The following is a 144,179-nucleotide window of genomic DNA, read 5'->3' as shown; positions in this document are numbered from 1 at the left end:
CAGGGGCAGCTAGGTGGCGCAGTGGATAGAGCACCAGCCTTGAATTCAGGAGGACCCGAGTTCAAATCTAGTTTCATACACTTAACACTTCCTAGCTGTGTGACCCTGGGCAAGTCACTTAACCCCAGCCTCAAAAAACAAAACAAACAAACAAAAAAAAAAACACAAGAAATGATCAGCAGGATGAATACAGAGAGGCTTGGAGAGACTTACATGACCTGATGCTGAGTGAAATGAGCAGAACCAGAAGATCACTATACACTTCAACAACGATACTGTATGAGGATGTATTCTGATGGAAGTGGAAATCTTCGACAAAGAGAAGATCTAATTCAATTCCAAATGATGGACAGACTCAGCTACACCCAAAGAAGGAATACTGGGAAATGAGTGTAAACTGTTTGCATTTTTGTTTTTCTTCCCAGGTTATTTTTACCTTCTGAATCCAATTCTTCCTGTGCAACAAGAAATTCGGTTCTGCACACATATATTGTATCTAGGATATACTATAACATATCTAACATGTATAAGACTGTCTGCCATCTAGGGGAAGGGGTGGAGGGAAGGAAGGGAAAAAAACGAAATAGAAGTGAGTGAAAGGGATAATGTTGTAAAAAACTACCCATGCATATGTACTGTCAATAAAAAGTTATAATTATAAAATAAAAAATATTTTAAAAAAAGAAAAAAGAAAAAATAGGCAGTTTATATGGTCCTCTGGGTTCTGTAATGTCACCAGAGAGGTAATCAGAGTCCATCAATAACAAGGCAGCTAGGGTTGCAGGTGGTGAATGGAGGAAGAAGGAAATTCTATTTGGGGACCTAAATCAGTAAATAACTGGTGTTATTTAGCCTCCCAGTAAAAGGAAATCAAGCCGTGGAGAGTCAGTCCAAGGAACCAAGAATTCTAGCTTGAAAACATTTGCTATTTTTCCTGGCTCTTAGTTCCTGGGTCAATTATTCCTTCCTAGCAAGGGAGGAATTTACCAGTAGCGGCAGCCCAGATAATGGTACTGGAAAGTAGCCAATTTCGTAATGAAGCTAAATAGCTGAGACTATTATTCATACAGTTGCCAAAGACCAGCAGAGGGGAAACAGGGTCAGTAGAGCCCAGAAGAGGGGAAATTACGGTGCCCACAGATGGCAGCAGAGAACAGCACAATGACATTACCGAGGTTAAGGGTATGAGTTAGTCCAGTTGTGATGTCACTCGCTCTGAACCTATCCCTACATATAGAAGGTATACTCAGGCCATACATGTTCCTTATATGTGTCCCCTATGAGTGTTTCCTAGACCTGTGTGTTCCTTTTACTTGAGTTACCTCCACTGGTGGTTCAGTAACTCAAGGGAAGCTGGACTCCTGGGAGTATGGGAAATCTTTTCTCATCACTTAATTTGCTGTGCTGTTTAATTAGATGTTTTTTGTTTTGAGTTCATATGTTCTTTCCAATTGGCTTAGTAAAAGTATTCTCTTCAGTGTGGGTTTCTGACTCACGGAGTAACTCAGACTTGAGGTATTTTTCTTGTACAATTGATATTTGTCCTTTGTTCTAGAAGAGGACCCTGACATCAAGGAGGTGATGCCATGACATACAAGAGAAATGGATTTAAGTGAGAGAAGGCTGTGCAAAGTCACCAGTCTTACTCTCTCCTCCCTGCTGGCACAATACAGTATTTGAAAAAGAAACTGGTGTTTGAAGCCCTTGGACCCAGAAAAGATATAAGTGATCAGAAGCATCTGGAGGAAGGAGGGGAGAGGAACACAAATTCACTGGGACTACATTGAGCCTGGAAACCTTATTGCAATTTGTGGAGGGATGGGGATGTCACTGAGCTTGTAGTCCATAAGACTGGAATGTTTCTTGCCCTCAGTCCTAACTCCTTGCCTTAGGGCCTAGTCTTCTGGGACTGTGCCGTGCTTCCTTCTAGGATTCAATTTGTTCTCTGGCTTGGGAGTCGCTGTTGAAAGAATCAGTTAGGCAATTTGGGAGCAGAGGGAACAGGGACAAAAGTTCTGGACACAGACCCTGAGAGTCTAGGCTACGACTTGTCATTCCAGAGGACTTTGTAGCTAATATTGGCCAGACTTTCTAGTTCTTTCCACTCAATGAAAAATATAGGGGTGTAGACTGGCTGGATTGCATCAGATTCTGACCTAATATCTGGTCCTGTTTCTGCTGTTCAGGTGTGTGACTTTGGATCTTCCTTGGCATCAGTTGAACTTTTCATCTCTGATGTTCTTATTTTTTTAAATTTATTTATTTTATTAATTTTATAATTATACATTTTTTGGACAGTATATATGCATGAGTAATTTTTTTTATAACATTATCCCTTGTATTCATTTTTCCAGATTTTCCCCTCCCTCCCTCTACTCCCTCCCCTAGATGACAGGCAATCCCATACATTTTACATGTGTTACAATATAACTTAGATACAATATATGTGTGTAAATCCAATTTTCTTGTTGCACGTTAAGAATTGGGTTCCGAAGGTATAAATAACCTGGGCAGATAGACAGTAGTGCTAATATTTTACATTCAATTCCCAGTGTTCCTTCTCTGGGTGTAGTTGTTTCTGTCTGATGTTCTTTGTTTTAAGTTTATTCTGGTTTTAACATTCTGTCCTGTTCCATGTTGTAAATTCCCCTCCAGATCTAACATACTTTATTCTAAGATTCCTTTCAGTTATGATATTCCATGGTCCATTCAAGCTCTGACATTTGATGTCTGTTTCAAGGTTTTTTGTTTTTTTCCCCCCAGATTTTAAGTTTATGAAGGATTTGAAGGACACAATTTCCAACGGTGAAATGGGATGTGGTATGTAGCACATCCAAGTAGAGAACAATGAAGGCAATGACATCACCAAAGAACATCAAGGGAGCTCTTCAAGACCAACATTTCCTTTCTCCCAGTTTCTCCATCTATCCCCAACTTTATCACTCCTTCTGGTCTGTCCTCTGTTCTCAAACCATGGAACACAAATTAATCCACATTACAGAGTCTGTCCCTTGAATGGGATTGAAGATGGGATGAGTTGAGGAGCAGTGGGAAGGATGGGTCTTACTGATCCTAAAGGATCTAGACAAGCCAGAAAGAGGCCAGTTTGGAAAAAATGACTGCCTTTATAAGTTATGGTATATGAATGTAATGGAATTTTGCAAGGGTGAATGTTGAAAGCCATCTTTGCATATATTTTGAAAATATATTATTATTTAAAATTATTAATTAATTTTATTAATTAATAATAATAAAATTAAAATTAATCCCAAGATAATAAGTTAGTCAGTCTGTCACTTAGCTGCACTTTCTGTGTATGCCCGAAGTGCATTGCTAAGGTAAAAGGCAAAGAATTTAAAAATGTAAAACCAAAATAATTTAAAAGTGTAAAACCAAAATAGATTAAAAATATAAAACCAAAATAACTTTAAAATGTAAAATCAAAATACTTTGAAGATGTAAAATCAAAAGTGTTTAAAAATGTAAAATCAAAATTTAAAAATTGTAAGCAATCACATATCCCAAAATTCCCTTCTCTTGTTTAGAAGAGAAGATCTGCAGTAATGACTTTACTAATAGGATTATAAGATGCCAATGGAATGGGCAAAATCAAATTCAATGCAAAAACACCTAAAGGCAAAGTATTTGTAAGCCAATCCATAAACTGTCTTAAATACATGTGAAATTTCTACAATAGAAAAATGGTTGATCACATGTCTAGCTGCTTCTCCAGATTGGAATGAGGCCATAGTGTCCATTGGTCTTAAAACATCCACTCATACAGTTAATGAAAAAAGAACACTTGGCTATATCCCTGAATTATTTTGCCTAAAAATCAAAGTTTGAGTTTCTGATACCGAATTGTACTCCAGGAGTGTGAATCAATAAATCTGATATTACTTTTCCTCCTGGGTCAAAGATCACACACTGTCTATTCTAGTGATTAAAACAGCAATTTTCCAACCCATTCTAGACATAAACACTGCCTTATAAGTACCCGTAGGGGGTTGGGAAATCAAGCCCACCTGTGGAAGTGAAAAATCCACGAGGTAAGAAAAGAGAATTTGCAACTCTCCAAAGATGATCCTAGCAGTTTTACAAGTATAAAACTCCACTCTCTCTAACTGCAAGGTCTTATCCCTGTAAGGTTTCTTAGAAATTAACTGAACTGTATTTTTAAAACTTTTCTGATTATACTCAATACCCCACAATTCCTTTTTGCCTTGGGGCATAAAGCCTACTCCAGTCCTTTGAAATGAAGACCCAGGAGTTTTGAATGGATTAATGGGCAGTGCTGATAGTATTATCGCCCTTCCTTTTCCTCCTCCCCCTTCTCCCTAGGCCCAAGAAGGTGGGGCAGAGGGAAGAAGAATTGGAAAATTCCCCAAAGGCTGATTTAAAATCAAACCTGAGCTTTGCACATAAAAAGAACTAAACTTCTTCTCAATGAAAGAGTAATGGATAAATTCCTTAAAACAACAATGCAGGAGGTAAACCAACAAAATGCTAAGAAGAATTTCTACAACTTTAGTCCATGTGGTTCGTTTATTTCCTTCCTTAGTTTCAGCCACTGGTTTGAACTCTTCCTGTTCTATCCGTAGTAACCTATCTTTTTCTTCTTTCTCTATCTCCATCTGTAGTTTAACCTGCAATTCCAGCAACTCTTGCTGTGGCATTTCGTACTCTATACTATCATACATACGCACTAGCTCTAGGTTGCTCCCTCTCCGAGCTATATTTACTGGGTGTGGGGATAGCCTTCTGGGAGCTTGATTACAAGCCTCCTGCTGTTCTTCAGTGGTGATTTTTGTTAAAAGATCTTCCATCTGGCTCTTTAACCTCTTTATATAAGCATTATGTTCAGCTGTGTCCTTGAGCCTGATCCCAGAGTTACCTGGGTCCATATTGCTTCTCTGTCTTCCCTCCTAAGTGGCGTTTCTACCGGATCTTTCAGAATCTTAATTCTGAATATTAAATATTTTCAAAACCTGATAATTCCTGATGCCCCACGTTGGGCGCCATTTGTAACGTGCTCTCCTGGCAGTTACAATTACTAGCTTAATAACCGGTAGCGCACTCAAGAACAACCATGTGTAATCTTAAAAGCCTTTATTATACCTACTCACATAATGCCCTGACTGATGCCCTGACTTGTTGGTTCCCGAGTGAACACCTGGTCAGAAGACCCATGTGTTCACTACCAAAACCCTTACCTCTTTTGGCTACCCATCTCGGCTTGGCCACCCAGGCTAGGAAGCCAGGGTGAAGAGCGCAAGGTTAAAGAGGACCGCCTGCTGCCTGCAGTGGGCTTACATAGGGCCTGTGAGGTCACACACACAGCCAATCAGCGAGAGAGTCACCCATTACGAAACTATCTCAATATGGCCAGGATCCCGCCCAAGGGCAGTCCTAATATCCACAGAAATTACTTCCGGGCCTCAATCTCCTGATGCACTGTGTCCGCCCATTTAAAGGCCCCTTACAAATATGACTGACATATAGTATAGCTTCCCTATTTTTCTGATTTAATTAAATCTGCTTTAGCTTTAATTTTGTCTGAAATCAATGATTACTATCCTTGCCTTTTTTTTTTTTTTCCTAACTTCTCTGCTTTAGTTCTGTTACTTTTCTTTGCTATTACTAAACCTACTCCTTATCCAAGGATCCCTCCTTTATCCTCTCTCCCTCTTTATCACATTCCCCTTTTAAATTCCTTCCTTATCTTATTCCTTCCCCTTCTTATTTCTTTATAACTTTAGAAGATTGTTATATCTTTCTAGACATATAAGTATTGTTCCCTCTTTAACTCATTCCCTATGTGAATAACATTCCAGAACTATCAGTTCTTCTTCCCCATCTAGTTCCTTTGTATCAATTCTTGCTCTTGCAACTTATTCTATAACTTAAATATTCTTTTTTAACTCTTTCTACAGGATTTGGCTTTTTAGAATCATTTCATAGTGGCTCTACCCAAATCATTCTTTCAAACTACCCAATTACTAATGTCTTAAATATTTCCATTTCAATGTATAAAACAAACTGTCCTTATTTTCTTGAAATTAGTGTTTAGTGTTTATTTCATATTTCTCTTGAATCGTATATGTCAAATTTTGCATTAACTTCAGGTCTTTTTGTGAGAAAATCCTGAAACTGAAAATGTATTGAATGTGTTCCCCCCGCAATTTTTTTTCATTCAGGATTATGCTTAATTTTACTGGGTATATTTTTGCTTGCAGCCCTAGTATTTTTTACTCTTCGATATGTAGAGTGCCAAGACCTGTGATCTTTTCATGTAGTCACTTCTAGGTCTTATGTGATTCTAATTGTGGCTCTGCTGTATTTGAATTTTTTGTTGTTATGTAATATTTTTTTCCTTGATCTAGGGATTTTGGAATTTATCTTGATGTTCTATAAGTTATCTTTGTAGGATCTCTTTTAGATAATGAACAATAGATTTTTTTCTATTTCTATTTTCCCCTCCAGTTTTTCAGGACACTTTTCTTTAATTATTTCTTGTATTATTGTATAAAGATTCTTTTTTTGATCATAGTTTTCAGGTAGTTCAATTATTCTTATGTTTTCTCTTCTTGATCTGTTCTTCAGATCTATTCACTTCTATGTTTTTCATTCTTTATATTTTATTATTTCTTGGTCTCATAACTTCACTGGCTTCCTCTTGCCCAATTTTAGTTTTTAAGGAGTCATTTTTCCCCCTTAAAACTCTGTATCTTTTTTACTAGTTGGTTAACTTTTTTTCATAATCTTCTTGTTCTTTTTGGATTGTACTTATTTAGTTTTTTTCCTCAGTCTCTCATTTGATTCTTAAAGTCTTTTTTGAATTCTTCTATGAATTCTTTTGGGGCAGATGGCCATTTAATATTAGGTAGGAGGGGCTTTTTTTTTTTTTTAACTTCAATATACTCCTTTGAAGATGAATCCTGGTTTTCTTTATTCCCATAATAACTTTCTATGGTGAGGCTCTTTCTCTTTTGCCTTTTTTGTTTGTTTGTTTGTTTGTTTAATTAATAGCAGATTGTTGATCCTGGCATATGGAGAATGGTGCCTTATCAAGTTCTCTCTTTGTCACTGCTCTCATCAGGGGGTAAAACTCTAGGAAAATTTTTGAAAGAAAGCCTAGTTATAGACTTCCTAAATATGGGTGGCAGGGTCCCCCCTACTCTTACATAAGGTCTTCACTATAGAATAGATATGATATCAGGTAAAGTTTTTATTTCATCATAGAAAGTGCAGTAGGTATGAATGACTCAGCTATTCAAAGACAAATTGGGTGTTCAATTATCACATTGTACTTATCAGACTTCCCTGAAAGATAAGAAAATTTACACTGAATAAAAATTCCTCATTCACCATGTAATTGCATCATTAACAAGTCATTGAGATACTATGAAGCATTAGCAATGTCCAGATCTTGTGGCTTTCAGGGGCCACAGGAAACCCAGTTGGCTTTTCCCTTTTTAATTGAGAAGTGAGCTATTAAGGAAATTATCCTTAATGCTTCTGCTGCTGCTATTACTACTATCACTCCTCCTCCTTCTCCTCCTCCTCCTCTTCTTCCTCCTCTTCCTTCTCCTCCTCCTCCTCCTCTTCTTCCTGCTCCTCCTCTGCTGACTACCTTACTACTACTCCTACTACTATACTATTGTTGCTGCTGCAGTTACTACTACTACTACTACTACTACTACTACTACTACTACTCTACTACTACAAGGCTTGTATCTAATTCAGGAACTCTGGTTAAAAATGTTCATTCTCAGGATTGTTGATATCTGACCTATGTCTACAAAAATTACAGAAAGTCAGAAGCTGGTCAAGAGTTGGTAAGTCCATGAATTAGGAAATCCAGGAATAACTGCTCCTTTCAGGCAATGTACTTCTGCTGTAAAATGCCATTGCTTCTTCTGATGTATGTGTGTGTTTATACTTGCACACCTAAGCATGCATATATGTATGCATAGAGAAATTTGGTCTAGAAGACCAAGGAGGGGGGAAACCCTCTAAATTTAGGCCAGTTACAAAGATCTTGGGATGAAGAGAGCCATCTATACCTAGAGACAGGACTGTGGGAACTGGGAGTGAATCACAACATTGTATTTTCACTCTTTTTGTTGTGTGTTTGCTTGCATTTTATTTTCTTTCTCATTTTTTTCCTTTTTGATTTGATTTTTCTTGTGCAGCAAGATAATTGTATAAATATGTATGCATATATTGGATTTAACATATAGTTTGACCATGTTTAACATATAATGGATTACTTGCCATTTAGGAGAGAGGATAAGGAGAAGGAAGGAGGAATTTGGAACACAAGGTTTTGCAAGGGTCAATGATGAAAAATTATCCATGCATATGTTTTGAAAATAAAAAGCTTTAATTAAAAAAAAAAAAAAAAAAGTTAATGAGACCTTTAGCAGAAACACTGGATGTAAAAATTTCCTCCCAGCTTTCTGCTTCCCTTCTAATTCTGGCTGCATTGGTTTTGTTTGTGCAAAACTTTTAAAATTTAATATAATCAAAATTATTTATTTTGCATTTCATGATGTTCTCTAGTTCTTCTTTGGCCATAAATTCCTTCATTCTCCAAAGAACTGAGAGATAGATTATACCTCCTTTCATTCTAATTTGCTTGTAGTTTCACCCTTTATGTCTAAATAATGAATCCATTTCTATCTTATTTTGGCATAGGGTATTAAATATTGGTCAATGCCTAGTTTCTACCATACTATTTTTCAGTTTTCCAAGCAATTTTTTGTCAAATAGTGAGTTCTTATCCCAGAAGCTGGAGTCTTAGGGTTTATCTAACATTAGATTATTATAGTATTGTATCTCATGAATCTAACCCATTCTCAGATCCACTACTCTATTTCTTAGCAAGTACCAAAGAGTACTGCCACTTTATAATCTAAAAACTAATGTTCTTTACAAATGATATGATGTTATACTTAGAAAATCCTAGAGAATTAACTAAAAAGCACTTGAAATTATTAACAACTTTTGCAAAGTAGTGGAATGTAAAATAAACCTACATAAATCATCAGCATTTCTATATATTACCAACAAAATCCATTTCTATGCAAGAGATAGAAAGAAAAATTCCACTAAAAATAACTATAGACAATAAAAAATATTTGGGAGTTTATTTGTCAAAACCAAGCCAGGAACTGTATGAACTTCACACAGATAAAGTTAGACTTAAACAATTGGAAAAATATTAATTGCTCACATAATTCTATTTAAATTAATCTATTTATTCCATGCCATAACAATCTGGAATAAAACAATAAAATTCATCTGGAAGAACAAAAGCTCAAGGTTTTTGAGTCAATGAAAAAATATGCAGAAGAAAGTGGTTTTTGAAATCTCAAATTTTTTTATAAAGCACTAATTATCAAAACAGTCTTGTACTGGTTAAGAAATAGAGTGGTGGATCAGTGGAATAGATTAGGTACAAATTACCTATTATATTATTATGTTATATTATAGTAAATGACTATCATGACCTATTATATAATAAATACAAAGATCTAAGCTTTCGGGGCAAAAACCTCATTATCTGACAACAACTCTTGGAAAAACTGGAAAACAGTATAGAACAGAAACTAGAAATAGAACAACATTTCATACTACATATCAAAATAAAGTCAAAATGGATACATGAGTTGACACATAAAGAGTGATATCATAAACAAATTAAGAGAGCCTAGAATAGTTTTTCTGTCAGATTTATGGATAAGGGAAGAATTTAGGATCAAAGAAGATATAGAGAGAATTACAATAATTTCAATTATATAAAATTAAAAAGTTTTTGCATAAACAAAACCAATACAACCAAAATTATGAAAAAAGAAGAAAACTGGGGAAAAAATTTTTTGCAACAAACATCTCTAAGAAAGTCTAATTTCTTAAATAATAGAGAATTGAGTCAAGTTTATAAAAACACTAGTCAATCCCCATCTGATAAAGAGTCAAAAGATATGAACAGTTTTCAGAAAAAGAAATCAAAGATATGATCATATTAAAAATGCTCTAAATCATTATTGATCAGAGAAATGCAAATTAAAGCAACTCTGAGGTACACCTTGTACCTGCCAAACTGGCTAATCTACTGAAATTTTGGATGTTAGAAAACTGAGATAGTAATGTACTGTTGGTGAAGTTGTGAACTGCTTCAAACATTCTGGAACTGTGCCCAAAAGATTATAAAATTGTCCATACTCTTCGATCCAGTAATACCACTGCTAGATCTATTCCCAAAGACATCCATAAAAAGGGGAAAGGACCTATTTGTCCAAGATATTTATAATAATTCTTTCTGAGGTGGCAAAAAAGTTTAAATTGAGAAGAGGTCTATCAATTAGGGAATGGCTAAACAAGTTGTGGTATATGTTTGTAATATAATATTATTATATTATAAGAAATGATAAGCAGGATGATATCAGAAAAACCTGGAAATCCTCAATTAATAAAGGATATGAACAAGCAGTTTTCTAATGAAGAAATCAAAACAATTTATAGTCATTTGAAAAAATTATTTAAATCATTATTGATTAGAGAAATTCAAATTAAAATACCCTAGAGATGTCATTTTATACCTATCAGGTTGGCTAAAATGATAAAAGAGGAAAGTGGCAAATATTGGAGGGAATGTGGAAAAATTGGGTTCTTAATTCATTGTTAGTGGGTCTATGAAGTGATCCAACCATTTTGGAGAGAGATTTGGAATTATGCCCAAAAGGTTATTAAACTGCCTATATCTTTTGACCCAGCAATACTTTTATTAGTTCTGTTTCCCAAGATGATTAGGAAAAATGAAAAAGAACTTAACATGGTTCTAAAATATTTTTGGCAGCTCTCTCTGTGATGGCAAAATAAAAAAAAAAAAAAGGAAATTGCAAGGATGTCTGTCAATTGGGTCATGGTTAAACAAATTGTGGTATAAGTTCATGATGGAATATTGCTCTGCTAATAAGAAATGATGGGCTCAGTGATTTTAAAGAAGCATGAAGAGACCTCTTTAAAATAACGAAGAATGAAATGAGCAAAACCAAGAGTGTATATAGTATATATAGTATATAGTAACAGCAGTATTGTTTTAAGAATTTTGAACAACCAAGTCATTCTATTATAAATGCCCAAATTAATTGTAAAGATACTATGAAGCTGCTGGATGACTCAAGAAAATAGAACTGGCATATGTGTGTATACATATATACATATTTATATCTAATGGTAACCATCTCAAAATTTTTTTGGGGGGGGCAGGGGAAAAAGTCACATGATAACTTTGTTGTATACTTGAAAGGAATAGCAAGTTGTACACAGTGGACTTGTAATTTCATGTGAATTCTGTTTTTCCATTCCACTTCGTTATGAAAATTTTTGTTTTATTGCCTAAATTCAGATTAAAATAAATAAAATTTTCAAAAAAGACAGTTCAAGCCAAACCTACATAAAGCCTTTCCTAATCCTCCCTGCTCTCCCCAAAATAACTTGTCTTCATTTTGTATATATTTGTATGTATCTATTTATACATGTACATGTTGTTTCTCACAGTTGTTCCAAGGTATTTGCTCTAGGCTTAGGCTGCCTCCCAATTTGGGGAACAGTTGCTTTCAGGATCTTCCTGAGAATCTCTAATAGCTTGGATACTGAGACGAACTTGTAGGATATAATCTTTCATCCTATCATTTCTGTTCCCATTGCTATCACCCTAATTAAAGCCCTTATCACCTTATGCCAAGAAAAAAAAAAAAAAACCCTGGAAGGGTTTTGATGAACTGATATGCAGTGTAGTGAACAGAGCCAGGAGAACGTTGCACATAGTAACAGCAATATTGTTTGATGAAGAATTGTGAATGACTTGGGTTTTCTCAGCAATACAATGATCCAAGATAATCCCAAAGGACTAATGATAAAGCATACTATTTGCCTCCAGAGAAAGAACTGCGATTAGTTGAATATAGACTGAAGCATGCTATTTTTCACTTTTTTTCTTTTATTTGAGTCTTCTTGTACAAAATGACTAATATGGAAATGCTTTACATAACTGCACATGTATAACCTATATCTGATTGCTTACCATCTCAGGGAAGGAGTAGAGAGAGAGGGATAGAATTTGGAATTCAAAACTTTAAATAAAAATATTTAAAAATTGGAAAAATTTAGTAGAGAGAACTCTCTTCCTCTCCCCTTTTCCCCACCAAAAGTAAATACATTTAGTATTAGATATTCTCACTGCTGGCCAGAGTGGAATCTGTGTCATTTTTAATCAATTCTGTTGTTCTTACATTAATAGGTCAGGGGAAGTTGTCACAATGGATTATGTTTGATGCTCAATGAATAGCTAATGAAATCCATGCAACATCAAGTAATGATATCTGATAGGATCCTTCATCTTAATTATCTTCAGTGTTCTCCTGGCTTGGGGAATATGTATTCACTCCTTTGGTTAAATGGGTTCTTCTTGCCCTAGGCCTCATAATCATGGCTTTTTATTAACTATTGCATGGGGCTTATATTACCTATTACTTGTATCACTAAGGCTTTCTTTAAATTGGTTCCTAATGATTATGGATATTGATCAATTGTTTTATTAGGTGGTTTTCCAAAGAGATATTTTACCCAGCCTTTTCACTTTTGCATTTTCACTTTGGTCTGTAGAATGCTAAATGATTCTTTATATTTTTAAGCTTAAGTCTAATGATTTTTTTTAATAATAGCTTTATATTTTTCAAAATACATGCAAAGATAATTTTCAATATCCACACTTGTGAAATCTTGTGTTCCATATTTTTCTCCCTCCCTTCTCCCCTTACCCCTCCCTTAGATAGCAAGTAATCTAGTATATGTTAAAACATATGGATTTCTTCTAAACATATTTCCACATTTAACAAGAAAAATCAAATCAAAAAAGAAAAAAAAATGAGAGAAAACAAACAAGCAAGCCAACAACAATAACAACAAAGGTGAAAATATGTTGCAAATCACATTCAGTCTCTATAGTCCTCTTTCTGGAGGCAGATGGCCCTCTCCATCTATTGGAGTCTAGGCCTCTTGATTTTGAGCCATCATGAAAAGCTCCCCTTAAGGAAGGCTGTAAGCTTATGTTGTAGTAATGGTAAAATTTATAGATCATCCCCCGAGACATCAAAGTTCCTCAATGGATTCAAGGAGGAGAATTGTGAAATTAAAAATTGATCATCCTTTTTATTTCATTCAGGCTTAATCAATTTTTCAGCATTTTAAAAATTAATTTTATAATTATAACATTTTTTTGACAGTACATATGCATAGGTAATTTTTTTTTTTTTTACATTATCCCTTATACTCCCTTCTATTCCGAATTTTTCCCCTCCTTCCCTTCACCCCTTCCCCTAGATGGCAGGCATTCCCATACATATTAAATATCTTATAGTATATCCTAGGTACAATATATATGTGCAGAACCGAATTTTGTTGTTGTTGTTGCAATGGAAGAATTGTATTCGGAAGGTAAAAATAATCTGAGAAGAAAAACAAAAAAAAATGCTCAGAGTTTACACTCATTTCCCAGTGTTCCTTTTCTAGGTGTAGCTGATTCTGCCCATAATTGATCAATTGGAATTGGGTTAGCTCTTCTCTATGTTGAAGATTTCCACTTCCATCAGAATACATCCTCATACAGTATCGTTGTTGAAGTGTATAATGATCCCCTGGTTCTGCTCATTTCACTCAGCATCAGTTCATGTAAGTTTCTCCAAGGCTTAATCAATTTAGAGAATATTGCTATTCATCTTCAATGTGAATTTAAGTTCCTTACTCATGTGATTTTTTTTGTCTTATAATTTCACTCACTACTCATTTTTTAGAGAAGCATGCTTTATGTCTAATGCTGGAGAAACAGGCAAGATAGGGATTAGAAAGTTTTTAATATATTTTTTAATGGAGATCTTGACTAGTTGGCTGAATAGGACTATTGTCTCAAAGGATTCAGCAGGGAGCAAGAGATTCCAGAGATTCTTATAGGGTTTCCGTAATAAGGGACACAAAAGCAAGGTGGGGGCTGGTGAGTAGGAACTTCCAGGAATAGACCATAAATTTGATTCTGACAGATTGGGGATAAGGAAGGATCATAAATTCTGATAAGTTGAGAGGACCAGGAATCAGGATGTCCAGATAGAAGATATGCCCACCTATCTCGAGATAAACCATCTGCATTTTATGTCTCTATGGAATGCTAATGGTCAGGGCTCCCAGTCCTATTATATCAGTCCTAATTAATGGTCAGGAAGGGGGGTTGCTATCAAAAAATTGAGGCAGAACATTTTGAGGAAACAGATGTAGAACAATTCAAGGAAACTGAGGCAGAACATATGAAATGCTGATGTCAAATTGTTCCATGAAAGTCAAGTTGGTGTTTTCCATGGTTCTTCCAATCATAGCTTGGTAATACCCATATTGCTATAGATCTTGTGCATCTATTGTGTCTTTTGTGATCCGATCAGACTTGAGTTGCTACAAATTTGACTTTTAACTTGTGACTCTGATGGTCCTATGGGCCTTTCTTTGCCATTTTGATGTTTCTTTTTTATAACTATAAGAGAGTTGCCTGACTGTCCAAGGCTTTTGAGGAGTCTTAGACCCCATTTGTGACAACTACTAGCCTTGCTAATAGATCAAATATGCTCAAAATTCTGTTGTCAGTTTATCATCATTTCAGTTGTGACAAATAACATAAATTGTTCTCTTGTTCTTCTTGCTTCACTCTGAATCAGTTCATACAAATTTTCCCAGATATCTCTAAAATCATCCCTTTCATAATTTCTTATAATAAAAAAGTTTTTTATACATTCATTTATGATAATTTGTTTAGCCATTTCCTAAGTGATGGACACTTCCCAATTTCTAGTTCTTTGCCACTGTACAAAAAAGAGTTGCTATAAACATTTTAGTACATATAGGTCCTTCTTGTTTTTGTTTGTTTGTTTGTTTTTTTGTGTGTGAGAAGAGTTATAGCCTTATTAGTAATATTGCTTGATCCAACACATGCTCAGCTGAGTAACTTTTGGGATATAGTTCCAAATTTCTCTCCAAAATGGGCTCTACTCTTATTTCTCTGTAATTTCTCTATTCTGTCAGCCTGGTCAGTCCACAACCTAGAATTTCACTCTAATCCTGGACTTCTCACCCTGGAGAGAAGTATAAAGTATAAAGTATTTTTATACTTTGCCCCTTTAGTTCTTTCTTTTGATTGACTTCCTCCTTGAACTTCCATTTTAAGGAAAGTGCACAAAGAAGGCGTATCTTCAATCTTCTTGGGGTATCACTGTTGATTCTTTGGACTTCCTCTAGTAATACCCCAATATGGGTACCTTTCTTTTCCCCCAATTTTTCAGAATTCTGTAATTTATGCTCTTTTCCTTATTAGAATGTAAGCTCTTTCAATCTGAAACTATGCCCAAAGGAAATCAAACTGTGCAAACCTTTTGATCCAGCAATAATAGTCCATACTACTGGATCTATAAACCACAGAAATCATAAAAAAGAGAAAAGGAGCCACATGTAAAAAATATTTATAAGAATTCTTTTTGTGGAGGTAAAGAATTAAAAATTGAGAGGATGCTCATCTACTGAAGAATAGTTGAACAAGTTGTGGTATATGAATGTAATTTGAATACTATTATGCCATAAGAAATGATGAGCAGGAGGATTTCAGAAAAACCTGGAAATTGTTGCTGAGTGAAGTGAGCAAAATGAGCAACTATGATTAATTTAGCTCTTTTCAACAATATAATGGTTCAAGAAAATTCCAAAAGACTCACGATGGAAAATACTATCCACATCCATAGAAAGGACTATGGAATCTGAATGCCAATGACCTTTCCCTCATCCTTCTGGATCTCTTTGAAATCTCTGACGCTGATAACTACCCTTGCCATCTGTATTCTCTCTCCTCTCTGACTTTTTATTAAGACGGCTCTCTCGGTTCTCTTTCTTTCTACCAGAACCACTCCTCAACTTCTGATGGTTCTTTAGCCAGATCCACTAACTGAGGAGAGCCCAAGGCTCTGACCTGGGCCCTCGTCTCTATACTATCCCATATTACTTCTCTATATTAGCTCTATACTCTTCTATATCAGGGTTTCTCAAACTACGGCCTGAGGGCCAGATGCAGCTGCTGAGGACGTTTATGTGGCCCACTGGTGTAACGTGCTCTCCTGGCAGTTACAATTACTAGCTTAATAACCGGTAGCACACTCAAGAACAACCACGTGTAATCTTAAAAGCCTTTATTATACCTACTCACATAATGCCCTAACTGATGCCCTGACTTGTTGGTTCCCGAGTGAACACCTGGTCAGAAGACCCACGTGTTCACTACCAAAATCCTTACCTCTTTTGGCTACCCATCTTGGCTTGGCCACCCAGGCTAGGGAGCCAGGGTGAAGAACGCCAGGTTAAAGAGACCGCCTGCTGCCTGCAGTGGGCTTACATAGGGCCTGTGAGGTCACACACACAGCCAATCAACGAGAGAGTCACCCATTACGAAGCTATCTCAATATGGCCAGGATCCCACCTACAAGGTAGTCCTAATATCCACAGAAATTACTTCCGGGCCTCAATCTCCTGATGCGCTGTGGCACCCATTTAAAGGCCCCTTACAATTCCCTTTCTCTTGTTTTGCGGGAACCGCACATCTCACCAAGCTAAACTTTTAGCACCAGCTGTAGTTCACTTGATCTATGAGATGACAGAGTGTTATGCCCAAGGAGGTACAAAGCAGCAGATCAGTAAACAGAAGTATGACAATAAGAACCAGGCTCAACAGTGGCCCAAGTGTTCAACCTATTCATCAAAGTCATACTCAAGATAATATGCCAAAGAGGTTAGATGCCAATGAGGGAGGATGTCAACACTGAGGTGGGAAGTCAACAAGGTAAAACATCACAATTCTAGTTAACAAATATCAGTGAGGTAGGGTGTCACAATTCTAGTTACATTTATCACAATTCTAGACCAATTCTAGTTTCTTACAATTTTCTGTTGCACTTGTCACAATCCTAGAACAATTCTAGCTTATCACAATTCTCTATTGCACTTTTCACAATCCTAGAACAATTCTAGCTTATCACAATTCTCAATCACACTTTTCACACTCCTAGAACAATTCTAGCTTATCACAATTCTCAATCGCACTTTTCACAATCCTAGAACAATTCTAGCTTATCACAATTCTCAATTGCACTTTTCACAATTCTAGAACAATTCTAGCTTATCACAATTCTCTATTGCACTTTTCACAATTCTAGAACAATTCTAGCTTATCACAATTCTCTATTGCACTTTTCACAATCCTAGAGCAATTCTAGTTTCACAGGTGCACATAAGCAAAGTCATGTCCAATAACATTGTCTCAATAACAACGGCAGGTGGGTGCTTTGGTTTTTCACCCACTAATTTAAAAGCATAGTCCTTCAATAGAAAGCATAGGGCAAAGCCTCTCCCCAGGCCACCTGAAGTGCATTGCTAAGGTAAAAGGCAAAGAATTTAAAAATGTAAAACCAAAATAATTTAAAAATGTAAAACCAAAATAACTTTAAAATGTAAAATCAAAATACTTTGAAGATGTAAAATCAAAAGTGTTTAAAAATGTAAAATCAAAATTTAAAAATTGTAAGCAATCACATATCCCAAAATTCCCTTCTCTTGTTTAGAAGAGAAGATCTTGGGGATAGTAGGTGCAGTAATGACTTTACTAATAGGATTATAAGAAATGCCAATGGAATGGGCAAAGTCAAATTCAATGCAAAAACACCTAAAGGCAAAATATTTGTAAGCCAATCCATAAACTGTCTTAAATGCAAGTGAAGTTTCTACAATTGAAAAATGGTTGATCACATGTCTAGCTGCTTCTCCAGAATGGAATGAAGCCATAATGTCCATTGGTCTTAAAACATCCACTCATACAGTTAATGAAAAAAGAACACTCGGCTATATCCCTGAATTATTTTGCCTAAAATCAAAGTTTGAGTTTCTGATACCGAATTGTACTCCAGGAGTGTGAATCAATAAATCTGATATTGCTTTTCCTCCTGGGTCAAAGATCACACACTGTCTATTTATTCTAGTGATTAAAACAGCAATTTTCCAACCCATTCTAGACATAAACACTGTTTTATAAATACCCGTAGGGGGTTGGGAAATCAAGCCCACCTGTGGAAGTGGAAAATCCACGAGGTAAGAAAAGAGGAGTTCCAACTCTCCAAAGACTATCCTAGCAGTTTTACAAGTATAAAACTCCACTCTCTTTAACTGTAAGGTCTTATCCCTGTAAGGTTTCTTAGAAATTAACTGAACTGTATTTTTAAAACTTTTCTGATTATACTCAATACCCCACAATTCCTTTTTGCCTTGGGGAATAAAGCCTACTCCTGTCCTTTGAAATGAAGACACAGGAGTTTTAAATGGATTAATGGGCAGTGCTGATGGTATTATCTCCCTTCCTTCATTTCCTGTTGATTTTATCTCTTATCATCTTCAACTTCTCACTCCTCTCACCATACATAGCTAATCTGTTGTCAGAATTTGTTGTTTCTATTTTACAAACTTTCTGCTAGATACCTCCTCTCCATACTATGATGCTCATTCTGCCAAAAGTGGTGCAGCAGCCTCTTATTGGGATTCCTGCCTCAAATGTCTCTCAGCTCTAGCATGTCCTCCACACTGCTGTCAAAGTGCACTGTCTAACTGTCACTGCACCTCTATCTACTTCCCATCCCCATCCAATCCCTACCAGGAATTTTAAAAAACTCTTTTTTTGTGCAGTGGATAGAGCACCAGCCCTGAAGTCAGGGGAACCTGAGTTCAAATCCGGACTGACACAACACTTCCTGGCTGTGTGACCCTGGGCAAGCCACTTAACCCCATTGCCTCAAGGGAAAAAACAAAACAAAACAAACTCTTTTAGAAAAATTAAATACATCGGAGAGTTAATGAGGAATTTTGAATAGAGGATGAATTGAGATGAATTGGAGAGAGGAGAACTGGAATTAAGGAGTTCATCCAAGGAGCTATTGTAACCATTTTAGGAAGACATGATGAAAACCTGAGTAAAGATAGTGGCCATGTAAGTGGAGAGGAAAGGACAGGAAGGAGATATTGTGAGGGTATTACTAGCTGATGGGACATGAGGAGAAGGAAGAATTAAAGGTGATTCCAGAATTGTAATCTTGGTTCAGTGGAAGGATGAAGGTGCCTTTAACAAACAATTAATCAATCAATCAATTATTTATGTGCTGGGCAGTGTTAGGCTTTGGGGATACAAATATTTTTTAAAAGTCCCTATTTGTAGTGAACTTATGTTCCAATGAGGGAGATGTATGTATGTGTATGTATACATGCATGCAAAACACTGGGACTGTTATTTCCTTCTCCAGCTCATTTTACATATGGGGAAACTGAGGCAAGCAGGGTTAAGTCACTTGCCTACGGTCACATAGCTAGTAAGTGGTCAGATTTGAATTCAGGTTTTCCTGATTCCTGACTGGAGGCCTTGACTCCACCACCTGCATACACATGTAAACACATACATACACCTCCACCTCATCACCATTCCTTGTCCCTCTGATTGGAGAGTAGAACTACAAACTCCCAAACCTCCATTTAAGAGAGAACTCACTTCAGAATCTCATTTCTCAGGGAAACTACACACACACAGATACATATATTTACATGTTCACATATAGCATAAATATAAAGTTAACAACTACAAATATATACAAAGTAGTTGAATATAAGGGAGGCTTCCTGCAGAGTGATGGTGTTTGAGCTGTATGTTTAACAAACGGAGGGACTCTGTAAATCAGAGATAAGTGGGGGTGCATTCTAGATATTGGGGCCAGTACAAAGGCACGGAGGTAGGAAATAAGTGTTATGTGGAAGGACCAGAGAAGGTCAGTTTGGCTGGAACCCAGAGAATGAGGAGGAAAAAGTAAGGTCTGGTGAAGCTGAAGGATAGATTGGGGCTAAGTTGTGCAGGGCTTTACAAATTAAGCAGAGGAATTTGTCCTTGATCCCAGAGCCAACAGAAAGCCACCAGAATTAATCGACCATGGGAGTGATATCATATCTGTGTTTAAGAAACATTCCTTTGGCAACAGCATATAGGTGAGAGACTTGGGAGCAATAGACCAATGAGGAGGTTGCTGATGTAATATTTTAGGCAACAGGTCAGTAGAGTCTGAACTAAGGTAGTGGCTATTCAAGTGGAGAGAAAGGATTGGGTGATAGAGATGTGAAGGCAGAAATGACGAGATTTGACTGGTAGCTTGGATATATGGGTGTGAGGCGAGACTGGGCGGGGTGGCGTTGCCTTTGGCAGAAATGGAAGTTTAGAAGAGGGGTGGGTAGAGAGGGAAAGATAATGAGTTCAGTTTCAGATGAGTTAAGTTTAAGATCTCTCTAGAACATCTGGTTTAAAGTGGAGGAATTTGATTCATCAACCATTTATTTATTAAAGTCTTGAGGGTGGGGGATATAATGGCCAAAATGAAATTGTCCTTGCTTATCCAAGGACCTGTATTCTACTTGGGAATTTGATATGTGTGCATAAAGGTAAATAGCAATTTGTACAAAGGAAATGACAAGTCATTTCCACTGTGTCAGGAGTACTAACAAATAGGGGAGGGGTATGTATGCCAGAAAATGTGCATGAAGGTTATGAGGAGGTTTTAAGGTAGAAATTCAAAGGGTTGAAGGTGGGGGAGAGCATTCTGGGCATGAGATACCCAGCTAAGTTTATTCATAGAAGTTAGAGATACAATGCCATGTGGAGAAATGGCAAGCAGGCCAGTTTAGTTTCAACAGAAAATACAATGGGGGAATCGTATGAATTTTTTTATTTCTTATGTCTCATTTGATTTTTTTTTTTTTTTTTTTCTTTTCCACCATTATTCAGGAAACTCCTTATGGGGGAAAAAAAAAAGTCATCATCCTACAAGATCCCATCAGCCTTGGAACTCCACTCTTTACTATCCTCTGTCCCTTTAATTGGAGGGTGGAGCCATGAACTCCCAAACCTGTATTTAAGGAGGAAGTTCAGGTATCTCCTTTCCCAGGGAGCTAAACTACTGTGAGCAGATTCTGACTTCTCAAGATGCTCCTATCTCAGATTTTTCAGTTTCCTGCCCAATTAGATTATAAACCCCTTTAGGAAACAAGTTTACTTTCTTTTTATTATTTTGAGGCAATTGGAGTTAAGTGATTTGTTCAAGATCACACAGCTATTAAGTATTAAGTATCTGAGGCTACATTTTGAAGTTAAGTCCTTGTGATTCCAAAGCTAGTGCTTTATCCACTGTGCCATCTAGCTTCCCCTTCCTTCTTTTTATTAAATGTATTATTAATGTTTTGCACACTACCTAGCACATAGTAGATGCTTTATAAATATTTATTAACTAGGTTGAAGCCAGATTTTGAAGGTCATTAAATGTGTTCTGGTAAATGTTTAACACAACCACTTGTCTTTGAAAAAAAAATGTATGTAGACACATTTTAATACACTTTACATTATTTACATTTTCTTCATATTTTCATCAAATAAGAAAGGAAGGCAAACAGTGTTAAGTGATTTGCTCACTTCTTCACTTCCTCATCTCCCATCATACCTCAAATCTTTGCAATCAATTCTATTTTGGACATGTTGAGTTTGAAATACATTCAGGTAGAGCTGTCCAGCATGTAAAGTTGATGAGAGATTAAAGCCTAGACAGATCTGGGAGTCATCTCTTTCTGAATGGCAAACCAGCTTAGTGTACAAGACAGTGAACTAAATATGGAAGACTTGGCTCAAGTCTTGTTTCTGACACAAGTCACTTAACAGATTACTATCCAGCCCTGATTGCCTCAGAGTGAATGTTAAGTAACTGTGGTGTTGTTTTGGCCCGAAGTTCTGAGTGTTTTCCCCTCCCAGATTGATTCCTTTTCATTTTTAAAAATTTTATTTGCTTGATTAAGTTTAATTTTTTTTTCCTACTCTTTCTTTTTAACATTTCTTTGTAACCTAGCCTTAATTACTATTGGGACATCATCTCTGTGAAACCAAGACCTTGAAAGACCTTAGATTAAAAAGGCCAAAATCTCCCACTGCATCTAGGGCCATCTCTAGTTGTCTTGATCTATGTCTTGCCACTGGACCCAGATGATTTTGAAGGAGAAAGAGGCTGGTGGTCTTGTAAAGTCGTTCCTCACTTAAATCTAAATCATTTGTATGTCATGGCATCATCACTCTAATGTCATGGTCACCTTTGAGAAAGAAGGATAAGTAATAATAATAACAACAATCCCAACCAATGGTCTAAAATAGTTGCTGATCTTAAATGGTCCAGGAAGTTTTCTTATTGAGAGTTTCTTATATTGATGCAATCAGAAATTAGGTTCCCCCTCTACTCTGTCATCTCTATAAGATGACATGACTGTGCCCAAAGAGCTATAAAACTGTTCATACCTTTTGATCCATCAATCTTACTACTAGATCTGTATCCCAAAGAGAAATAAAAAAGGAGAAAGGGCTCACATGTGCAAAAATGTTTGTAGCCACTCTTTTTGTAGTGGCAAGGAGCTGGAAATTGAGTGGATGTTCATTAGTTAAGGAATGACTGAATAAGTTATAGTACATGAATGTAATGGAATATTATTGTTCTACAAGGAATCATGAGCAGATTGATTTAAGAAAAGCCTGGAAAGATTTATATGAACTGATGCTGAGTCCACTGACCAGAATCAAGAGAACACTGAACACAGTAACAGCAACATTGTGTGATGATCAACTATGACTGACAACTCTTTTCATCAATGTGGTGATTAAAGGCAATTCCAATAGACCTGTGATGAAATTTGCCATCCACATCCAGAGAAAGAACTATGGAGACTGAATGAGGATCAAAACATAGTATTGTCACCTCTTTTTTTTTTTGTTATTGTTGTTTACTTATTTTTTTTTCTTTCTTGTGGTTTTTCCCTTTTGATCTGATTTTTTCTGTATATGACAAATATGGAAATACGTTTTTAAAAATTTCATGTTTACAGCATACATGCTCATATTGAAAAATGTTAAACTATATCAAATTGCTGTCTACGGGAAGGGGAAGGTAAAAGAGAAAGGGAGAAAAATTTGGAACACAAAAGTTTTACAAAAATGAATGTTGAAAACTATCTTTACATATATTTGGAAAAATAAAATATTATTAGGGGAAAGATGATCATTATACTATCAGGCATGGATGAGATTCACTTTGAAAATATAGAAAGAGAATAGAAGAGGGTGGGGACAGAGTTCTGGGGTAACATACATAGTGGAGCAAGTTATTGGTGATAGTTCTCCAAAGGAGACTCAGAAATAGGACAGTGTCTTAAAAATCCAAGTGGCGAGGGAATAGCCTCCTGGATAGTGGGGCTGGTCTGTAATGTTAAATGCTATGGAGAGATCAAGAAAGAACGGATTAGAGTCCAGAGATATGAAGATAGAAATGACAAGATTTGACAGACAACTAACTAATTGGATACATAGAGATGAGGGAGGACTGGAAGGATAGTGGTGCTTTAGAAAAGTCGTTTATATTCGAAATTTAACAATTGGAAATTGTTGGTAATCTTGGAAAGGGCAGTTAGGGGATATGTGTATGAAAACCTAATTGCAAAGATTTGAGGTATGATGGGGAGGTGAAGAAGTAGAGAAATGGGCAAATCACTTAACCTTGTTTGCCTCAGTTTCCTTATCTATAAAATGAGGTAGAGAAGGAAACCACAAATTACTCTTTGCCAAGAAAATCTCAAATGGAGTCACGATTAAATAACACTAACAACTATCAATCAACATGTGCACTGATAGCTTGGGTCTTCAGAGGACAACTGGCTATATCTCCATTTCGAGTTTGGAGATGTATTTCTGGGGTTGAGGGAGTAGGATTCTTCTGATGCTATTGGCTTTAACTCCCCATCTGGTGTGACAAGAGATTAGTACACAATATCATTTAACTCATTGATATCCCTTCAGTAACATTGGTAATAAATTTGCATCAATTAGTTTTTACCAAGTGATATTTACTGGCAGGATATAACGAAAATCCAAGTACAGATACCTCGGAAACCTCTAAAATATATCCAGCGTATTCTAGATCCAGTCTGAAGGGATCTCTGGTGAGTGAATTATTAAAATTTTAACGTGAGCATGTATAACTGCAAACATCAAACAATATAAATCAGGGCTTGATTCAGTATTTTGTTGATTGTCTACCTGTAATGTGACGGATGAAATGTTAATATGTAAATTTAATAAGCAAATATGTTATATATGTTCATATATAAATTACACACAGTATGTCCTATGCATCCCCCCCCTCCAAGTTGCTTAATAAATATTTATGAGCGAATTACTGAACTGTGCAGCCCTTCCTGCTTTACACGACCTTCCATTCCCAGGAACTTCAAGGGGTCCCCACACCAAGGAGTTCGATTCCGAGTTGAAGCCTTTGGGTTTCTGGGTTGAACCCTTGCTAGGCATTTCAGGGAATGAGACGATTTTTCTGACCTTTGAATTACACAAAGCCAAAGCCTGTTCTAGTGCTCATTCACCTAAGAGTAAGAATGAAGAAACAGCACGGGCTGCAAAACAACAGAGTTGTGTATTCGGGGCCAAATGCCCCAGGTACTGCCCCCCACCCCCACTTGGAAGCTTTTGAAAGCTTCCTTCTAGGGAAGAGATGGTTTAAGCACGCAGGCTCAGTTCCTGTTTAGAGACCAATTAAAAGACTTCTTCACTACACTGGACAAGAAATAACCACAGAATACCTTCCTATCTCCTCTGAATTGTGTCCGGTGGGGCATCACACCGGGTCTATTCCCTATACGAAATTTCAGAAGCAGATTCATTGCCCCCTCCCCCCCTCTCAACCCTGCAGGGGGCTGCTGCAATTAGAGACCCCCTGAAGACTGAGCTCCCACCCTCAGCCCTATCTCCTGCTCCCTAGCACTCTTGCGTGTCTCTGCAGGGGCTGGATCAGATGCAGTCCCAGCATCCGAGGACCTCCGACTCTAATCCAGGGGCGTCTGGGGGCTGCAGGGAAGTCCTGGGAAGTCCAGGGACTAATGTCAGATCACTCCACTCAGGGAGCCCCGAATCTGCGCTTGACCACTCAGGACTTGTGTGACCTTGAGTCGGGGACGGCTCTCGTGGACCTGCCTCAGCTTCGGGAAGACAAGCTTCGGGTCGGATCCAGCTCTCCACGCTCCCTTCTACGGGCCAGGAGGGCCAGGCTGTTCGGGAGCGGGAACATTGTGTCTCTTTCCCGGTAGGCGCGCGCCTCCCCCCCCCCCCCCATTCCCGGGGGCGGCTGCAGCTGACCCGACAACGTGGCATGTGGAGGCCCGCACCTCGAGGGTCTCTGGAGTGGGGCTGGAGACGGGGGAACCGGGGGGGGGGGCGGGGGGAGATTAGCCGCGGGGAAGATTCCCTACTCTGCGGGAAGGAGCGGGAGGTAGTTTCACGCCGCCGCGAGATGCGCGCGGGGACTTCTTTTGTTAGGTTTTAAGCGTTCGGAAGGGCCGGGGAGCCCCAGGACCGTCCGAGCCCGGGGGGAAGGGGACATTCTGCGGCCTCCCAGAGCGAGACGTCCGCGGAGGAATCAGGTTCCCCGCTAAGTCCAGGTGGGGGCTCCGAGAGCAGCGGCGCAATACGCCTGGCGGCAGAGGGGGGGCAGACGCCGCGCTCCCCCGCGCCCCGCCCCGCCCCCGCTCACCCCCTCCGAGGTCACGTGGCTGCGCGGCGCGCGGTCGGGGGCGGGGGGAGCCGGTGTGTGGGAGAGGAAGAAGGAGGGGCCGCGACAGCGTGAGGAGGGGAGCTGGTGGCCGCGGCGGCAGCCCGAGCATCCTGCTACCGGCCGGGCCATGAGGAGGTAACGGGTCGGGGGCCGGGCCGGGGCTGAGGAGGCAGCGGGGCGCCCAGGGGTCCCGGAGGAGACAAAGAGCCGGGGCCCGGGCCGGGGCGCCCCCGAGGACCTGAGGGACCGGAGGTTCAGAGGAGCCGGGGGAAATCAGGGGACTGAGAAGTGGAGGGCCCGGGGACTCTGGGGAATCTGGGGGTTCGAGGGGCTCGGGAGGAGAGGAGGGACTGAGGAGAACTGAAGGAGCCGAGGGCTTCGGAAAATCTGAAGGCCCAGGGGTCCGAAGGAGCCGAGGGGAGTCGGGGGCTGAAAAGAACTGGAAGGTTCGGGGGGCCGAAGAGAATCTGGCGGGGGCTGAAGGGAATCTGAAAGCTGGGGGCTCAGAAAGAAGGGGGCTGAGGAGAACTGGAAGGTCCAGGGGGCTCAGAAGATCTGCGGACCCAGGGGGGCTCGGGAAAGGAGGACTGAGGGGACCGAGGGAGAGGAGGGTCCAAGGGGTCACGAGAAGCCGGCGGGAGTGAGGGGCTGAGAACTGAACGGTCCGGGGATAGCAGAAGGGAATGGGGGGGCCTAAAAGAAGGGGGGCTGATGAGAACTGGACGGACTGGGTAGCTGAGGGGAATTGGATGGGCTGCCGAGAAAAAACCGCGGAGCCGGAAAGCTGCGACTACTGAGGAAAGTCTTAGGGGTTAAGGAGGATCTGAGGGCACGAGGGTGAGGGGAAATCAGCGCACGGCCCCCCCTGCTGGGAGAAACCCCTCTCTCCTGCCTGGCTCCCTCCGCATGCGGCTGCTGGCTCCCACCGGAGCTGAGTCTGAGGCGCCGGCTCGCCTGGGTGGGGGTGCCTCCCCTCCCTCTCCCTCTGCTCCTGCTCCCCACCCTCCCGCGGCTCTGGTCCAATCCCGGTGATCATTTGTTGCTCCCTCGGTTGAGGGTTCAGATCTAGGTGTCTCCCTTCCAGCGAAGGCTGGGAGCGAAGTGGCCACAGATCGAACTCTGGGCCAATTAGGAGCCCGCGATGTTTCTTTGGGACAAAGGGATACTGTGTTACTATGTTGCAACTGAGCCGGGTGACTGGGGTTTGGGCCCGGAGGCAAAATGTTGAAGTTGCTCAGTATACTGGGTGTAGAAACAGCGAAGCGTAGGAAGCCACCAGACCGTTGCCTTCGGAGAACTTTTGTATTTTTATTCCCTTCTAATCCCATTCAGGGATTCTGCTTTCCCCCCATAAAATAGGGCTTGTGCCTTCTTTTTGCTAGGTTCAAGCGTGCCTAGTTATGGTATCCCAGGCACCGTGTAAGAAATGTGTTTGTTATTTTTCCAGGGAATGGGTACAATATGTTTTAAAAGGGGGAAGGAGAAAGTGTGTGGTAAGGTAGAAGGGTCCTTAGAGATTATGTAGTCTCTTTGAGGAAACTGAGACCTGAAGAAAGGAAATAGCTTAATTTAGGCTGCACTATTTATAAGTATCAGACAATTATAAATGTAAACATAATATTAGTGGTGGAAGTCCTACATACCCTTCATATAGCAATGTAGGTATTGGAGTTGAGGGGTGATGGAGAAATGTAGCCAGAGTTTAAGAGAAGCATCTCACCAGGGGACAGAATCTAATATTTGGGATTTTTTTTTTTTTTTTTTTTTTTTTATGCTTTATGCTATGCCTTTGGGAAGAAAAAAATAAATTTTTTAGAACTGTAGAACTGGTCTGGACTACTGGGACCATGAATGTTGTAATAATAGTAATGTAATAATAGTAAATACCTAATATTTTTAAAGCAGTTATCAAGATGGTTTTATGCGTATTATTTCAACTGATCTTTACAGGTTTTTTTTTGAGAGGCATTTGTATATCTATATTGGTGATTCTTTTAAAAAAATGTTCAAACACGTCTCAGTTTCTCCCAAATGTAATAAATCCAGGTTAGTTTTCTCCCTCCTCCCACCCCCTTTTTTCCTCTTGACGGTCTTAAGGGACAGATTTCTTATCTTTTGTATTCTTAATGATGTTCCTTCCCTTTACCCTTTTTTTTTTCCCTGAGGCAATTGGGGTTAAGTGACTAGCCCAGGGTTATACAGCTAGTGTTAAGCATTTGTGCCACCTAGCTGTCCCCCCCCCCATCTTAGGTCTTGGTTTTTATGCTTTATACCATGTTTGTGTAGATTTAATTAGTTATGAACTGATCAAGAGGCATCTGTGAAGAAAAGACTAATTGTGGAGTCTGGAAGACCTGAATTTTAAGTCCTGTCTCTGAAACAAATTGGATTTTGGATTCTGTACAATCTCCAAGCAATCTTTTAAGGCCATAAGTTATAGAATAGTTACATCTGCAATTTTAAAAGGAATTTCCTCACTAGGCATAACCAGTACCAGTGAAATCACAGATCTGGTTAAAAAAATTAAACTCCTTTTTTAAAAAATACTACATATCTTTTTCTCTTGTCACTGGGGAAATATTTTTTCTATTTTATATGTGAACTAAATGCCAGAAAATAAATCATTTGGGTACAACTTAGCACCTTGATCCTAGTTAATTTCACTCAAAATGTTTTTTATCTTCATTTTTAATTCTGTCTTTAATGTTTGTATCACCTTCTTATCCAAATATGTCTTTCTCACCTGGAGGAGCATTTCCTATAGCAAAGAATAAAAAAAAATGAAGGGAGGGAAAAAGAAGCAGTTCAGCAAAGCCAAAATGAAATGTATTGCTGTTTTTGTTTTCCTATTTCCTGCATTTTCCTTTGTATTACTTTCCCTCTACTTCCCAGAGCATCATTACTTTTTTGATATAAATTTATTTTCCCAGAGTATCATTACTTTTTTGGTATAAATTTATTTTTTAAATTAAAATTTTGTTTTTTTTCTCCCTTCTACCTCCCTCCCCCATAGAGATGAAAAAAAGAAAAAACTTGTAACAAGTATTCACGGACAAATTTATTCCTGTAATGGCCACACCAAAAAAAAAAATCTCATTTGGTATATACCAAATTATCAGCCTTCTAGAATTATGGTCAATCCTTACATTGACCAGAAGTCTTAAATTTTTCAGAGTTGTTTCCCTTTACTGTGTGGTCATTGTGTAAGGTCTGGTTCTGCACAAAGAGCAGTTCATTTTGTATCAGTTCATATATTTCTTCCCAGTTTTTGTGAAACTATCCCTTCTACCTTTTCTTACTACACAATTATTCCATTATATTCATATACCATAACTTATTTAGCCATTCCCCAGTTGATGGCACTCTTAATTTCCAGTTCTTTACCACTATAATAAGAATTAGAGCCATCCCTTGCATTAAAAAACTAAAAAGAGGGAGAAAAACCCAGTTTAGTAAAACCAACTAATACATCAAAAAGTCCATCATTGTACAGTTTAATATATGGTATCCTACTCTGTGTTTGGCCGTTGGCCAGTGCTTTTTCTGCTACATCCAGCTGTATGTTTGTGTTGGAACTATTTGGCCCAGGGGTGTTAGTCAGGTATACCTGAAGGATTCAATAGTTGTCTAAAATGAGGCTAAAGTATAATTCAGAAAGGTGATGGAAATAGTTGAATAGAAAATAATTGAATCATAATTTACTAGTTTAGTTTAAAATTTGTTTTTTAGTTTTATTTGCATGTTTTTACTCAGTTTTCTCTTCCTTAGTCCAGAAAACACTAACCTGTACCTACTTCCCCTTTCTCTTTACCTCCTTTTGATTTCCTTACTCTCTGGCTGTAGCTCTGAGTCTAGGTTCCCCCTCCCCCAGCTTTATTGTGGGACCATTACTTGAATGATTGCCTACTTTTCTTGACTTAATCTGATGAGAAACCATATAAGTGACTTCTTCAGATACTCCTGCTTTCCTCTTCCTCCCCTTACCTATAGGTGTGGTGGTGTAGCTGGATTATTATTGTTGTCCTAAAGTACACATCAGCCATATCACCACAACTATTCCTGGAGGAATGTGAATTGTGAATTTCCCTTTCTATAGGGCTGGGTGCTTTTCTGAAAAAAATGTTGTAAATGTTTGTGTAAATGTATGGCTTCTGAATAAACAATCATACAGAGTACAGTGGGCTATGGTACAACCACTGAGATTAGTTTTTTCCCTTGTACTTTGTAGGCAAGAAATTCAAGTTGAATTGTAAATTGTGAGGGCAGCACCAGCCTTGGAGTCAGGAGGACCTGAGTTCAAGTTCGGCTTCAAACTCTTGACATTTACTAGCTGTGAGACCCTTGGCAAGTCATTTAACCCACACTCGGAGATTTCACATTAAAGAATGCTAGTAGTAGTCTTTGTGTTCTCATTTTCTTTTGTGGCAATTTTTTTTTTTTTAAATTTCCTGAGGCTAGGGTTAAGTGACTTGCCCAGGGTCACACAGCTAGGAAGTGCTAAGTGTCTGAGACCAGATTTGAACTCTGTCCTCCTGAATTCAGGGCTGGTGCTCTATCCACTGTGCCACCTAGCTGCCCCTGTGGCAATTTTCAAATGGCAGTCTTCTCACCCTAACATTTCAGAGACAATAGAATCTGGAGCCAATTAGCCCTTGTTAATAAAGAGAATTATTTTTGGGTTTTACCTGTAATTTCATTTGCATAAGGAAGGCTCTGGTTGAAATTCCCTCTACAGCTTATTTATAACTAGTAAAGAGTTGCCTGAGTTATTGAGTAGTCAGGTGACTTTTGCTCCTGGATACATACCTAGTACTTATGGTCAGAAGATGTTTGTTTTAAATTTTATTGCTACTTTTCCCTACCCTTGTGACCTTGAGCAAATAGGCCACAATCTCTGTGTTGTTTCCTCATCTTTAAAATTAGTTGTTGGATTAAATGATTTCTAAGGTTCTTTCTGACTCTAGATCCTATGGGCTTATTCTGTATGGCTTGGTTGGCTTTGACTTTGCTACATTAGTCAGAGCCATCTGCTTGTTTTATTTCTCCCCAAATTTATTTTATTTGAAAAAACAGACTAAGCAAAAGAAAAACAGAAAAGCAATACAAACCAAAAGAAAAACAAAAGAGAACATTGTCATGTGTGCAGCAAAACATCAGAGAGAATTCAAAATATATGACAACAAATACCAATTTAAGAAAGTCTCTATATATTAGAAGAAATTATATTCATGAGTGCCCATCTTTTCTTTTGTTCTTTGGTTCTCTGCTGTGCACCTTATTTACTTTATTATTTTTTCCCCCTTTCATCTCCCCTCTCATCCCCAAGCAGGCTATAGTTAAGATATATTTATGTATATGTATATGTATATATATACATATACATATACACACTCACAAACACACACATACCCCACAGACACACGTCTTTCCTATCTCTGCTGACTCTTTCATTAAATTCTGCTCCATAACTTGGTTTACTATTACTTAACCTCACCCAATCCAGGGATCGCTCCCTTGTCTTCTCTTACCCTTTGCTTCCCTCTTTTTCCCCTCATTTCTTTATAGATTTTGAAGGGTGTTATATTCTTCATGGAATATATGTAATGTTGCCTATTGAATCCATTCCCTAATGTGAGTAGGTTTTCAGAACTCTGAGCCCTCCTCCTCTCTTTAATACTTCTGTGTCTATTCTTCCTCTATATCTCATTTGTATGACTAATGACTATTTTTACCTTTACTTTGCCAATCTTTCTTTTGAGCTTACCCTATTATTGATATAAATCTTAAACATAAAGTATGTATTTCCTATGTTGAAAAAACATATTTGTTCATGTTTAAACAGTTTGTCCATATTGAGTTCCTTAAATTTGCTCTTTGATATTGGCTGTTAGATGTTAAATTTTCTGTCAAGTTCGAATTTGGTTGATAGAAAGTCCTGAAAATCTACAAATTCATTGAATGTCCTTTTTTTCTCTGATTGAATAGTAGTTAATTTTGCTGGGTATGATATTTTTAGCCACAGGCCTAGTTCTTTTGGTTGTCTGTAGATATAATTCCAAGACCTGCAGTCTGCTATTGTAGCTGCTGAGAAGTCTTGTTCAATTCTAATCAGAGCTCCAATATAGTTGAATTTTTTTTTTTTCTTGTTTCTTGTAAAAAATTTTCTTTAATCTGGGGTTTTGGGAATTTGGCAATAATATTCCTACGTGTTTTCCACAAAGGATCTCTTTCAAATCGTGATTGGTGAATTTTTTTTTTTTTTTAATTTTTATTTTATTTTATAATTATAACATTTTTTTGACAGTACATATGCATGGGTAATTTTTTACAACATTATCCCTTGCACTTCTATTCAGATTTTTTCCCTTCCTCCCCCAACCCCCTCCCCCAGATGGCAAGCAGTCTTATATATGTTAAATATATTACAGTATATTCTAGATACAATATATGTGTGTAGAACCGAATTTTTTGTTGCACAGGAAGAATTGGATTCAGAAGGTAAAAATAACAGTTTACATTCATTTCCCAGTGTTCCTTTTCTGGATGTAGCTGGTTCTGTCCATCATTAATCAATTGGAATTGGATTAGCTCTTCTCTATGTTGAAGAAATCCACTTCCATCAGCATACATCCTCGTACAGTATCATTGTTGAAGTGTATAATGATCTTCTGGTTCTGCTCGTTTCACTCAGCATCAGTTGATGTAAGTCTCTCCAAGCCTCTCTGTATTCCTCCTGTTGGTCATTTCTTATAGAACAATAATATTCTATAACATTCATATACCATAGTTTACCCAACCATTCTCCAATTGATGGACATCCATTCATCTTCCAGCTTCTAGCCACTATGAAAAGGGCTGCCACAAACATTTTGGCACATACAGGACCCTTTCCCTTCTTTAGTAGTTCCTTGGGGTATAAGCCCAGTAGTAGTATGGCTGGGTCAAAGGGTATGCACATTTTGATAACTTTTTGGGCATAATTCCAGATTGCTCTCCAGAATGGTTGGATTCTTTCACAACTCCACCAACAATGCATCAGTGTCCCAGTTTTCCCACAGCCCCTCCAACATTCATCGTTATTTGTTCCTGTCATCTTAGCCAATCTGACAGGTGTGTAATGATACCTCAGAGTTGTCTTAATTTGCATTTCTCTGATCAATAGTGATTTGGAACACTCTTTCATATGAGTGGAAATAGTTTTAATTTCATCATCTGAAAATTGTCTGTTCATTATCTGTTCATATCCTTTGATGGTGAATTTTTTTTTAAAAATTCTATTTCCCCCTCATGTTTTATTACTCCAGGACAATTTTCTAGGATTATTTTCCTGCATTATTGTGTCAGGGCAGTCCAGTTATTCTTATATTTTTTCTCTTCTTGATCTGTTCTTCAGATCTGTTGCTTTTCTTAGGAGATGTTTCACATTTTGTTCTATTTTCTTATTCTTTATAATCTGTTTAGTTATTTCTTGATCTCTCTCATAGCTTCACTGGCTTCCCCTTGCCCAGTTCCAATTTTTAAAGAATTATTTTCTTGAGACTGTGTACCTCCTTTACTAATTGGTTAACTTTTTTTTTTTTCATAATCTTCTTGTTTCTCTTGGATAGTTTTAATTTTTTTTCCTTAATTTTTCCTCAGTGTCTCTCATTTGATTTTTGAATTCTTCTATAAATTCTCCCTGGGCAAGGAACCATTTCTTATTACTTTTTTTTTTTTTTTTTTAAACTAAAGTGTCCTCTTCTGAAGATGAATTCTGGTCTTCCCTGTTCCCTAATATGTTTCAATAGTAGGGTTGTTTCTTCTTTGGTTCATTTTTTTAAAAATAAGAGGTATTAGTGTAAGCACTTCTAATCCTGTGATGGGGAAGGATGGTGCCTCAAGCTTTTCTTCAGGTCTCTACTCGGACCAGGAACTCTAAAACAAGAGCTCCACCCTCCTGCAGGTGCTCACAGCCAGTAGTGTCCCTGCCCCTTGCTTCTTCTGTACTCAACAGGTGCTGACTCCTTCTCAACAGCTGGGCCTGGTGTTCCCAATCAGCCGAGGTTCATTCTGTCTTCCAGGGCTCAAATCCCCATTTGAGAAACAGGATGGGAGGTAAAAGTGTCTGTGGTTCCTGACCAGGCTCACACCACACTCAGCTAGCCCGGAGGCTCCCCGCTGTTGTTTCTGTGGAGTTAGCCCGGAGGTGTTTGCGCTTCAGACAGGTTAATCCCCAGTCCAAGGCCTTTCTTCAGATCTTGTGGAGTTGTAACCAAAGGACCCTGAGCCATCTGCTTCTGACAAAGGTTGACTAGGACAACTTTGAGCGGGTATTTCTGCAAGTAAGAAGTACAGATATTAATTGATTTAGACCAGGAAAGGGTATTGATATTTTTGCTCTTCTTTCTAATTGTTTTCTTGACGAATAAATAAAAGAAATATTGTTTACCACTGTGTGACATTTTTGGCCTTTCACCTCATGAGAATCTTTTCTAGTACTTGCTTTTTAAGACTATATAATTATCATTCTTTTTACTTGGAGTGGTATTAGGATCCAGGGTAAGGTCTCGTATATAATAGTGGCTGTTCTACACTTCAGAGATCCTGGTGCTAAGAAAGTAAAGGAAACAGACTAGAACTAACCTTGCTGTCAGCTTTTTCGGTTTCTTTATTGAGTTGAGTATGAGGGAAGCAATGATGATGACAACTTTGACAGCTCATTTGGATTAGTAACTCCCTAAAGGCAGAGTTCCACATACATTTGCCATCCTGTGTGAGAAGCAGAAGATGAAATGGTGCTGTCCCAAAGCTGAGCAAATTCCCCTTGGAGTGAGGGGGAGAATACTGCTTACCCCACTAGAATTGTTGCCTTTTTTTGGGAATATGTTCCTGGATGGTTGAAGAAGTCTATCGAGTTGTCAACTTTACTAAAAATTGGTTTCTCTTAAATTATTCCTGTTTTTGCCTTATGTTATCAGGTCTGTTTGGCTTGTAGCTCTAGGGACTATCAGTCAGCTCTGTCAGCTTTAAGACCTTTGCTCTTCAACTCCCATGATGCAAGAGCTGATAAGATCCTAGGGATTTTTATAGTAAGAGATCTCAAGTATCCTGTATTCCTTACTTTCTTCAGGGTTGCTTTCCCTCCCCCCATAATAGTTTATTTTGTACTTCATCCTTGATGAGTTTTTGGTACCTTTGGAGTTGTCCTGTATCCTAAGTTTGTACCTTTGGATCTGGGAACTTGGTGTTGTTTTTATAAAAAATAATCTTGATGATAGAACTGCAGTGTAATTGTTTTCCTTTGTAATGTTATGTATTTTAGGCTTTTAAAAACAATGTTCTGAGGAAGGGTCCATAGCACCAGATTGCCAAAAGGGGTTAGGGATGCCAAAAAGTTAGTATCATGCTTTAGAAATGTCCTTGTCACTAGCCTTACTCCTGAGCTCAAACCCAGGGTTTTCTATGTCAGCAAACCTTGAGTTCATCTGGGACTTCCGTGAGTGTGTTCATCTCCCAGTGGCCTTGGTGGGGAAGTTTGTTTCGAAGATTGGGGATTTAGAGCCTGGGTGAGCTTTGCCTCTTACTTATGTTTCCTTAGTTAACACTGAGCACATGATTAGAATGGGGGAGGGGAGGAGGTAGACTGGGGAAAATGCCTGTGTATCTAGACCTAGAATAGCATCATTTACAGACAAACTCATTTGCATTGGTTTGGTTTCAGGTCCCAATAGCTGAAGCTGTAAAGAATCTAGCACACCATGGAAGAAAGAGAAAATGTGAGTCGGATACCTGAATACCGCCCCATCCACCAGGAGGGCCATCTTGGTGCTGGAGACAGCAATGTGTCATCCGAGGGGCCACAAGAAGCTCTTCAGCTGAAGAAGGAAATCTCTTTGTTAAATGGGGTTAGCCTTGTCATAGGCAATATGATTGGATCTGGGATCTTTGTCTCTCCAAAGGGGGTCCTGGTCCACAGCGCCTCCTATGGCCTGTCTCTTGTGGTTTGGGCCATCGGGGGTGTCTTCTCTGTGATTGGTGCCCTCTGTTATGCCGAGCTGGGAACCACCATCACCAAGTCTGGAGCCAGCTATGCTTACATTCTGGAAGCCTTTGGGGGCTTCATTGCCTTTATCCGTCTGTGGACCTCCCTGTTAATCATTGAACCCACCAGCCAGGCCATCATTGCCATCACGTTTGCTAACTACATTATCCAGCCTGTGTTTCCCTCTTGCGAACCACCTTATATAGCTTCTCGTCTGCTTGCTGCTGCTTGTATATGTAAGTATGGGGCAAAATGTGTAGGGATAACTCCTTCTAATCATGTAATATTTATGCTTTAAAAATTTCCTGTTTTCTCATTTGATCTTTATACCCAATCCTATGATATAGGTAGATGTGTAGGCTATTGTGAAAAGAAAGGTGCAGATTTGTCTAAGGCATATAGCAGTTTAAGAATTTTTATGTCTCCACTTCTTTCATCTTTGGCTCTCTAGGGAACTTTTTCCTGACAGGGTTTCCTTTTTGAGGAGAACATTGGTCACTGCCCTTAGCATTCCTGTGTCTAGCTAGTCTTACTGAGACTTTTTGGGTGGAGGAGGGCAGGGGAGCTCTGCATATCCATGATGAGATCATAAGCCTGATGAAAGTAATTGGAACTTAAACCCTTGTCTCTTCACAAGGTTTGGCTTGTTTTCCAAAGGCTTGTATGGAGATAGTTTATGGATGGCCAAGGGCCTTCTCTGAATAGCAGTTCTCCCCTTCTTCCCCAATTTCTCATAGATAAATTTTCTTCTTTGTCTTTCTGGCTGTTTAAATAAATCTGGAGTGAAATCTCTGTGAAGCAGATTGCATTGTCCCTCTGTCCCACATTCCTCTTGGGATGTTACTATTTGTGCTACTAGGCTGGGAGAAAGTCAGAGATCTCTGTGGTAAAATTACCAAGGACAGGCCAGAAGATTGTTGAAAGTCCATTGAACCCTGAGGAATCCACCATTCTAATGAAGAAATGGTACTGCCAGCATTGAATTATCAAGAGTTCTTTCCTTATCTCTTGTCAGAAGGTTTAGCCAGTGATTTTAGCTTGTTCATTGATAAAAAATAAGCTAAAAGTAATTTAACAAAAAGGTGATATAATGCAGTGGATAGAAAACTATGTTCAGAGCCACTGAGTCCCAACTTGGATACTTTCTTACTTTATCCTTTATTCCTTTGGGCAATACTCGTAAGACCGTAAGGTGTAGAGAAGGTGCTGCTGATATGTATTGGTTGATGGAATTTTCTCACCTAAGAATTCTTTATATCAAAGGTACTCCTTATTCTTAAGTGGGAGAGAATTAATTTTAAGAAAGTGCACAATCCTTGTGGTTTTAGGCAGCTCATAAATAACAGGTAGTAAAACTCCTTTGAATCCCATGAGTCACTGGCCTTTGGCTCTTTGAAGAGGTTGATTTATTGATTTACTTTTGAGTTGAGGAGAAACTAGGTCTATTAGAAAGGGGACTAGGTTACTGTGTCACTTGGCATTGCTCATCTGACATGCCCTTTCCCTCAGATTACCTAGCCAACTGCAGTGTTGCCTTTTTTCCCAGAAATCCCATCTCAGGTTTGTGATTGTATTAGAGGAGAGAAGTGTCTGCTAGGACTGAGACCAGGCAATAAGACCATATCCAGATTATAGAGGGGCAATTAATGGTTCAGCTCACTTTTTTCTTTTAAAGAATTTTTTTTTCAATCAGTAAAATGCCTTCCTTATCTTTCTTCCCCTAGTTGAGAGAAAGAAAACCATGTCTAGTCAAATAAGTTGGCTTTGCCCATGTCCATTGGCTATGTCCACATTTCAAATTCTGTATTCTATGTCTAGTGCTAAAGTTTTCTTTGGAATAAAATACTGACAGAAGGGGAGGGAAAAATCAGAAAAATCAGAGTTTTCCTTGACCATATCTTTAAGGTAGAGCAGAATTACAATGCATATAAAAAAACAGTTACTGAGTTTTTTTATTTTTCTAAATTTTTTAACATTCTGCACTCTTGAGCCTTTCCCTTTCTATCCAAGAGGATAACAATTTTCATCTATTGATTCCTCTGGAATCATGGTTGGTTATGATCAGAGTTCTTAAGTTTTTCAAAATATTTGGTTTTTTGCAATGTTATTGTCATTGTATAAATCATTCTCTTGATTTTGTTTATTTTACTCTATCAGTTCCTACAGGTTTTCTCAGGTTTCTCTGAAACCATTCCCTACATCAATTCTTTTAGCACACTAATATTCCATCATATTTATATGCCAAAATATGGTCAGCCATTTCCTGATTGATGAGTATCTGCCCTGTTTGTCACTGCCAAAAAAACTATAAATATTTCATATATCCTTAGAGTTTGATATACTTAGGAAAATCCCTTCCTTAATATACTCTTCTTTCCCCCCATTCTCCTTATTTTTCTCTCTTGTTTCTGTTGAATGAAATATATTTTTTGTGTGTGTGTCTGTGTGTGTATTTTACCTCCTTGATTAGGTCATAGTAAAGTTCAGGTTTTGCCTACATTCTCATTCCTTCCTCCTTATTTGTATAAACTTGTGTTTTATTGATTGTGAGATAATTTTCCCTAACTTCTCCCTTGCCTTCATCTGTTCCTTTTCCTCTGCCTTTCCATTTTTCTTTTAAGATCATTGAGATATAAAAGAACCACTCTCAGGCTTTCTGTCTAATTAGACTCCCTCTATGACCCTTGATGATAGGTTTCAGAAGGGAAACATGCACAAGTGTGCTAGTAAGTGTTCAACTGCCATTTTTCTGAAAGTCTGATATACTTTTAAGTCTTATCTGCATTATTATCATTTTAGCCTTGTTTTCTTAATTTCAGGCAATTTCTGAGGTGTAAATAGGCTGAAAATGTTAACAGCTGATTCTCTCAAGCCATTAAGGCTGGCTTTAGCGCACACACACAAACACATGTATCATCTCATATGAGAATATAAACAATTTTAAGCTTGTTTAATCTCTTATGATTATTCATTCATGTTTATTTTTTTTATTTTTCTCATAACTCTTTGTCTACACTTCAAAGTTTCTATGTAGCTCTGGTCTTTTAACTTGAATTCTTTCTTTCTGCTTGCAGTATTTTTTTTTTGATCCTGAACGTCTGGATTTGGCTATGATGTTTCTGGGAGTTTCAGGAACTGACTAAGTGTATTTTTTGTTTCCATTTTTCCCTCTAGTTCTAAGAAATCTGGGTAGCTTTTTAAAAGCATTTAAAATTTTTTAAAAAAAATCTTACTTTATCTTTACTAGTAATTCTAGTTGAATACTTGTGTTCACACTTTGAAGCTTTGCTAAAAAGATGTTTTGGAATCATTCTCTTCTGGGTTTGTTGTTTTATGTGTCCTTACTAGCATGCCTTTTTTTTGTTGTTGTTGTTTGTTTGTTTGTTTGTTTTCCATTCTTCTAGCCTTCTTCCTAAATTCATTCTTTATGTCAGGACTGAGCTCTTCATGATTTTGGAAGGAAGGTGTTTGGGCTTTTGTGGCTTTCTTGGGGTTTTGAGTGTTTTGTTACAGCTCAATCTGGGGACATGCAAACGTTCAGTGTTTCCAAAATAGTCTAATTCAGGCTAGAATCTGAATGCTGCACTCTTGATCTGAGTTTTGGTTTCTGGCCTGGGTTTGTATCTGAGCAACATACCTGTGAATTTGCCTCATTTATAATTCAAACAAATTGCTACTGGCTTAACCACTAAAAGCCAATTGGAAATCTCTGCTGTTTCATTGTGACAGAATTATAGGTTTCCTTTTGATTTGAGATCCCCAGACCTGACTATTCCTCTGTAAACTGTAGACAAGGTTGGTAAGTGGAACTGACATCCTGCTTCAGGAGTATTTGGAAGCCTGCTTATATTGGTTTTAGAGATCTAGTGTTAAAATTTTTTAGTGTGAGCATTTACAACTCAGAAATAGATAAATGCCACAAATCAGACAGTGATTTATTGTTTTATTGTTACTTAAAGTGATAGAGAAAATGTTACTGCAGATTATATACTTTTTTTGGGGGGGGTTAGTTGTTGAACATTTACTAGCATATCCCTGTTCTGCCACACTTCTGAGGTCAGAGCCACATAGCTAACTGTCATTTGCTTCTGAACTTGCATCTTGCTTATTCTGTGTCTTAGGGCTCATGACCACTCCTCACCCATAAAAATCTACCTTTATATGCAGGTCTTTTCTTCTGTCTGATCAGAATCTATGACCTAGAATCAACTAGTGGGTTTAACTTAAATTTTTTTCTCAATTACATGTAAGTAAAAAATTTAAATATTCAGGTTTTTCCCCCCTGAGGCAATTAGGATTGTGACTTGCCCAGGGTCACATAATTGGACCTCATTAAGAGATGATCAAGTAAAAGCTCTCCAGTTTGCTTGCAGAAACTCCCAGACAAAAGTGTCTGTGTCCCAGATGGGAGAATCTGGTTCTGTCTGAGGAGAGAATTAAGGTATCTCTTGCACTTCTAAAACTTAAATCTGTATTGCAGATGCATCTTTATAAGGGGAACTACCTTGTTCTCTTCTCCTGCCCCCAATTCTTCTTTGGAAATTGGTATTGGGAGTTTCAACTCATCCCAGAGAGCTGACATCCAGGATTCTATGCTCACCATTTCTCTTAGCAGTAATCATCTCTGAGGGTCCCACTTTAGCCTGGGGGCATTAAGTTTTTTCCAGATGGAGACATCCACCCTGGTGCCTATTTATGAGAGCAGCAGTATTTCTTAGATAGCTCGGGGGTAGGAAGAGATTGCTGGGCACCCGGTTTAAGGAAAAAAACCTGCTAAATCAAGCTCCTATTTTTCAGCTCTGTTCATTCCTTTTGGAGAGGCATTAGGATGTACTGAATTAATATCAGGACTGGGGAGTCAGTCTTGCCTCAGTCACTTGTCTCTCTGAACCTCAGTTTCCTCTTCTGTCAAAATAGTGCTTATCTCACAGGGCCATCCTGAGCATTAAATGCAAACTTTAAAATGCTATAAAAATGTCCATAATTTTTATTGTGGTCGTTCTTTGTTCAATAAGTATTTTGAGAATGCATTGGTCTGTAAGATGAAGGTCCTATTTGAGACCAGAACCAGAAGAAGAGGTATGCGGATTTAGTTCAGCGAAAACTAAGAAAAGAAGATTAGAAGGTTTGAAAGAAGTACTTTGGCTTTTGGGTGTGACTGACCCTAATGGCCTCTTTGCTTTGGAACCTATTTGGAACCGAAGATTGTTATTTGGGGGGAAAATTTATTTAATATAGCTTTTATTGTAATATGACCAGAGTTAGGAGCTAATTTTTGTCTTTTTGTTGTATCCCCAATACTTGGCCCAGGCTTAATACAATTATGTTCAAGGGATTGATGAGATAGGTCATTTTAAGCAATTAGTTTGGAGTCTCTTAGGATTATAGATCCAGGAGGGCACTTTTGAAATCAGTAGCAGTAAAGATTTGATACAAAGGGAGCTTTGGGCCTTTCTTAGGTGATTTGACATTGCTTTATTTAATCATAACTTTATATCATTTCCGTCTTTCTATGCTTTATCCCTCCTAAAACTATTCTTTGTCCTTTTTGTGACCTCTGATCCTTCTGCCCTTTCTCAGGCATTACCCTTGCTCTGACTTGACTTTCCTTACTTTCCACTCTGTAGTTCAACTCCACACTGCTATCCACTCTTGAATGCCTTTTCTGCTAGTCCTCTGTTGTTGCTAAATTCTTGTTGAACCTCAATCCTGGATTACTTCTTCCATTTTCTTCTTTTGTATCCTTATGTTCTCTTGGAAGGAGCTAAGGGAAATTGTAAATTTTAAGGGCTTAATAAATGCTTCTTCATCTTACTACTACATTTAACTATTTCAGTTTACTTCATTGAACTGATCGGCTATACTACGAATTTGTTAATAAACCTTATAGGTCCATACACTGTAGCAAGACAAATCCTTCCTTCCTCTCAAAATGATCACGGTTCCTTTCCCACTTAGTGGTCCCTCTCTCTCATTCTCCTACCCCCAGTGAGTATTCTGACTCATACTTTACAAAGAAAATTGAATCCATTCAGTGTGAGCTCACTCTTCTCTTCATCACAAAATCTCTTGCCATCAATCTCTACTATCTCTTTTTTCTCCAATCTGATAATGAAGTGGCCCCTTCTTTAATCCTTCCTATCTTTTCTAACAGAATGCCTCCTCAGTTATCTTCCTTCCTGTCTTCCACGAAATCTCTTCCTATTTGCTGATTTCATTGTTGCCTGTAAACATGTGCAAGTCTTCTCATCCTTAAAAAAACCCTTTTACTAGACCTCACCATTCCCTCAAACTATTGCCCTATATTTTCTCACCCTCTTTTGTCAGAAATTCTCAGAAAACAGTCGGAAAAAAGCTGTCCTTGCTTATTGTTTCCATTTTCTCTATTTCATTCTCTTGTCACCTCTTTCCAGTTTGGCTTCTGTTCTTATCACTAACAGAAGCTCTTTCTAATTACCAAACAGTTTTTTAATTGTCAAATCTGCTGGGCTTTTCTTGGTCTCATCCTTATTGATCTCCTTGCTTTATCACACATTTCTCTTCTTCTTGATACTCTCTGTCCTCTGGGTTTTCCTGACAGTACTCTCTCATGGTTCTGACATTTGTATCATGAACCCTAATTTATCACTGTACCCTAAAACTCTGTCCTGGGCTTTTATATACACTCTTTCTTTTAACAGTCTCATCAATTCTCATGGGTTTAATTATTTTCTCTGAATGTGACCCTCAGATCTGTATACCCATCCCTAAATTTTACTCCTGAACTTCAATCCCATATCACTGTGTCTAATGCACAGTTCAAATTAGATTTTCCATAAACATGTCAGACTCATCATGTTCAAAACAAACTCATTTTCTTTTTCCTCCAAATCCAGACTTTCTTCTTAACTTTCTTGTTTTTCTTAAAAGTATGACCAGCCTTCTGTTCTCCCTGGTTTATAACTTAAGGGTTATCTTCAATTGCATTTTTTGCAATAGACTAATCCATTGACAGATCTTCCTTTTCTGCATTCACATCTCTCACCATTCAGACAGCTACCACTTAATCCAAGTCCTTATTCCTTTTTTTTTTTTTTTAATAATGGCCTTCATAATTGATCTTGTCTCAGCTCTCTCTCTACTCTTATCCATCCTTCACACAGTTGCAAAAGCAGATTTCCTCAAATGAGTGTCTGAACATGTTTCTTCCCTCCCCATAAGCTCTGACTCCCTAATACTCATGGGGTCAAATATATAAACTTCTGTGCTTGACTTTTCAAGCCTTTCGTAATGTGGCCCTAACTTACCTTTTCACATTAAGTATACATTGCTGTCCTTTCCACACAACAGTTAACCAAAACTGGTGGTCTTAAGATTTTTCCCACATCTCCTGTCTCCAGGTCTTTGTGATGATCATCTCCCATCCTCTTTACTTTTAGGCTCAGCTTAAACATTATTTTTTGCTTGAGGCTTTTTCTGATCCTTCCTTCCCCTCTTCCTACCCTTAGTCCTTTCTCTCTGAACTACCTTGTTTTTTAGTCTACAGATAGGTACACACCTATATTCATACATACACACAAAAACACATACACGTTTATCCACTAGTAAGCCAAGATTGTTTCATTTTTGTTCTTGTATCCCTAGCCTAGTACAGTATCCTCAATAATTGATACTTAGTAAATGCTTGTTAATTGATTCAGGGTCTTACTAGAGAGTGCAAAGGAGGGGAAGCAGTAAATTGAAAGGGTCAGTAATGTGGCAATCAGAAGTAAGGGGTAAAAAGGTGGGATTAGGTAATAGTTTCAGAGCTAGGAACAATTTTTGCTTACTTATAGTATATCAGAGTTGTGCTCTTCATCTATCCTTGGATTAAATCCCTATGCTCCCTAGTCTTAGTTCTAATAGATAGTCATAATTGCCAGCTGTCAAAGTTTCTTGACCTTTTTTTGGACCCTTTCTCTCTTTTTCTATTGTCTTATCCCTTCCCCAGTCTCATTGTCTAATCATTTGTGAAAACTTTGTTTTTGTCTTGCTTTTAATGAAATAAAACCTTTAGGCTGCTTACTTCCTGGATTGTTTATGTCCATGAGCTAGTCGAGAGATCTTTCTTGCCATATGACTTGAAGGAAAGATTAGCTTTCTGACAGTGTGGGCTTTTTATCACTTGCTGCTTGGGAAATTGGAGACTAAACTTAGAATTGCTTTGACGGAAGAAAGGAATACTTCAGTTTGGGTCAATTCAAAAAGTATTTATTGAACTTTCTTAGTGTCTAGTACTGTGTAAAACTATGACACACAGAAAGAACGATACCCTTTCTGAGCTGCCCAAGAAGCAGCATGAAGGAAAGGATAATTTGAGGCTAGAGGAAGGCTTAGATAAAGAAGCAGTATTAATCTCCATGGTTCAGATGCTAAATGTTAATGTGCTGCTGCCAGTGAAAAGACTTCTGCAATGAGGGTGGGACTTGGATATGTGGAGAAGATGAAGGATGATCTTTTTGGTGGAGTAACGAGGGCATTTGCATACTGTGAATGCTGGTCTTGAAAGGACTGAGGGGAAAATCTAGAAAGTAAGGATGGAATTAGGATATTTTGTAATAGCTTTTCAGGTTTATTGAGAAAAAGTAACATTAGGATTGAGTGTAGCAGAGATATAAAGATCACTATGTTTCCTTCTGACCCAGATTTGTAAATAAATGGCATGTTTTCTGATGCTCTTGTCCTTTTTTCCTTGCCTTTGGTACAACTTGTTTGTAGGGAAGAAATACCTACTTCTAACTCCTGTTCAATGCAGATAGACTTTGATTGTAGTGAGTGAAAATTGTTTTGAAAATCGGAGATTTTGAGATTAAACTAAGAAAAAATCAAAGCCAAATCTTTTCTTCTCCATGGGTCTCCATGATACTGGAAATTTACAAAGCTTATAGATTTAGAACTGGAAGGGATATAAAAGGTCATTTAGTCCATTTTCCTCCTTTTCTCACAGATGAATAAACTGAGGCCCAAAGAAGCATGGCATTGGAGGATTTGTGTAGGATTCAGTAGGATCTAAATGTAGTTGAAGTTGTCAGTAAATCAACTTGCTTTGTATAAAGGCAATCTGCCTGTCTATTTATTTATTTATTTATTTTGTTGAGGTGATTGGGGTTAAGTGACTTGCCCAGGGTCACACAGCTAGGAAGTGTTAAGTGTCTGAGACCAGATTTGGGTCCTCTTGACTTCAGGGCTGATGCTCTATCCACTGCACCACCTAGCTGCCCCTGCCTCTCATTTTTGGATCACTCCCTTCTCTACTAAGTTCAGCCAGTTTCCTTCCTTCCTACTCCCACCCCATTGAACTTACTTGCTTCATTGATGGACTTTTTAGGCCAGTAGGAAGGTTGGGTAGTATAATTGTGGAGAGGGATGGAGGTGGGCAGGTGTCCCAGAAATCTGATGGGCCCAATATCTCACATTAATCATCCTTTAATTTAGCTCCTAACCTTGTTCTTGAGACTTTTCCTTGTAGAGAGAGGAGGGGAGGGAGCTACATTAATATTATGTGAAGTGGGAGATGGCAGGGAGTGAGCTATTACATGGAGGGAATTCTCTAGTTGAGAAGAGATAGTGATATGGGGGGGGGTGTGCCCGTGTTCTTAGGAGAAGGCCCAGTGCCATGTAGTCCTCAGGGATTTTCGGATTTGGGGGAGGGCTTCATTTCATTGACCCAGTTATCTAGTACTTTGTGTTTCTGGATCCAAAGTAATTCCAGGTCCTGAGTCTGAGCTGTATTGCCGTTCCCCGAGAAGTTAGATAGATGGCAGGGTGGGCAGCCTCCTTTGCCCACGTCTGCCTGTGACTTGCTATCCCATGTGGGTTTTCTCTCCTAGGTCTGCTGACATTTGTGAACTGTGCATATGTGAAGTGGGGGACGCGTGTGCAGGATGTGTTCACCTATGCCAAGGTTCTTGCTCTTATTGCTATCATCGTCACAGGCCTTATAAAACTGTGCCAGGGTAAGTTGGTCCTGGGAGGGAGAGAGGATACCAGGTGGAGCTTGCTGCCGGCTTAACCTCCCTGACGAGACAGCGACTGTGTGTGTTCTCTGTCGTTGAGGCGGCTTTCTGAAGCCTGGTCTCAGGCATGGGCAGGAGACCCTGGGTCAGCTGGGTTGTGAGGCTCAACCCTTCCTTCTCCATCAGGGACAAGCGCTGGTCACCATCCAGTCTGTGGGAACTTTAAAAAAACAGAGCCCAGTGCTATGTTGGGAGAGAGGGAGGCCTGTTGTACTCAGTGTAACCAGGGTTCAGTAGAGAATGCTTTGCTGGAGACAGACTTGGAGCAGTGGGCTAGGGAGCCAGTTTTCCTCCCTTTTTCTAACTGTGTCCTTCTCTAGTCAGGCCTCTTGTAGGCTAGCTTGTCAACGTGGGAAGCTGTGCTGCATCTCCACATTCTTCTCCCCTTATCTGTTCTGTTCCTTGATCTTTTCTAAATTTCCTGGATACCCGCTAAGCCATCAGCTAATAAAAGCTTAAAGGTGTTTACCCCTTTCAGAAGTTTCTGGGCTCCTAGAGACCAAAAGTCTTTAGAACTTCAAAAGAGAGAATTTCCGTACATGGAATCTCCGACACCATAACAGGTAATAAGGAAGATTATTTAGGGGCAGAGAAGCCTACTTATTTTTCTTCAAACCTTACCAAAAAGGTGGCATCAAAGGGGGAGTGGAGTTTGGGTTTTTTTCATCCCTATTTCCTGTTTGGAAGCAGAACACTGGACTCTGAGCAAGCACAACTGAAGCCAGGAGAGCCAGCGCCTATGCTTGGTGTGGGAGACGAATTATAGGCTTTTTATCCAAGGTTCAGGGGCAGTGTGATAGACTGGAAGGTGCAAAGTTTTGGTATATTGGAAGCACCTGTTTTTGATTCCAAATTCTGCAGTACTATCTATGTAATCTTGCCCATGGAATCTCTGGGCTTTGGTTTCTTCATGTGTAAGATAAGGGATTTGGACCCATTTAAAGATTCCTTCCCATTTATGACCTATTGAGTAAGATTATTGTATAACCTGGAATCACTAAGTCATTTCCCAATTTGTTCAGACTTAGCCCTGCTCCAAAGGCTCTGGACTACTGGGGCTATCAGTTACTGAACACAGGGGTCAGTGGTCCTCAGGCCTGAAGGCCATTGTTTTCCTAAGTCTGGGAGAAAATCTATGTGTGTCTCATACATTTAGTCGTCTCCAAGGAGAGAGGTGCTGACTGGGGGACAGCTGACTGGAGGGTCTAATGATTGTCTTAGTAGCTAGTCTAGGCTCTGGGTAAAGATAGGGAGGCTTCATGGGTGGTACAATCTGTGATTTCTTAAAATGGGACAGTTATAATTGAAAAAAGGAGAATCATGGGAATCATTCACGGGCTTGATAAACTTATTTAGAAAAATTGCTCTGTTTCCAAGCTTGAGGTTGGTGATGTCAAGAGATAGTGCTGGGTGTGGTAAAAAACTATTATCGGTATATGGAAATTGAAACAATATTCTTATTGTTTAAAAAATGGTCAGATATTATTACCAACAAGGTTTTGGCAGGAAATGGTAATTGAGGTTTTTTAAGGGTGTTATGATAAAAGGTAGCTAGAAATGTCTATATTTTTACTTTGCTGGGCTGTTTTGTTTCAGTTGAGAGAGCACTGAATATATTTGGGGTGAGTGGGGCAGTAGTTCTGATTTTGCACTAAAACTTTGTTTATTCTTTATTCTCTTCCCCTCTTCTCTGCTTTTAACTCCCCTCTTCCCCAATTTTTTGTCTTGCTTCTTGCTTCTCTTTCATTCTGTGTGTTCCTATTTTGCTGTCTTTCGGTTCTGTTTCTTTTCCTTCTCCCCTCCCTTTTCTCTCCCATCCCTTTTGCAGGACATTCTGAGCACTTTCAGGATTCATTTAAGGGCGCTTCCTGGGACATGGGAAACCTCTCTCTCGCCCTGTATTCTGCCCTCTTCTCTTACTCAGGTTGGGACACTCTTAATTTTGTAACAGAGGAAATCAAAAATCCGGAAAGGTAAAGTTGAGATCATATTGCACTACTAGACTAATTTATGTTGGGAATCTCATTGGTGGTGGGTACCTTTACCTAAATGATTATCTTTCCTTACAGCCCCAATTTTTTTTGGTGAGGTTAAGTGATTTGCCAAGGCTCACACATCTAGTAAATTGTCAGATGTCTGAGGCCGGATTTGAGCATCCCTAACTCCTCTGCCTTTTCTCTCTGCCTTTTCTCTCTCTTCATTTGTCCATCTTCTTCCTCTTCCTTTATATTGCTTAGAGCAGGAGAAGGACAGAGGGAAAGGAGGAGAGAGTTAGTTGGGAGGGAAGGTCATGGCTTCACCTCATCAAATATTATATACTCCTAGAGCACTAGTGCCCGACCTAGAGGTAGTGTGACTTTAGTAGTCAAATCCAAACCCTGGGCTGACTATAAGCCTGTAGCTTGAAGAGAAGTCTAAACCAGGCTAGCCATGTATTCCTGCCCAGACCTGGGCTCCCAAGTATGCCAACTGGATTACTTGTATAAACCTTCCATGAATACTCTCATGGTAGTTGCATTCTTAAGACAATCATTTTTTCACCAGTTGAAAGACTCAAAATGATATTCTTGTGGTGCCTTTAAAGGAAAAGACATGTCTTAGTGGATAGTCTGAGAAAATAGCATGGTACAATGGATTTAGGGGTCAGAGGATTTGCATATGGCTCCTGATTTTGTCATTTAGTACTTATATGAGTTTGGGCTCATTGATTAATCCTCAACTTTCTTATCTGTAAAATGAAGTCAGATGAAAGAACCTCTTAAGAATTCTTTCATCTCTAAATCTAAGATCCTATGACTGATACCTCAAGTAATCACGCAATTAAAAAATGTTGTGGGTAGCAGCACCTCATTAAGGAGATTCAGTAGACCCCAAGGATTAAGGGCATATCATAGTTGCATTTTTAAATCTCATAAAGTGCTTTCCCAAAAGGGGATTCAGTTAATGTTGTTGGTCTGAAGGAAGGAGCTGCAAGGTCCCAGTGAATGCTTTGATATTTTTCTTTACAGAAACTTGCCTTTGGCTATTGCAATTTCTATGCCTGTTGTGACACTCATCTATATCTTGACCAACGTGGCCTACTATACAGTGTTGGATATCCAGGCCGTGCTGGGGAGTGATGCTGTGGCTGTGGTGAGCCCCCCGGCCCTAGTCCCATTTCTGTTCTTAAGCTGTCTTGGAAATAGTGTCACAAGCATTTCCTTTCCATCCTATTCTTCCCTTTGCTGATGATCACACCAGCTTCAAACAGAGTAAGATTGGGCTGGGTCACTTATCTCTGTCTCTCCCCTTGTTCTTGGGACGGTGAATTGATCTGTGGAAGCCAACATCTGGTCTGGAGCAGAGATTAGACTGTAGCCTAGGCCACGTAGTGCTCACCCACTTCAGGTCTTTGTGAGACGCTTTCTTTAAGCTCTGGTCATTGTGTTAACTTGTTTTCTTCATTTACCAGACATTTGCTGACAAGGTATTTGGCATATTTAGTTGGACAATTCCCATTGCTGTTGCCTTTTCCTGTTTTGGGGGCCTCAATGCATCAATCTTTGCTTCATCAAGGTAACATGGCTCTCGTGCTGCCTGGTTTGTGTCTCATTTATGTGAATGGCAGATAACACCAACTGGCTGGCTTTGCTAGCCTGTGAAATGACTTTTAAAGGTCTTGTTCCTCTGTACCCCTCCAATTTTAGGGGTGTACTTGGTGAAAGTACTTAATGCTATCTTATAGTTTGCCTTCCTACCGACTGAAAGCAAGGCTGTTTATATGAGCAAGCTCTATCTTAAGGGTTATCATTGGGGGTAAGGGAAGCAGGCTTTGAATTGGAAGTCTGATCAACTCTTTGGCTGGATTAATGTAGCCTCCCTCCATCTCGGGAGCCTGGTTGTCACTCAGCTCTTTATAATATAAATTTAGGATTTTGATAATGGTGTATATGTATGTGTGTATGTGTTTGTAAGATAGGTAGATTTATAGTTAGATATAGATGTATATGTACATGTATAGATGTGTGTGTGTGTGTGTGTGTGTGTGTGTATATGTGAGTACCCACACATGTTTCAGGGCTAAATGACTTGGATGTAGGAGAATTCTATTTAATCTAACTCCTCTCTGTTCTAGGTTGTTCTTTGTGGGCTCTCGAGAAGGTCATCTCCCCTATCTTCTTTCCATGATTCACATTGAGCGCTTCACACCTGTTCCTGCTTTGCTCTTCAATGTGAGCTTTCTTGCACTAGAAGGGAAATGGATTTATGGGGAGTAAAGATTTGCAACCTGGCTACTTTATTAGCTCTTATCTGGGGGTAATGGGGCCATATTCCTGAAGGGAAACAGGGGTGATATTGAAGGAGTTGGAGTTGAGGGTACTAGAATGGTTCACAACGTCCTGTTGGAGCAGTGGTCCTGATTCTGGTCTGGAAAGGAAAGAGCTGGCTGGGTGCTCTTAAAGTGGTTTCAGCGAGGAAAGAAGAGCAGGAGCCTCAGAACTAAAGGGTGTCTTGAGAGGATGGGATGGTAAAGGGATGTAGCGGGGAATGTCACAGTTTCTTACACTGTTTTTGCTTGCTATCATTTTTTGCCCAAGAAATGTTTATATGATCCTGAGTATATAGTTATATAAAAATGATATGCAAATCAGAGATTCATTGATAATAAATCATAACTGCATGACCCCCACATTCATTTATTAAGACCCTTTTTGTGGTTGGCAGTATGGTATAAAGAGGAAGAACATTACCAGGAGTCACAGGCCTTAGGTTCTAGTCCTGACACTGTCACTTACTATTCACATTACATTTTGCAACCCAACCCACAAATCCCGATTTACTTGTCTATAAAATGGTTGGATAATTGGACTGTCTGCTTCAAAAAGTGATTGTGTGGCAAATGTGTTGTAAACCTTAAAGTGATATATAAATGTGAGTTGTTAGTAGAGTACTGTTGTTGTTCCAGTTGTGTCTGACTCTTCCTGATTGTATTTTGGGGGTTTTGTGGCAAAGGCATAGGAGGAAACTGAGGCAAACAGCTAGGAAGTGTCTGAGGCCAGATTTGAACTCTGGTGTTCCTTACCCCAGGCCTGGCACTTTCTCCACTGAGCCACCTTGCTGTCCTGCCTATTAAGAGTATAGGAATGAATAATAAGCGACCTCTTTACTCTCACAGGGTTATTGTGGAGGATCAGATTGGGTAATAGAGTGAAAGATGTGAAAGGGTTTTGTGATCATGAAGCATTGTACAAATATTAGGGATTAATGATATGACATGTATCAAGATCTCCTGTCATGGCTTTTCCTTTACAATATGAAACCTTTTTCTTCACAGTGCACCATGACCATCATCTACCTCATCGTGAAGGATGTCTTCCTGCTTATCAACTACTTTAGCTTCAGTTACTGGTTCTTTGTGGGTTTATCAGTTGTAGGGCAGCTCTACCTCCGGTTCAAGGAGCCAGAGAGGCCTAGACCCCTGAAGGTGAGGTTATTATTCTTGTTGGCTGAAGGGAAGGGCTGGGGAGGAGGAGAGGAAACTGGGGCTTGTTTGTTTAAGAGGCCTCCATGACCCATGGACTTAAGTTTCGTTAACAGGTAGCCTGGTCACAGCCCATCCTGGTGTGTCCTTGTGAGAATTCCAGCCAGGCTGCCTGCATTTCTGATGGGTTAGGGTTAGACTGGACTCTTTCCCCTCTTGGCTTAAGCTATGGTCAGGAGACTGGAGGTAGAGTGGGAGCACTGAAAGAGTGAAGGGCCCTACATAGAGAATCTTACCATCTTTGGGTCCACGCATTGAATATTCACAGTCTTCTCTTTTCTCTTCCAGCTGAGCCTGTTTTTTCCTATTGTTTTCTGCGCATGCTCTGTTTTCCTGTTGGTTGTACCCCTTTACAGCGACACTATCAACTCCCTGATTGGCATTGGAATCGCTTTTTCTGGGATTCCTGTCTACTTTGTCGGCATTTACTTGCCTGCATCCAAGAAACCGCTTTTCATTGGGAAGATTCTGGGTGAGTATCTCCCCTCCTTGGGGTAAGGATGGGAGGGGGTGAGGTAGGGGATGAGCAGATACAGCTGGCCCAACCTGCAGGTGCTGGAGAAAGTGGCCAGTGGTTATATGGGGCGGGCAGACAGCAGGCTTCGCCTACCAGGACTTCTGAAATTTCCACTGTTGATCACTGCTTTAGGTTAGTTAGGACCTTCTCCAATAACCCTTGATGAAAGTTGCAAGTTACTTGGGATGAGGAACACAGCACAGGGTAGTTTTTCAGATCCGCTTGTTATTTGGAGAGGCGCTGTTAGGAACCTTCTGGGAAAGGACTTGGAGATATATGTGTTTTTGGTAGGTTGGAGATAGGTGAGGAAGGAAAGGCTCAGAGCAGTAGAGGCTGATGAGGAGCAAGGCAGCATTGGGCACTAAATAAGCCATCTAATCCACTAGACACTCCCAAAAGTAAATGGGGGTGAGGAGAGAACTGTCTTCCCAGATGGTCAGTTGATGGGGGCTCTGGGTGAGGAATCCCTGCAATTAATCTCACGAGGACTGATTCAACTGTGTTAATTTTGGAGCTGTTTTTTTGAGGATGTTGTCTTTCTCTTCCTCTGTTTAGCTGCTGTCACCAAGGCCACACAATTACTCTGCCGCTGCGTCCTGACTGAGCTGGATTTAGGGGAAGGCAGGAGACCTGAAACAAAATCTGACTAGAGGCCAGAGGCTTCTTCCTCTAAGGCCGGGAAAACCAGCTGCACTTGGGTCTGTCCACAAGGCCCACGTGACTGCACATCCAGGAAAAAGAACCTCCTGAGGCAGGGCTTGGAGTGGGGAAGATGGCTTCTACAATCTGGAACTCAATTTCCCCACTTGGCAGTCCTCTTCTGAAATGAAAACTCCAAACCCCTTTGTGGACATGGGACAGGCTTGGGAGAGAGTCTGTGGAATGATGGAAGAGAAAAAATGGTGGGGAGACCATACTAGGAAGAAAAAAAGTTTGTTGGGATGGGGAGGGCATGCTGGGGAAAAGACAGATGTTAAGCTTAGAAAGAGCATGTAGCCTTCTCCCTTTGGAGTCAGATAGTAATAAGCCAGAATTCTGTAGGAGAAATGGGTCATATCTTCAATCTCTTTAAGTCAAAAATTTGGATTTCATGAAAGGAAAGCTATTAAAACCTAAAATTCTTCTCCACTCCACCTTCCTTCTCCTTTCCCCTCATTGAGAATTCTTGCCCTCAGTTTTACCTCCCCAAACACAGAGATCATTAACAGTAATCTAAGTCAAATCCTTCTATTAATGATCTCTATTTTGAGGGGACTGAAGGCAGGAATGGAAGGAAAGGAGGAAAAGTGGGCTGGGAAAAGGAGTCTGAGTTTTAGAAGAGTTTTACTCTGACCAAATCCAAACTTTTGATTTAGGGGATTGAAGATGTAACCCATTTTTTCTACAGGACTGGTTTATTACTTATTGCCGCTGGAGGTGGAGGGGTGGTAGAGGAGAGAGGGTAATGTGCCTTTTAAAATTGAGATTATTTTCCAGAATAATTGGTCTCAAATTGAAATGTCAGAGGCTGTGATAGGCTGGAGTGTGTTTATAATTTCCCGGATATCACAGCTGATTTACCTTGGCCTGGTTACTTTCCTGCCGCAGGTGGAGACTTTTCCTCTTGATAGGTCAGAATTAGTCTAGCACTTTGCATTGGTGGTATTTCCAATTGTAAAGGTTGTAAAGGTTGACTGTAAAGTTTCTCACACTCCTCTACTTAGAACATTTTTGTACACATGCAGGTGTGCAGTGTTCACATGTACACAAGTGTGTATGTTATAAGCTCTGACTAATGTCTTAGCAGGGAAAAAAGATTAGCCAATTCATGATTGAGGGTTCATACTCCTTTTGTGAAAAGGAGCAACTTTATTCACTTACACAAGGTCTGTGTCTTCACTTTAGATATTAGCACATGAAAGTGTTGGTTGATCCCAGGCCCTCATTTGAAAAGTTAAAAGCATTTACTGCTAATTGCTTTGACAACTTATTGGAAACAAATGTGTTTAACCCTGACAGTGAAACATCTAAATCAACTCTGAGTCATGAATGACCTAATTCTTTTCTGACAAAGACAGGAGTCAGATTGTTTTTCACACACATACATACACACATCATGTTGATGTGTTATGTGATAGTGATTTTAGTTTTCTGAAAACTTTAGTCTTGGAAATCCCACAGACAGCACTGGCATTCTCACATACTGGCCCCGTGGCCGGATTGCCAGGATTTATATACCTCACAAGCCCTATTGCCTCAATATGTGTCTCCTTGTGGGAAGCACACTACCTTCCCTCCTTGATTATCCTGACTTCCAGAAGTTGGGCTACAGGAGGGCACTTTCCCTAAGTTTGGGTGGACTGAGATCTCTCAGGAGTACGGTTTGGTTGCTTGGGGAAGGTTTTAGATTGTTGTTTTTTTTTTTAATTTTTATTTTTTGGAAGATAGAGCTTCTGTGGGAAGAGATGACTCACCTTTGAGGGCAGCAAGGGCCCTTTGGTAAAATCCTTCAGAACTCCTTCTCGGAGCTAGGAGCCTGAGATCTCCCTTCTCCTGTGCACCAGTTTCTTGGATCCTGCTTCTAAGCTTCTTGTTGAGAACCTCGAAGCAGACGCTAATGGGGCGTGGAGGAGAAAGGGAGATAAGTTAGTCCTAGTGCACACGTTGGTCCCAAAGAATAGAGGCCTAGATGATAGTGGTGGGTCTTTGCCCACCCGGTTTTCCTTCATGTGCATTTAGTCACAGTCCCGCCTACTGCTGGACAGAGTGTCCTGCCCTGCAGGCCGGGCAGTGCTCCTCCCAGGGCCGGAGGCGACCGGGAGAATAATACCTCGCTTCTGGTGGTCCTTGTCCTTTGGCCTCAGTACCAATAAAGAATGAAGATGAGAATGATTCGGTGTGCTTGTGTCCACCCTTCACTTGTACTGGCAACAGAGGTTTGGGCGGGAAGATTTTCCTAAGAATCTTGGCGAAATAGCCCTCTTGGGAAGAGCTCCACCATCCCGGGCTGGGAAGTCTCCCCCTGCCTTGATGGCATGGAGGCTGAGAGCATGGCCCCTGCTATACTCTCTCCCAAACAGATTAGGTTTCTTGCATTTATGATTTGTTCCAAGTATAGTCGCTGGGGCTAGTAGGGTTTGGCTCCATATGAGCCTTCATGGCCCCCGGTTTTCCAGGTGAGATGTGTGGGATGGCCAGAGCCTGAGATTTCATTGGTATAGAAAACTCTTCCAGGTGAGGGAGCGCCCTCTGTCAGTGCAGGTACTCTGGGTGACTTGTTTAAGATCCCAGACCACTAAGGGCCGACTTGCTGGGGTCACCCAAACCCAGGTCTTATAGTTCCTAGGTCAGCTTTCCATGCCATCCTGCACCATATGGATAACTTGATATTTATGTTAAGTGCTTTAATTTATATTCTCTTTTCAGCTTCACAACAACTTTCGAAGGTAGTACCTGGTTTTATCCCCTTATTATAGATGGGGAAACTGAGTTTGAAGTTAAATGACCTCACCAGGGTCACACAGCTGGTATTTGGCAGAGATAGGATTCAAACCGATGAAGTTTATGTATATTTTTGTAGACTTTTAGGTCTACTGAAAGCATCATCTCTGAATCATTCCAGAGGTGGAAGCCTCTTCTAGCTGCTAGGGCATGGTTGTCTGTATTAACCTGCGGGGAGGGGGAGATAGCAACTGCAGCTTTTTGTCTCAGTGCTACTGCCAACAATTCTGAGCTCTGGGACTAGTGGAGTGCCCCTAGGACATGACTTTCTCAAAGATTAAATTTTTTTTTTTTCAAAATCAAATTCTTTAGCAATAATTTCCTTCTCACTTCCTGCCTGAACTCCTGGGAGCTTTGCCACTTTAATGCACAAATTAGCTCAAATCTGTGCCAGTCTGGTGCTTTGCACTTTCCCTTATATGAGGTAATTCCTTAAATATAAGCTCTCATTGAACTCTTGTCTAGAGGGATTTGAAGGCCCCTGACCCTGTGCTATTCGGCACAGAAGACATTCTTCTGGGGTGATTGTTGCCTTCCAGTGGTTTTGGAGCTAATAAATTGGTGGTTAATCCCACAAGTTTCATTTAAAAACACAGTGCTGTTATTTGAGACATTTTGATGTGAAGATAAACTTTTTTCCATTGACTATCTGGGAAGAGGTTAGCCACTACATGTTTGGTGAATGACATCACTTTGTGTGACATCTGGTTCTTACTGTTACCACACTCCAGAGCTGGTGACTCTTCTGTATTTACGTAGCCACAGATCTTGTTGACAGGGCGGATTGGTAAGCCCAGGAGGGCAGCCTATCCTTAGTTTCCTTGGTTCAGGCCTTAGCCTTTTGTTAATGAAGGGAAGGCAGCCTGCTACTAGAGAACTGGAAGTTAGTGCTCTACAGCACTGTAAATCGACCTTTCTTCTGCACGCTGGGACAGGCTCCGGGAGGCACAGGCTAGTATTTGAAATTATTTACTTATGGTTTTAATCCTACTTGAGTAGGAACTTTAATGAAATTGTGAAGTAAACTCTTTAAAAGATAGGGAAAAAAAATCTAATGAATGTATAAGCACAGCATGCCCTGTCCATGAGACTAACCCACTGAGTGCTTTGTCTAATCCTTTTAGTTTCTATACCAATTGAAGGGAAACTAAGCTTACAGTTCTAAGAAGGGGCCTGACTTTGGCATTAAGTACTTAACACATGTCTGACAACAGATTATAATGACAAAGTTTTAGATTCTGCCTTTAACTTGTTTGGAAAGAATTTTTCTGACCTTACTGTTTTCCTTTGTCCTTTTGAATAATTTCGATCTTCAAGAAGGAGTAGGTACTTGATACCTGTGGTTGTGTACAGCCTATTTTGCTCCTAAACACTGTTTAGTGACTCAGGTCCCCAAAATAGTGTAGTCATTGTTTGCTACAGGGTTATTGTTGGTCTCTTAATAATCAAGTAAGATGGCATTTCTAGCCTTTGTCTTCTGTCATCTTTCTCCATCATTTAACATGACTCGTCCCCATCTGGATATTTTCTACTTCCTCGGTTTTCTTAGTTTTCCTATCTTACCTTTCCTTGACATACTATATAAAATTGTAACATGTGGCTACATCTGAAGATCCCTCTCTACACCTATAGCATATTTATAACTGTTCCACTTCCTCTCTATGACTACATCTTAGAAATCTCCCCTGGTAGCTACTACAAAAAAGAAAAAAATATCCCAAACTCCTAACCCCCTCTCCATCTCTTCTCCCTCCCAGGCCCACGTCATTACTTTGCCTAAATTCCCCTGTAGACACTTATATCTTTTGATACCTCAGAGTCTTCTTGGTTATTTGCTTTCTATCGTATCCAGTCATCTGCAAAGTCCCGTTTTTACTTATACATTATTTCTTGCATCATTCTCCCACTCTACCTACCACTGCCACTACCCTAAATTAGACCCTTACCACCTATTTCTTGGACTCTTGAAATAGCTTCCAGTCTCTTCTCGAACCCACTCTTTACAAATCCACAGTGTCCTTCCCCTGCTTGGTTTAGATTTTACTACTCCTGAGGTCCATCTCAGCTCAATAACTATGATCCAGCCATTCTGTGGTCTTGTGATACAGCAACCATGTTTAAGGCAAAACCCAGTTCTCTACACATCGCAGAGGCAAGCAGCCGGCTTGGAGCTAGGACAACTGAGGTCCTAGTCCAGCCAGACGGTGTGGCTAAATCACTCAGGCTCTCCTAAACCCTATGTAAGTTCCCTGTGCCCATGAAATCACAAAATTAGCCTTATCCTTTGTAGGAGCCAAGATTGTAATTCCAGTTATTTGGTGTTTCATTTCATTTCAGTATTCATGGTCTTTCTGGTTCCATTCATTCTGATTTCATTCACATCTAACCATGTTTCTCTTGAGTTCTGTTTGTCTTTCAACGCATGCTGTGTTATTCCATTATACTCATTAACCACTGTTTGTTTAGCCATTTCTCATCCAGGCTACCACCCCTGCCATGAAGCCTTCTCTGATTCCCCAGCTGAAAGTGATCTCTCAAATTCTGGATCTCTGCTGTGTCCCTAAGATTAAACTTATTATTCTGTGTATAGGTGTGGATGTCACCCATAGTCCTTTCTAGTAGAATGTAAATTCCGTCATGGCAAGGACTATCATTTTTCTTTTTTATTATCCCAGGGCTTTATACATAGTTGGTAGGCATTTAATAAATGTTGATTATATTGGTAACAGATGAATGAGAGAAAAATCGCTGAAAGAAGGCTTGCAAAATGCTTTCTTTAAGGGAGGTTAGACCATCATTTGCATTTTACAAATGAGAAAACAAGTTCTGAGATTTGCTCTTAGTCACAACAGTTAGTGTGAGAGGCTAATTGAAACCAAAGTGTTTTGATGCTTTCTTAAACTGGGAGATAGTTAGGAAAGGTATCAAAATGAAGTAGTAGCTCACACTGACACAGAACTGCCTTTCCCTTTTCCTTATCACTTTAAGGGACCACTTTGTTTCACCAGTGCAGCTAGAAACCCATGAGTCTAATCTGTAACACCATGCATCCATCGATGCGGACCTATGCAATATGCTGGAATCCTGGCTCTCTGCCTTTGCATCTTTTCAGGGTAATGGTGCACTTGGATTGTCTCCCCATAGTCTTGAATCCCTTCTTTTTTTATCTCCTAATCCAATTATATGGTTTCTTGATATAGTTTATATCCCTTAGCTTTATATTTTATAATGAGCAACTGTTGTTAGTTCTAGCTATTCCTAGAGTTTTCCTGGAGTCTAGTTTCCAACCTGAAAAAGCAAAATAATATATATGGGCAAAGTCAAGAAAGACTTTTTAGTTTGTGACCTTTAGGTTGAGAACAACTTTAGCTTCTTTACTTATATGTAGTTAATCACTTGTGAACTCCATTGTACTTTTTTCTCATCAGGAGGAATGACTATCTTACAAAGTTGTAAGAGGTGCAAAATACTAACAATCAGATGTCCAGAAATTGAATGGTGTCTTCTGGGAAGTGCATGGTTTCAGTCTTAAGTGCTAAAACATTAGCTGTATTATCCCTAAATAGTAATACACAGTGATATGGGAAGAATGGGACTCTGATACTGTCCAATAAAGATGTCAAGTCTCAACTCCCTCTGCAAATCTTTTTAGGTTAAAAACTACCTCCTTAAATTCATTAAGATCATAGGATTTAGAATTGCAAAATGTTAAAGGTCATCCATTTTCCACCTTCATCTTATAATTGAAGAAATAAATGAGGCTGAGAGATGAGGCCTTGGGAAAACTGGAACCTGTAGATAATATGTTAAATAGCTGAATTAGGATTCCAGCCTGTCTTTTCATTCTAAATTCAATGCTTCTTCTTTTCCCCCCTCCCCCCATATCACAGGTGCCTCTTGTCTGGCAGTATTGCCAAGAAGAAAGGGCCCCTGGATTTGAAGTCACAAGATTTGGATCCATAACCTAGTTCTTGGCTTCCAGGGGCCTTTGATGTAGCTAATCAGCCTAACTAGTAGTGTCTTTGTAAAGCTTCATTTCTTGTGCAGGTATAATTTAAAGGATTTAACCAGAACCAAAGGCAGGGAAGCACAGTTGGAGCATTTCATTTGCAAGTACAAAGTAGGGAACAGGACTTTCTTTTATATCATTGTTGCTCAGCAGTGGGATTAATAGAATTAATTGAATTTTAATCTCTACTTTCATCTCTTGTAAAGATGCATACTTCCATTTTGACATTAGGAAAGTCTCAGAAGTGAAGCATGTTCTTGATCTTTCCTCTACAGAATTTATAAAATTACGACTAATGGCAAGTCTGACATTATTAACTCAGTTTAATCCCTGACTTCATGTTGAGTTAGTTATTACCATCCTATAGAAAGCAATTTGGGCAGAGTAGTGGATGCTTCTGAAACCAAAAAAGATGTCAGGAGAAAGTTTCTGTCCAATTTCTTAGTTATACCCTGACCAATTAGGCTTCTAATGAACTAGACAATCTGTCCTTTTTGTCTGGGGGACAATGGATTGGAAGTTAGCTATCCACCGGTGCAATCTGGCTGTTGCATCTGCTTGGGATTGTTTTCTCTGCAGAATGATTTTGGGCTAGAAGTCTTATAGCTCCTTCCAATTCTAACATTCAATGGTGCTTTGCCAAACTGGAATAAAGGCAGCTGTGGTTTTAAAGTGGGGATCTGAGTAAATTCACTTGTAATATATACTCAGTTACACAACTTTTACTTATAAAACCATTGTTTCTAATTTTCCTTTTGGTGAAAGCTCCCTAATAACCTTTCTCAAGGGAAAACAAAATAGACCACACTTGATCATTGCCGTTTCATTTCAAAGTAAAAGTTAATTTTGCTAACTTTAGGGAAGGAAAGGTTGTAATATGTGACACTGAAGAGTTTAAGGAATATTTTTTTCCATGTTCCAAAATAATTTTTAATACAATCAGTGCATCAAATTTACATATATACATATATATATATACACACACACACACACAGACATACAGCTTCCTTGGCATTTCCTTCAAAGGACCCCTAACTTTACAAGCAGGATCAAAATAAGGCCACAAATGGGAAATGGGGGGAAGAGTATCAATATGGATTATTTTCACTGTAACATCTTTACAACTGGAAACCACCTTAGTGAACATGCATATATCTTTGTTAATAAAGTGTATACTATCAGTGCAGCCTTTTGCAGTTGTTTGTGCCTTTAACACTGGAGCTCACAAAGGCTTCAGTTCAGCAGCAGGAATCATGATCCACCTCCAGCAGCAGGACGGAAGTTGGGGAAGATCAATCTTTTCTTCTGAAGCACATTAGTGATACCTATATTTATTGGCTTCAAAAGTTAGCTTCTCTTCAATTATTAAATTAAGAAAGTTGTAGATTTGAAAATGTAAAGTCAGTTCTTCAAAAAGAAGAAAGAAAATCCTATGAAAGGGCTAAAATAAAGAGTAGGGAAAAGAAAATGTTTTCCGGCAGTGTCAGGTGAAAGAGGATTTTCTTCCCATACCAATAGGTAATACTGCAGACAGAGGTAAAGGAGCTCTGCTTTTTTACAGGTTTTTCCTTTTCCAGCAGCACAAAATTGTCTGGAGGCCAGAATTTGACTGGAGGGTCAAATATCCCAGAGGCATGTTTTTCTTAACCCTTTCCCCTTTTTCAAGGTAAATTATGATACTGGTACAGGGTCAACAGCAAAAAGACATATGATGCCTATGGCCAGAGCTGCCAGAGGTCTTGTCCCAGGCAACTGGTGAATGCTTGAAAATACTCAATCTGAATCCAAGTCCTGAGAGCTGTCATACTCAAACTCCTTCAGCACGTCATAGGGATATTTATTCCACTTCTTTGGTCTGATGACACTATCCTCGTCACTAAAGCTGCCATATTCTTCATCAGACCCTAGAAAAAGAATGAGAGATGAACCAGACACTTGTAAAAGATATCCATAGATGACCAGTGTGTGGGTTGGTCCTTATTATAGAAATAGAAACAAATTCAACAATTAAAAAATTGATGCTTTTACAGCTTAAAAAACACTAAAACCTTACTTAATTTAAACTTTACAATAACTTACAAGTAATTTTAAAGAGGAGGTAACAGGCTCAGACTGACTCCTCATTTCTGATCTGGTTGTACTACTTTGGGATCGACTATGCCCTTGGGATAACTTCATTGCTATAAAATCAGTCCTTGGATTCTACCTCATTAGGAACCCTGTACTTCATCTCTGCCCCCTCCACTCCAATTCCAAGTTTCCATAGAAGAGAGCTTAGTTCAGACATCCTTTCTCACCTAGCTGTATGATTGTGAGATTTCTCTGACTGTCTCTCTCCTGCCACCCTCTGCTTTGTTTCCCTGTTTAGCACAGTGCTTGGCATACAGTAGGTGCTTAATAAATATTGGCTCTGGTCACAGAGTCAGTTGTATTCTAACCTCCATGACCTACTGTCTTTATCTACAGTGTGTAGTACAGAGCACTAGCACAGAGGAGGCAAGTGAAGGTGCTAGATCACTGATTCATGGTGACTATACCCAAGTGCTAGGTAAATGTGACCTCTTATTATGATTAACCTCTGGTGCTCGCTCTGTCACTGCTTCCTTCTTCCTCGTCGGGGTACTCGTTACGCCAGTGATTCTCACTGTTCTCATCTTCATCATCATCGTCAATCTCCTCTGTTTGATGATCATCAGCTACCTGCTCATCTCAATACAAATACAGTCAAAGTCAGAGGATCCCAGGAAATCACAAACCACAATCTCTTTTGAAAAAAAATTTACCTAGACTAAGCACAGCAGAACCAGCCCTGTTGCACTGGGAGTGGGGGATGTAAGAGGATTTAGATTTTAATCCTAGTTCTGCTGCTTCCTAGTTATTAGCTCTGTGACCTTGGCCAAGTCATTTCCCCTAGGCTAGTTCCCCTATCTGTGGAATCAGACTGCTGGACCAGACCAGGGGTTCCTTAGTCTATTGCCTTGGATAATCTTGTAAAGTTTGTGGACCACGTTTCAGAATAATATTCTTAAATTCTCAGGATTACAATAGAATTCAAGTATACCAAATATTTAAAAACAGAAAACCAAAAATTTACCAATTCCAGGTTAAGGATTCCTGGACTAGATGCTATTTAGGGGACCTTTCTAGACTAAATCTTATGACACATATTTTTATTGTCCCAAGTGCAAGACAGTCAAAATGGACTAAAGTTTTGAACTGCAAAAACGCTGCTTTACAAGTTTTTTTTTATTTTTTTTCAAGTAATTTAAAATAAAGATTGTTTTCTCAAACCTAGGGAAAAATTATGAGTAAAATACAAACATTTAAGGATGCAAATTGCTACTGGAGGAAATAAATGTAATAATAGCTAGCAATTACAGAGTGCTTTAAGGCTTTTAAAGCACTTTGCAAGAGTTATCTCCTTTCATCCTTATAACAAGCCTTGGAACACATAAGTTCCTGCTCTCAGGACCCACCTAAGCCTGCGCCCATGCCGCCTGTCTTACCAGCTCCCACTCCTGACTGTAGGGTTGCACAGAGAGTATGCTTTCAATCCATCCTGAGGTAAGTGTCTCCATATAGTAAATGTCATAGACATAATCATCATCCTTCTCCCGGTGCTCTGTTCCTTTTCCATCCTTGGAGATTGCTAGCCGCTCACGAATCATCTTTACTGAATTACAAAGTATCACATCTGGATCAGATTTCTATGAGGAAAATGCATCTCAATAGGTCAAAGTGAATGAAAAACCACCTAGAATTTACCTTTTCATCCCAGAAATAAAGTGATTCAAATAGCATTATAAATTTTTTTTGGTCTCGTCTTTCCCATGATTCTAATGTCCACAGATAACTACATTATTTCTATTTTTTAGAATAAAGCTATCTCACATTATTACCTATAATAAATGTTCCTTACTATATTCCTTTTTCCAGCCTTCCAAGAGATTATTACTTATAACAATGAATTTTTGTTTTTAAAAGGGAAGAAAGCCTTTATGAATTGAAGGAGAGCAAAGTAAGCAGAATTAGGAAAATAACTTTATATACTGACAACATGGTAAAGACTTTAGAACTCTGATCAATGAAATAACCCATGAGTCCAAAAGAATGAAAATGAAACATACCATCCACCTCCTGCAAAGATGGTAATCTTAAAAGAGACACTTTCAGATACGTCCAGTGTAAGAACTTATTTTATCAAACTATGAGTCTAGGTAGTGAGAGATTTTGTTGGTTTTCACTTTAAAAAATTTTGCTCAATTGGTGGTAGTGAGAGCAGTTTGGAGGGAGAAAAGTATAAAAAATACTTATTACTTGAAAAATAACAAGCTCTTTTACAAAAAGGAACAAAAGTTCTGTAAAACTAACAACTCATCCAAAAGTTCTGACCTAATTTTGGTTGATTGGTTGTTGTCCTTCATTCTCAAAGGGCCAAAAATGACATCACATAGTACAGTGTGTCCCACTGCGGCTGATCAGAGCAATATGAGCTTAGAATGCTCTGCCACAGGTCGGACACCAATAGACCCTACGAACATTTCGGGTGTATTCTCTACTTTGAACATCTCATGTTTCTCCTGAGCTAATTCAATTCTGCTTTGCTCATGGAGCCCTTTCTCTGATGAGGGCACACCATACTACATGTGGCATTCCACAGCCATGCTTCTGTCACCTCTGGCCCTAATTCTGTGGCATCTCTTCTTTGGGGACAAGCTTGGTTAGTGATGGGAGAACCCTAAACCAAACTGGAAAAGTCCCTTGTTGAATTGGGGCCTGGTCACTGCATAGCTTTCCTATATTAATGAATACATTTGGTTATGTCTGCTCACACCTGACTATTATATACTGGGCTTATCTGAATACTGCTATCCACAGGCCACTCCTGGAAGTAGCCACAGCCAAGACACAAAGTCAAGAACTACAGAAGTAGAGGCAGCTAGGTGGCGCAGTGGGTAGAGCACGAGCCCTGAATTTGGGAGGACCTGAGTTCAAATATGGCCTCAGACACTTAACACTTCCTAGCTGTGTGACCCTGAGCAAGTCACTTAACCCCAACTGCCTCAGCAAAAAACAAACAAACAAACTACAGAACTAGTCTTCTCTTCAGAATTCTGCTCATAGTGGAAAACAAACCTACCTGCAAGTAGCCTAAGCTGAGGAGGGTGTGTTGTACCTGTCAACAAGAGCCAAGCCTGCCAACACCCAGAGGACCTTCTCCCTTCTGGAAGGGCAACTTTTTTCAACCCTGGCCCTGGGTCCTCGGCTGCTACTGTGCCCCGGGCGCAGGAACACCAGGGTTAGCTTAACCCCTACCTGAGAGGTTCCCTGCTGAGGCAGGGGACTGGACTTGTTAACTTTTGGTTAAGTGATGCTGCTACCTCTTGGGGGGCAGCCAAGCAGCTTACTGGATAGAGTGCTGGGCCTGAAGTCAGGAAGACCCGAGTTCAAATCCTACCTCAAACATTGGCCAAGTCACTTGACCTTTGTTAAACCTTACACCACCCAAGGAGGGACAAACCAGTCCAGTATCTTTGTCCAGAAAACCCCCAAAGGGGCTTGTGAAGAGTCAGACACAACTGAAAACACAGTGCCGTCTCAAGCACTTTACCTCGGAGCCGGAGGCGGGAATAGAGAGGGTCTCTTTCTCAGCAAGGTCCTCTTGAATGATGTCAAACAGCTGGAACTCTTCCGCAGGGGAGGAGAGGACGCCGGCCAGGTTGCCTCCTTTTTGGGCCGCTGGTTTGGGAGCCTCGGGAGTCGGGCCGCCCTGCTCCATCCTCCTGGCAGCTTCCCCCGCAAGCAGGGCCGCCCCTCCCTGCCCGCATGGCGCCCGGCGTTTGGAGACCAGGCGGTAGCGGTCGTCCTGCCGGCTCAGCTGCTTCGCCGCCAGGAGATCCTGGCGGATTCTCTGGTGACTTTCCAGCGAGGGAGTCAGGGCTCTGGTGGCTTTCTCTCTGGTGATGGCTTCTCGAACGTACTTCTGAACCGGCTCATCCTACGGGGGAAGAGGGGAGAACATGAGGACCCTCCCCATCCTCGCTGTCAGAGGGTGTCTGGGGGCGCATGCGCACCAGAGGCAGGTGCAGACCCTGACCCCCAGACCAGTGCTTCCGGGTATGCCCTCCTGTCTAACCCAAGCAGCCCCACAGTCCGGTAGCAGCGCGGCGCAGCCCTCGGCCTCACTGCTCCACCTCGCCGAGAAGGCCGTCGCTTCCCTTCTCGGACACCAGGAGCAGAACCCTTCAGGCCATTTCCGCTCTCCCGCCTCAGCTCGCTGGGCCCCAACCTCCGCGCTTTCCCGAACCCTTACACTCTCTTTCCTTGTGATACGGTAACATTCTGCCACGTGTGGAAACCCGCTTCCTTCTCCCCACGGGCAGTGCCTAACGCACATCAGGAGGGTTTAATAATGAATGATTGTTAAGTGACTTTCCAAAACACAGTTCTCGTCCCCCAAAGTACCGAACAAACGTTCTCTCACGTAGTATTTCTCTTAACCTCCTTGGGGAATCTGCCCAGCCTGGGACACTGGGGCCATTTAAAAAACGTCATCCCTAAGTGCTCACACCAGGCTCCGCCACCCCCGGCTGTTAATGACTTCCGGGTTAATTATCCCATTAATCGCCCCACTTTTCAGATGAGCTAATGAAGGATCAGACCCAGGAACGCGCGGGGGCAGGAGCCGAGCCCGGGGGATGGCTGAGGTGAGCAGCCTGTCAGGCTGCTCAACCCCGGCCGCTACCTGGGAAGACACGGTCGCCGCCAGTTTGAAGACATTCTCCTCCACGGGCCCCGGTTCCGGGGCCACCGCCCCCTCCTCGGAGGCTCCGCTCCGCAGCCGTTTACATGAGAGGACGAGCGCCTCGGCGGGATCCGCGCCGCGCTTCCGCCTTACTCGCAGCACCGCAGGCGCCGCGCCAGCCTCCATGGTCGTTGGCCTACTCGCCTTTCCCGGGGCATGTCGGGATTGCCTTTTAGCCCCGCCTCCGACGACGCGACGCAGTGCTTCCTCCCCGCCCCCGGGGCCCTGGTGGGCGTGGCCTAATGGGACAGGGGGCGGGACCTTAAGTAAGCCTTTCTCCGCCCCCCCCTACACGTGCGTCGGAGCCGTCTGGTCGCCGGTAGAAGATGGCGCTGGCGGCGGCGGCGGGTCGCGGGGACGGTGAGACACGTAGTCAGCCGATCGACCGTTACGGTTCTAAGCGGGGGCTGGAAGGTGGGGGGGAGGGAGAGCGAAGAGAAAGTAGTGCGCGTGCGCGGTGGCAGGCGCGGTCCGTGCGTGCGTGACTGGCCGTAGGAAAGGAGGCCGAAGCGGTTCCGGGCGGGAGGGGAGGCAGCGCTCCCGGGCCCGCTTCAGGCTTGTGTAGAGGAGGGCTGCGGGGTCCTCCAAAGAAAAAGTTTAAAATGTCCCTCCCACCTCCCGGGCCCGAGTTGCTGCCTCTCCTCTTCTCTGGTCTTGTCCTCCCCACTGCGCAAGCGGCTAAGGGAGAGTCGAGGGGGGTCCCTGCTCGTGGGGCCGGGGGAGCTCCTCTTCAGACCCCCTGCTAGGAAGAGGAGTCCCAGGTGGTCGGGTCCGCCCCGAGCGCGACCCCCGGTGGAGGGGGCGTGTCCGCACCTCGGCCCCTCCCCCCGGATTTGCTTTGGGGCCTTGTTCTAGGTTTGAGGAGTTCTAGGCCTGTCTAGCACCTAGATGCTGATCCCAGCTCTGCCGTTTGCCGAGGGGACCGTGGCAGGAGTCACCTCAGGGGCCGCCCGCATCCACTTCCGCAGGGGTCCGAGCCGCCTTTGCCTATAAACATGAAGATCCCCGAAGCAGTTAAACCCCACATTCAGCCCAAGGCACGGTTTTGGTCAGTGATGGGCCTTTTCTCTGCTCAGCGTCCGAAGGGGCCCCAACCTCGGTGCAGGACCTTCCCGTTAGGATGAGGGCTTGGGCTGGGACCTTGGAGAGTCTGCTCATGTGCCCCATTAAGTCCTGGCTGGAGACTGGCGCCCAGAGAGCTCTCCCAAGGACTGCTCTGATAAAGATGCACATTTAGTAAGAACGGGTTAGCCCTTCCTCCTGACCTTTGGGAGAAAGCCACAGCAGTTGTAGAAAACCCGTGTGGGGACGTACACGTGGAAGTAAGAAAAACGTCCGGAGTGCGGGGTGCAGCGGCCCTGCTCCTCCCTGCCTTGTGAGCCCGAGGATCAGTTAGACATGCGGTTACACCGGGTCTCATTCGGCCAAGTTTCCTATTTAATGTTAGGGCCAGGGTAATGCACACAGTAATTAATGCTTTTGGAAGGTTTGTCACTTAGCCCATCAATTAAATTTACTGTGTGCCAAATGCTGTGCTACAAAGGCAACACAAAAGGGATACAAAGGCTGAAGGGGAACTTAGTAGCCGATTCTAGGAACTTCCGTGTAAGTGTAATTCACATTGCAAGCTCATGGGACTCAAGCGGAGAGTCAGAGGAGAACTTGCAGACTGATCGTACCCAAGCTTTTGACTCCCTAGTGTTGGCAGAATACTTTTCCATCTTCTTACCAAAAGCTTTAACAAAACAGTAATTATGCATTGCCTATGTGTCCAATAGGCCTTCCACTGTGTGAAACTTAGTTTTTCATACCTTTCTACGTTAATCAGACTTTTACCCCAAACATTTCATATCCTTTCTTCTATCTAAATTCCTACCACTTTTTAGCATTCAGCTCAAATCCCATTTCTTTCTTCAAAGCGATTTTTTTCTTTTTTTTGCTGAGGTAGTTGGGGTTAAGTGACTTGCCCAGGGTCACACAGCCAGGAAGTGTTAAGTGTCTGAGACCAGATTTGAACTGGGGTCCTCCTGAATTCAAGGCTGGTGCTCTATCCACTGTGCCACCTAGCTGCCCCTCCTCAAACCATTCTTTAGAAAGCTAGAAACTCTCTTTGTTCTGTTGCTATTTTCAATTTATTTACACTTGAATTTTTTATTAAAAATTTTTTTTGTCAATATTTAACTTATCACCATCTAAAGATTTTATTTTCACAATTGTTGTTGTGTTTCCCATTAAGCTGTAAACTTGTTGAGGGCAGAGACCATTTTACTTGTAATTTCTCAAAATGCCTTGTACATAGCAGCCACTAAGTAAATCAATAGTTAATCTATGTAATAAAGCCTTGGAGCACTTGAAAAAGTATAGTTATGTGGCCTTCAGTCCATCCTTTGAAGAGCTCATTACTGTTGTAAAAGCTAGTAACTCCAAGATATTTCTAGTGAAAGCTTGCTTCACGATGGGAAGGTGCCCCTTAGAATTCTGCATCTACTGTTTTTTTAAAATTTCTTTTTAGAAAACAGTATTATTATATTATTTACTGTATTTATATTATACATATGCTACATATAATATAAATATTTTAAATACTATTTTTCCCAATTGCATGTAAAGATAATTTTCAACATTCTTTTTAAAATAAGATTTCAAGGTCCACAGTTTTCTCCTTTTCTCCTTCCCATCTCTCCTCCCCAAGATGGCAAGCAATCCAATATAGATTATACTTCATCCACTGTTTCTTAACAGAGTTCTCAAGATTTCTACAAGCTCTTCAAGAAGAAAGGTGAGAAAGCTGACCTTGACACATATAAAGCTATGTTTGATTTTTATCTATGGTAAGCACAGAGAGAGTTCTTAGGGATGCACCCTACACAGCATTAATATCACTTACGTAGGAGCACAAAATCAATCACATTAAGGACCTGAAAACCATAAAGTGATGCTTCTCTCCTTATACCATTAATAATAATGGTATTATTATATATAGACAACTGTATAGATAGGGACTTGACCTCTGATGTCAGTGACATGAGGAGTTTTTGGTAAGGAATTCCTTTATTACTATGTGTTCCTTCTCTGAAACAGTCTTAGTGACCTTCAAGACTGATCTGGAATTGCCATAGGCAGTCCTCAATCTTTTCTACCTCTCTGACGCTGTTGGATCAGCCAGCCACCTTGAAATTTTTTCCTTTACGTTTTCAGCACATCGCGCTTTCCTGGTTCTTTGGTCTCTGCCTGCTGACTGTTCCTTCTCTTGTCTCCTTTGTAGGATCCTCTTCTAGATTATACCTATTAAACTATGGATATCCCACAGAACTTGGATCTGGGCTGCTGCTTTTGTACTTGATGATCTCTTCAGCTTCCATAGAGTTAATTACCATCTCCTGCTCCACCTTCTACTGACTCCCAATCTTGCATCTCCAGCAGCTGCCTTTCAGATACCTGAGACTAGATTTCTTGTAGACATTTTAAACTCAATATGTTCAAAGCAACTCTTTTTAAGCTTACTCTAAACATTTTTTCTTTTTTAATGGTATTTTCTTTTTCCAAATACATGCAGATAGTTTTCAACATTCACCTTTGCAAAACCTTGTGTTCCAAATTTCTCTCTTTCTCTCCTTCCCTCTTCCCTTTGCCCCTCCTAAGAAAGCAAGCAATCTGATGTAGGTTAAGTGTGTGCAATTATTCTAAACATTTTTATGTTTGTCATGTTGCACAAAAATCAGATCAAAAGGGAAAAAAACCCCAAGAAATACCCCCCCCCACTCCCAAATAATAAAAATACTATGATTTGATCCACATTCAGCCTTCAGAGTTCTCTTTTTGGATGTAGATGGCACTTTGTATCACAAGTCTATTGCTTGTTGTATTCATTGTTGAAAAGAGTCAAGTCCATCCTATTTGTTCATCACATAATCTTGTTACAATGTTCTCTTGATTCTCCTCACTTCATTCAGCATCAATTCATGTTAAATCTTTCCAAGCTTTTTTGAAATCATCCTGCTATGATTTCTTCTAGAATAATAATATTTCATAACATTCATATACCATAACTTATTTAGCCATTACCCAACTGATGGGCATCCACTAAGTTTCTAGTTCCTACAAAAGGGCTGCCACAAACATTTTTGTACATGTGGGTACTTTCCCCTTATTTATGATCTCTTTGGAATACAGACCCACTGCTGGCTCAAAGAGTATGCAGAGTTTGTAGCCATTTGGGCATAACTAGCAACTGTGTCTTTTCACATAAGTCATCCCATACTTCAGACTTTCCTATAACAGTTGAGGGTACCATATAGCTTGACTTTTCATTATCTTTTGCCCCCCTTCACATCTAGGACATTGCTAAACTTGTCAATCTCACCTCTGCCATATCCTCAGACACATCCCTTTTTTCCCCTCAGGCACTGACCATTCTAGTGTAGGCCTTTATCACCTCATGCCTGAATTATTGCAATAATTGCTGGTCTTCAACTCTCTGCCCATTCCAGTGTATCCTCCAGGTAGTGATTTTCCCAAGGCGAAGGTCCAATCCTGTCTCTCTCCTTCTTATTAAATTCCAGTGGCTCCCTGTCACTTCTAGGATCAAATACAAAATTCTCTGCTTGGCCTTGAAGGCAATTTATACTATAGGTCTCCATCTTCTCCCTTTTTACACCTTGACACAATTCTTTGATTTGGTGACACTAGATCTTGTTACACTTTGCTCCCTTCAACATGCTATCTGATCCAGAGTCCCCGACATTCTTGCACAAAAAAAAAAAAAAAAAAGACTCTCAGCTCCAGGTGTTTGTGTTCTCTGACCTCATGCCTGCAATATTCTCTTTCCTCATAGCTACCCATTAGTTTTCTTTAAATGTTAACCAAAATTCTGCCTTCTGTGGGAAGCATCATGTCTTTCCTCTCTTATTTCCTGTTTATGCTGAATATAACTGGCTGTCTCCTCCATTAGATTGAGATATCCTTGAGATAATAGAGGGGACAAGAGAAGGAAATTTGGAATACAAGGTTTTATTTCCCAATGCTTAGCACAGTGTCTGGCAATAAATGCTTACTGATTCTGTGACTGAGAGTTTGTGATTGTGTGAGGTGAAATGAATCGGGATTTGAATTCAGGTTTCCTGCTTGCTGAGCCAGCCTTTCATCAATTCTGCCACTTGACTTCTCCAAGTTGTCTATCCTTTCTAAAGAAAGAGGAGGAAATGAAAGCTTGTGCTCAGGGACTGCTCAATGGGTTAGAGATAGGCTTTGAGCCTAGCTGGGTCTTTTCTGATCCTGACTTCAGTAAGGTTCTTATAACCATCCTGGGTGATTAAATAAGGAAAGAAGCACAGAGCAATATAAAGACCAAATGATTCTATATTGAGCCAGAGGAAAGATGCTCTGGAGTTAGAAATTCCACTTTTGACACTTATAGTAATCCTGTGATGCTAGGCAAGTCACTTAACCAGCTGTCTTAGTTTAAAAATGGCCAAGTGTATAGTGCTTTGCAAATCTTAAAAGCACTATATAAATGTGAGCTATTGTTACAAATATTTTAAGGATTCAAGGATCAAAAAGTAAATGTTCTTTGCTGATAAAAAATGGTAGAACAGGCTAAGAATGAGAGTCTCCTGGTTGGCCCTCCAGCTTATAGCAGTCAAAAACACAGTACTATTGAGGGCTAGAAGGGTACCTTCATTGTTTTCCCTTTTCTGAAACAGTGGATTACATAGGAGAAGGGTTTGAGGTGATGAGGAAAAGAAGCAGCTGTGAAGGTTATTTGAAGGTGGAGGACTTTGAAACTGTGGAGGCCAGATTGAATTTGGAAAGAGGACAAAATGGGAGGACTTGAGAAATTGAAGAAGTGTTGGAGCTTTAAGTATCCAAGAAATAGACAAGAGAGGAACAGAAGAAGGTGAAAGATCTAAGAAGAAACAATAGGAGAAGGATCTAGTTGAAGAAAAAAGTAGTTGGTAAGACGAAAAGTGAGACGAGAGGTGAGAGTTTGGTGGTCAGAGTGATTAGAAGTACTGAAGGTGAGCAAAAAAGGTTGACATGAGGAGACTCTCTGGAGCTGACATCACAACAGTTCCTGGGGGTGTCACAAAAAGTACAGACTGAGCATCTCAGCAGAGAGAATTCTGGAATGATGTGCCCGGATACTGTAATGTCTTCTACATGATCTAAGAATGTTCGCCATGGTACTTGTTCCCAACCTTTTCTTCTTTCTCTTCCTCCACATTTACAAGGGATGACCAAGCCTTCCTGAGTACTATTTAGCCCATCTGGCCTGAATTCCCTCAGCCATCCTTCCCTATTCCATAAAAACTTTTCAACATCATTGCACGATTTTTTTTTTTTTCTCCTTCCCTGGGCTTAGAAGAAGGATCCATAGACATCACCGAGATTTGTATCTTTGAGCCTATTCTCTTCTTGTTTTATTCTAGGACCTGGACCTGGCATTGGCTCTGTCTCATGTTTCTCTAATCTCCCCTTTTCCCTTGGCTTCTCTGCATGCACACTGCATATGGATAGTTTTCTCAGTCTTTTAAGGAAAAAAAAAAAGCTTCCTTTGATTCTTCTAATCTCTCTAGCTCCTGTGCTATCTCCACCCTTTCATTACTAAAGTTCTTTCAAATGTTTTCTACCAGTGCTTCCATTTCCTTCTACCAGTGCTTCCATTTCCTCATATATTTTGCCTTCCACACTGATCATGACACTGAGATTTTTTTCTCCAAAGGTCATTAATAAATTCCTGATGAGTAGATCTAGTGTACTATTTTAAATCATCATCCTCAAATTGATTTTGACTTGGCCATTCTTTACTACTACTTCCCATCTCTGTTGATTGCATAGATTCTATACTCCCTGGTCAGTAAATCAGTAAACATTAAGTGCCTACTATGTGCCAGGAATTGTGTTAAGTACTGAGATAAAAAAGAGGCAAAAGACAGCCCCTTCCTTCAAGGAGCTTGCAGTTGAATGGGGGAAATGACAAATATTTTCAAACAAGCTGTATAAGGAATAAATAAAAAATAAGAATGGGAAAGTACTAGATTTAAGAGAACTTGGTATAGGCTTCCTGTAGAAGATGGGATTTTATATGTTACTTAAAGGAAGCCAGTAAGTATGGAGGGGGGAGAGAAAACATTACAGTGTCACTAGATTGAAGAGTATATTAGGGTTTAAAGTGTGACTAGGGAGATTAGAGGGAACCAAGGGAAAATTAAAGAGCTTTGAAAGCAAATGGAGTGATTGCATTTGCTCTTGGAGGCAATAAGGGGTTACTAGAGTTTATTGAGGAGTGGGGTGACATGATCAGACCTGTGCTATAGTAGCTGAGTGGGGAACAGCTTGCCTGGAAGACAGACTTTAGGCAGGCAGCCTTGCTGGCCAATTATTGCAAAAGTCCAGATGTGAGATGATGAGGGTGGCCACAGTGTCAGAGGAGGGAGTGGGGCATAGCATAGAAATGGATGGCTTTGGCTAGAATATGGGAGTGAGACATTGTGAATTGTGCCCCCATTCTGCCTTTATAATCCTTTCTCCTAACCAGTTCTGCTGTGGTTGCTCTTTTCTTTCTGTGTTCTTCTTTGGCACTCTCATTTGTTTCTTGGCTTCTGCTGTTAACTCTGGCACATGATTTTCAAATCTCTCTTTCTAGTATTCATTTTTCCTTATAAACCCTGCACCAGAGTCCACTCCCATCGTGTGTCTTCAGATTGGACATCCTTTCAGCACCTCAAGTCAGTACACTGAAGACAGCTTTTTTTCCCCCCTTTAATCCTGATTTGATTACTCAGTTTCTAAGAATAAATGGAGATGGGATTCTTCTCTTTTCATAGAATTTAATTTGATTTTTGGCTTATCATGTGATTTTCTGCTTAACATTTGAGGCTCTCCATAGTCTAATACTGCTTTTTTCTCTTCCAGCTTTATATCTTGTGACTTCCCTCTGCACCAGATTATGCTGTAGTTAAAATGTGGTACTCTGCTTCTGAACAGATTGTGTACTGTTCTGCTTTTTTCTCCTTGATCTCTGTTCCCTGCCTTCCTATCTTCTTTCAGCCTGTTGAATTTATACTTTTCTTTTTAATTTAAAGCCTCCAATATGAAGCCTTCCTCAGTTACCTCAGTGTGGAATGACTTTCCTCCTCAGACCTTTTAGGATGCTTTGGGGAGTATAACTGGGTTGCCTCTATTTGATTGTTATCTGTGAGTTCAATGAAGGCTGATCGTACTAAATGTTGGGACTCCCAAACATTTAGCACAGTGCTTTGCATAGAACAGATACTTACTTAGTATTTCTTGAGCAAATAAGTAAATGAACCTTGTTCAAAACAAGAGTTTGCTTTTTTTCTCCCTAAGAAAAGCCTTTAGGTGGTTGATATAGTTGTTACTAATTATTGAGAACCTAATGTTGGTGCTATAGTTGCAAAAACAAGTAAGTTCCTGCTTTCAAGGAGTTAAAAATTTAGTGTTGATGATGGTGAGAAAAACACACAAGTAACTAATGCAAACTAAGATAAAAGAGCCATGCCTTTATTTCTCCTTATTGCCTAAGGATAAATAATAATTCACATTTTTTTTGAAAATGAATCTTGATTTTTTTTTTTATATAAGCTTGATTTCTGACTATTCTTTCCCATTCTCCTTCTTAGTGTGCCATCTAATGAAACAAATTAAAAAAGAGGAAAAAAAATAAGTAAAACCAACCAGTGTCTTAACTTGGCATTATTCCACATCTGCAATCCTGAATTTTGCAAAGAGGGGAAGGAAGACCATTTTATCAATTCTTCCCCGGAGCTAGACTTGATCATAATTTGTATATACAGTGTTTGGCTGATTGTATTTCAAAGAATAGCTATTTCTAAAGCACTTTGGCTTACATTACATTGAGAGAGGTGGTACAAGGCCTCTCTACATAGTCCCATTTGACAGATGAGACTTATAAGTGCCATGCCCTAAATGTGGTCACAAACTTTGTGTAAACTTAATGTAAACTTAATCTCTCTCTTCACTCCAAGCTGGATACCTTTTCCAGAATTCCAGATTACCTCTGGGCAAACGGGTATTGTGGGGGGGGACTTCAGAGAGGCCATATTGTTGGAAAGGATCAGGGAAGTCTTCAGGTGGGAACTATCCTTGGGATCAGGCCTTGAAGGATAGGTGAGATTTGACAGTAGATCTGGATAAGAAAGACATGGAAACAGAAGAAATAGCATAGTAGGGTTGGACTCAGATGAGACCCACCTTCAAATCTAGTCTTTTATACTAATTGTATGAGAGTAGGTCGCTTAAGCCAGAATCTATTTCTTTATCTGTAAAATGAGAATATATTCACTAGCAACCTCACAATGCAGATGTGAGCATCAGATGAAATAATGGACATACAATTGCTTTGTAAAACTTTAACTTCGGTGTAAATTTCCACATATCCTATTTAATGAATAAATGCAGGAAAGTATGGCACATATTAATGGATTACGGATTATTCCAGTCTGACTGGAATTTGGTCAAGTTTATATAGAGGAATACTAAAAAGTTAGGTTAGAGGCATGCATTTTGAAGGACTTTGAATTCAAAATTGATGAGGTTGGGCTTTTTTTCCCTTCATTTATATGCAAAAAAATAATTTAAGTAGCATTTTTAGAAGTGCATTAAACAATATTGATGTACATATATAATTGCATGTATATAATATGCACAAAATATATAATGTAGAAATGTAAGTTTATTCTTGTGATTTTATCTTTGGTACATTGCTTTTTTTTTATTCTTTAGAAATTAACTGAAATTGTAAGGCAGGAATTTACTTTGTTCTTTCTTCAGAACTCCTAGTAAAGTGGAAGACAGCAAAGTATTAGAAACTATGCAGTTCTGCCTGAAGCACTTGGATATTGCCAGGAGAGAGGAGTTTAGAAAAATGTTGTACTTTGTGGCTGTCACAGTACATCTTTCTGAATTTGAGTTACAGGAAGAGAATGATAATCAGATGGTTGTGAAAAGTGCATTTTCTAAAGCAATTGTAAACAACAAAAATTTATCCAAAGGCAAAGCAGACCTTGTGGTGCTGTTTTTAGTGAATCATCAAAAAGATAAAATTTAAAATTCCCAGGAACGTGACACAAAATTGTCATATATAATCATGGTTATATAGAGAGGAAGAGATATTCTGCTAGTCAATGGGGAGTCATTAAAGATAGTAGACCAAGGGTGTGACTAGTTATAATTTAGCAAAATAATTGTTGTACAAGTACACAGTCTTTATAATAGGTATTAGAGATGGGGAGAGTAGTTAGGACATTGTTGACAAATGGGTCTTGAACTAGGATAGAAGTAGTGGGCATAGAAAGAAATGAGGCATTACAGAGGCATTACAGTACAGAGCAAAATGTACAAGCTTTGAGAAGTGATTGTGACTTCACATGGACTAAGTGTAAAAAGATCATTGGCTTTGCTTGATTTACTTCAGATCTAGCTTCATAGGCAAGCTCACTGTTTACTTTTGACATTTTTTAAAAATAGCTTTTTATTTTTCCAAATACATGCAAAAATAGTTTTCAACAATTATCTTTGTAAAATCTTCCAAATTTTTCTCCTGTCTTCCTCCACTCCTTCCCACAGATAACAAGCAATCCAAGAGAGGTTAAATATGTGCAATTCTTCTAAACATATTTCCATATTTGTCATGCTATGCAAGAAAAATCACATCAGAAGGAGAAAAAAATGAGAAAAAAACAAAATAAGCAAACATTAAAAAAAATGAAAATACTATGTTTTGATCTACATTTGGTCTCTAAAGTATTCTTTCTGGATGCAGATAGCACTTTCCATCTCAAATCTATTGGAATTGCCTTAAATCACCTCCCTGTTGAAAAGAGCTAGGTCTATCACAGTTAATCATCATATAATCTTACTATTACTGTATATTGTATCGCTTGGTCTGCTTGCTTCACTCAGCATCAGTTCATATAAGTCTTTCCAGGCTTTTCTGAAATCAGCCTTTTCACCATTTCTTATAGAACAATAATATCCCATTACATTCATATACCATTATTTATGCAGCCATTCCCCAACTGATGGGCATCCACTCAGTTTCCAATTCTCTGCCATTACAAAAAGGGCTGCTTTAAACATTTTTGCACATGGTACTTTTTGACAAAGCCGATACTTTATGTGATTGTTCATGTAGTAGAGCTGTAGGTCTTTGAATTTTATATGTGTAAAATAATCCTTAGTAGAAAATTAGCCAGCCTGTTAGAATTATTTGGTATCTATATATTTCTTGAGACAAAGAGAAGCAATTATTGGTGGCATCCTCTCCCTCTTTCCCTTTCCTTTTGTTTTCTCATTTCTTTCTCCTTTTTTTCCCCTTGTCTTTCCTACCCTTTTTTTCTATTTATGCCCATTCTTGACCACTATTTCATTCCTTTCAGAGTTACTGAAGTTGTTGACTTTTAGCTTGACCCTTTATTCTTCTAGACCTTTTAACACAGTGTGTTCTGATTGGAGTTAAGCTATATTGAACAATGTTTGACAATCTTGCAAATAATCAAAGCTTCAAATCTTTAAAGCACAAGAAGCAATTAACTGACATGATTAGCCATTCTTGATTGGAATTCTTTGAAGATAGGGTGGTTTATGCTTGTTAGCACATTGATTTAGTTATTTCCACTTTATTTTGGGGGTCTTATGTATGAATAGCTTTCTGATAAGTGGACCAATGTACAAGTTCTTCTATTAAAATCAACTCAAGAGAGCTCTCTTTTCTTCACCAAAAAACAGATGGCCTAATTGACACCATGAAGGTCTTCTGTGGGCGGGCGAACCCAACAACAGGCTCAGTGGAGTGGCTGGAGGAAGATGAGCACTATGATTATCACCAAGAGATTGCAAGGTAGAATAACGCTGAACTTCAGTTACAGTTGAATAGTTATAATACTGTCAATTTAACCAACATGGAATTTATGTGATTGAACTGCAGAGATTACATACCAATGATGGAGCAGTGCTTCATGTAGTTTTGAAATTCTTTTGGAATTATTGTGTCCTTGCTGAATGTTCAATACAGGGATTAACTCATAGCTTATTTGGATGGAACACCACTTCCTTGCCAGGTCTCATTATTACTCACTGAATTTTCAACCCCTTTTGAGCCAGCCTTTGCTTCAAATGCATTGTAGTAATAATTACATTTCAGGTGTCTAGAGAAGACACCAACATACAGGCTCTAGGTTGTGTATTAATGGAAAAACATGGAGCTTTGTGTATTGGAAAAGGCTCTGGTTTTGGGATCAGAAGGTCTCGTTTTGCTTCTGCTCTTAACCGATGATGCAATAGTAGGCAAATATTTGGACTTCTTGTACCTTGGTTTCTTCATTTATGAAAATGAAGAGATTAAATTAGATAAAAGCTTAAGATCTCTTCCAGCTGTCAATCCTATGAATCTATGTAAATAGATATATGTTCTGTATTAGTTCTAATATGCTTAGTCTCATAGACTATAGCAAAAGGGAAACAAAAATTTAGGGAGTTGATGTTTATGACTTTTAAAGATCTACATGTTTAGCTGAAATGAGATTATACTTAATATGGGTTAGAATGACTAGAATGGAACTATGTATTGCTTTTTCCCTGTCCCCATCCTTGAGCTATTTCAAAATGAACCATAATATAATATCTTAAATTACCATAGTGTAGGTCAAGGAGATATGTAGGAACTTTATAGTAATAGAGCCCCAGAAAAATAGCTATAAGGCACATAAGCATCTTAAGTATTGAGAAAAGAAAAGGATAATTTCTAGTTGGAGCTTAGATATCTCCAATAGGAAAATCCCCAGATATTCTACTAGGTATGGTCTAGGTTTGAACATTTAACTTCAGACAAGAAGTAGAAGTATCCATTAAGAAATATTTCTTTTTATTTTATTTTATTTTTATTTAATAGTTTTTATTTACCAGATATATGCATGGGTAATTTTACAACATTGACAATTGCCAAACCTTTTATTCCAATTTTTCCCCTCCTTCCCCTCCCCCTCAGATGGCAGGTAGACCAATACATGTTAAATATGTTAGAGTATAAATTAAATACAATAGAAATATTTCTTTTTAAATTTTGTGTCTGTTCTTTTTTGGAAGAGTAAGGCTTCCTCAAACTCAGATGTGATCTAGATTCTCATATGGTGTGTCCCTGATACTGAAGTTCTGGAAGCCTGCTTATATTGAAAGGACTTTGAGCATAGATTTTGCAGCATTAGTCAATCAATCAACATTTATTAAGTGCCCAGTATGTGCCATGTGCTTTGCTAAGCAGCCTGGATTTGTAGATGAGTGTAGTTCAATGTTTAGAAACTTCTCACCAGTGTGATGATGTTTTTAACCACAGCGACTCTCAGAGACTATCAAAGTGTTAAAAGAGATGGAGTTCTGCTTTGTGGAAGAAATGCCCACCCCAGCAAATCATTACCCCTTGAAATGTTGTAGGATATGGGGGCATAATTATGGAATAGGCCTATAAATATATGACAACACACATGCATGGAGATACTAGGGCTATGATTTCACTGTTGGAGGTTCACCTTTCATAGGTGAATATCATAACTTTTTAGTCTTTGGTATATGGTTTCATTAATTACTGTGTCACAAAGTGAAGTGAGCAGAACAAAGAGAACAATTTATGTGACAGTATTATAAATGAACAACTTTGAAAGACTTAGGAACCCTGATCTGTATAAGGACCAACTGCAATTTCAAAGGACTCCTGCCTGATGAAACATCCTGCTCATTTCATGATGGACAGGTGAGGACTCAACACAAAATAAAACATTTTTGGATATGGTCAATGTGAAAATTTATTTTGCTTGACTATATATGTTTTTAATTTTTGTTTTCTTATCCAATTGAAAATTGAAGGGTATGGGAAGGCGAGAATGCACATTTTTGCTGATTAAAAAAAAGGAAAATTTAATAAAAAGAAAGAAATTTACTCTGTCCTCCAAAATTTGTCATCTGGGTATGAAATCTCTGGCTCTTAGTGTTGTTTCCTTTGATAAAAAGCAATGATTAGATATCAGAGGAGAACTTGAGATAACACTGTACCTATATGTATAGTTTTTAACCAAGGGTTTCTAATATCTTTTTCTTATCTTTTTCTGTTTTTAGATCATCATATGCAGACATGCTGCATGATAAAGACAGAGTGAGTATGAGAAAACTGTGTCATATTGGTATGTTTCACATTACTCTGACTAGAGAAAAGCAAAACTACACTTTGTAACAGAATAAAATTTCACCATGTACAATATATAGATTTCAAAATAAATTTGTAATTTTCACTTAGACCTTTGCTAGTCACCTAAGACTGAAGTACCAGTTTGTATAATGTATAATTATATTTAAATTTTTGCGTGTATTTTTGCTTTGTTTTAGTGTTTCTTAACTGCCAGATATGTATCAATAAATATCAAGACTTTATTAGCTATTAAAAACATTTTGCTAGTTGGCTCGTCCTAGATGTTGTATGAATAATATTGGGCTTCATTTTTGGATCTGTGTTTCCATCAATTTGGATACTTCCAACAGTCCCTTCTCAATCTGTGCAACTTTGTTCATATCCTCCCACAAATCCTCTGCTCTGGTGTTCTCTTTATAGATTTTTTTTCCTTAATGTGAATTCTAAGATTCACATATTTTACCGATAATATATTAATAAGTCCACATAACAATGACTTTACTTTTGTTATATGCAGAAATGGGAGAATAATTTTCCTTCTTTCCAGTCAAGGTTCTTTTTGGTAACATCATTCTTTTTCTTCTGAATAGTTCTTGGTCAATTGGTTAAATTCACTGATAAACCTGTTATAGACCTCTCCATTGCTCTTTGGGTGATCAACAATTTTAATTTTTTCAGATATTGATTTTCTTTGACTCATAATCCTACAGCATCATCAAATAATTATTGATTTAAAAAAAGACAGATCTGGTAAATTTAAGGAGATGCTCAGGGCTATTAAATGCACTATTGCAGAGTTTCCAAAAGGCAGTCATTATAGCGATGTTCAAATCTGGGAGCACAACTATCCATTCTGTATGTAGTGATGGCCCTACTTTGTGACTTGTCCATCCTATTGGATTTTTCATTCACTTGGTCTTTCTTAATGTGGATAATTCTGACTTCTTATGAATTTGTCTCAATCTGATGCAAATTATACATAGAATGATTATGGATCTTTCTAAGGGGCATGATAAAGATATTACAATGATATTTGGAGGTTTTATGAATTTCTCTTCCATTTAGATTCTGTGCTAGACACTCTCCATTATTCTGGCAGACTTCTTTTAGGGAATTTGTTTCAAATCATAGATCCTTTTGATCACTATTTAACTGTCAAATCAAAGTCAAATAAAACAAACTACTCTCTTGGCTATGTCTTTTATTTTATTTTATTCTTTATTCTTTTTTTTTTTCAAAGGAATATTCATGATATTTAGGTGGGAGTCTCTAGTTAGTCTACTTGACTTTATTTTTCCTTGAAGTCTTATTCCTGATGTTTTCCAACCTCTTTTTTTTCTCTTCTGTATTCACTTTTGGATTTATGCATCCTTATGTATTAATTTGATGATTCTTAAATTCTTCCTTAAAATTCTCCTGTATCTTCCACAGTAGTTTTAGGCATGTAAGTTGAACTTATTTTCATTGTGACTGTTTTGCAAATACTTATGAACTCTATAATATGAGATGGCTATTAAATATTTCATGAAACTTGCAAGAGTTCAACTATTTTATTAGCTTCTTTAAGGAATACCTGGGAAGCAGATTCCTTTTGTCTTACAGTTCCGTTTATAATGAAAATATCAAGATTGACATGATTCAGCTCTTCCCAGTGGCATGTGCACTCACTGATAAGTGGATAAGAACCTCATATTTAGTATCAGTAGTCAAATTTAAATTTTTATATGGTTAAAAAAATTGCATTTTTAAAATTTTTGCATCCTCTATATCCTTTATCCCATTAAAAATATTTTGTTAGTTGTTAAGACTTAGGATAGTCTACCTCTGCCATAGTAGAAGTTGAAGAAATCATAGAGGACTGGGTGCCATTTTGCAGTTTTATTTATTTCATGAATTTACATGTCCCAAGAATCAATCAACAAGTGTTTTCCCTGTTAGTATTGAATTTTTCTTATTAAGCTAATCTGATCCTTGAAAATCAAGTATGTTTTCCCCCCTGAGGTTGTACTTGAAACTTTTCTAACACAGTAGAATTTGTCAGACCTTGTATTCTGTTTCCTTTAGCCTAGCATTTACTTTGAAAATGGCAGATCACCAGGCATTAATAGATTAGTTCCTGGGATTAAGGTGATAGGGTGGGCCCTGGTTTGCTGATGGAGAGAACTTCCCAGGAGAGAAGCAGTGGAGGTCAGTTGTCAGTGGGCTTGGGTCCCTGAGTGACTGCTGTACTTCCAGCCTGGGTGAGAGAGGAAAATTCATTCTTTCTTCTTTCCCCCAAAAAGACTACAGAGAAAACATTGCTTTTGAACCCCATGTCTCCTAGCAGTTTGAGTGTTCTCCTTGTTGGCCTACAGTTTTATTCAGCCACAAAATGAGGATGTGGAATATAATCTTGAGAGTACCCTCCAGTTCTTAAGTCCTAGTGGTACTTGTTTCTTGTTTGTGCAGTCTTCCAAGCAGCCAGGAGATGTCCTTGCATGCTTTACTAAATTGCCAGCATGGAGTGAGCCTTATGCATTGAATATTCTTGAAACTACATGATCAGTGGTATTTAGTAGAAAGCAGAGACCTGTATTACTTTGGTCACTTGGTGTGCTCTATTTTATCAGGGTATGTTTATATGTTTTTATGGTCGGGAATTATAAATGTTTTTGGACTAAATGGTTCAAAATTAAACATAAGTTGCTACATATAAATTCTCTAGGAAAAGGAGATAGTCCCTTTTTTCTAGAAACTCTTATCCTAATTATTTGTATGTGGAGTGATTCACTGTAGAGAGTGATGGAAAAGGGCCAGTGGTTCTTTGTATACCATGGCAGTGCAGGAAATGACAGATCTTCATTAGTATCATTTAAAGCAGCAAAATTAGACCACCTTCTTATTTTGAACAGTGCCGAGGACTTTGGTTCAAGAACCTTTTTGGATTGTCAGAAGTCATGGCTGCTGAAAATGCTGGGGTGAAAATGCTGGGGTGACACATCCCAGCAGGGGTTGGGCTGGAAGCAGACTTGGTGATCCCACAGGTTGCTGCTCTAGATCAGAGGGGAATTGGAAGTTGATGCAGAGGCTCACCCAGCTGTTTTCCTTCATTGCACATTCATCTTAAGTATTAGCCAGTGTTGTGGATTGATAGCATTCAATGATGATAATAATAATAATAAAAGCTAGGGTTTATATAGCACTTTAAGATTTGCAAAGGACTGTACATAGCTTATCTCAAATTGTCATCACAGCAGCTCTGGGAGGTAGCCGCTATTATTGTCATTGCTATTTTACTCCTCTTTCTATTCTTCCTTCTCCTATTACTAGCCAGTGCTTATATAGCACATTAAACTTTGCAAAGCATTTTATAGATGTTATCTCATTTAATCCTTACTCTGTAAGGTAGGTGCTATATGATCCCCATTTTGCAGGTGAGAAGTTGAGGTAGATTGAAGTTAAGTGATTTGCCCAGGAAGGGTCTGAGGCCAGTTTTTAGCCAAGGTCTTCCTGACTCTGACAGGTCTAGATACTTTATTTTATCACTAGCTGCTTGGGATCCTGCAGGCAGTTTTTATAATAATAATAATGATAATAATAATAAAATAAGAATATTCTTTAAAATATATATATATATATTATATGTATATATAAATATATATTAAAATATAAAAAATAAAATAAAATACCCATAGTATTTCCTGTAGTATTATTAGAGGTGGACATTATCCCATGTATTATTAAGACAATTCGTAATACTTATTGATATCTAAGATCTCTCAGAGTCCTTGACATGGTATATATGGACATTTGCCCTTAATTTAACATTTACAGAATTCTTTTAATTCCCTCCTCACTGGCTTTCTCATTTTCTATTCTTTCTTCTTGTCTTCACCATTTTTCTAATGGTTATGGATAACTGGGAAAGAGATGAACCATCTTAACTCAGGGTTATCTTCTGAATTGTGTGCGGAATTGGATTCTGGACAATAAGTAGTAAGGGAATAATCCTCTCCAGTTGAGGAGAAGACCACTTCCCTCCAGAGAGGGACCACTACCTCTGTTTTTAGATTTCTCATGTCCTTTAAAACTTTTTTTTTTTTTTTGGCATGCCTCCTTCCATGTACAATCAATAGTAAACAATATCTAATGGATGACTTTTCTATAACTTTTAGGAAATATCTTTAATTTTCAAATGTAGGTTTTCACTAAAAACTTCTTTTTTAAAAAATCATTCTCAGCAGAGTTAAGTTACTTCTAGATTAAGTCATGTTATAGGCAATTTTATTTTTGTTTTAGATTTTCTTTTGGTGTCCCAGTTCTTGGGAGCATTTGACAGGTGGTTCTTAACTTTCTGGGTGTGTTCTGGATACTTTATGTAGCATTCTGGTAATAAAGCCTATAGTGGAACCCTTTTGAGAATTATGTTTGTACATGCTTAAAATAAAATATAGAGGATTTGCAAAGGAAACTAGTTATATTGAAATCAAAATGTTTTAAGAAGCAAGCTCATAGGTTAAGCCCAGATTAGGAACCCCAAATTTTGAAGTACTGTCATAATGATTTTATGATGAAATGTATGCATTATATGCATTGTATTTGTGATTATACCATGAATAAGCCTTATAAAACCAAATAGACATGAGGCTACTATGTTTCTTGATTTTTATAACTATTCTTTGTCATTATATGAGTTCTTGTTACTTGCTAACCTAGAGGCCTTCTGCTCCGTTATTCAGTGAAATTTGCCATCATAATTTATATAAATCCTTTTTTCACAGCAATTTGGGGAGATTATGTTGATTTTTTTAGAGTTGTGTTGGTTTTCCTGTACTAGAAACTATAGTTTATTTCCTTGGAAACTTGAGCACTGGAAATAATTGTATCATGTTTTTCTTGTAAAAGTCATCCTTGGGCTCTTGACATCATTTGAACAAATAGAGCAACACTAGCATTTCCTGGCTAATCCATCCATACTTGAAGCCACTGGGACTGTGTAAATGTACTGATTTCAGCACTTTCTCAATGCTTGTTTTTTTAATGGTAACCTGGTTTTTACACCACCAGTCATATCTTTTTGGTATTTGTAAAAGATATCTTATTTTTATGTCTTTAATCAAATATTTTTCTTGTTAGTATTTTAAATATAAAAATATTTTCTAAAACTTAAAATATTTTTTCCTAAGCCAGTCTTTTTTCAGAATTATAATTATTTTTCTTGATCTTTGAACACTTTTACCTAATTGAGAAACAAATGATTTAAAAGGCATTCATGAACCTCTCAATAATCTAAATCTAGGATTTTTTTCTTTCTAAAAGTTTGAATAAAATAACAAGCAACTTTCATTTTTTAGATTAAATTACTACAGATAATAAATACAGATTTGCTGTTATAGAGAAATGTCCTTTTTGTGTAGCAAACATTCATGAAATGATTTTGTTTCCTAATATGGAAAGACATGTCCACTGTAAGAAATAATAGTATTCTATAATCCCACCCAAACATTAAAGCAGCAGAATTTTATCAGTTAGAATATAAATAAATGAAGAAGTAGGCACATGCATAATTGACATCTCTTTTTGAATATTGTTACAAAAACTAATGGCAGTAACAGCTATATTTGTATATAATGCTTTAAGACTTATCAAGTACTATAAATGTCTCATTTGGTCCTCACAGCAATCTTGTAAAGTTTATCCTCACCATTTTACTAATAAGGAAACAGGCAGAGATGGAGGGCATTTCATTTGTCAGACTTAAGTCCAGACTTAGGTTCTCTTGCCTTCAAGTTTAGTGCAGCTCATGTGGGTTTGACTAGAGGGAGCTGGCCAGGTGGTCTCTCATTTGTCATCATTTCATAGCTTTATGTCCTTGTGTAATCTCTTGACCCTCAAGGGGTCTCTTTTTTTTTCCACAGCCTATTTAGTGATGACATTTTCTCAACACTTTCTTAGGTCTAGACAATCAACAAAACATGAAATCATGTCCTTATCCATAGTATTTACTGATTCCCAAGGTGTAAATGCTCATACTAAAAATTTAACAACCAGCTCTCAAAGGCTTCTAAGTACAAGCTGTCTTCAGCACCTTTTTTGACCATATTTAATATTGACAAATGGTATGCTCAATTATACACTTTCCTCTTTTTTGTCTATTTTTCTTTCAAATTTTCTTAGTTTTTTTTTTTAAATTAAAGTTTTTTTATTTACAAAGCATATGCATGGGTAATTTTTCCAACATTGACCCTTGCATAACCTTTTGTTGCAAATTTTCTCCTTCTTCCTCCCACCCCCTTCTCCATCTGGTAGGTAGTCCAATATATGTTAAATATATTGAAATACATGTAGATCCAATATATGTATACATATTTATACAGTTATCTGGTTGTGCCAGAAAAATCAGATCAAGAACGAAGAAAAAGAAAAACTGAGGAAAAAAATCAAAATGCAAGCAAATAACAGAGAGAGTGAGAATACTATGCTGCGTTCTACCCTCTGTTCTCAAGGGGTCTCTTTAAAAAAAAATTAAATTTTATTCTTTCAGTTAGCAAACATTTACTTTTGCTCTCTTTTTCCTCCCACAGTTAAGAATGCAAGGGAAAAAAAATACTGCTACATATGTGTAGTCAAGCAAAAAAAGTTTCCATATTAACTCTTGTCTGAAAGAAAAAATGTGTGTGTGTATATGTGTGGGCATCTGTGCCTGTTTCATTATCCATTTTGGGTTTTTTACTTCTTTATCAGAAGGTGGATATTATGTTTTATTATCAGCTTTTTAGAATCCTGGTTGGTTATTATACTGAACACAGTTCCTTTCAAAGATGTTTCAATATTGTTGTCAGTGTTTAAATTGTTTTTTTTGCTTCCATTCACATAATTTTGCCTCAGTTTATACACGTGTCTCCAGATTTTTCTGAAAACCCATCCCATTTCTTTTCTTTTTTTTTTTTTTAATTATATATATATATTTTTTTTATAATATTATCCCTTGTATTCATTTTTCCAAATTACCCCCCCTCCCTCTATTCCCTCCCCCCGATGACAGGCAATCCCATACATTTTATATGTGTTACAATATAGTCTAGGTACAATACATGTGTGTGAATATCATTTTCTTGTTACACAATAAACATTAGAATCCGAAGGTATATGCAACCTGGGCAGACAGATATTAGTGCTAACAATTTACATTCACTTCCCAGTGTTTCTTCTCTGGGTGTAGCTACCTCTGTCCATCATTGATCAACTAGAAGTGAGTTGGATCTTCTTTATGTTGAAGATTTCCACTTCCATCAGAATACATCCTCATACAGTATTGTTGTTGAAGTGTACAGTGATCTTCTGGTTCTGCTCATTTCACTCAGCATCAGTTGATTTAAGTCTCTCCAGGCCTCTCTGTATTCCTCCTGCTGGTCATTTCTTACAGAGCAATAATATTCCATAACCTTCATATACCACAATTTACCCAACCATTCTCCAACTGATGGACATCCATTCATCTTCCAGTTTCTAGCTACAACAAAAAGAGCTGCCACAAACATTTTGGCACATATATGTCTCTTTCTGCTCTTTAGTATTTCTTTGGGATATAATCCCAGTAGTAGCGCTGCTGGGTCAAAGGGTATGCACAGTTTGATAACTTTTTGGGCATAATTCCAGATTGCTCTCCAGAATGGCTGGATTCTTTCACAACTCCACCAGCAATGTATTAGTGTCCCAATTTCCCCACATCCCCTCCAACATTTATCATTATTTGTTCCTGTCATCTTAGCCAATCTGACAGGTGTGTAGTGGTATCTCAGAGTGGTCTTAATTTGCATTTCTCTGATCAGTAGTGATTTGGAACACTCTTTCATGTGAGTGGATATAGTTTCAATTTCTTCCTCTGAGAATTGTCTGTTCATATCCTTTGACCATTTATCAATTGGAGAATGGTTCATCCATTTCTTTATAGCACAATAGTGTTCTGTTATATATCTTATTTATATATTTGATTTTTTTGTACATTCCCCAGTTGTTGAACTCCTTCTCTCAGATTCCCATACTTTGCTACTTCAAAAAGACCTACAAACATTTTTGTATATCTTTAGGGTTTGTTTTGTTGAGGAATAATTGCTTCTTTAATCTCTTACCTTCCTCTATTTCCCTGTTCTACTTATTCTTTTCTTTCCCTCTTATTTCCTTGTTGAGAGAAATGTATTTTTATACTTAAATCTGTGTGGGGATGTGTATGTATGTGTGGTGGGCATGTGTGCACATATTCCATCCTTTGGTTAAGATGACATGAAGTTCAGGTATCAGCCATTCACCTCATCCCCTCCTCTAAGGATATCTCCTTTTTGCACCCTGATAATATGAGACGATTTTCCCTAATCTTTTCCTCCCTTCCCTCACTTGTATATTCCTCTTCTGCCTTTTCACTATTCTTTAAAAATTATTAAGTCACAATAGGACTACTTTAACGCCTTAGGTTTAATTAGAATCCCTTTATGTCCCCAGATGATGATATAGTTCAGAGGGGACACATTTATTATCTCTCCATATTAGAAAGTAAATATAGTTGCTTATCTGGGCTTTATTTTTTATATTTCTCTTAAGGCTGTGTTTCAACTTAGAGTTTTTATGCAGCTCTGGTCTTTTCATTAGGAATGCTTGAAAATCCTCTATTTCATTAAAGATCCATTCTTTTCCCTGTAGGATTATGCATAGTTTTTTAGGTAAGTTATTCTTGGATTTGAAGCTATATTTTTTGTCTTTTGGCATATCATATTCCCAAACTCTATTTTTTTGATAGTTGTGACTGCTATTTTATGTATGATTGTGACTGTGGCTCCTCAATACTTGAATTTTTTTTTTTTTTTTTTTTTTTTTTTCTGATTACTTGCAGACTATTTTATTTGACCTGGAAGCTCTAGATTTTAATGATATATAATGTTAGGATTTGGGATTTCGTTTTAGAATTCTTTCTATTTTCTACTTTGCCTCCTAATTCTAAGAGATAGAGACCGTAATTTTTTTTTTTTTTTTTTTTTTTTTTTTGGCGAGGCAATCAGGGTTTAACTTGCACAGGATCCTACAGCTAGTGTCAAGTATCTGAGGCTGTATTTGAAGTCAAGTCTTGTTTATAGCTCTGGTATTCTATCCACTGTGCCACCTAGTTGGCCCTAGAGGTAACTTAATTCTCTTTTATTTTTCATCTTTTTGACTTTATTTAAAAATTTTTTTTATTAGAGTTACTGACTTCTATTTGGCTCATTCTGGTCTTCAGGCTCATTTATAATTTTAATTGTTGCTGGGCAAGATTTTAGATCATTTAGTCTAAGCTGTTAATACCCTTTCCAATTAATTTTCCCCCCATAGCTCTCATTTATTTTCCAGTTTTTTTCCTCTAGTTCTCTCAAACATGTTTTAACTTTTTAAAAACTCTTGTTTCATCTCTTCTAGTAATTTTATTTGAATTTCTGCAAAAACTGTTTTTTTGAGGCTTTGCTTGTAGATGTTTTGGAGTCATTCTTTTTTTGTGTGTGTAAGCATTCCTGTCACCAAAATCATTTTATATGGTGGGATTCTTTTCTTTTTTTCTTTTTTTGGATTGCTTATTTTTCCAGTCTGCTTCTTGACTTTGAGCTTTATGGTAGAGCTGGGCTTGTCCCATTTTTGGAGGGAAGGTCTGGACTTGTTTTATTGCTATTTTCTTGGGGTATTGAGTACTGTGATATTCCAGGCTCTCAGGGACAGCTTAGCCTGGAGATCTGCAAGCTTTCAATAGTACTTCTAGTAGTCTGCCCATCTTGGTTTGATTTCTGCAGGTTTCTGATTTGTATTTGGGTCTGAACTACAGAAGATGCTTCTGACTTAGCTACTGTCAGTCACTTAGGAAGCTTTGCAGAAGCATCCCAGAGCAGGGAGAAACTGTGCACCAGGCAACAGGAAGTTCCAGTCTCACATTAAGTGAGACCTCTTGTATGGTGCAGGAATAAGGAGCCAAGTGACTCCTTTCGGGATATTAGGAAAAAGAGCATCTGCCAACAGGTGCACTCACTGGTATATCTTTACTATTTGACAGAGGCAGAGCATGAAATGTTTTTGAGGTAGAGTTCAGTAGAAGGGGGGAAGGGAGAAGCATTTTCATAAAATATTAGGTGGACCCACACTTAACACCACATACTAAGATAAGATCAAAATAGGTCCATGATTTAGGCATAAAGAATGAGATCATAAATAAATTAGAGGAACATAGGATAGTTTACCTCTCAGACTTATGGAGGAGGAAGGAATTTGTGACCAAAGGAGAACTAGAGATCATTATTGATCACAAAATAGAAAATTTTGATTACATCAAATTAAAAAGCTTTTGTACAAACAAAGCTAATGCAAACAAGATTAGAAGGAAAGTAACAAATTGGGAAAATATTTTTACACTTAAAGGTTCTGATAAAGGCCTCATCTCTAAAATATACAGAGAATTGACTCTAATTTATAAGAAATCAAGCCATTCTCCAATTGATAAATGGTCAAAGGATATGAACAGACAATTTTCAGATGATGAAATTGAAACTATTTCCACTCATATGAAAGAGTGTTCCAAATCACATTTGATCAGAGAAATGCAAATTAAGACCACTCTGAGATACCACTACACCCCTGTCAGATTGGCTAAAATGACAGGAACAAATAACGATGAATGTTGGAGGGGCTGTGGGAAAACTGGGACACTGATGCATTGTTGGTGGAGTTGTGAAAGAATCCAGCCATTCTGGAGAGCAATCTGGAATTATGCCCAAAAAGTTATCAAACTGTGCATACCCTTTGATCCAGCAGTGTTACTACTGGGCTTATATTCCAAGGAAATACTAAAGAAGGGAAAGGGACCTGTAGGTGCCAAAATGTTTGTGGCAGCCCTTTTTTGTAGTGGTTAGAAACTGGAAAATGAATGGATTCCCATCAATTGGAGAATGGTTGGGTAAATTATAGTATATGAATGTTGTGGAATATTATTGTTCTGTAAGAAATGACCAGCAGGAGGAATACAGAGAGGCTTGGAGAGATGCTGAGTGAATGAGCAGAACCAGGAGATCATTATACACTTCAACAACAATACTGTATGAGGATGTATTCTGATGGAAGTGGATATCGTCAACATAGAGAAGATCTAATCCAATTCCAATTGATCAATGATGGACAGAATCAGCTATGCCCAGAAAAGGAGCACTGGGAAATGAGTGTAAACTATTAGCATTTTTTGTTTTCTTCCCAGGTTATTTTTACCTTCTGAATCCAATTCTTCCTTTGCAACAATAACAATAACAAAATTCAGTTCTGCACATATATATTGTATCTAGGATATACTATAACATATCTAACATGTATGGGACTGTCTGCCATCTAGGGAAGGGGGTGGAGGGAAGGAGGGGAAAAATTCGGAACAGAAGGGAGTACAAGGGATAATGTTGTAAAAAATTACCTATGCATATGTACTGTCAAAAAATGTTATAATTATAAAATTAATTAAAAAAATAAAATAAAATATTAGGGATAGGTCTTAGCAAGAAATCTCAGGCATGCCTAGCTAAGTATTAGTTAATCCTTTAATTATGTGTTTCTAAAAACAGTACTTTGTAAACTGTAGTATTCTGGTATAATAACTAGACCTCAGTCAACTCATTGCTCATGGTGACCACTTAATGCCTTGAATGAATGATTGTTGGACCAGTCAACATGCTTTGAAGGAGACTTCATAGCAGTATAAAGTTGGAACTAGTTCTCATTACTTTAAGTGAATAGGGGGAAAAAAACCCCAAAACTATAGAAAGAAATAATTTTTTGCATGTCCAGAACTTCTTAAGGATTTTCTGCAGAGCAGAGCCTGGGCCAGGCTTGTCATTTTGTGGATGCAAGCCGCCTTACCACTTTCTAGAATACAGGATGCCATAGTAATGGGGTCAGAAGGAACTGATCCCCTTGCTGTCTTATGGCTTAGTCATGTCACCACAAGTTACTGCTGAGGGTTTTGAGAGGTTGGACTTAATGGCACTGAGATCCTGTCCTCTGTGACTGTGAGATTCTGGGATTCCAGTCGAGGAATAGCTCTAGCCCTCAGAGCCTGCCTCCTTAATTAGGGGCTGTCTCTAACCCTGGCGGTGGATTTGCTATTTTTGACTGAGGGAGATGAAAGAAGACCTGTAGTCTTCCAGGTTTTGGCCTGAGACCTGTGGGGGTTAGGTTCTGGTGCTCTAGTTATCTGGTAGAGCTAGGAAATTGGCTCAGCTGTTTCTTCTTCTCCCTCATCACCCCCCCAGTTCTTTATTAAAAGCATGTTTGCATTTTAATAAGGAGTTTTTAAAGATGCAATGCAATACAAAGAAGGATATCAGAGAATCTCAAATCTTCTGAAATTGCAGAGGGTGGGTAGCTCTGGATAAGGTGGTGGATTTTTTGGAATTTGGAGTTTACCTTTTAACTCCCTCAAAGCACTTGTTCCCTTCTTTACGCTGATTTGGACATCAGGAATATTTGCTTGCTGACTCCCATCATGGCCCTTGTTAGGCTGAAATATGTAAGACTGGATTATAATAATTTGAAGAGAGTGTTATTTGAAATAAAGAATTTCTTTTTTTTTTTTTTTTTTTTTTTTTTTATAGAACGTAAAATATTATCAGGGCATTCGAGCTGCGGTGAGGAGGGTGAAAGAAAGAGGACAGCCGGCAATAGTTCTGGACATAGGAACGGGCACAGGACTTCTGTCAATGATGGCAGTTAGTGCTGGGGCTGACTTCTGCTATGCTGTGGAGGTGAGTATGCTCCTTTGTGGGAGATGGGAGGGATGACCATTGTTTAGAAAAGACCTGGGTGAGTTATTCATCCCGGTCACACTGAGGGAGTAATAAAGGTCATTGCACTGCAGCATGCTTGCTGTTCCTTACCCCAAACCTTCTAATTCCCAACTCTGGCTCTGAAGTGCTCTCCTTCCTCATCCTTGCCTGCTGGCTTTCTTTAGCTTTAAAATCCTCCCTTCTGCAAGAACCCATGACAAATCCCCCGTAATGCTAGACTCCTCTAAGAATGTTCCTAGTTTATCCTGTCTGTAACTTTATTTATCCAAAATTGTTTGCATGTTGTCTTTCTGTAGGATTATAAACTCTTTGAGATTCTTTCCTTCTGCCTTTCTTTGTATTCCTAGTGCCCAGCATAGGGCCTGCTCCTGTAGGTGCTTAATAAATGCTTCCTGACTTGACAACAATTAAGATAATGAGCATTTTTGAATAGCATATATGCACTTAAAATTTTGAAAAAATTACCCAACAAGACCAGCACTATAACTTAAAATTTAATTTCTCCCAATTTTTTAAGTGATTTTTAAAAAAATTGCTGATTAAACACATTTGGTTTTGGAAAAAAAATTCTTTTTCAGCTCTTTGCTTTGTCATATTTGACAACCTTTTTTTTTTTTTTTTTTTTTTTAAGTTTTATATAGCATTTTATTTCTTTATAAACTGCATTCCCAGAGAGATCCTTTATAATTTGATCTGTTTGTTTTTTGCCTTTCTTTGTCTCTTCAGTTCTTATCATGATGTCTGGCACATAGCAAGTGCTTAATAAATGATTATCAGTCAATCATAGATTATATTATTTATCCCTTTTAAGTGTCATGTGATATGAAAAGATTTGGGAGTTAGGAATTAGCAAAGACCTGAGTTCAAATCCTGCCTCTCACTTGTGTGTTCATAGTCAAGTTACTTTACTTGTCTGAGTTCAGCATCTTCCTCAATAAAGTAGAGATAATTATATTTCGATAACATACTCCACAGGGGCACTGAAGGGACCCAAGGAGATGTTGGATTGGGCATTTTATGGGTTTTTATCAAGAACTATTTACCTGCCAGCCACAGTTACTATTACAGCAATCTGTGAGACATGCATTTGATTTGTTTTATAGGTGAAAAAACACTGGTCACATTTAAAAATTAATTCTAGCCTCACTTTCACAGTGTATTACAATTTACAAAGTACTTTGTACCAAGATTCTTTTTTACTCCCACCCTTACCCTCCAGCATTATTTCTGAGTTACATATAATTACTCATTTGGAAAGGCCTTTGCTGCCAAATATAGGTGAATACTCAGAGAGCTCTTAACTACAGGGAGTGAGCAGGCCTTAATTCAACTGCATGACATAGTTTTTCTGGTACATCATTTCCCTTGTTGCACTCTTGATATCTGGTCATAGTGACACAATCAACATCCATAATTAAATAGAGAATTTTAATGTAATCAATGCCTTTATTTTCAGGTAGACTTTGAGTGGTTGGGACATTTGTCTCATTAGCAGCATTCAAGTTAATTTTAAGAATTATCCTGTAAAAGATTAACTCATTTTTCTCTTTGAAGCTGGAGTTTACTTAGCTTGTTAAGTGTTAGCTTATTATTATTTTTATTACACTTAAAAATGATAAATCTGATACAGAAACACCTTTTATTCTTTTTTTTCTTTGAAGACCATTGAATTTCTCACAATGCTCAGTCTTATTTTTTTCTACAGCTCTGGGTATGAATTTCTACAAAAGAAATTAAATTTCATATTTTAAATGAGGGAGTTGGATTCTTATTTTGTAAAAATAAACCTAAAATAAATTTTTTTCTTGTATAATTAAAAAAATGGAAACATGAGTACACGAATGCATCAGAAGAACAAATACTATGACATCTTTGTCCTCAGCTCCCAAAATTCAAGCCCAGGGATCATTATCAGGAGGCACTTTCAATTGTGGCAACAGTATACTAGTAATTTCTCATTTCACCTTTGATTTTGACTCCTTATTTCAGGTTTTCAAACCTATGGCTGATGCTGCTGTGAAGATTGTGGAGAAAAATGGCTTCAGTGATAAGATTAAAATCATTAATAAACATTCTACTGAAGTCACTGTGGGGCCAGGTAATGGTCATGGATTCCTTTCTCAAATGTCTTCCTGACTTATTTCTGTGTGAGGGAGATATGATGTCAAAACTTAGAAGTCATGGAATATAAGAGATAATTTAGAAGTTACTTACTAACTAACCACATTGTGAATCCCTGACAAGTGGTCATTCTAGCCTTTGCATGAAGACTTTTCATTCCGTTATTAAACATTTTTAATTGATAGAAAATTTTGCTCTATATCTTATCTTATCTCCCTATAACTTCCCCCTTTGCTCATAGTTCTCTTCTTTAGGGTCAAAAGACACAAGTATAATCCCTGATCTCTCACATGATATTCCTTTCTCTTAGGCAATGCACATGTGAAATTGAAAGGAAGGGTATATTTTGGGGAATGGTAATTATCAGAATTAGCTATATTTTTTCATTACCTAGAATTGAATAAAACAATACCAAGGGCAAGAGAGAGTAGAGATCACTGATGGAGGTTAGAGATCATGTCAACAGGTAGAAAGGTTATTCTTGATATGAAGAAGGCTCACTCCTGCATTTGAGGCAGGAAGGAAAGCATAACTTATGATTCAAACTCATGTTGCTTATTCATTTTAAGTACTATTTAAGATAACTGATGAGTTATAACTCATAACTGGAAAGAGGCTGCAAGATGTATGCTCATAAAACACTCTACAAAGTAGCTCATTATTAGTCAGGTCTCAAGGGCTTGAGGTCTAAAGTAATATTTTCACACACCTTTTTGCTTCCCAGTTTTAGGCAGAAATATGCCCAGCAAATGATTAGAATAGAACAGTACATTTCCATAGTCCTGGTAGCCTTGCCAGATACAAATAAAAACAGATAGCTCATTGTAGAGCTTGACATCATGAGTTTTCTAGAGTGGTTTCCAAATCTAGATTTAAAATCAACTTTTAAAAATATTACTCTGAGCTTGTGGTTCTTTTAAAGTTATCACCTCAGAACCTCTGGTCTGTGGAGGGCACAGCAAGACAAAATGTTTATATTAGAAGATAGTATAATGACTTCTGTTAAGACCATACAAGTAAGCACAAAGTATAAATATATTGTATTAGGAAATAGAATCAAGATTTAGCAACTGATTAAATATGAAAAATGAGAGAAAGGAAAGAATTATAGATGACTCTGACAGTATAAAGCTGGGAGCCTGAAAGGATGATGGTATTCTCAACAAATGGAATTTTGGAGAGGAGGGATGGATTTGATAGGTGGGGAGGAAAGATATAATTAAGTTCCATTTTTTTACATATTGAGTTGGAGATATTTTAGAGCAGAGAAATCAAATTCAGGTAGAAATGGGGGCCATTAAACTATGCATAAAGCATCCCCACAGGCTCCTACCGACTTGGAACAGAGATGTAGTTTTCTATCCTATTTTATTTTGTAAAAACTTCGTAATTACATTTTAATATAGTTTGGACTGCATTTGGTAAAGAGTGATGTGTGCTCCTGTGTGTAGATGTGTGTGTATATTTTCTTATCTGTACAATCTATATCTTGAAATGAGCTGCATAAAATGATGACAAGCCCACAGGTGTTGGTGGGATAACCAAGAAAGAGGATATGGTAAGAGAGGAAAAAAAAGGCCAACTCAGAGCGTTGGGGTAGGAGTTTAGAAATGAATGGTAATCCAGGAGAGGAAAATGAGGTCAGATAGCTGGAGGAAAAACCTGGCAAGAGCCATGTCATGTCACATTAGCTCATGGAGGAAAGAATATAAAGGTGTAAGGGGAGTGAGTGGTCAGTCTTGTGCAAGGTTATAGGGAAGTTAAGAAAGGTGATGATTGAGCATAGGCCATTAATTAAATTTAGTAACTAATTATTGATAACTTCAGAGAGAGCAATTTAAGTCATTAAAGTTCAGAATTCAGATTTCAAGAAGCTGAGAGGAAATGGAAGCAATGAGTGGAGATTTTTTCCTAGGAGTTTGTTAGTGAAAGGGAGAGTACAGGATCATAGGGAAAAGAGTAATTTGAGCATGTCAAGGCAAGGTTGTTTTTTTTTTTTCCTGAGTGAACTTTAGATATTTTTCTTATTTTTAAAAAAAAATTATCATAGCTTTGTATTTACAAGATATATGCATGGGTAATTTTACAAAACTGACAATTGCCAAACTTTTTGTTCCAATTTTTCCCCTTCTTCCCCCCACCCCCCTCCCCCAGATGGCAAGTTGACCAATACATGTTACATATGTTAAAGTATAAATTATATACAAATATGTATACATGTCTAAACAGTTATTTTGCTGTACAAAAAGAATCGGACTTTGAAATAGTATACCATTAAAGGCAAGGTTTTTTAATGAGCAGGGAAATCCTGTCAGTGACAGGAGCCAGGAGACAGGGAGATATTGGAGAAGTGTGAGAAGCAGTGTGGTAGATAGGGCTGAAATGTTGGTAGCTGTTGTCTGGTAGCTTCCTGGGAAGGTGGAAGTGTTTGTCACACCATTTTTAGGGTAATATCTCAGTTGTAATGCTGAAGGTGATAAGGCTGGTTAGCAAATATTCATTAAGAAAAATACTAGTAGCAGAGAATAGGAAAATGGAGATTTATTTCCCATCGAGGGGTTTTTTGTTGTCATAGAAATTGTTGGTATTTAGACAGTTAATCAGTACTTTAAATCCATCATGTTAACCAGCAATTGAATTTATAAATGGAGTTTTTACACTGTTCTTCACGCCCTTAGCAGTGTTTATAGCCTGAGACATATTACATCTGGATACACCTGGCTGTCTCCATGGCAAAAGTGATAGCTACTATTCTAATCAAATAAACATTTACTAAGCACCTACTATATGCCAGGTATTCTTGCTAAGTGCTGGGGATGCAACTAATAAAAAGAAAGGCAGTCCTTTCTTAAGGAGCTTATAATCTGATAGGAGATAACAAAAGAGGCAGGAAAGTGGGGAGGAATGGAATACTAAGGGATACCCAGCCTGGCCTCTTATTCTGTGGAGTGGACACCAGGCAAGGTAAGTGCTGCGCCCAGTTTCTGCCTCTAAAGAAAGTCACCGGGAGGAGTTTGGTGCTCCTTCCTTCCACAAGTCAGAGAGGAGAGGAGGCTGAGAGATGAATTAACAGCAGGGGGATTAGATTAGCAGGTTGAGTTCAACCTGAGGGAGTCTGCTTGTTTCTTGAGTAGAAGCCTGGCAGGACAGTTGGTGTGGAGGAGTGACATTTGTGGAAGAGTGCAAGAGAGACTGGGGCAGAGTGAGAGGAACATTATGGTCTGGCCAGGAGAAGACTCATGTCAAGGGCTCTGTTGCTTAGCTGTGTATGATGATATTGATGTGATGTAGCTCGTTGGGGGGGACTGTGGGCCCTGGATTCCTAGTCTAGCTTTGTCACTCTCTTTCCAGTCTCATCTTGCCACTTGCCCTCTTGCCCTCTCTGGGGCTCAGCTTCTTCATGAGAGGGTGGGATCTTTTGTTCTCCAATATCCCTTCCATTTGTGAGGTAATTTGGTGGTCTTTCTCCATTTCCTCAGGACTTCCCTTTTTGATTCCTGCCCATGCCTTCTTCCTTTATGATGTGTCTTGCAGCTTTCTCTTCCTTTCCAGGCTCATTGCCATTAATCCAGTTCAGACTTTGATTATCTTGTGCATGATTTGTTGCAAGAGCCTTCTGACTGGTGGTCTTTCATGCACCTTGTTCCATTCTGTGTATTACATTTATTAAACTCCCTTTATTTAAGCATTTATAAACTCCTATTACATGGCAAATATCAAGTTAATCTTCCTGTAACATTCTTCATGTCATATCTCTGTCCCAGAATAATAATTGATGCCTCAAGGTCATAGGATAAAGTTTTGTGTTGTTTTTCTTATTCTTATACAACCTTCTGACACATTGTCGTCCTCTACCATTTAAAAATCCTATCAGTCCCTGTTAGGATTACTAAGTGAGAATTCAGGTTGTCTGGATAGTGACAAGGTGAGAATTCAGGTTGGACAATTACAAGGTGAGAACTCAGGTTGACTTGATAGAAGGAGCAAGCCCATTGGCTGAAGTGGTTCTTCCCAGAAGCCCTTGCATTATCCCACGCCCATTCTCTGGGAGGATAAAAAGCAACAGTGGGCCTGGAAAGTGAGTCTGCCTGGAGAAGGATAAGAGCTGGAGGAGATTCAGAGCCCCAGGATTCAAGGATAAGTGTCTGCATTGCATCAGGCCTGACGGGGCTCTCTGTAGGAAGGGAAGTCACTTCTCTGGACAAGAGTTAACAGCAACTGCCTGGAGACAACGGTTCACTACAGGAAGAAGAATCTGTCTGAGAGATTTGAGTAGACACAGCAGATCTCTTCCCAGAGAGCGATCCGGCAGCTTCTGGAGACGACAGTTCGCTACAATTTGGCGCCCAACGTGGGGCAAGGACTTTTGCTTATCCTGACAAAAGGAGCTAGACCAGACCTTCGCAAGTCCCAAAGTCCTGATTCTTCCTGCTTTCTCTATGAAGCCTCCATGAGCATGCCTTAGCTCAAAGTGATCTGTCCATCTTCCGAATACTTATTGTTTGTATTGGTAGTACAATGTATTGCTTTACATTCTTGTTTATTTAAATGAGCAATATGATTGTATGTGTTCCTCCCCCCTCCCCCCAAACATTAGAAGCTCCTTGTGGTTAAGGACAATGCCCCGTGGGAATGTTCCATGGCACCTCATAGAGTATTCATCAGGACCTGTTTTTTTCATAGCTTTGACTGTGTGAAATGAATAGTAAGCACAGCCAGGTTTTCATGCTTGTTTGCACCTAGAATGTACAAAAGGCACAGAAGGAACAAGCTATCAATAGGAAAGATTCCTAAAGGCACTGGCCTTTAGTGCCTCTTCATGCACTTCATGCTTCTCTGATAATCATCTTTCCCTGCATTTCATCATTTCTTTGTTGTATCAAAGATTGAGAACAGTAGTTGGCCTGTAAAACTTGTAGGGGTTTTCCTGGGCTACAAGCTGGATAGTTCTCTAAATATGGCAGCCAGGAAGGTCCATGGGCCTTAAAAAGAAGAGGGTAGTTATAGGATGCTTTGTCCTGGTCAGTATTGTGTTTGGTTGTGGGACCCTTCATTTTAGTAAGGACCTGGAGAACCTAGCTTGAGCCTCCAGACCAGATCATCCAGGAAGGTTGAGTCCTAGGTTTGTTTGATAAGAAGACCTGTTGAAGGGATTGGCATATTTATCTTGGAGAAGAGAGATTTGGGGGAGGAACCATTAGAACTCCATTTTACAGTGGTGTGTCCAGGTTCACTTGGGTAGCAAGTATCTTAGGATTTGAATTCATGTTTTCCTGGCTCTCACTTCTTGAGTCATCTCCTTTTGCATGCCTTTGGGAGAATTCTAGTTTAGTTATGTGAATTATGGAGTAGCTCCTGAAATGGAAATATCGTGATCCTACTCTTTGGACCAGAAGTGAGGAGAACCTGGGTTTGAATTGAGCCTCAGACATTACCTCTCTGAGCCTTGGTTTCTTCATCTATAAAATGGGCATAATAATTCCTGTACTATTATAGGGGATGAGATAACATATGAAAAATATTTTGCAGTTCTTTAAGCTCCATATAAAAGTTACTTTTGATGGTGATGAATCTATGATCTCCTTGGTGTAGCTACTTGCTCCTCTGGTGGAGGTTGAAGCTACTTTATGCCCTCTATGAACCTACTTTCAGTGAACCATCCATCCAGTTTCATGTCATTATATGGGTTTTTCATCATTTTTTTCTTATGTGGATGCTTAAAGTAATGTCTTTTGGCTAGTTATGAATTTCCTTAAGGAGGCTTAAAAGAAATTTATATTAAAACTGAAACTTTCCAAACAACTAAATTTTAATATGTTTATCTATGTCTGACCTCTGAAACTTCTTAATCAGGAAAGGGATTTTAATGTTTTTGTATTTCTTGGATTTGTGGCACAAATGCACGTAAGACTGATGTAGGAAAAAATACTTTTAAGAAAAGTTAAACCTTTATTGGAATACAAGGAGAAACATTATCCCTTATTTGCAGTTACTTGTGCTTTATAGTTGGATGGGCATTAGGAATATATCAAAATCATATAAACAACCCTTCTTTAGCTCTGACTTTCCTTTTGCTCACTGACTTCTTAGATGGGATGGGATCTAATGAGCTCTCGAGAATGAGAATTTACTGTCCTGTGATCAATACATAACCTGTTTCTTATGTCTTCCCTTTTGATTTCTAGATGGTGACATGCAGTGCTTTGCAAACATCCTGGTCACTGAACTGTTCGATACAGAACTAATAGGGGAAGGTGCCTTGCCCTCTTATGAGCATGCCCATAAGAATCTTGTAGAGGTAGGAAGAACTTTGAAGTTTGCAATTTAAAGCTCATCTGTACAGATGGAAACATTGACTCATGGTTTTTAGTGTGGTCATGCAAAAGTTAAACCCATTTTCATTTAAAATAATGTTTTTCAGCCAATCTCATGGATTGATTATATTTGGGAAATCCAAGTCCTTTCTGTCTTGCTGTCATAGAAATTAGAATAGGGCATAGCCAAGTGGTGGACTCTAGAGAATTCTCATGTCCCCTTTGATTGATATTTCACCTCTCCTTTCTTGGGAGTCAGAAAGACTTTGTGTAGAAGATGGTACTTGAGCTGCATTTTGAAGAGGTGAGTGATTCTTTGGAGTTGAGGAGGTAATTCATTATAGTCAGGGGGATAATCCTTGAAAAGGCATGGAAATGGACTGCTACAAGGGGTGGACACAGAAATGTCCACTTTTGATAGGACTATGGAGGGAATGAGGGATCTCATTTAGAGATCTAGAGTGAGACTCTGAGTATAGGTTGGAACCAATTTGAAAAGGACTTTAAAAATTTACATGTAATCCTAGGGTAATAGGGAACCAGTGAAGTTTATTAAGTTAGTGAGTGACATGTTCAGGCCTGTTCTTTAAGAAAATCACTCTGGCTTTGTGGAGGATGAATTGGAGAGGGGACTTGTGGTTGAAGGCTAACTCTAGGGACTATTGCAGAAGCCCAGGCCAGAGCTGATGAAGACCAAGAATAAGGTTGGGACTTTGTGAAGCTACAAGAGATGCTATGGAAAAGAGAAATGGAGAAATCTAGTAACTGATTAGTAAGATGAGCTAAGGAAAGGTGAGTTTAGAATAATACTTTTTTACAGACCTGGGAAATAGGAGGAATGATGGTGTCTTCAATAGAAACAGGGGAAATTGGTAAAGGGAAAAGAGATTGAGTTCAATTTTTAAGACATATTGAATTTGAGAGCATATTCAGTTCGACATATCCATAAGTCACTTAGTGATGGCACCCTAGACCTTGGAGTTGTTTACATAGAGATAATTTACATTGAAAGAGAAAGTGTAGAGGGGACGAGGTGCCCCAGGTCTGAGCTGTGAGAGGGGGCATGAATGATGCAGCAAAGGAGACTGAGAAGAGCCATGAGAACCAGGGAGGAGTGATCAGCTGGGTCACATGGGAGGAGTAGGAGCTGTCACCCGATTTGACCAGGGAATTATTTGTGACTGGAGAGGAAGTCCTCTCAGACAAGCAATTGATGGAGGAGGGAGAGGAAATGAGACAGAGGTAGAGAACCCAGATGATTTTGCCCAGATGGTGATGTCAGAGGGGTCACTGGGAAATTATACCTTGTGAGTTAGACCTGGACGTGTTTGAAGGCATTTGGCAAGGAAGATGGAGATAGGGAGAGACTGAAGGACTCAGAAGGAGGGAGTGACTAAGTTCCACCTGCCAGGGCATATGGGAGAGGACCTGAGAATGGAGGGAAGGGAATGGGGGAATGGCAGCTGGGGTTTTGAAATGAAGAGAAGTGGCAGCTTTGTGGTCCCAATTTTCTCAGTGAAGTCTCAGAAAGTCCTCCTCGGAGAGGTAAGCGAATGTGTGAGAGGAGAGAAATATAAAGCCTGAAAACCTTTGGGTGTTTTCTCTTCAGCATATTAATCCGGCTTGGCTGCTCAGGTTGGCCTTGGACAGGGGCGTGCAGGAGTGTGGCCCCAGCACAGCTGTCCAGAGAGTGTCTGAGCAAGCAGAGTGGGTGGGAAAGCTCCCTGTCAGAGTCAGCCCGGAGGCCTCTCCGGGACCTGGGAGCGGTTTCTTTAGGTTGGGTGTTAGGGCCTTAGTAGTCACCACACAGCTCTAGTACTAGCAACAACTAGTTTCTCCTTGCGGGGAAGAAGCGCAGGAGTGACTGAATGGACCGTCTTATGAGCCCTTAGGAGAACTGCGAGGCGGTGCCCCACAAGGCCACAGTGTACGCCCAGCTGGTGGAGTCCCGGAGGATGTGGTCCTGGAACAAGCTGTTTCCACTTCTGGTCCAGACGGAGACAGCGCAGAAACTGATTGTGGCCCCTGCCGAGATGGAAAGCTGCCCGGGGGCTCCATCCGTCTATGACATTCAGCTGAACCAGATGCCACTGAGTGACTTCAGGGTCCTGAGTGATGTCCTGACGATGTTTAGGTGAGGAGGAGGAAAAACCAAACTCATCCTTTTTGTTGTACACCCAAAGACCCATTAGAGCTGGGGGCTTGAAAGGGAAAGCAGCCTGCTACTTTTGGGGTGAAGAGGTGCTCATTGATAATTATTGGAGTCTAATGTAATTATTGGTAGGCATATATTTTTAAAATGTTTTATGGATTTTTTAAAATCATTCTTCTTGCTGATAGAACCCTCTCTTATAATAGTCAACAAAACAATTGAATGTTTTGGTCATATTGAAAATGTATATCTCATGCTATACTTTTTGTTTACCCCACTTTACTGAGAGATAAGATATGTTTCACTCTCAAGTTCTTTGAAGTTACTCTTGATAACTTTATTGATCAGAGTTCTGAAGTCTTCAGTGTTGTGTTTTATATTATTGTGGCCCTTGCAAAAATTGTTTTCCCAATTTTATATATTTATTCTTATATGTCTTCACAAGATTCTCTGAATTCTTCATATTCATCATTTTTTTTTATGGTGCAATAATAGTCCTCTGCATTTATATATCATACTTTTTTTTAAGCTGTTCTCCAGATGATAACCATCCATTTTGTTTCCTATTATTTGTTATTACTATATTATAGACTTTTCTTCTTATCTTTGACCTTCATGGGGTGTGAGAGACCTGCTATCTCTCACACAGAGGTCAAATTGTAAAAAGTTTGTGATGTAAGTTCAAACAGACAATGGTCATACATAACTTTATAAGTAATGTTACAGGTATTAGATGGTATTTTAATAATTGTTGAATTCCTGGTTTTTGAGCTAGAATTACAGTTTTAATGACTTTAAAAAATATAATACAAGTCACTTTCCAGAATGGTTATATCAATTTACAATTCCATCAATAGTGTATTTATCTTTCTATAGCCCTTCAAACATTTTATCATTTCTCTCTTTCATCATCTTTGTCAATTTGTTGGGTGAGATAAAACCTCAGTTTTATTTTGCATCTTATAATTAGTAATTTGGAGCATTCTTTCATATAGATGCAGATAGCTTGCATTTGTTTTTTCAAATACTTCCTATTCTATCATTTGACTACTTATCCATTGGGGGAAGAACTCTTGTTTTTTTATGAGGAGATGTGGGTGTATAATACATACACATATATGTTGAGTTATCATTATCTTTAGTTTTTACATTGTTTAGATTTTCCCCATATCATATCTTTTTTTTTTTTAAATGTAAAGACTCATGATATTAACAAATTCTTAAGTTTCTTGAATATTTTCTTACAGTGTGGACTTTAGCAAGCAAGTGAATAGCTCACCAACACATCACACGATGCAGTTTGAGCCTCGAGAATCTGGCAGAGCACAGGTGGTCCTCTCATGGTGGGATATTGATATGGATCCTGATGGGAAAATAAAGTGCAGTATGGCACCCTATTGGGTGCACTCTGACCCTAAAAATATCCAGGTAAGAGATATGCTTGAAATCTTTTTCAGTGTAAAACAAAATAGTAATGTATTGAATCTTGAAAACACAGTGTTGGAAAAAACCATAGCAACTGTCTTGGCCAACTCTCTTATTTTACATGTGGAAATAGAAAGTTGCAGTGATAGAGAGACTTGTCCATGGTCCCACTTCAAGTAAGTGATAAGAGTAAAGAAGGAAAACCTCCACTTAGTAAGCTTCTCTTGTGTTCCAGGCCCTGTGTTGTGTCCTATATTAATATTTGTTATATTAATGTACCATGGTTTGTTTAGCCATTTCCCAATTAATGTACATCCGTTTGTTTCTAGTTCTGTACTACCATAAAAATGCTGTATAAATATTTTGTTGTTTGTGAAGCCTTTCTTTCTTTTAACGACCTCCTGAGAGTGAGGGCTATTTTGTTTTTAATTTTTTTTTTTTTTAACCTTTCTTTGTGTCCTAGCTCTTGGAGTGCCTGGCACTTTCTAGGTGCTTAAAAAAAGTTTGTTGACTTGACCTCTTTGGGTTTTAAATTTAGGTAGGATCTTTGGGACAAGAAGTATGGATATTTTAGTCTGTTTCTTTGGCTATTTTCAAATTGTTTTTTAGAATAGTTGTACTAATTTAAAGCTGCACTAACAATACAATTAAGACGCTTATGTTTCCACAGCACCTACAAAGTTGACAATTACTATCATTTGTCAGCTTTGCCAATTTACTGAAACTTCAGGCCTTGGTTTTCTTTTGTGTAAAATGAAGGGGTTGGAATAGATGATTCCAAAGTCTTTCCAGTTTTAACATTGTTGAGCTTTTGTTAAATGGTGGTTTCATGTATTTCAGCACTGTGTTTGTAGGTACACTGGTATCTTTGCTTCTAACATTATCTTTTCCCAAGAGAGGAAATCTATTGAACAAATATTTGTTTTCAATGTCTAATGTCAGCCAAAATCTTAGGCCAAATTGATATGTTTTGCTCATCCTATATTGCATAAATTTAGAGCATGCTTTACAAGACAGCAATTGTTTGGGCACATTATATATACCCACACCCATACCCCCACACACAGTCACTCCCATATCCCAAGAATATAAATGCCTTCTGACACTTTGTAATAAAAGTGAAAGATGATAAAAAAACTTGTTTTAGAATAAATTTTGCTTCCTTTCTGTTTTCAGATAGGTCACAAAAAAGGTATCTCAGGAATCAATTTTGTGTCATGATTTTATTGAACAATGGACATCCCTAGGAATTCATCTGCCTCCTTTTATTTTTTTTTTTCAAGTTTGACTATGAAGAAAGAGAGAGAGTAGAATACTGACAATTTCCCTTACCTCTCATTGATTTTTTTTTTTTAAACAATCAATTTTCTTTATACTACTCTGTTGAAATAATTACTAGTTATAGGTATATATGGAAAGACTGCATAAATGATCTCCCATTTCCTTTCTAGACACAAAGGCATTTAACTTGAGAATGTGATAATATAATCAACAATATTGTTTATAATACAATGTTATTATATTACATGTGTAAATGTGTATATATATTGCATATGTAATATGATGTAATATAACGTAATAAATATAACAACAATATATATTATTATATACGTATACTTGTGATAATAATGTAATATACAATATTCTAAGACAAGGTTTAAATTAGGTCTTCCTGACTCCAAGTTCAGTGTTCTATCTACTGTGCTATATAGATGGTTCTTTCATTATATTTTTTATTGAACCAGTTATTTAAAAACATAGCTATCTCTGTCTGCATGTGTCAATGACACCATGATGTGCCTTATGAAAGCAGTGCATCTGCTTACTTTTTAATGGGTAGATTGATAACGCCAAAAATAACAATAAGACCAGTGAACTTTGAACTTTTGAATTCATCTAATGTAGTGGGATATTTAGTATATCCTGTTCTTAGTATTTGTACATTTTCATATTTTTTAAGTTCATGAAATAAAATTTGAAAAGAAAGGAGAATTTCCTTCATGAAAATGGATTGTAAAATATGTTGTAGTTAGACTGAAGTAAAATAATGTTCTACTACATTGCCATGTGCTTGAGAAGAAATAAAATATTGTCCAAAAGAACCATCTTTAGCTTTAAAACATTGTGGTTTAGATTGTCAGCTACAGAAGGAACTGTACTGATGAACTCACAGTCATGGCAACCAGATGAGGAAACATCATCTCTGCCTTGGGTGTTGTGATTGTATCATTCACATCATTGAACTCACTAGAGGTGGCTAGGTGACCCAGTTAATCACTCTGGGCTTGGAGTTAGGAAGACCTGAGCTCAATTACAGCCTCAGATACTTACTGTGTGACCTTGGGCAAATCAACCTCTGGTTACTCAGTTTTTTCAACTATAAATTGAAGATATCAAGAACATCTACCTTCAGCTTAGTTTTTATTTTATTTTTTTTAAATTTTTAAAATACATGCAAAGATAGTTTTCAGTGTTCACCCTTGCAAAAACTTTGTGTTCAAATTTTTCTCCTTCCCTTTTCCCCACTCCCTCCCCTAGAAAGCAAATAATCCAATGTAGGTTAGACATGTCTGATTCTTCTAAACATATCAGATCAAAAAAAGAAAAGAGAGAGAGAGAAAAAAAAAACAACAAGACAACAACAAAAAAAGGTGAAAATATTATGTTGTGATTCACCTGCAGTCCCCAGTCCCCTTTATGGATGCAGATGGCACAAATCTATTGAAGATAATCTAAATGCTAATGCTAATGAGCATAATGCCCAGCACACAGTAGCTGCTTAATAAGGACTTGTTTCCTTCCTTCCACTGTCTGAAATTTACCATCAGATGAGTCAGTTGGTGTATTTCTTATTAGTTCTAAAATCTAAAAACTATTTTTACAACTAAAATACAAGTTCTACAAATCTGAAAAACAGAAAAAATTAAAAAATTAGCAGAAGAGTAGAAACTAAATGCAAACTTTTATTCTAAAAATATATTCACAAAGCTTTATAAATGTTTGATGAGTTGTATTGATACTCCAAAGGGAAAAGAATATGGGCAAAGAAATGACCCAATAGAAATAAATGTTTAATTTAGCACTTGACATCTGGTCCTTATAGGTAAAACTACTTGCTTTATTTCTTTTGTTATTTGAAAAGTCTTTAGAATTCTAAGGAATGTCAGTAAAGTGATAAAGTCAAGTCATGAATTATGTAATACCGAAGCCTTTTTGAATTTCAAGTGATTAAATTTTTTTTTGCATCACTTGGTATGTCTGGTCCTTTTAATATTAAAAACACTTGGAGATTTCTTAGGGTTCGCTTCTGGGCAAGTGAAAAGAACGAATGAACAAGTGACCATCCAGCCTTTGCTTGAAGATCTCCAAAGTAGCAGATGGAGTCCGCCATCTTCTGGGGTACTTGGCACTGCTGAATAGCTCTGATGCTTGGGACATTTTTCCTTAGGTTAAGCTTAACAATTCCTCTCTGCAACTTAGGCCCTCTGTGGTCATGCAAAACAAATTCCATTCCTCTTCAGTAGGACAGCCCTTCCGATACTTAAAGGCAAGTGTCACGTCCCTTTTAAGTTATTTCCAGGCTAAGCATTTCTGTTCCTTCAATAAATCCTTCCCCTTCTAGTTGCCCTCCTCTGGATACTCTAACTCAGGGGTTCTTAATGCCCTCGGGCCAGATGCAGCCCACTGAGGATGTTTATGCGCCCCACTGGGTTATGGCAAATGGGCTGAGGGGCGGAGACAGAGTGTGAGTTTTTGTTTTTACTATAGTCCGGCCCTACAACAGTCTGAGGGACAGTGAACTGACTCCTATTTAAAAAGTTTGAGGACTGCTGCTCTAATTATATTACTACCAAAAGGTTCTTGCAGCTGAACCCAATACTCTTGATGTCTGATAAGGATGAGCACAGTGAGCCTATAACCTTACTGTTTCTACATATAGTGCTTCTCTTAATGAAGGCTAAGTTCATAGTCACCTTTTTGGATGCGTAGTTCATTAATGTGCTTTAATCTATTTCAGAAAAACTGCTGTCTAGCCACTCATTGTTTATTTAAATCAAGAAAGTTGGTCTTTTGGACTGAAGTTTGACACTTTACATTTATCTTTGTTAAATTTCTTCATATTAGATCTGGTCGCGTGTGATGTTTTAGATCCTGACTCTATTCCTTTTTTTTTTTTTTTTTTTTTAATTTGTTTTTAAAAAATTAAAATTTTTGTAAATAGTAGTTTTATTTTTTCCAATTATACATAAAAATAGTTTTCAATGGTTTACTTTTTAAAATAATATTTTGAATTCCAAACTTTTTCTTTCTTCTTTTCTTCTCTCCTTCCTCCCTCCCTAGCAGATAGTCCAATATAGATTATACATATGCAGTGATGTTAAACATATTTCCACGTTAGTTGTAAAAGAAGAAATAGAACAAAAAAGAAAAGAACAAGGAAAAAAAAAGTGAAAATAGTATGCTTTGATCTCCATTTAGATACCATCAGTTCTTCCTGTGAATGTGAATATCATTTTCCATCAGGATTCTCTTAGAATTGTCTTGGATCATTGAATTTCTGAGAAGAGCTAAGTCTGTCATTGGTGATCATCTACACAATGTTGCTATTACTGTATACATTGTTTTTCCTGATTCTGCTTATTTCACTTAGCTCCAATTCATGCAAGTCTTTCCAGATTTTTCTGAAATATGCCAGCTCATCATTTTTTTTTTTAGCTCATCATTTCTTAAAGCAAATCATATTCCATTATGTCCGTAAACCACAACTTATTCAACCATTCCCCAATCAATGGACATCTCCTCAATTTCCAATTTGTCACTACAAAAAGATGACTTTCTATTCCAATGAATTAACTATCCCACTTGGCTTTGTGTAATATGCAAGTTTAATAAACATACTATCTCTACATTTATGTAGGACTTGAACAAAAATATTTAAAAGCACAGGACCAAGCAGAGATCCTTGGAGTTTTCCTTCTAAATTGAAAGGATATATAAATCAGTTATTTAATCAACAAACATATATAGTGCCCTTACTATGTGCTAGAGATACATATACAAAAGATGAAACAAGCCCTACTCTCTCTCTCTCTTTTTTTTTTTTTTTTTCTGAGGCAATTGGGGTTAAGTGATTTGTCCAGAGTCACACAGCTAGGACATGTTAAGTGTCTGAGACCAGATTTGAACTTAGGTCCTCCTGACTTCAGGGCTGGTGTTCTATCCACTGCTCCACCTAGCTGTCCCAAGCCCTACTCTCAAAGAGCTTACAGTTTAGTGAGGCACAAAACAAGTACATATATGTGTGTGTGTGTGTGTGTGTGTGTGTGTGTGTGTGTGTGTGTGTGTGTGCGCGCGCGCACACACACACACACACACACACACACACATATATATATATATATATATATATATATATATATATATATATATATATACAGAGTAATTTCAAAAGGAAAGCACAAGCAGCTGCGGGATTCAGGAGAGACTTCATATCTTGAAGGGAGGGACTGTATGTGGTGGATGTAAGGAAGGGAATACGTTCTAGGTTTAGAAGATGGCCGGTGTCAGAGGATAGAGAGGAGAGAGAGTTTGGGAAATTAGGAACAAGTCACTTTGGGTGGATCATAGAGAGCTGGAGGAGGAATAATGGCCCTAGGAGCTAGAAAGAGAGCTTGGGATCAGGTTGGGTAGAACTTTGAAAGCAAGAGTTTGTATTTGGTCCTAGAGGCAATAAGAAGCCACTAGAATTGATTGAAGAAGGAAGTCATCTGGGCAGCAGCCTGTGGGATGGCTTGGAGTGAACAGAGACAAGGTTGAGAGGAGGCTGCTGTGATGATAGCCACATGATACTTGTGTGTGCGAAGAGAAATGATGTGCATGGGGTGAGGGAGTGTGATACTAAGAGGATATACCTAGAAAATTGGAAAGAGTGGAGCCCTTGAGAGGAATAGGATAGGGTGGGAGGGGAAAGGCTTTGGAAATGGTTTCTGGGTCATCTTTTACCTTTAAGGAATGAGTGCTCTGTTTAATTATTCAGCCATTTCTCAATCCATCTCATTGCACTGATTTTAGCCCAGTTTTTTAATATTTTTTCTACAAGAATGAGATATTTTGTCACATACTTTGTTAAAATCTAGGTAAAATTTGTTTATAGAACTCCCTCTTTCTACCAGAATAGTAACCAACTATCAGAAAATTAAATGAGGTTAGTATTGCAAATTAAATTAAATTAAATTATCAGAAAATTAAATGAGGTTAGTATTGCATTTTCTCTTTTTGTTAAGATCATGCTGGCCTTTTGTGATCTGTTTCCTTTTCTAAATGTTCACTAACCAGATCTTATGACATATTAAAAAATTTTGCTAGGAATTTGATGTCAGTTTCACTGCCCTAAAGTTTGAGAAATTTGTTCTTTTTGTTCCTTTCCATTCCAATAGTATTTCCATTCTCTGTGATCTTTTAGAGATGTCATTGTCTGTCAGTGGCTCAATGATAACATTTGCTAGGTTGTTTGTATCTAAAAATGTCATTCTTCTGGACCAGAATGAACTCTTTATGGATAGCTGTTTTCTCTATTTATGTTGTTATTCCTCTGAGGTATGAATTCTCTATTAATCACATTTGTTCTGTGCTTTTAGTCAAAAGACCATTTTAGCTAGATGGGGAAATAAACAAAAAAAGAATTGACTAACTTTTTTCCCCTTGTCATCTATCACTGTCTCACCCACCTTTCTTTCTTTTCTCTTTCCTTTTTTAATCCTCTTTTACCTTTTATAAGTTTTTTTTCTTTTTTTTTTTTTTTTTCTTCTGGCCTTAACTTTCCATGGCTTTCTCAGCTCATTTTGTGCTTTGTCTTGAGATTGGTATTAGACTTTTGTATTCATCAAACACTCTTACATTCTTGTGCTTCAGTGTAAACATGCCTTTTAAAAATACTTAACTTTTAAAATTAATTAAAACATGCTTTCCTTCCACCCTCCCATTGGAGGGGTGCGGGAAGAACCATTTTAAGAAATATGCAAAATTAGACAAAGAAATTCCTTCATTAATAATGTTCAAAAAATGTGTTTTGATCCGCATGCTGATGTAACATTTTCTCATTGGTCTTCTGGAATTGTAGTTGGTCATTGTTTGTGTTTACTTACTATGTTGTTATTGTGTTGTATAAGTTACTCTCCTGCTTTTGCTCATTTATTCATCACTTTTCTGTACATGTATTTTATTTCACTTGTGTGTCCATGCATTTTAAAAAGCTTAGTTGATTCATGAATTCTGGGTACCTCCACATTGGTCTTTTTAGATCACCTATTTTCTTCCTTTCTTCCTCTTTGCCTCTTCAGAATTTCATTCTTGTTCTCTCTCCATCATTCTTGGGCTAATTTCTATGGTGGAATTTTAATTCATAGCATTCTATTCATCTGAATAGTTTGAAATTTGTTTTCCTAAAATCTAGGGTATTTGCTTTGCTTTCATTTCCTTCTTTATCACCTAGGTTAAGAGGTGCCGGCCTCTTCAGGGTTCCCATCATTTCTATCCCGGGTTTTTCTTATTGGTGAGAATCGCTTCTAGAATAGATTTTACCCTTGTTGGTTTATCTACCATTTGAAGGAGGAAAGGATCATTAAGGCAAATCAAGGTAATAACAATGACTCCATTTTTATTAGAGGGAGAGCTGTAGTATGTTGACACTATGATGCCATCCTCTGTGCCTATGTTTCCAGATTCATGTATTCATCTTTCTGGCCAGATGATCTGTCCAATATTTCTTAAACTTTCCTCCCTTGTGACCCCTTTTTGCCTGAGAAATCTTTATGTGACCTTGGCCTATAAAACAGGTATATGATAAGAAGTCATCATTTTGTGACCCCCACTTTCAGTGATGAAACCCTCTATTGAGTCTGTAGTATGCTTAAAATACTGTATGCCCCTCTTCAGGAATGCTTGAATTCAAATCTGACCTTGCATTACTTACTAACTTTGTGATCCTGGACAAGTCATTTAACTTCTATTTAGTTAACCAAATTTAATATAACAGTAATTGAAATTTAGCACTTAAGGGGAAAAACCCTGCTCTGTTTTTGCAAAATTACTAATTGGCTGACAAATATAATTTGAATATATTGAAACTTTATAAAAGTGTTTTTGGGATCCTGGCCATAGACTTCTTGCAATGAGGCCCTTCATAATGAATCTTTCTTGTCATGAATTGTGTTATAGTAGAAGTTCAAGGATTATATCTTTCTTAATTTAGCAGACCAAGTTTTAAATTTTCTTATTCTTTTGCTCAGCCCAAAATAAAGATATCTTAGGCTGTTGTAATATTTTGGGAGGGAAGAGGGCTAAGTTGTCCTTTGTAGTATAGTTACTGTCAAAGAAACACCATTTGCTCCTCCAGGAGAATGTGGGTTGATTAGTGTTCAAAACCTCCATATGACTAACTCTTCATGAACTCCATTTTGAAAACTTCATTGTGATCCTGAAATAGAATATTGCTGTTATGGCTCATTGAGAGGAAGTGTTGGGGATCAGTTGGGTAGAGAAAAGGGGTCTGGGCAATTTTTGATCATTTTGAATAATTTCTATTCATTATTCATCACTTTTATTGTTTCTTACTCCCCATTTGATTTTCTCTTAAAACATTTTTTTCCCTGTTTTTTTGTTCTATTTTGGTAAAATCCTTTCAGTGGCGAGATCATTGGATGCAGTGTGTCTATTTTCTGCCAAATGAGGAGCCAGTGGTCCAAGGTGAATCCCTCTATCTGACTGCTCACCGTGATGATTATTGTGTGTGGTACAACCTTCATAAAACCAGGTAAATAAGTCCAAAGACATAAATGGACTAAATGCATAATTGCTGAAAGTGTGGGAAATTTGTCCCTATTTATATTTTTGCATTTGTTTAGATTTAGTATTTGTGAGATCCTCCAAAGTCCTATTTGATCCCTCATCATATTGTGGTGGTGACCCTGAAATTCTCTAATATTATGGTCTTATAGAGGAGATAGAAATAATTCTAAAGTGACCAAAGATGGGAAAAGTAACTGACTAAATTTATGTGAAAATGGTTTGATCAAGTGTATATGAAAGAGATCTGATGCAATTGTTGCTGAAGGATTGAGTAATCAGTTATCTGAAAGGAGGGAGGATACCAAAGGTGTTGAAAAAAATCTTATGCTTTATAAATACCAGGAAAAGGTGACAAAGAACATCAATACCTCTTGACCTATGTGACTATTTTCTCATTTGTGTGAAATTTTTTTGGGGAGAAGCATCTACAGATACATTGAGGATATTTTTGATGAGAGTAGTAGTAGGAAATCAATTGGCCTTTACAAAGGATATTCCACAGCAGGTTATTTATTTGCCATCATACAACTGATTGAAAGATGTAGAAAATACAAAATATTACTATGTTTATTTTTTTGTTGACTGCAAAAAGCATTTAATTTAGTAGAGCAGAATGCCTTCTAAAAGTTTGTCTTCCAATAAGGCGTCTCTTTTGCATGAATCAAAATTATTCAAGTTTTTAATAAAGGTAATAGCAGAGATAACTCTCTTCAAAGATCTTCACTGATCATTAATATCAAATGAGATAAATCTAAGGTGTTTCACCACTGTCATGGAGAAGGCCTAGTGTAGAATTATAGTTAAAGAGGGATTCCCTATAGCTGTCAAGTTTCCTTTATGCTCTTGTTTGTGGATGACACTCTGCTTGCAATAAATCTGGGGGCATTGCATCCATAAACAAAATCCATAATTATCTACCCAGGAAAAGCCCAGGAAATGTTTAATAAATATTTGTTGAATTTAAAATAGGTAGAAAAAATGTCATTTGCTTTATAGAATCACAGAATTTCACAAAAGGGAAATTGGTAGTCATCAATTCCAAATCATTTTCCAAAAAAACTCAGTCATTTCTATCCAATATTAGACAAATGATTACCTAATCTTTGCTTGAGAGTGGATGGGAACTTCCTGTCTTCTGAGGCAGCTCATTTCATTTTGGAAAGCTCTGATTCTTAGAAATCTTCTTAAACTAAACTTGAATTTGTTTCTTAATAGTGTTCAGTCACTGCTCATTTTGTTTTTAAGAACAAAGTAAAGTCTACTCTTTCTTTCATGTAACTCTTCTCCAAATCATTTCCCACTTAATTCTTCTCTTCTCCAGAATAAATACTCCCAGTTCCCTAATTTTGACCCTTCTGTAGCATGAACTGGAGGCCATCCACCATTCTGGTTTCTTTGCCTTCATATCTTTTTCATTCTTACCAAGAGTGTGGTACTCAGGCCTCTCTCTAGTCCACAGAATATGGCCTAATGAAAGCAGCTCACTACCATGCTTTGTTCTTTTAAGGAAGAGAAAGTGATAAATATATATATTTTCCCACTTTGGTCTCTAAAGGCAACTTGCTTTTTTCCTCACTGATATTGCTTTTCTTTATGTCTTCTTGACATAAAATCTTGAGAATTTCTAGCTTTTCCCACTAGGACAGAGAGAAGAAAGGGTACAATCCTAATTAAAACAATTTCATGGAGAAGTGTAACCAATGTAAGTCAATTGCTGTCCTTCCTCCAAAGAATTTGAAGTCAGCTTTTCTGAATAAGACTTGCATATCAATTTACTTCATCCTTCTTTTCTGTTACAAATTCTGAGATAGAATGGTCATTTTATCTCAAGGTGCAAATTGATTTATGTTTGAAATAGATCTTTGAGGCCAGTGATTTCATCCCTCTCCCTTCCCCCCATGTCGGAGATGAGGAAGTCATGCATGCAGCAGCTATTGGGGGCAGAATTTGGACCTAGCCCTTCCTTACTCCCAATCCCGTCATCTCTCCATTATGTCTTTTTTTTTTTTTTTTTTTTTTTGCTGCACTTTGTAGTTTTATTTTTTTTTAATTGAAGTTTTTTCTTTTTTTCTTTTTATTATCTCCCTAAAATGTTTATTATTAAATGTACTTGCTATATTTACATAATAATAAAATACAAGCAAATAAATACATGTAAATCTTGTTGCTCACAAGAAATCAATTTTGCAGATTCCTTATTTTTCTTTAGGAGTAATAATTTATTATATTTAAGGTGATATTGCAATTTTCATTTCCTTTTATTTTAAAATTATTTATTATCAATTTAACTTGAAATATCAGGAAAGACAATCAAATGGTTTTTTTTACAACTCTCCTTATCAGACTATTAGTTATTTCCTCAGCTTCTTAAAATTTTGTTTTTGTTCATTCTATTATAACATAACCATAAAACTATTTGTTGCCCAAATAATAAGGGAATGCTTTATTTAAACCATTAATGAAATATTCAGTGAAATTATAAACAAAGGTGGTTTGTAGATTAGTAATCTTATCTATCCAAAAGAGAGGTAAGACAATGATATAAAGCAATAAAAATTTATTCAAGTTTGGATTTATCTAAGAAATTGTAATATTGGTTTTTTTGGTTTGTTTGTTTTTGCTGAGGCAATTGGGGTTAAGTGACTTGCCCAGGGTCACACAACTAGGAAGTAGTTAGTGTTTGAGACCATATTTGAACTCATGTCCTCCTGACTTCAAGGCTGGTGCTCTTTCCACTATGCCACCTACTTGCCCTGTAATAATGTTTTTAGACGGTAAAATAAGCTTCTGCCAAAGATTAAGAGCAGAAGCTTTTATTTTCAAAACATATGCAAGGATAATTTTTTACAATTGATCCTTGTAAAACCTTGTGTTCCAATTTCCACCCCTTTTCCTTACCCCCTTTCCTAGATGGCAAGTAATCCAATATATGTTAAGCATGGTAAAAATATATGTAAATCCAATATAAATATATGTTTAACATATATTGGATTACTTGCTGCACAAGAAGAATCAGATCAAGAAGGAAAAAAATAAGAAAACAAAATTCAAGAAAATAATAACAAAAGAAGTGAAAATGCTATGTGGTGATCCACATTCAATTCCCACATTTCTCTCTCTGAGTGTAGATGGCTCTCTTCATCACAAGATCATTGGAACTGGCCCGAATGATCTCATTATTGAGAAGAATCACGTCCATTAGAATTGATCATTGTATAATCTTGCCTTCTACATTGCCTTCTACATTGAAATCCTGGTTCTGCTCATTTCACTTGGCATCAGTCTTGATGTCATATTTTATCTCCCTGACAGCTGATTCTTTCATGTGGGTGAGTTGGGTCCAAAATAGAGCTTTCCCTTTTGAGGAATGAAATGGTCATTAAAGAAAATTGGGACATCATTGGCTGTATGGTTATTGTGGGACCTTTCTGGCAGATGTCCAGATAATTTCCAGTATTGTGACTTTGTTCAGACTTGTGAACTCTCATCTCTTTTCTCTTTTTAAATTGATGGTCTTTAATATACAACAATGACCATATTGTTTCTGTCTTTGCTTTAACTGCTCTTTGTACAGATGCCCTCTCTGATTTTACATTCTGCTCCCTGAATTTCCTCACAAATCTATCTTCTTAATAGGCAATGTTTATCTTTCTCCTCTTCTGTAACATCTTCCTTAGAATAAAGTATTTCTTTCCAGAGATGTTCTAGTCACAGGTCTTATCTCACCAACATCACATTTGTTTCCTCTCATGAGATTCTTCTTCATTTTCCTTGTTAGCCCCACTTAGTACATTTGTCTGTAGAGAATTTGAAGCCACAGGCTTTATTTCTGGCTTCTTTGTGAACTTTTGGATTGTTTTTCTGCTGTTCTTTTCTCTACTTTGTACTCTAGTCATTCTGTTAGGTTGTGTGTGATCTGGAGACCTTTGAGAGTCATACAGCTAGCCTTTCAAAGAGTCCTCAAGGCCAAAATTATTTTCATGGTAATATTAATTCCTAAATGTGGTGAATATTGATAGATATAACCCACTTAAACAAAAGTTCTTTGGGGATCCTCAGTAATTTTAAAATAAAAAAAGTTTTTGAACCACTCTTCTAGGGTTTCAGGTTGTATATAGCTGTATATAATTTTCTCTCTTCCCCTTCCTTTTCAGTTTGAAAGCACTTTGCCAGGGCTTGCCAGGTTCTTAGGAAAATATCCTTACTGGGTCTTGTTAAGTACTCAGAAGCCTATCATTCCTGTATTTTAAGCGTGACATACAATCTAATTACCATATTGAGACACTGTCTTCTTAATAAGTTGTTCATTTCTCATCTCTGATTTTCTTTTTGAATACTTTTCTTTGATAAATACCATTTGTGCCTCCAAATTCTTCATAAAACCTTGTCTAAGATTCCATGTTCTATAGTAATGAATTCTAGTTTCCTTCAAACAGTATCATCTGTACCAGTATGAGTCATTAGAAGTCTGTAATAGACATTTTGATGAAGCTTGGGATATTCTCTATCATGTCTTGGATCCAGGCTCTGGGAAGACACCAGACAATGATGATAATAACAACCCCATCTTGGTTATTGTTTTTAGGTTGACAAATTCATGCCATTAGTTTTACTCAACTGGGAATTCAACTGCTTCTCCTCTTTGACATTGGTTGGGGATAATCTCCCATGTGACAGTGCCAGTGGGCTGATGTTACCAGCCTTGAGGGAAGAGTGGCAGCTCTCTAAGCAGCTCTCGGCTTTCAATTTGTTTCTTTTATCTTTGCTTCCACATGAATCTTTCCACCATCTAACTCTTGACCCTGGCCAGGATTCTTTTTTCATGCCTCACATCCTTTTTCCTTTGGATTTTTTCACAGTGAAGCTCTTTTAGCTTTTAAAAAAAATCCTGCATTGTCATTAATAATCTGGAAATTGGAGAGCTGTTTTTCAGGCTTTCTTTCCCCTTTCTTATAGGAAGAAGAAGAACTTGTCCGTAGGTCCCGGAGAGACATAAAGCTGGGCACAAAGTACAATAAATGGCACACTTTCTCATATTTTCCATATTTACTTTGAGGGAGATTCTCAGGCCTTTCCTTTTCCACTACAGGCTGTATTTTGTAAATAATTTCAATCCCAGAAGAGTCTCTTCACTCTTTATTACCCCATTAGCCCTTGCTATCCTCTTTAGTGTCTCTGGATATCTTGTTAGTCACCTTAACCTTTAGTTCATGGTATGCCCTAGGAATGAAAAAAATAAGAATAACTTTCATGAAGAGCGTCCTGTCTGTGAATGTCAGGCTCATTTGCTCTGGAATCGGCCTCGGTTTGGAGAACTGAATGACCATAAGAGAACAGAACAATACATCCAAGCACTGAAGAAGGTAAGGGTTAGGGTTTTCTGAATTCATAGGAGAAGAGTTCTTTTCCTTTCCTAAAGTGTTTTCTGTCTGGAATTCACTACCTTGGTTTTCCTTGCTCTAGCTGCCTTATGCTTGGGTATTGGACCAGATTGTCTCAAGGGCCTGCTCCAGGTCTCATTTGGAATTTGGGAATATACAAATCTGCTTTCTAGGCAATCAGTGGATCTTGGCTCTCTGAGGGGCTTTTCCACTCAAGGAAGAATAAGGATGAAATGCATGTTCTTCTGAATTATTGCTCTCACTAAGAAACTACAAATATTTGGGAATGCAAACATTCCCAAATATTTGTAGTTTCTTAGTTTATATATAACTTTAGTTCTATATAGTTTATAGTCTAGTACATTTTTGCTTGATGTTAATTAAAGAAGACTGGATTTATCTTAAGAGTGAAATTGCTATGCTGAAGGCCGCCCATGCCTAATGTCCTGCTCAGGAATCCTTGTTGTCAGGGCTACCAAAGGACAGTTTATGATCAGGGATGATGTCAGGCAACCTCAGAAGCTTGAGTGTGGGGGCAGCTTGGCATCATAGTGGATAAAGCATCAGCCTTGGAGTCAGGGGAACTTGAGTTCAGATCCAGGTTCAGACACTTAACACTTCCTAGATATGTGGGCAGCTTACTTAAACTTCGATTGCCTGCCCAATAAAAAAGTAAATAAATAAAAGAAGCTCAGATCTGTCTTCAGAGCATCCTCTGCTTTTCTTAATTTCATCTGTGAATTTGCTTATGCTTCCAGAATTGGATTATGATATTAATTTGTGCCATATCCATTCTAATTGGCTAGGCTTGACTGAGGTTTATATTATGTAACAATAGAATTAATTCTATGCTAAAATTAGAAGTTAGTTTCCTTTTGAAAAATCTCTGTAATCTAAAAGTTCTCTAATCACATATGTACTATGTAAATCTTTTTTTTCATTTAAAAATATTTTTATTTTCCCCACTCACATGTAAAAACATTTTTTGTTATTCATGTATATTCTTGTATCTATCTATCTATCTATCTATATGTCACGTTGAGAGAGAAAATTCAAAACAGAAGGGAAAAACCATGAGAGAAAAACGATGAAAATAGTATATGTTGATCTACATTCAGTCTCTATAGTTCTTTCTCTGGATGCATTGGTATTTTCTATTCAAAGTTTCAGAAGAACCAAATCTATTATAGTTAATCATTATACAATCTTGCTGTTACTATGTACAATGTTTCCCTGGTTCTGCTTGTTTTGATTAGTATCAATTCATATAAATCTTTCCAGGCCTTTCTAAAATCAGTCTGTTTATCATTTTTTACAGAACAATAATATTCCATTACATTTATATACCATAACTTACTTATTCATTCATTGCCCAACTGATGGGTATCCATTCACTTTCCAGTTCCTTGCCACTACAAAAAGGGCTGCCACAAACATTTTTGCACATGTGGGTCCTTTTCCCTCTTTTATGATCACTTTGGGATATAAATCTAGTAGAGACACTGGTGTTTGATAGCTCTTTGGGCATAATTCCAAATTGCTCTCCACAATGATTGGATCAGTTCACAACTCCACCAACAATGCATTAGTGTCCCAGTTTTCCCACATCCCCTCTAACATTTATCATAATATTTTCCTGTTATTTTAGCCAATTTGAGGTGGTATCTCAGAGTTGTTTTAATTTGCATTTCTCTACTCAATAATGATTTAGAGAACTTTTTTCCATTTGACTATAGATGGTTTTAATTTCTTCATCTGAAAATTGTTCATATCAGAAGGAATTGTTTTTAAGTATAGCATGAATGATTTAGGTTAGATGTTTTGATGATAAGATTTGAGACATTAGGTTATGATACCTTAAAAACTTTCTGTGATACTTAAAGAGAAGACTTGCAGTATGTTTCATATACTCGCAAATCAGCCAGTATTTACATGTTTTCTATATGTCCAGTGGTCGAGGGATTGTGGGGATAGTGTGTTCCTGAGGTTAGGGAGCTCAGAGTTTAACTGGGGAAACAAGATATAAACATGAAAACAACTAGAGAAAACACAAGATACAATATAGTTGACCAAGTATAGATACCCTGTGCTATAAGAATTCATAAAAGGGAAAAAAATCATTGTTGACTAGAAAATCAAGGAATGCTTCATAGAGAAAGTAGTGCTTGAGAAAAGTGAAAGGATTGAATTGACAGAAATGTGGAGGGAACCCACCTGTGGATATGAGGTAAGTGCCAAAGGTGATTGAAATGAGTGATGTGTATAAGGGATAGTGACAGTTTGTGTTGGGGAATCATGAGATATAAGGTATATTGAATGGTGAACTATGTGGTTCCCCAGAGATGGCTTTGCAGATAAAATGATTTGTAATTAGTAGTATTATACATTTTTTTAAAATTCTGAATTCCTTAAGAACTCCTCTCCTGAATAGGCTAAGCTGAGCTCTCCAATCCTGTTTCAAGACTTTGGTTAACAGTCTGTTTTTGAGATAATTGCTATGGATGTTAAGGTTTAGATCACATAGATCACATTTAATTCTTGTTGATTCTGAAATAATAAAGACAGATCAGTGAGTTTTTTCTTTATTTAAATTGGCAAGGATTACTTGACAAATGATATCTGAAAACCTTTTAATCTATAATAAAAGAAGATGCTGACAGTTTGCTTCTTTTAGGTATTGAAAACCGACAGTATTTGTCTCTGCATCAGTGATGGCAGCTTGCTTCCAATACTGGCTCATTGTGTAGGGGCAGAACAGGTAATTGCACATTTCTACTTTCTTCTTAGACCTGTTTTAAGGTTATCTACTTCTAGCACTCTTACCTCAATTTTTTGTTTCTTGTTTATAACTTTTACTTTACCTACATGTTGAACAGTTTTGGTATGTTGTTCATTTACGGCTGTTGATGCCTTCAAAGATGGCAGGACTTCCCTGCATTCCAGTATGGTGTGAGGGAAGTTCTTCTCGAAGGTGAGCAGGTGTTCCAGGTAGCTGTGCTGACGAGTGCAGTCTTCCCTGGCTGGGAGAACTTCAAACGACAGCAGCCTGAGAGCATCCTAGATTTAGAGCAGAAAAGCTTGTCACCAGAGAGGCCTGGTAGCCAGATGATGACTGGGTTTGGGCCAAAGCAACCCAGAGATAAGTCTGCTACAGTATGGAAGGGATGCAATTTGTGTGGCACAGGAAGTGCTCACACCAATGAAACTTTTTTTTTTTAAATTATAGCTTTTTATCGACAAAACATATGCATGGGTAATTTTTCAACACTGATCCTTGCAAAAACTTCTGTTCCAACTTTTCCCCTTCTCCCCTCCATCCTCTTCCCTATATGGCAGGTAGTCCCATACATGTTAAATATGTTAAAGTATATATTAAATACAATATGTGTATACATATTTATACTGTTGTCTTGTTGCACAAGAAAAATTGTATTTAGAAAGAAGGTAAAAATAACCTGGGAAGAAAAACAAAAATGCAAGCAAACAATAACAGAAAGAGTGGAAATGCTATGTTGTGGTCCACACTCATTTCCCAGTGTTCCTTCTCTGGGTGTAGTTGAATCTGTCCATCATTGATCAGTTGGAACTGATTTGGATCCTCTCATCATTGAAGATATCCACTTCTATCAGAACTGATTGTCGTATAATTTTATTGTTGAAGTGTATCTCCTGGTTCTGCTCATGGAAGTTCATGGAAGTCTCTCCAGGTCTCTCTGTATTCATCCTGCTGGTCATTTCTTACAGAACAATAATATTCCATAACATTCATATACCATAATTTACCCAACCGTTCTCCAATTGATGGACATCCGTTCAATTTCCAGTTTCAAGCCACTACAAAGAGGGCTGCCACAAACATTTTCGCACATACAGGTCCCTTTCCCTTCTTTAAGATCTCTGTGGGATACAGCCCCAGTAGAAATACTGCTGGGTCAAAGGGTATGCACAGTTTGATAACTTTTTGAGCATAGTTCCAAATCACTCTCCGGAATAGTTAGATCCGTTCACAACTCCGCCAACAATGTATCAGTGTCCCAGTTTTCCCACATCCCCTCTAACATTCATCACTATCTTTTCCCATCATCTTAATCTGACAGGTGTATAGTAGTATCTCAGAGTTGTCTAAATTTGCATTTCTCTGATCAATAATGATTTGGAACACTCTTTCATATGAGTAGAAAGTTTCAGTTTCACCATCTGAAAATTGTCTGTTCATATCCTTTGACCATTTATCAATTGGAAAATGGCTTGATTTCTTATAAATTTGAGTCAATTCTTTATGTATTTTGAAAATGAGGCCTTTATGAGAACCTTTAACTGTAAAGATATTTTCCCAGTTTTTTTCTTCCCTTCTAATCTTGTCTGCATTAGAACTTTTAAAAAAGATCTTTTAAGGGCCAAGATGGCGGCATGGAGGCAGACAGCTGCTTGAGCTCTGTGTTTTCTCTCAGGACTTACTTCATGACAAGCCTCAGAGTTAATGCTTGACCTGAAAAGAAATCCACAAATCATCACCAACAGAAGACATCCTTGAAATTCGCCAGAGAAGGTCTGTGTTTGCTCAGGGGAGGGTTGAACAGACTGGGCGCAGACTGAGGGCAGAGCAAGACAGGCAGCTCACATAGCTCAGACCGGAGGGGGGCGGGGTACGATCTCTGCCGTTTCTGAAAAAAGACTTTTACCCCAGTGTGGATGTTCCGTCTTGGCAGCGGAGAGGGTGTAAACATGGGAAGTGAAGAATAAAATCCCGGAAAGCCAGCGTCTCTTGTAACCTGGCCACCCCCAACCCCCACCTGGAGTGACTCAACGCGTTCGCAGACATGCACAACCATCGCTGTCCTGTTAATGGCTCGCTGCTGCCCTACCCCTAATCTCTAGAGGAAGCCCATTAACACCATCCAGCCCCATCCCCCCCAAAACAGACCTCTTGTTTCTCTTGTCAATTTGTTTTCTTCAATTCCCGCTCTGACAAAATGAACAAAAAATTCAAAAGGGCTCTAACCATTGACAGCTTCTGTATGGAGAGAGAGCAGACTTCAAACACTGAGGAGACTAAAAGCAGATTGTCCCCAAAGGAATCCCCCGAAGGGGGATATGATCTGCTCCTCAATACAAAAGAATCTCATAGAGGAAATCAAAAAGGCTCTCACAAGAGAGCTGGAAGAGAAATGGGAAAAGGAAAGGGAAGCTTGGCAAGAGAGCCTGGAGAAGTCATCCAGAGTGGATAAAGAGATCAAATCATTGAGAAACAAAATTAGTGAATTGGAAAAGGTAAACAACTCCAAGGAAAACAGGATTAGTGAGCTAGAAAAAGAAAACAGCTCTCTAAAAAATAAAGTGGATAAAATGGAAAAAAATTCCATAGAAGAAAAAAACTCACTTAAAAACACAATTGGACAATTACAAAAAGATATAAAAAAAAATGAGTGAAGAAAATACATCATTGAAAATTAGACTCGAACAAGTAGAAATGAATGACTCAAGGAGAAACCAAGAAGTAGTCAAGCAAAACCAGAAAAACGAAACAATTGAAAAGAATGTCAAGTACCTTATTGGAAAGAAAACAGACCTGGAAAACAGATCCAGGAGACACAATTTGAGAATCATCGGACTCCCTGAAAAATGTGAGGAAAAAAAGACTTTGGACACTATTTTTGAGGAAATTATCAAAGAGAGCTGCCCAGACGTTTTGGAAACAGAGGGTAAAATAGACGTTGAAAAAATTCATCAATCACCTACTGAAAGGGACCCTAAAATCAAAACGCCAAGAAATATAGTGGCCAAGTTCAAGGACCATCAGACAAAGGAAAAAATACTGGAAGCTAATAGAAAAAAGCAATTCAGATATGGAGGAGCCACAATAAGGATAACTCAGGATCTAGCAGCGTCCACATTAAAAGAACGAAGGGCCTGGAACATGATATTCTGAAAGGCTAAGGAACTTGGTATACAGCCAAGAATAACTTACCCAGCAAAAATGAGCATTGTTTTCCAGGGAAGAAGATGGACATTTAACGAAATAAATGAATTCCATCTATTCTTGATGAAAAAACCAGACTTACATAAAATGTTTGATCTCCAAATACAGAACTCAAAGAGATTTCTAAAAAGGTAAAAAGAAATCTTGAGAACTATACTTCTGCCATAAAAAATATGTAAAGAACATATGTAAAATTTGTCCTAGAAACTAGAGGTGGAATATTATAAAAAAGTGTAAAGTGGTGGTACTACATCTCATGAAGAGGTAAAGGTAACCTATTATATCTGAGAGAAAGAAAGGAGGGAGATGAACATAGTGTGTAACAATAGACATATTCGATTTAGGGTGAAACTTCTTCCACTTCATTGAAAAGTGAGAGGGAAAGAGTAAGCTAAGGGGAAGGGAATACAGAAATTGTGAGGAAAAAGGGGTAAAATAAGGGGAGGAACTTTAAGGTGGGGGAGGGATACTAAAAAGGGAGGGCTGTGAAAAGCAAGTGGTGTTCACAAGTTTAATACTGGGTAGAGGGGTAAGAGGGAAGGAAAGGAGAAAAGCATAAGCAGGGGTTAACAGGATGGCAAGCAATATAGAATTAGTCATTCTAACCATAAATGTGAATGGGGTAAACTCCCTCATAAAGAGGAAGCAATTAGCAGACTGGATTAAAAGTCAGAATCCTTCTAATGTTTATTGTGCAACAAGAAAATGATATTCGCACACATGTATTGTACCTAGACTATATTGTAACACATGTAAAATGTATGGTATTGCCTGTCGTCGGGGGGAGGGAATAGAGGGAGGGGGGGTAATTTGGAAAAATGAATACAAGGGATAATATTATAAAATATATATATATATATATATATAATAAAAAAAAATAATTAAAAAAAAAAAGTCAGAATCCTACTATATGTTGTTTACAGGAAACACACCTGAAACAGGGTGATACATTCAAACTAAAAGTAAAAGGGTGGAGCAGAATCTACTATGCTTCAGGCAAAGCCAAAAAAGCAGGGGTAGCCATCCTCATCTCAGATCAAGCAAAAACAAAAATTGATCTAATTAAAAGAGATAAGGAAGGGCTTTATATACATCCTACATTAATAATGAAGCAGTATCAATATTAAACATATATGCACCAAGTGGTGCAGCATCTAAATTCTTAAAAGAGAAATTAAGAGAGCTGCAAAAAGAAATAGACAGCAAAATTATAATAGTGGGAGATCTCAACCTTGCACTCTCAGAATTAGATAAATCAAACCACAAAATAAATAAGAAAGAAGTCAAAGAGGTAAATAGAATACTAGAAAAGTTTGATATGATAGATCTTTGGTGAAAGCTAAATGGAGACAGAAAGGAGTATACTTTCTTCTCACCAGTCCATGTAACCTATATAAAAATTGATCATATACTAGGACATAAAAACCTCAGAATCAAATGCAGTAAGGCAGAAATAGTAAATGCATCCTTTTCAGACCACAATGCAATCAAAATTACATTTAATAAAAAGCCAGGGGAAAATAGACCAAAAAATAATTGGAAACTAAATAATCTTATACTAAAGAATGATTGGGTAAAACAGCAAATCATAGACATAATTAATAACTTCATCCAAGAAAATTACAACAATGAGACATTATACCAAAATGTATGGGATACAGCCAAAGCAGTAATAAGGGGAAGTTTTATATCTCTACAGGCCTACTTGCATAAAATAGAGAGAGGGTCAACGAATTGGGCTTACAACTAAAATTGCTAGAAAAGGAACAAATTAAAAACTCCCAGACAAACACAAAACTTGAAATTCAAAAAATAAAAGGTGAGGTTAATAAAATTGAAAGTAAAAAAACTGTTGAATTAATTAATAAAACTAAGAGTTGGTTCTGTGAAAAAAACCAACAAAATAGACAAACCTTTAGTAAACCTGATTAAAAAAAGGAAAGAGAAAAAGCAGATTGTTAGTCTTGAAAATGAAAAGGGAGAACTCACCACTAATGAAGAGGAAATTAGAACAATAGTTAGGAGCTACTTTGCTCAACTTTATGCCAATAAATTCGATAACTTAAATGAAATGGAATTCAAAAATATAGCTTGCCCAGATTAATAGAGGAAGAAGTAAGTAGTCTAAATAGTCCCATCTCAGAAAAAGAAATAGAACAAGCTATTAACCAACTCCCTAAGAAAAAATCCGCAGGACCAGATGGATTTACATGTGAATTCTACCAAACATTTAAAGAACAACTCCAATGCTATATAAACTATTTGAAAAAATAGGGATTGAAGGAGTCCTACCAAATTCCTTTTATGACACAGACATGGTACTGATACCTAAACCAGGTAGATCGAAAACTGAGAAAGAAAACTATAGATCAATTTCCTTAATGAATATTGATGCTAAAATCTTGAATAAGATATTAGCAAAAAGACTCCAGAAAATCATCCCCAGGATAATACATTATGACTAAGTGGGATTTATACCAGGAATGCAGGGCTGGTTTAATATTAGAAAAACTATTAGTATAATTGACCATATTAATAATCAAATTAATAAAAACCATATGATCATCTCAATAGATGCAGAAAAAGCATTTGATAAAATCCAACATCCATTCCTACTAAAAACGCTTGAGAGTATAGGAATAAATGGACTGTTCCTTAAAATAATAACGAGCATATATTTAAAACCATCAGTAAACATCATATGTAATGGCGATAAACTAGAATCTTTCCCTGTAAAATCAGGAGTGAAACAAGGTTGCCCACTATCACCATTACTATTCAATATAACACTAGAAACACCAGCCTCGGCAATAAGAGCCGAGAAAGAGATTCAAGGAATTAGAGTAGGAAATGAGGAAATCAAACTATCACTCTTTGCAGATGACATGATGGTATACTTAGAGAACCCCAAAGACTCTGCTAAAAAGTTATTAGAAATAATTCAGAATTTTAGCAAAGTTTCTGGATACAAAATAAATCCACATAAATCCTCAGCATTTTTATACATTACCAACACAATCCAACAGCAAGAGATACAAAGAGAAATTCCATTCAAAATAACGGTCAATAGAATAAAATATTTGGGAATATATCTACCAAAGGAAAGTCAGGAATTATTTGAGCAAAATTACGAAACACTTGCCACAAAAATAAAGTAAGATTTAAATAATTGGAAAGACATTGAGTGCTCTTGGATAGGCCGAGTGAATATAATTAAGATGACAATACTCCCTAAACTAATCTTATTTATTTAGTGCTATACCAATCAGACTCCCAAGAAACTATTTTAATGACCTAAAAAAAATAACAACAGAATTCATATGGAACAACAAAAGGTCGAGAATTTCAAGGGAAGTAATGAAAAAAAAATTAAATGAAGGTGATCTAGCTGTACCTGATCTAGAACTATATTATAAAGCAACAGTCACCAAAACCATTTGGTATTGGCTAAGAAATAGACTAGTTGATCAGTGGCATAGGTTAGGTTCACAGGGCAAGATAGTGAATAAAAATAGCAATCTAGTGTTTGTCAAACCCAAAGATCCCAACTTTTGGGATAAGAATTCATTATTTGACAAAAACTGCTGGGAAAACTGGAAATAAGTTTGGCAGAAAGTAGGCATGGACCCACATTTAACACCATATACTAAGGTTAGATCAAAATGGGTCCAAGATTTAGGCATAAAGAACGAAATCATAAATAAATTGGAGGAACATGGGATGGTTTACCTCTAGGACTTGTGAAGGAGGAAGGAGTTTGTGTCCAAGGGAGAACTAGAGACCATTATTGATCACAAAATAGAAAATTTTGATTACACCAAATTAAAAAGTTTCTATACAAATAATACTAATTCAAACAAGATTAGAAGGGAAGTAACAAATTGGGAAAACATTTTTACAGTTAAAGGTTCTGATAAAGGCCTCATCTCCAAAATATACAGAGAATTGACTCTATAAGAAATCAAGCCATTCTCCAATTGATAAATGGTCAAAGGATATGAACAGACAATTTTCAGATGATGAAATTGAAACTATTTCCACTCATATGAAAGAGTGTTCCAAATCACTATTGATCAGAGAAATGCAAATTAAGACAACTCTGAGATATCATTATACACCTGTCAGATTGGCTAAGATGACAGGAACAAATAACGATGAATGTTGGAGGGGCTGTGGGAAAACTGGGACACTGATGTATTGTTGGTGGAGTTGTGAAAGAATCCAACCATTCTGGAGAGCAATCTAGAATTATGCCCAAAAGTTATCAAAATGTGCATACCCTTTGACCCAGCCGTACTACTACTGGGTTTATATCCCAAAGAAATACTAAAGAAGGGAAAGGGACCTGTATGTGTCAAAATGTTTGTGGCAGCCCTTTTTGTAGTGGCTAGAAACTGGAAAACGAATGGATATCCATCAATTGGAGAATGGTTAGGTAAATTATGGTATATGAATGTTATGGAATATTATTGTTCTGTAAGAAATGACCAACAGGAGGAATACAGAGAGGCTTGGAGAGACTTACATGAACTGATGCTGAGTGAAATGAGTAGAACTAGGGGATCATTATACACTTCAACAATGATACTGTATGAGGATGTATGCTGATGGAAGTGGATATCTTCAATCTAGAGAAGAGCTAATCCAATTCCAATTGATCAATGATGGACAGAATCAGCTACATCCAGAAAAGGAACACTGGGAAATGAGTGTAAACTGTGAGCAATGTTTTTTTTGTTTTGTTTTGTTTTGTTTTATTTCTCTTCTCAGATTATTTTTATCTTCTGAATACAATTCTTCCTTTGCAACAACAACAACAAAAAAATTCGGTTCTGCATATATATATATATTGTACCAAGGATATACTATAAGATATTTAATATGTATGGGAATGCCTGCCATCTAGGGGAGGGGGTGGAGGGAAAGAGGGGAAAAACTCGGAACAGAAAGGAGTACAGGGGATAATGTTGTAAAAAAAAAAAATTACCTATGCATATGTACTGTCAAAGAAAATGTTATAATTATAAAAATTAATAAAAAATAAATAAAAAAAAAAAGATCTTTTAAGGTATTAGTATTGGTTTGGCCATACTCTATTCATGCCCTTTAGATATGTGTGTTAGAATGAGGAGGCTCTGGTTAGTTCATGGACATAGCCCAGCAGAGTTATCATTAGAACTCAGAGTTTAAGGCTTGAGACTCTCAAGGCATATTGCTTAGATCAGTAATGTGATTTGTGTTCCTAGACAACATGGGTACTTATTGGAATGGATAGGTGGTACTTCTTAATCTGTCATTTTATTATGCTCTTATATAGTTTCAGTATTTATAATTTTCTAATGATATTAAGAATTCAAGCTAGTTGTGACTAATGGTACATAATTCCCTTTAGGTATTCACACTTGAGAATTCAGCAGTGTCACATCGACTGATGAAGAAAGTGAGTGGATAAATATTAAGGGGACATGATAGATTTGGCTAGACTGGGGATATGTGAGATTGAGCAGCTAGCATTGAATTGTTGTTTTGGATTCTGTCCTTTGAAATTTAGAACAAAGTAGAGAAACAAGTGACCTGTAGAATATCCTATTTTCTGCTTGACTATAAACTAACATGACGCTGTGTTTTAATTTGTTTTTGGTGAAAAATCTGAGGTTACATGTTCTTACCAAGCCTTTTTTCCTCATTTCACAGAAAAGTAAAAAGACAAGAAGTATTTTGAACTTTGTTAGTAATAATTCTGTCTTGTTTGTCCCCCAGTTCCATCTGGGGCATAAAGTTGATCACATCTGTGTCCTGATAAGTTTGTGTCCTTGTCCTTACACTGTGGGTGTGGTGGAAGGTAGTAAAAAGTGTCAGGAGATGAAATGGGCAAACCTGAAATTCTTAGAGCATTGTTTTGCCACAAAAAACCCCAAAAAACCCCCCCTGGATTTTCCTTACAAGAGCCAGTTGTTTTTGAATCATGCTGGTTCTTTGATAGTCTTATTCTTGACACATTATGATGCTTTAATACCAAATACACATAAAATAGAAATTAGTGTTTGGGAAACAAAGACTACATTGAGACTTATTGATTGAAGTTGTTGAAAAAATAACACAGTTTATTATTTTTTCAAAGATTTTTAAGGCTAATGGTCTAGAGGATACAATTACTATAATAGAGAAGCGTCCTGAATTACTCACCTCTGCAGATTTGGGTGATAGAAAGGTGAGTAATAGGTCATCTCTTTGCATTAGTAACATATACCTGCTAAAAGCAGTACTCCAAGCCATTTCTCTCTCTTTGTCTCTCTGTCTCTTCTCTCTTTCTTCTCCTCTCCTCCCCCCCCCTTTTTTTTTTGACATTTCACTTAATTAATGATTAGTTTATTTAATTTACCTAATCCAATTGATTATATTTCTTTACAAGAGAATAAATACTGAAATATAAATGGTATGCTTATGCAAGACTTCTAAAAAGTTCTAATATTAATCAGTCTCATTGCAAACTTTAAAGTAAAATTTTTTTTATCATGTCTATAAGTTATGTGTATTTTATTAAAAGTGGAAAGACGTCTTTCCCTCCTGCATGTTTAGGATTTGTGGCTTACAACTTGACTCCAAATCAAGTCAGGCTAATGATTTTATTTCTTTTTCTGATTGTTCAGATCTCTGTTCTTCTTGGAGAACCTTTTTTTACAACAAGTCTATTACCATGGCACAATCTATACTTTTGGTATGCAAGGACGGCTGTGATGGAACATCTTGCTAACAATATCACAGTGTTGCCACAAGCTGCCTCCTTGCACATGGTGGTTGTAGAGTTCAAGGTAAGCTATATGAGATAATTTTGGGTTAAGATGGGGCATTTGAAATTATGAATATTGTAAGGTTCAGTATAATAGAATCTTGTTTTTTAAGAGCCATTTTTTTGTTAATTTTGTCAATATGATATATATGAGGTGGAACTTGAGTTGTCTTTTCATTTTTCTCAATGATTTAGCACTTTGTAAAAATGTGATTATTGATAGTTTTGATTTCTTCTTCTAAAAACTATCTTTTCACATCCTTTGACCATTTCTCAATTGGGTAATGACACTCTTTTTATGAAATTCTGTCTCGATTTCCTCTACATGGAGAAATGAGACCTCTATCAGAGAAATTTGATCTAACATTTTCCTGTTTTTTCTTCTGATTTTGGCTGCATTGGTTTTGTTTGTGTGACCCCTTTTTTATCTAATGTAATGAGTATTATTTATTTTACTTCTTGTGATCCTCCCTATCTCTTGTCTGGTCATGCCCTATTCCCTTATCCAGATGTAATAGGTATTTTTTCCTATGTTCCCTTAATTTGCTTCTAATATTATTCTATTCCAAATTGTGTACATGAGTTAATCTTTATATAGACAGATAAATATCTAGATAGACAGATAGATAGATAACTTCAAAATTTTTAAGTATATGATTTGGACATGCATCTCTGTATGTGATAAATATAGATAGAGATATGATGTGAGAAGCCTAATTTTTTCCAGACAGCTTTCTAGTTTCCCAGCAGTTTTTGTAAATTAGTGAGTTCTTGCATCAGTGTCTTATGTCTTTGAGTTTATCAATGAATACTCATTCATTTCTGTATGTTGTGTGTCTAAGCTGTTCTACTGACCCACCATTCTGTTTTTTATCTACTACTAGATTGTTTGAATGATTACAACTTTGTGACATCATTTGAGATCTGCTACTGCTAGCCCTTTTCCCTTAACATCTTTTTCATTGATATTCTTGTTTTCTTCTTCCAGATGAATTTTTTTTTTCAAATTCTGTAAAATACTTCTTTGGTACTTTGATGTGACATTAAATAAGTTAATATGGCTAGTGTTGTTATTTTTATTATATATATATATATATATATATATATATATATATATATATATATATATTACATATATGTATTTTTATACATACATTATTATATTGACTAGATCTATCCAGGAGTAACTAATATTTCTCCAGTTGTTTAGCTTTGTTTTATCTGATGTTTTAATGTACTTTTTAAGGAACTGTACATTTTGGGGAGATTTGGTTATAGGTCTATTTATGGATATGTGATTTTTCCCTTTGCATTTCTCTCTTAGTTTCCCAACAAATTTGACTTGTTTCTAATCAGCTTGGTATAGAATGTGAATGTTTGTTTTGTTGTTCCCAGGACCTTTGGCGAATCCGAAGCCCATGTGGTAACTGTGAAGGCTTTGATGTTCACATTATGGACGATATGATTAAGGTGGGCACAGTCTATCATTTTAAGTGGTACTGGAGTAATTCCACTCTGATAGTGTCAGCAGGGATATCCTGCAGAGGCAGGTATTGAGATGAAGTTTTGGCTCTAGTAGTACAGCATTTCACTCTCCCAACCCTGAAGGGTGGGTTGGGGGTGTGGGGCATGGAGACTTCCTCAGCCTTCCTTGGTTGGGTCAGTGAGACTTCCTCAGCCTTCCTTGGTTGGGTCAGCCCTGGCTCAGCCCATTTCTCACAAATGGTGGAAGGGGATATGGGAGGTGCAGACTCTGCTGTGACAGATGGCAGGAAGCAGTGGCTCTTCTTTAAGGTATTTTGAAAAGGTGCTCATTCCCACCCTGTGACAATATTGCAGGTGTGGGAGTTGGGGCAGGATTTTCACTGCATTAAAAATAAAGAACAGAAGATGAGGATTTTGGGCATCAGCCTCCCTGCTTTCCTGTCATCCCAAATAAGAATAAGAGTCTTCCCAAATAAGAAGTTGTAAGGAAGCTGATTTTAGGAAGCCTATTGAGAGAGACTGACAGGCTAGCAAGGGGTACTAATCAAGTTTTGGATCAAAGGAGACCAGAAATCACGGTGATCCATTGATTTTAAAGCATTATGTGAAAGTGAGCAACTTTCTTCCAGGTTTCTAGGATGAGGCACATCTACATCAAAGGCCAGATTGTTTGCCAAGGCCAGCTCACCTCTGTGTCTCTCCTGGCTCTGTGCTGCCTTATCTCTTTCCTGTACACCCTGTTATTTGTGAGCCATTGTAATGCAGAGAACATTGACATTGGAGTGAGGAGGATCAGGGGTCAGTGTCAATGACCTTCACCATATGGGAGACCAGGGGCAGGAAGGCACTTCACTTGTAAAAAAGAGGAAGAATACTTGCACTCTTTTACCTCATCCTAGTAATTGGGGTGAGGATGTTTGTGAATCTTCAGATGCTGTAGAAATTCAGGTTGTTATTTTTATTGCTATTTTCTTTTCAGCACTCTCTGGACTTCAGGGAAGCCCGGGAAGCAGAGCCTCACCCTCTCTGGGAGTACTCAAGCAGATGCTTGTCGGAGCCCCAGCAGGTCCTGATGTTTGATTTCCAAAAGCCTGTCCCTGAGCAGCCACTTAGTGCTGAAGGTTCCATCTCCCTGCAGAGGTGAGTGAGCGGGTTCTTGGAAAGTTGCTCAGTTCCCCAGAATAGATAAGTGAGGAAGACTCTTTGACAGGGCATCCCAAAAGATGGAGTGGATTCTTGTTGTCTCCCAGTAAAAGGACTTGTTTTCAGCTTTTCCTCCCTTAGTGATCACAGAGGATATGGCTTTCAGTGCAGAGAGTTTTTATAAAGCTCTAGCTTGGGGACAGACCCTGACACTGACCCTTCTTAGGGTCCCTCTTGCATATTATTAGAGATTCTAGTTCCTCAGTCATAAAAGAATCATCTTCTTAGAAGGTATTTCTTTTCACTTTCTCAACTTAGACTACTCCGTCTCTGAAATGAAGCTATTAGTTTGTGGGAATTTAATGTAGGAAGAGCCCAGTTTTTGTTTGAGCCATAAATTCTATTAGGAATTTAGGAACTCTCCAGTAACTTGGCCCATTTTCTTATAGCTGCAGAGACATTTTGTTTTTGTTTATGTGGTTATACTTTTCAATTTAACCATTTCCTTCACTCTGCAGAGATGCAGCACAGCGCTGCTGTTGTGGTTAGCAGGCCATCATTGTGGCCTTCACAAGAAAGAATTGGGAAGGCTGGCTTTTCCTTGCTAGGGATGGTTTGTTGAGCTGTTGGCAGAGGGCCCTGCTGGCCAGGTTCTGGGGTGTTAGGAGGTAGGCACTACACTCCCGGTAGTGACTCCTGCAGACGGAGTCCCTGGAGGAGCTTACAGTTAAACAGCTCCCACTCTTACTTCCATATAAGTGTGCTATATATTTTAGAGCATTTGGGGACTTTCTTGGCCAATCAGTGGCTTCCTTGTAGTAGTAGTAATATAAGTCCAGTAAGAGAACCTTTGTTCAGATGGTATGGATGGGCATTTTAGTAACTTCATTTACATTATTGGTATGAATACACTTCTTAAAGTTGTGAAAATGCCTCTGAAGAATGGAGAGCCTGTACAATTGAAAACACTGAGTGTTTGAGGAAATAGTGTTTGCTATTCATCTTCCCAGAGAGCTACCTCTAGAAATTTTACTTATGGGCGGTGAACCAAAGGAGAAATGTGAAGCAGTAGCAGCAAGAGGCCGAGGTAGAGATGGGGATGTGGTTGTGGCAGAGGAGGCAGGGCTGCCAGAGGACTCCTTCCACGAGGGGACCGAAGGCAGAGTATTTTTGGTACAGCTTTTGTTTAGTCTCAGTTTATAGGAAATATGAATGTGGGGGGAAATTGCCTTCCCAGATGGCTGTACCATGTCACAACTCTGCCAGTTAAATGGCAGAGTGTTTTAAAGAAATGCAGTTAAATTGCAAAATCACAGCATCTCAGTTAGAAGGGACTATTGCAGGTCACCTCATGCAACATTGTACCTGAATAAGAATCCTCTCCAATAATAACAATAACTAGAATTTGTACAGCTTTTTAAAGTTTGCAAAGCAGAAGCCCCCTAAGATGTATATCTAGTGGCAGGTACCTTTGCCTTTTCCCTGGATAAGTCATCGAGAGTTTAGAAAAGCAGGTATTTCCCAGGGAAAATGAAGTTCATTTTGCCCTTTTTTCTGTTGTGAAGGATGTACTTTTGTGGGAACTGGTACTAAGCACTCCTTGCCAAGCATACCCCTTCCAAGCAGTCCTCATTCATCTGCACACACTGGATGGAGCTCCTGCTGTGTGTTCGACACAAATGCTGCTTTCAAAGGGCTGAGAGGCCAGTAGAGGAACAGCAGTTCTTTTCAGAGCAAGGTGAAACAGAGGCTAAGCAAAATGGCTTCTAGGAAGACTGCAGTCAGAGCATTCCTGCCATTGTCTCAGCGCACGGGTTCTCAAACTACGGCCCTCGGGCCAGATGCGGCCCGCTGAAGATGTTTATGTGGCCCGCGGGTTATGGCAAATGGGATGAGGGGCACAGACAGAGTGTGAGTTTTTGTTTTTACTATAGTCCGGCCCTCCAACAGTCAGAGGGACAGTGAACTGGCCCCCTATTTAAAAAGTTTGAGGACCACTGGTCTCAGTGGGTAAAATGACCTTTTGCTCCATTTGTCTCTGTCATAGTTCCTGCTTTAGAATGTCCCATATTCTCAGCAGAACTGGATATTGCAAGGGGGGAAAGAAAAGGGCCTGTAAGGCCTGTTGGGTGCCCTCCTAATTCTTCTTTTGGGAGATGATTTTACCAGGAGAACCCTCCCAGCTCTACCTTTCAGGTGGTGGGATTATTGAGCCCTAAGTGGGCATGGTGTCTAAGGCCCACTGAGGCTGAGCCTGCTCGCCCCTTCCTGGTCTGAGCTGCTTTGCCATCAAAGCTGGAACTCTCTGAAGAAGGACACCTTTCTCAGGAAGGTCTAGGACTAACATGTTTTGAGAAGTGGGATGGGGGACCTGGTATTTTGGTTTGTGAAGGATCTTCTTAGTAACTTATGCTGCTTGTCACGACCTTTTCTTCCAGGCCTGGAAGAAGCCATGGAGTGGTCCTATGGATGGAGTACCACCTGACTGCCGAGAGCTCGCTCAGCACCGGACTCATCCAGATGCCGGAGGCCCAGGTATCTCTTCAGGGTTGTAGAGTGTGGCTGGGGCAGTGCTGCTTAGACTCGCTTCTGTAAAGCCATCGCATCCACAGTGGAAGATGCAGCAGATGCTGTGCATGTGCCCATTTGAGTCCCATTCCTGGGACACATTTGCTGCTTTTGCTTAATTGAGACCAGACCTTGGCCTGGAGTTTTGGAAGAAAACTCTCCTCAGTGCCGCTTTCTACATGAAACCTTTCCTGATCTGATCATCCTGGTTCTTCCATCCCCAAGTCTACTTTGTCTTAGTTGGTAAATGTTTAAAATATACCTGTTGAGGTCCTTGTTGTTTTCTTCTCTTTGCACATCTAGTGCTTTGCACGCAATGGACATTTAGTTAATAGTTCTTGGTTTACAGAATGAGTTAAACACTTGAGTAGCTGGTGGTTGTTTTCCCTGGTGGCCATGCCTGTAACTTCATCAGCCATTTTGGCTGTTTCTATTTGTGTGTCTTCTGTCACCCCTAGTCTGTGACACACCTGGAACAAAAGACCACATTACCAGCTTAGGAACATGGAACCTGGATAATTGGCTAGTCAAGCTGGTGCAGGACATACCCTAGAGGGATAATTCATGTGATTTGGATGAGCCTGTGAGTTTAATAATGATAATAACAATAGAATTAACATAGCATCTTAAATTTTCAAGAAACTTTACAAATATGAACTCCTTTGATCATCACAACAACCTTGGGATGGAGGTGCTGGTGAAATTATTTGTCCAAACTCACACCACTAGTGAGTATCTGAGGCAGGATTTGCACTCAGGTCTTTCCAGTTCTCAAGCTGAGTGCTCCATGGCTATTAGATGTGGGTACAGGTCCTAGCCTGGGCATGGCTTTCATCCTGGGTGGCTCTTTGGTGGAATGTCTGCCCAGCACACTTAAGGCCTCCCCTGGTCCTGTGATACCTTGTGGCACACAGCCGCAGGGCTGCCTGCTTCCTGCCCTCCACATCCCTTGGTCCAGGCCCACGCATGTTTGGTCTCTGCCCAAGTCCTTCTTGACTAATTATGCCTACAGAGCCTACACAGCCCCATCAGAAGGCTTTCTGTAGTTCTTTGGACCACCTGCAGTTTGATGATGATGATTATTAATAAGAATGATAATAGCTAGCAATTACATACTACTTTAAAGTTTGCAAAATTATCTCATCTGATTTTTAAAACCACCCTGGGAAGTAGAGTACATGCTATTATCATTTCCATTATACTGTCAAAGAAATGGAGGTAGACAGAGTTTAAGTCACTGGCTTAAGAGTTGCACACCTAGTAAGTGCCTGAGGTCGAATTTGAGCTCAGGCCTCCCTGATGCTGAGTCCAGTGCTCTTTCCGGTTCTTCTGAAGTCTTGGTCTTTCATGTTTGCAGACATCCAGCCTTGCCAGGGGAATACTGGTACTTTCATACATTAGGGGACCATGCCTTTGTGGGCATGCTGCCCTAACATGGATGGTAGAGCTTCTGTGACCTTGGGCAGCAGATGTCCCTTCCAGCTCAGAAGGACCTGGTCAGAGTTGGTCAGAGCAGAGTAACTCCTGCTCATCTGCACCTCTCTGCCATTGGCATTTTGGGCTTAGAATCAGGCAGCAGTCTAGAGTTCCCTGAAGGGTGCCAGCTCCTCTGGGGTGGTATAGCTGGCACTGTCTGGCATTCTCTTCTTTTCTCAGATCCCTGGTTTATCTGCAGTGACTGAGAGAGCCCTTTGGAAAACCAATGAGGAATCTTCCTCATACTTCATACTGGCAGAACTCTTGGGCACAGGGCTGGGAGCACTGACCCTTCTGTCTCACAGATTCTTGTGGAGAGGCTGAGGATGTAGCCCTTTCCTCAGAGAGCTTACACTGTGACACACACGTACACAAATACGTGTTAAGTAATAGCAGCTAAAGAGGGAGAAGTGCTAGTAGCTAGGCATGGAAGGGCAACATCTTCCAGACCTCCCGGGCAACATTGGCAAAGGCCCTAAGGAAGGAGAGAAAATGTCCTACCCAGGAAACAGCCAGCAGCAGGTTGTGGGGAAAGATTGAGAGGATACATTGGAGCGTAGTGGGGAGCCAAATTGGAGACCTTTAAAATACTGGGCAGAGTAACCTTGTTTTAACCCACAAAATCTAGAGCAGGGATGACCCCATCTGATTGGGTTTGGCAGCAATAGGCAGGAGCTATTGGTGAGGGGAGAGAGCAGAGAGCATATGAAGAGAGGATACTGCCATTGGCTAAATCTAATGATGGAATTTACAAGGAGTCAGTCAGGAGAGATAACAATTATTCTCTATTAAATGTAATAGGGATTCATGTAAAATTCTCATCTTAAACTGAAAACAATCAGCTCTCAGGATCAACTCCCTTTCCTCCTGGTTTTGCTTGGGAGAAGGGCCTTGATCACGGAAAAGTTTCAGGACTTCTAAAGGGTCCCTTTTTTCTTCCACAGGGCGAGTGTTCCTGGAATCCTCATTGTAAACAGGCTGTTTATTTCCTTAATTCTACTTTGGAAGCAAAAACTCAAGACAATCCCCAGTCTGTCACCTATTCCCTTGAGTTTAACCCAAAGGTGGGTGACATTTCGATGGATTTCAGGCTTGTAAGCTAAAATTACTGCAGTTTTAAAGAAATAAAGTAGCATAAGAGCTGTTGTGATGTGGTCAGTGGGCTTTCTTGGGAAGGGAGAGTTAAAAATCAAAGCTTCTTTTTCTTGGGGTGTCCTGATTAATAAGGAGAAGCTGCCACAGGATGAAGGAGCTAAGCACCAGGAAATAAGAGTGTCTCTGAATGAAAACTCAGGGCTGAATCTTCAAAAACCTTGTGACTGGGAAAAAGCATGTGAAGCTGCCTCCCTACTCTGTGGTAAAGGAAATGAAATTCAGTAGAAACCTGCTAAAGAAAACTCAATTTAAGACTGAAGGAAGCACAATACAGCAGGGACACTTTCCAATGCAAGATGGCTCTTTGACCTTTGACCTGTCACTTTTCTCCTTAGTGTCTATAAAAAAAGGGGGCAGGGATTGGGGTGGGACTTAGACTTTGATAATATTTCTCTGATGTTCTGTGTCATCTTTTGAAACATTTTTGGTTCTGTGGTCTTTTCAGGCTCCGGTGTTCTAGATCAGACATTCAGTAAACATTTATTGTCTTCTTGGGGACCATGAATGGGACTACAAAAAAAGATCAAAGATAGTCCCTGCTCTCATGAAGTTCACAGTCTGGAGGAAGAGATAGGATAAGTTCAGAATAATCAATAGAGCACAGAAATAAGGAGAGTTGGTAAAGGTTTCCTGTACCAGGTGGAATTTTAATTTGGCCTTAAAGGAAGCCAGAAAATAGATTTGAGGACTGAGGAACAGCCAGAGAAAATGTCCAGAGCCAAGAAACAGCATGTCCAATGTGAGGAGCATCCAGAAGGCTGTTGTCTGGATCTCAGAGGATGTATGTGGGAGGCAAGGGGAGGTGGGAGGGTGAGATGGGACCAGGCCAAGGGTCCTTCCCCTTTTCTTTTGGGTCATAGAGTCTGTGGAAAGACTCATATTTAGAATAATGTCTTCAAATTCATAAAATAAAATATAAAAGATTTCAAAGAAAGCCAAAAATAGTCAAATACAATTCTGAAAAAGTATTTAGAAGCAAGTTCATAGCCCCTAACTTAAGAATCCCGGTTCTAGATGTGTACATTGCTTAGCAAATCAGTGTAATGCTTGACCATGCCACTAGAGTAGCATTTCTTAATGAGTAGTTTCCAACAGATCCATGGGATTTTTAAAGGATCTATTTTTAAAGGATTGGATGGAGAAATTTTATCTTTATTTTTACTAATTTATTTAGCATTTTCTTCCATGTAAAACATTTTTCTATGAAGAGGCACACAAGTCTTCATCAGATTCATAAAGTGTTTAAAACCCCCACTTTAGAGCTTTTCTGGAGTCTGTAGTAGATGGGAGATGAAACTGTGTTGCTCAGTAAGAGTACAACCTGGCTTAGGAGAAGGAGCCTAATCTCTACCAGAATTAGAGGAGGGAGAACCTCTTTCACAGGTGAAGTGTTTTTTCTTTTCCCCCCCCCCCTGAGGCTGGGGTTAAGTGACTTGCCCAGGGTCACACATCAGGTAGTGTTAAGTGTCTTAAGGTCAGATTTGAACTCAGGTCCTCTTGAATTCAAGGCTGGTACTCTATCCACTGCGCCACCTAGCTGCCCCCCAGGTGAAATTTTAAGGGGAATATGAAAATTGCTTTTAGTATTTCTTTGTGGGAAGAGAACATAACTGGAACCTTTCTTGTTCTTTTGAAATCTTATAAAAATTCAGCCAATCTGTGCTGATTTGAGAGGGTTCAATTTCAATTTGAGATGAAACATGAGTAGTGACTTTGCCTGCCACAGAAGGTATGTGGTGTGCCAAAAGCAAAGGGCGCATGTCTCTGATGAGCAGATGATGGCTGCCTTTCAACTGATAGGCCGGGCGGCCTCCTTGTAAAGTCCAGGCTGAGCTTTGCTTATCTCCCTTGCTGTCAGTTAACATGATTCTTCTAACAAATCAGCACAGACCCTGCCACTGGGAGGGACTTCAAGAGTTCCTCTCTCCTCCCCACTCTCCTCCTCCCACTTTTCAGGTGAGGAAACAGGATCCCAGAGAATGACTTGCTTCAGACCTTCCACTTGTGTTGGCAGACATGCCTGGGAAGTGAGAGCTCCTCCTTCTGGAGCCACTCTCTGTTCCCCAGACTGTCCCCACTGGCCATTCTTCAGTGGCCTCCTTGGAGAGTCCACTTTTCCTCATGCTTTTGGTGTGCACTTTCCTTGTCCTGTAGCCACGACTGACAGTCATGTAAGGATGTTAGAGTCATAGATTAGAGCTAGAAGGGACCCTGGACCTCCTGAAATCTGGCCTCAATTGCTGTACAGAAAAACTGAGGATCAGGAAAGTTAGAAGGATTCCATGGCTTGTACATGTCTCTGCCTTCGGAGCCCAAGGCCAGGCCTCTCTTTCGTGCTTTGTCTCTTGCAAAGACTGAGTACTCCATCTCCCAATAGCCAAAGTGGGAGGCTCCATCAAGTGACCATGTGGCCCGAGATTGTCACAGCAGGCTCGGGAAGGAGCTTCGGAAGGAAAGCCTGACCTGAGAAGAAGGTACTTTCTTCTGCCAGCCTAATAGTAAGTAGCATGGGCTTTCTCCAATTCACATCTTCCTGGTACTTCATTTTTAGTGTTAATGTGGCCCGAAGGTGCCGGGACCTCTTAGCTCAGTTTGGGGATTCCATGAAGGTATACTCAGAGGTTCCATAGATTGGGACTGGCAAAGGGAAGAAAAATAGAAACCACATTTGCCTTAGTTTCTTCTTGTTTGAAATGATGAATCTTATGACTCTTTCAGATGGGGGGGCTATTGCTTCTTGTTGTCCATGGCCAGTTTGGGGAGGGGGAAGTTTTGGTTATAGATGGAGATGACCTGGGAACTTCTTATGTAAGAGGATGAAGGAAATGCCTTTGAGAAGTAATCATGACATGGAGCAGGTTTCTAGTAACACTGAAAATAGACAATCTAGTGGCAGGTGCTTTTAGTTTATATTGGAGATGTCGAGCTCAAGTAGAAATGGGGGGAAAGGACAGTAAATACTACGTAAGGATCCCTAAGATCCTCATGCTAATTTAGAAAATCATATTGATACTATTTTGTATTTTTATTTATTAAGTATTTCCTGATTATATTTTAATTTGGTTCAGGCCACATTTGAGAGCATTGTGGGCTGCATGTCTGGATCATAAATTACCTGAGAAAACTTCCCAGCTTTGTTTTAGGGAAGTTGTATCACAAAAGAAGAGAGACTTATCCATATTAAGGGCAAAAGTAGGGCCCAGGAGGGATGAAGTCCGACAGAATAGAACATAGAGGATGGTCATCACATCCCTTTTGAATTGGACTTTGATCCAGTTGATTGGAATTGCTCATTTTTCTCTGAAAAGTTGGGGTGGTTCAGCAGCTTAGAGGCTTAGTTTTGCTTTTTACTCTGTAAGGGCGGTTCAGTCAAGGGAGATTACAACTGTTGAAAGTTGATGTCTGGAAAGGAGTGTTACATTGCATAGATAATGAAGTGCTCCCAGGGGTTGTGGGAATGTCATTTGAGGTTGGAAGTGAAGAGATGGAGCATTGAAATCAAGATCCAACACCCTGTTCCGCATTCCAGTGTTGGAAAATGGTTTCTCATTACGTCAGCATCTTTTACCTTTTTAATTTCTCACTGCCACTCATCTAAACCATAGTGAAAACACAAAAACAAGAAAATCAAAATCACCTGTGCTCCAAGAACTGATGTGGGGAGCCAGTAATTCAGGCAGTGAAGATGGTATTGAAGTTCCAGGCCTTCAGATCATCTACCACATTTGCAGTGACAGGAGAGGATGATAGAAGTAGAGGTTATCTGGGGAGCATTCTGTCCTTTCCTTTATCAGCTGCTTATTAAGGGAAAGTAAGGTTCACTTGATTAACAACAAGTCCTCCTCTGACAACTCAAAAGAGTGGAGTGGTCCTTGGGAGATTGACTGCCAATCACCCAGCAAAGGCAGATCCTAATGGAACTGGAATTCCAGGTCTCGAGTTTGGGCCTTCACTGGATTCTGTGACTGTTGCTTGGTTTGGCTCAGGTAACTACAGAGAGGTTTGTTACTGTGGGGTTTGCCACCTGCTTAAGGATTTTTTTCAACGACAGCTAACAGTGAAACAGTAACCAAGGCATAGAGGAAGGGTTTTTGGGAGGAAGTACCTATAAAGAAGT

The 144,179-nt window shown here is 38.6% G+C and overlaps 3 protein-coding genes across 7 annotated transcripts; 2 read left to right on the top strand and 1 right to left on the bottom strand.

Annotated features, from left to right (window-relative positions):
- The first annotated feature begins 25,230 nt into the window (after window positions 1-25,230).
- On the top strand, window positions 25,231-54,772 carry SLC7A6 (solute carrier family 7 member 6). Of its 2 annotated transcripts, none has more exons than XM_074286366.1 (10): window positions 25,231-25,340; window positions 35,509-36,065; window positions 45,678-45,803; window positions 47,692-47,836; window positions 48,872-48,995; window positions 49,315-49,418; window positions 49,978-50,074; window positions 51,178-51,327; window positions 51,673-51,856; window positions 52,457-54,772. In XM_074286366.1, the coding sequence occupies exons 2-10, from the start codon at window positions 35,546-35,548 to the stop codon at window positions 52,549-52,551; spliced, it is 1,545 nt and encodes a 514-aa protein (XP_074142467.1). In that variant the 5' UTR covers window positions 25,231-25,340; window positions 35,509-35,545; the 3' UTR covers window positions 52,552-54,772. The 2 variants fall into 2 exon arrangements, with proteins under 2 accessions (XP_074142467.1, XP_074142466.1); XM_074286365.1 differs by lacking the exon at window positions 25,231-25,340 and adding an exon at window positions 25,721-25,943.
- Window positions 54,773-60,294: 5,522 nt separating this feature from the next.
- Window positions 60,295-66,424, bottom strand: SLC7A6OS (solute carrier family 7 member 6 opposite strand). The gene is made up of 5 exons (XM_074286367.1): window positions 66,136-66,424; window positions 65,002-65,388; window positions 62,897-63,097; window positions 61,967-62,090; window positions 60,295-61,294 (listed from the first exon to the last, which is right to left on the bottom strand). The coding sequence occupies exons 1-5, from the start codon at window positions 66,319-66,321 to the stop codon at window positions 61,164-61,166; spliced, it is 1,029 nt and encodes a 342-aa protein (XP_074142468.1). The 5' UTR covers window positions 66,322-66,424; the 3' UTR covers window positions 60,295-61,163.
- Window positions 66,422-140,052, top strand: PRMT7 (protein arginine methyltransferase 7). Of its 4 annotated transcripts, none has more exons than XM_074286361.1 (18): window positions 66,422-66,555; window positions 77,965-78,076; window positions 80,344-80,380; window positions 93,034-93,183; window positions 95,215-95,323; window positions 101,532-101,644; window positions 103,553-103,794; window positions 105,060-105,240; window positions 113,922-114,049; window positions 119,309-119,447; window positions 122,140-122,223; window positions 130,838-130,885; window positions 131,567-131,656; window positions 132,096-132,257; window positions 133,631-133,705; window positions 134,700-134,860; window positions 137,302-137,398; window positions 139,852-140,052. In XM_074286361.1, the coding sequence occupies exons 1-18, from the start codon at window positions 66,522-66,524 to the stop codon at window positions 140,008-140,010; spliced, it is 2,121 nt and encodes a 706-aa protein (XP_074142462.1). In that variant the 5' UTR covers window positions 66,422-66,521; the 3' UTR covers window positions 140,011-140,052. The 4 variants fall into 4 exon arrangements, with proteins under 4 accessions (XP_074142462.1, XP_074142464.1, XP_074142463.1 ...); XM_074286363.1 differs by lacking the exon at window positions 66,422-66,555 and adding an exon at window positions 67,030-67,243; XM_074286364.1 differs by lacking the exon at window positions 66,422-66,555 and adding an exon at window positions 67,044-67,232.
- Window positions 140,053-144,179: the final 4,127 nt, after the last annotated feature.

Source organism: Sminthopsis crassicaudata, chromosome 2 (genome assembly GCF_048593235.1).
Source record: "Sminthopsis crassicaudata isolate SCR6 chromosome 2, ASM4859323v1, whole genome shotgun sequence".
In the NCBI taxonomy this organism is placed as follows: domain Eukaryota; kingdom Metazoa; phylum Chordata; class Mammalia; order Dasyuromorphia; family Dasyuridae; genus Sminthopsis; species Sminthopsis crassicaudata.
The sequence above is the reverse complement of the archived record's forward strand: the minus strand, read 5'-3'. Positions and strand labels throughout refer to the sequence as shown.

Coding starts and splice junctions, on each gene's coding strand:
- SLC7A6OS (XM_074286367.1), bottom strand. CDS start 66,321: ATGGAGGCTGGCGCGGCGCCTGCGGTGCTGCGAGTAAGGCGGAAGCGC. Junction 65,389..66,135: donor CGGCGACCGTGTCTTCCCAG/GTAGCGGCCGGG, acceptor CTTCCCCCGTAG/GATGAGCCGGTTCAGAAGTA. Junction 61,295..61,966: donor TGACAGAGCGAGCACCAGAG/GTTAATCATAAT, acceptor TTCTTTTTCTAG/GGTCTGATGAAGAATATGGC.
- PRMT7 (XM_074286361.1), top strand. CDS start 66,522: ATGGCGCTGGCGGCGGCGGCGGGTCGCGGGGACG. Junction 66,556..77,964: donor GGCGGCGGGTCGCGGGGACG/GTGAGACACGTA, acceptor ACCAAAAAACAG/ATGGCCTAATTGACACCATG. Junction 134,861..137,301: donor GGTTCCATCTCCCTGCAGAG/GTGAGTGAGCGG, acceptor CTTTTCTTCCAG/GCCTGGAAGAAGCCATGGAG.
- SLC7A6 (XM_074286366.1), top strand. CDS start 35,546: ATGGAAGAAAGAGAAAATGTGAGTCGGATACCTGAATACCGCCCCATC. Junction 47,837..48,871: donor GAAATCAAAAATCCGGAAAG/GTAAAGTTGAGA, acceptor TTTTCTTTACAG/AAACTTGCCTTTGGCTATTG. Junction 49,419..49,977: donor TCAATCTTTGCTTCATCAAG/GTAACATGGCTC, acceptor TCTCTGTTCTAG/GTTGTTCTTTGTGGGCTCTC.